We start from the raw sequence: 144179 nt of genomic DNA on the forward strand, positions 1-144179 counted from the left end.
AGGAGGGAGCTCGACCACAGAATTCACAACAGGGCCCCTTTGTTTACCTGGGGTCCCTGCTGCTTTAAAGTGGCACCCAACTGAACTGAGAGTCATGAACTGTGTGTGACCAAACTTTTGCAACGTTCAAGCGTCTTCACCTCCCATAAAGGGAAGTACTGGTATGTTAATTTGTTCATAATTTATATGTTTTATGTTAACATGTATTGTTGTTCTTCTTCTTCCCAGTCCAGGAGTACTGGATTTAACCGGGGGGAGTGCAGCGCCCAGAGATCTGGTTGTTGCAGTATGACACTCTGCCGCTAAGGGGAGTGATGGTACGTCTGATGGCACTAAAGGAGTTCTGACCAGGTATCACAAACACACATGACATTTCACACTCCGGCCACCAGGGGGAGTGGTTCTATCTAGTAGGCCACTCTTCACACTCTGGTAAAACTGGGGGTTGGACAGGAAGTTAGACAGAAAGAGCCCGGGAGAGTTCGGGAGAGGACCTGTCAGGGGTGGGATCCTGACAGCGGTCTAGAAAGAGAACAGATTGTTACGGAGCCGCGCCTGCACTACCTTGCAGCGGTATTCTAAGAAAGGACACGAAGCGAAGTTGATTGTGGAGAAGTGAGAAGCGGGATCACAGTGTAAAGGAGATAGAGCCAGTAGGAGTCATGCCGTGAGACCGAGGCAACATCCTTCTAAGGCGCATAGCGGTGGCCGGAGCACCGAGAAAGTAAGAGACTTTACGCATTACTTCAACACGGCAGGACAGTTAATTATAGGTTGGCTGTCTCACCTAAATCACCTAAGCAGACAAGGGAGGCAACTGTGGGAGAGGGGCGTCTCTTGGGTCCCAGAATAACTCCAGGCCTACCCGTCATACGGGTGCGTCCTAACCATATAATCTGGGGGACGAAGAGAGAGAGAAAGAACAACGAACACAGACACAACAGTTGTGAGGACTATCCCGTGGTGCTCAGCAGGGAAGGACTACAACACACAGGCGCTAGTGGGTAGGCACTGATTTCCACCTGCAAAGGAAACTCTGGATGTGCCTTCGGACTGGCCGGTCTCAGCCAGCCCTGTTAGCAGTGCTCTGGATTGCGGATCCCAAAGCCTTCAGTAAAGAGGTAAAGAGACTGCAACCCTGTGTCCTTGTCATTCATCGCGCCTCGCACCACGCATCACACCATCACCTTTCATTGGGCGCCCCTTAGCAGGGTCACGGACCGGGTCTAGCCACCGTGACGACCCCAATACAGAGACTGAGGGGCCCAGTATAGAGAACTCGTGGCCCTGTGTCTGGGGGCGCTCCACATACTCTGTGTGAACACTGCTGCAGATTATTTATTTGCACTGATGTGCCAAGCAGCCATTCCCTGATTGTAGGCTGGCTGTCTTATTTGGTATTATCAAACCTGTGTAGTCGCCATCTTTTCTTGGGCCCACTGCACCATGAGAGTGCATTTGATTTGAGGCCTAGACAGGTAAGCACCTGCCGAGGCATTTTAAGATCTACCACAATTGTGATGCCACGATGCTGAGAGTGAGAGGTATTGATGCCCTCAGGATCAACATCAGAGGTGGCAATTTATCTAAGAGACTTGGCATGTTGGAAACACGCTGGATCTGGCGTTTGGGGACTGTCCAACCCCATGGACTCAATGAGTGTTTGTCGTTTGCCCCGTTTCTGTAGTCCCCCATCTGTTGTGCATCATCTCCTCTGTGCGTTTCCGCATTCGTTTTTCCTTTTATTTGTTTTTAATTAGCGTTGTCTTCTTTTATTTTTAGTATATTTCGGTTCGGGACCTGGTTAATTGATGACTGCCCTGGCTCCTTCAGGATGAAGAATCTACATCTATTCTGCGTATATATACATGGGCCGAACACCTATTGGCATCAATATATTTCTTTCCATCTATGTATATTATGGTCTATATTATTGTATTTTGTTATATTGTGAAATTATTTCTGATATCCGTGCCCATTATGTATAATTTGACATTGATTTATGTGTTCATCCGTGGATTTTTTGATAAATAGAGTCGTTATGTTGTTGGGTTCTTCTTTTCCCTTTTATGTCTAATCGTGGCTGTACTATTTATGCTATGCTGTGCGTCTGTGTGCAGCATGTTCATTATTACGATGTAATTAGTATTGCTATATGTATTGCTATATGACTTTGTATTATATGGTATATAGTGCTTATGTGCTGGGAGTTATAGGGTCACTTTGGCGGATTAAGTAGATATTTATGGTTTTTTCTGTTCTATATCTGTATCCTAGATTCTATTTCTGCGGTCTTGGGGTGCATTTGCTATAAGCTGAGCCGTCTCTCTTCTTATATATGTTACCATCTTTGCCCCCTGGAGAGTTGTGTGCGCTGTGTTTTTATCTGTGCCGTCTGCTCCTTGTATTTGTTAATAGGGTTGCCCCTTTCCAAGATGGCCGCGGTTGCTTCGTGCGCATGCGCAGTTGCGCCGCACCTCCGTCCTGTTCCTGCGGTGCCTTGTGGGGCGGATCACATGAGGCCTGTGTGTTTCCGGTCCCGCAGGCCGTGCGGACCGGATGTTGATGGTGCGGCGCGTCTGGGCATGTGAGCGCCGCCATTTCCGGACCACACGCTATTTAAACGGTGCCCCCCTTGTGCTGGGTACCCCCCCTGAGGAAGGCCACCCGCCGAAACGCGCGTCGGGGAGGACTGGACTTCGGTGCACAGTCCATTGATCCATCACAGTGGTATGTACTGGGTATCTGATACCTGTCTGTGACCATGAGTGCCATTAATTGAAACCTTTATACCATTGTGGATAGTTTTTATCTGACACTTGTCTCTAAGATTATGAACATTATTGATCGATGGTTTTGTACCATTGATGTTACCTCTATAAATATGGATTTGATATACATGGTCCATGATTACTAGCTGTGCACCTTAGCTCAGTCCCTGTGTTTTATATGCGTGTGTGGGCTCGTATAGGGGATCTGTTTTGCCTGCCATGCTGCATACCTGTGTGTCTATTTTTAATCAATAAAGTTGTTTTACATTTTCATTATTGGACGCTTTCTGGCTGCGTTTTTTGGTGCTTTTGTTGTTTATTATATATATATTTATGCAGTTGTCCCTTTTTTTGAAGTCCTATGTCTGTCTTGGTCGATATGACTGTTATAATCCATTATTACTATACGATCTAAGTAACCTTGACGGAATATGTATGCTTCTGCTTTGTATCTAATTGTTACTGTGTTATGCACAGGTTTGGGAGTCTACACTATGGACTATCGGGCCAAAGAGAAAATTTGGCTCAATCAGGTTGACCAGGTGTTCGGTGATGGCGGGACTGGTGCACAGCAGTCGGGGGACTCCGGATGGGACGATAGACTTCAATCCATCAAAACTATGTTATTAAGACGTTCTCGTCTTTGGTGGAATAGACTGTTTCTAGAAAAATATACTAGGAATAAAATGATCCCTAGGGGCCTCAGAGTTAGGGTAATACCATCCTTTGCAGTGGAAGATATTGATTTTATAGCACAATGGGAGGATGCATGCACTTTGTGCTCCCTCACACTGATGCAACTATTGATTAATCTCAATACCACTGGGATTACTGATTTAGATAAACAAATTGACACTGCACAGAGTGAGGTGAGGGCTGGGTGCCCCCCGGAAATACTTCTTGCCTTTGATAGCGATCTTGATAAGTCTATGGACACTCTGGCCAAGAAAATCCAGGAGAGCCAATTATCTAAATTTGGGAGAGACACTAAGGACTACCAGTCTAAGAGAATCTATTTGTGGAGGAACAGTGTTAACCAACGTATTCACCGTATTGGATCTAATGTGTCATTATCATCTTTAAGTGGACGATCTGATCTATCGTCCACTTCTGTTTCTACCACCGGTGTAGCCGAGACTGGTAGATTACGGGACCACTCATACCATCCATATAGGAGAGGCAATTCTACATCTGTGCCACCTAAAAAAGACAATAAGGTGATTAACTTAAGTAAACATGCTTTGTCTGAGGTGGATCTTCAACTTTTGGAGAAGGGTCTTTCTTTTTCTCCCACATCTGGGTTCAATCTATTTAATACTATCAAAGTTCTCCACTTATTTGCTCGATCGTTGTTGTTCAAGAGATACTATTATAACAATGAATTACATCTACTGTTTCCCACAGAGGAGGAACAGAATGCGTTACTGATTCTGGAAGAGTTGGCAGTGGAACATATACATCCGGGAGGTAAGGTTCCTCCATCTATCCGCCCACGCTCCAGTAGATTTCCCCCTCTAGCGTCATGCTCTAGCATTGACTTATTTGTCAGGGTGGTGACGGAAGATTTATCTAATATTCGTAAATTTGGTGGACGGGATAATCTTTCCGTATTAGAGCGGGATAGATTGGTATATCTTAAAAATCTTCCCGATATAGTGGTGAAACCTGCAGATAAAGGTGGTAACGTCGTCCTGTGGCCCGTTGATATGTATGAAAAAGAAGCATATAGACAGTTGAACAATAATACCTGTTACAAGAAACTTACATACAATCCCTTGTCGGCATATAGTGCCCAACTGGATTCCATTATCCAACGGGCCCTGCAGGACGACGTTATCACCAAAGATCTGGCAACGGCATTGGTGGTTTCTGAACCCACTGTGCCGACTTTTTACTTGCTCCCCAAAATTCATAAAAACATCTCATCACCCCCTGGGAGGCCTATCATTTCTGGACGGGGAAATCTACTGGAGCATGTCAATAGGTGGATAGATTTCCACCTACAACCGTTGGTTATTAATCTGCCTTCCTTCCTCAGGGATACTGGAGATGTGCTGCGTAGGGTTGACGGACTGTGTTTGGAGGGTGATACTCTATTGGTTTCAGCGGATGTCGAGTCTCTTTATACCAATATTCGACATGGAGACGGTATTGGTGCCGTTAGATATTTCTTGGAGTCATCTACTCTGTCTATTGGTATGAGATCGCTTCTGCTGGAGCTTCTAGAGTTCACCCTCACTCATAACTTTTTTGTTTTCAAAGGGTCCTTCTACCTACAGCTCCAGGGGACCGCTATGGGAGCGGCCTTTGCGCCCTCTTATGCCGGTCTCTTTTTGGGGCTGTGGGAGAGGGACCTTCTCCTGTCCGGCGAACAGGGATCGATTGACCGCATCCCTTTATGGACGCGTTATATTGATGATATCTTCTTCGTCTGGCAGGGCACGTCCGCCGACCTGGCGCAGTACATCTCCACCTTGAACAACAACGATATGAATATCCATTTGACATTTGTGTGGAGTGATATATCCATTGATTTTCTAGATGTGACGATCAGGAGGGACCCTAATGGTTTGCTATGTACGGATATTTTCCGAAAGCCTACCTCTACCAATACCCTGCTGCACGCATCCTCAGGTCACCCTCAACATATGATACGTTCAATTCCAGTGGGGCAGTTCCTTAGGTTACGTCGGATCTGCTCCACTGATGGGGATTTCGAGAAGAGAGCGGGTGAGCTGAGGATGAGATTTGCAGCACGTGGATATAGTGGTAGATCTATCAAGAGGGCCTATCTGAGGGCTAAACATTCCACGCGGCATGATTTACTTTATGGTAATCAACATACACAGATTAATAGGAAAACCATTAATAATAACGAGGTTAGATTCATTACCACCTATAATTCTAAAGCCAATCAGATCAGGAGAGCTTTACATAAAGCCTGGCCCATTCTTCAAGTGGATCCCATAATTCAGAAACTGATCCCGAAAAAGCCATCCATTACGTTTAGGCGAGCTACTAATTTGCGTGAACAATTGGTTCGCAGTCATTATGAGGGACGCCCTCCTCTAACTTTCCTGGATAATTTTACACCTAGGGTTGGCTGCTCTCCATGTGGTCGGTGTGTCGCCTGCCCCAACATTGAAAAAAGTGATTCCTTTTGTAACTCTAGTGGTACTAGGTCGTTCTCTATTAGACAACGGATCACCTGTACCACTAGGTATGTTATATATTATGCCACATGCCCCTGCGGGCTTATATACGTTGGCCTTACCACACGCCAGTTGAAAGTCCGCGTAAGGGAGCATGTTTTGGGGATTAAGGCGGCCACCGACCACATGGACGTGACCACATTAAAAACTCTGCCGAGGCATTTTAAGATCTACCACAATTGTGATGCCACGATGCTGAGAGTGAGAGGTATTGATGCCCTCAGGATCAACATCAGAGGTGGCAATTTATCTAAGAGACTTGGCATGTTGGAAACACGCTGGATCTGGCGTTTGGGGACTGTCCAACCCCATGGACTCAATGAGTGTTTGTCGTTTGCCCCGTTTCTGTAGTCCCCCATCTGTTGTGCATCATCTCCTCTGTGCGTTTCCGCATTCGTTTTTCCTTTTATTTGTTTTTAATTAGCGTTGTCTTCTTTTATTTTTAGTATATTTCGGTTCGGGACCTGGTTAATTGATGACTGCCCTGGCTCCTTCAGGATGAAGAATCTACATCTATTCTGCGTATATATACATGGGCCGAACACCTATTGGCATCAATATATTTCTTTCCATCTATGTATATTATGGTCTATATTATTGTATTTTGTTATATTGTGAAATTATTTCTGATATCCGTGCCCATTATGTATAATTTGACATTGATTTATGTGTTCATCCGTGGATTTTTTGATAAATAGAGTCGTTATGTTGTTGGGTTCTTCTTTTCCCTTTTATGTCTAATCGTGGCTGTACTATTTATGCTATGCTGTGCGTCTGTGTGCAGCATGTTCATTATTACGATGTAATTAGTATTGCTATATGTATTGCTATATGACTTTGTATTATATGGTATATAGTGCTTATGTGCTGGGAGTTATAGGGTCACTTTGGCGGATTAAGTAGATATTTATGGTTTTTTCTGTTCTATATCTGTATCCTAGATTCTATTTCTGCGGTCTTGGGGTGCATTTGCTATAAGCTGAGCCGTCTCTCTTCTTATATATGTTACCATCTTTGCCCCCTGGAGAGTTGTGTGCGCTGTGTTTTTATCTGTGCCGTCTGCTCCTTGTATTTGTTAATAGGGTTGCCCCTTTCCAAGATGGCCGCGGTTGCTTCGTGCGCATGCGCAGTTGCGCCGCACCTCCGTCCTGTTCCTGCGGTGCCTTGTGGGGCGGATCACATGAGGCCTGTGTGTTTCCGGTCCCGCAGGCCGTGCGGACCGGATGTTGATGGTGCGGCGCGTCTGGGCATGTGAGCGCCGCCATTTCCGGACCACACGCTATTTAAACGGTGCCCCCCTTGTGCTGGGTACCCCCCCTGAGGAAGGCCACCCGCCGAAACGCGCGTCGGGGAGGACTGGACTTCGGTGCACAGTCCATTGATCCATCACAGTGGTATGTACTGGGTATCTGATACCTGTCTGTGACCATGAGTGCCATTAATTGAAACCTTTATACCATTGTGGATAGTTTTTATCTGACACTTGTCTCTAAGATTATGAACATTATTGATCGATGGTTTTGTACCATTGATGTTACCTCTATATATATGGATTTGATATACATGGTCCATGATTACTAGCTGTGCACCTTAGCTCAGTCCCTGTGTTTTATATGCGTGTGTGGGCTCGTATAGGGGATCTGTTTTGCCTGCCATGCTGCATACCTGTGTGTCTATTTTTAATCAATAAAGTTGTTTTACATTTTCATTATTGGACGCTTTCTGGCTGCGTTTTTTGGTGCTTTTGTTGTTTATTATATATATATTTATGCAGTTGTCCCTTTTTTTGAAGTCCTATGTCTGTCTTGGTCGATATGACTGTTATAATCCATTATTACTATACGATCTAAGTAACCTTGACGGAATATGTATGCTTCTGCTTTGTATCTAATTGTTACTGTGTTATGCACAGGTTTGGGAGTCTACACTATGGACTTTCGGGCCAAAGAGAAAATTTGGCTCAATCAGGTTGACCAGGTGTTCGGTGATGGCGGGACTGGTGCACAGCAGTCGGGGGACTCCGGATGGGACGATAGACTTCAATCCATCAAAACTATGTTATTAAGACGTTCTCGTCTTTGGTGGAATAGACTGTTTCTAGAAAAATATACTAGGAATAAAATGATCCCTAGGGGCCTCAGAGTTAGGGTAATACCATCCTTTGCAGTGGAAGATATTGATTTTATAGCACAATGGGAGGATGCATGCACTTTGTGCTCCCTCACACTGATGCAACTATTGATTAATCTCAATACCACTGGGATTACTGATTTAGATAAACAAATTGACACTGCACAGAGTGAGGTGAGGGCTGGGTGCCCCCCGGAAATACTTCTTGCCTTTGATAGCGATCTTGATAAGTCTATGGACACTCTGGCCAAGAAAATCCAGGAGAGCCAATTATCTAAATTTGGGAGAGACACTAAGGACTACCAGTCTAAGAGAATCTATTTGTGGAGGAACAGTGTTAACCAACGTATTCACCGTATTGGATCTAATGTGTCATTATCATCTTTAAGTGGACGATCTGATCTATCGTCCACTTCTGTTTCTACCACCGGTGTAGCCGAGACTGGTAGATTACGGGACCACTCATACCATCCATATAGGAGAGGCAATTCTACATCTGTGCCACCTAAAAAAGACAATAAGGTGATTAACTTAAGTAAACATGCTTTGTCTGAGGTGGATCTTCAACTTTTGGAGAAGGGTCTTTCTTTTTCTCCCACATCTGGGTTCAATCTATTTAATACTATCAAAGATCTCCACTTATTTGCTCGATCGTTGTTGTTCAAGAGATACTATTATAACAATGAATTACATCTACTGTTTCCCACAGAGGAGGAACAGAATGCGTTACTGATTCTGGAAGAGTTGGCAGTGGAACATATACATCCGGGAGGTAAGGTTCCTCCATCTATCCGCCCACGCTCCAGTAGATTTCCCCCTCTAGCGTCATGCTCTAGCATTGACTTATTTGTCAGGGTGGTGACGGAAGATTTATCTAATATTCGTAAATTTGGTGGACGGGATAATCTTTCCGTATTAGAGCGGGATAGATTGGTATATCTTAAAAATCTTCCCGATATAGTGGTGAAACCTGCAGATAAAGGTGGTAACGTCGTCCTGTGGCCCGTTGATATGTATGAAAAAGAAGCATATAGACAGTTGAACAATAATACCTGTTACAAGAAACTTACATACAATCCCTTGTCGGCATATAGTGCCCAACTGGATTCCATTATCCAACGGGCCCTGCAGGACGACGTTATCACCAAAGATCTGGCAACGGCATTGGTGGTTTCTGAACCCACTGTGCCGACTTTTTACTTGCTCCCCAAAATTCATAAAAACATCTCATCACCCCCTGGGAGGCCTATCATTTCTGGACGGGGAAATCTACTGGAGCATGTCAATAGGTGGATAGATTTCCACCTACAACCGTTGGTTATTAATCTGCCTTCCTTCCTCAGGGATACTGGAGATGTGCTGCGTAGGGTTGACGGACTGTGTTTGGAGGGTGATACTCTATTGGTTTCAGCGGATGTCGAGTCTCTTTATACCAATATTCGACATGGAGACGGTATTGGTGCCGTTAGATATTTCTTGGAGTCATCTACTCTGTCTATTGGTATGAGATCGCTTCTGCTGGAGCTTCTAGAGTTCACCCTCACTCATAACTTTTTTGTTTTCAAAGGGTCCTTCTACCTACAGCTCCAGGGGACCGCTATGGGAGCGGCCTTTGCGCCCTCTTATGCCGGTCTCTTTTTGGGGCTGTGGGAGAGGGACCTTCTCCTGTCCGGCGAACAGGGATCGATTGACCGCATCCCTTTATGGACGCGTTATATTGATGATATCTTCTTCGTCTGGCAGGGCACGTCCGCCGACCTGGCGCAGTACATCTCCACCTTGAACAACAACGATATGAATATCCATTTGACATTTGTGTGGAGTGATATATCCATTGATTTTCTAGATGTGACGATCAGGAGGGACCCTAATGGTTTGCTATGTACGGATATTTTCCGAAAGCCTACCTCTACCAATACCCTGCTGCACGCATCCTCAGGTCACCCTCAACATATGATACGTTCAATTCCAGTGGGGCAGTTCCTTAGGTTACGTCGGATCTGCTCCACTGATGGGGATTTCGAGAAGAGAGCGGGTGAGCTGAGGATGAGATTTGCAGCACGTGGATATAGTGGTAGATCTATCAAGAGGGCCTATCTGAGGGCTAAACATTCCACGCGGCATGATTTACTTTATGGTAATCAACATACACAGATTAATAGGAAAACCATTAATAATAACGAGGTTAGATTCATTACCACCTATAATTCTAAAGCCAATCAGATCAGGAGAGCTTTACATAAAGCCTGGCCCATTCTTCAAGTGGATCCCATAATTCAGAAACTGATCCCGAAAAAGCCATCCATTACGTTTAGGCGAGCTACTAATTTGCGTGAACAATTGGTTCGCAGTCATTATGAGGGACGCCCTCCTCTAACTTTCCTGGATAATTTTACACCTAGGGTTGGCTGCTCTCCATGTGGTCGGTGTGTCGCCTGCCCCAACATTGAAAAAAGTGATTCCTTTTGTAACTCTAGTGGTACTAGGTCGTTCTCTATTAGACAACGGATCACCTGTACCACTAGGTATGTTATATATTATGCCACATGCCCCTGCGGGCTTATATACGTTGGCCTTACCACACGCCAGTTGAAAGTCCGCGTAAGGGAGCATGTTTTGGGGATTAAGGCGGCCACCGACCACATGGACGTGACCACATTAAAAACTCTGCCGAGGCATTTTAAGATCTACCACAATTGTGATGCCACGATGCTGAGAGTGAGAGGTATTGATGCCCTCAGGATCAACATCAGAGGTGGCAATTTATCTAAGAGACTTGGCATGTTGGAAACACGCTGGATCTGGCGTTTGGGGACTGTCCAACCCCATGGACTCAATGAGTGTTTGTCGTTTGCCCCGTTTCTGTAGTCCCCCATCTGTTGTGCATCATCTCCTCTGTGCGTTTCCGCATTCGTTTTTCCTTTTATTTGTTTTTAATTAGCGTTGTCTTCTTTTATTTTTAGTATATTTCGGTTCGGGACCTGGTTAATTGATGACTGCCCTGGCTCCTTCAGGATGAAGAATCTACATCTATTCTGCGTATATATACATGGGCCGAACACCTATTGGCATCAATATATTTCTTTCCATCTATGTATATTATGGTCTATATTATTGTATTTTGTTATATTGTGAAATTATTTCTGATATCCGTGCCCATTATGTATAATTTGACATTGATTTATGTGTTCATCCGTGGATTTTTTGATAAATAGAGTCGTTATGTTGTTGGGTTCTTCTTTTCCCTTTTATGTCTAATCGTGGCTGTACTATTTATGCTATGCTGTGCGTCTGTGTGCAGCATGTTCATTATTACGATGTAATTAGTATTGCTATATGTATTGCTATATGACTTTGTATTATATGGTATATAGTGCTTATGTGCTGGGAGTTATAGGGTCACTTTGGCGGATTAAGTAGATATTTATGGTTTTTTCTGTTCTATATCTGTATCCTAGATTCTATTTCTGCGGTCTTGGGGTGCATTTGCTATAAGCTGAGCCGTCTCTCTTCTTATATATGTTACCATCTTTGCCCCCTGGAGAGTTGTGTGCGCTGTGTTTTTATCTGTGCCGTCTGCTCCTTGTATTTGTTAATAGGGTTGCCCCTTTCCAAGATGGCCGCGGTTGCTTCGTGCGCATGCGCAGTTGCGCCGCACCTCCGTCCTGTTCCTGCGGTGCCTTGTGGGGCGGATCACATGAGGCCTGTGTGTTTCCGGTCCCGCAGGCCGTGCGGACCGGATGTTGATGGTGCGGCGCGTCTGGGCATGTGAGCGCCGCCATTTCCGGACCACACGCTATTTAAACGGTGCCCCCCTTGTGCTGGGTACCCCCCCTGAGGAAGGCCACCCGCCGAAACGCGCGTCGGGGAGGACTGGACTTCGGTGCACAGTCCATTGATCCATCACAGTGGTATGTACTGGGTATCTGATACCTGTCTGTGACCATGAGTGCCATTAATTGAAACCTTTATACCATTGTGGATAGTTTTTATCTGACACTTGTCTCTAAGATTATGAACATTATTGATCGATGGTTTTGTACCATTGATGTTACCTCTATATATATGGATTTGATATACATGGTCCATGATTACTAGCTGTGCACCTTAGCTCAGTCCCTGTGTTTTATATGCGTGTGTGGGCTCGTATAGGGGATCTGTTTTGCCTGCCATGCTGCATACCTGTGTGTCTATTTTTAATCAATAAAGTTGTTTTACATTTTCATTATTGGACGCTTTCTGGCTGCGTTTTTTGGTGCTTTTGTTGTTTATTATATATATATTTATGCAGTTGTCCCCTTTTTTTGAAGTCCTATGTCTGTCTTGGTCGATATGACTGTTATAATCCATTATTACTATACGATCTAAGTAACCTTGACGGAATATGTATGCTTCTGCTTTGTAGGTAAGCACCTTTGCCTGTTTTTCTGTGGTGTTTTTTCTAGAATAGTGGAGGTTTTTTCCTCCTTTTTTTCCTCCTGTTGTACTTCATAAACGTTGTAGCTGTGGGAACAAATGGTATAGATTAACTGGCACCAGATGCATACTTCTAAGCCTTAGGCCATGTGCACACGTTCAGTATTTTTTGCGTTTTTTTGCGTTTTTTCACTATAAAAACGTGATAAAAACGCGAAAAAAACGCTTACATATGCCTCCTATTATTTAAAGTGTATTCCGCATTTCTTGTGCAAATGTTGCTTTTTTTCCGTGAAAAAATCGCATTGCAGAAAAAAAAGCAACATGTTCATTAAATTTGCGGAATTGCGGGGATTCCGCACACCTAGGAATGCATTGATCTGCTTACTTTCCGCATGGGGCTGTGCACACCATGGGGGAAGTAAGCAGATTATGTGCGGTTGGTACCCAGGGTGGAGGAGAGGAGACTCTGCTCCACGGACTGGGCACCATATAATTGGTAAAAAAAAAGAATTAAAATAAAAAATAGTGATATACTCACCCTCTGATGGCCCTGGAGTCTTCCCGCCTCTCATCGGTGCATGCTGCCGCTTCCATTCCTATAGATGCTCTGTGTGAAGGACCTGCGATGACGTCACCGTCTTGTGATTGGTCGCGTGACCGCGACGTCATCGAAGGTCCTGCACACCCACACCATCTATAGGAACGGACGCCGCTGACCGTTCGGCTGTCTGCAGGTAAGTATAACCATATTTTTTATTTTTTTTATTATTTTTAAACATTCTATCTTTTACTATTGATGCTGCATAAGCAGCATCTATAGTAAAAAGTTGGTCACACTTGTCAAACACTATGTTTGACAAGTGTGACCAACCTGTCAGTCAGTTTTCCAAGCGATGCTACAGATCGCTTGGAAAACTTTAGCATTCTGCAAGCTAATTTCGCTTGCAAAATGCTAAAAAAACGGGAAAAAAACGCAAAAAAAAAAAATGCGGATTTCTTGCAGAAAATTTCCGATTTCTTCAGGAAATTTCTGCAAGAAATCCTGACGTGTGCACATACCCTAAATCTGCTTGTAGAAGCCAGTAAATAAAAGTTCTTCATTAATGCCTACCGGGGCCCGACTATTCAAGTTGTAGATCCACTTGGACTCCCTCCTAAGCAGATCCAGCGTGATGTTACCACCCTTTATATCCAATTTCACCCCTTCAAACCCCATCACCCTAATACTTCCGGCAGAGCCACCATGTGCCTGCAGAAAATGTCCTGGCACCGATGAAAGTTTCTTCCCTTTTTCCAAATCTCTCTTGGCTCTGTTGATATTGGAAAGGTGTTGCTGCACCCGGCGTCTCAACTCCTGTGTTGTGTATCCCACATACACCTCAGGGCACCCACACACCAGGGCATATACCAAATTCCTGGTGCGGCAATTGAAATATGCTGGTGGCTCAATCCTCCTTGGAATGTGTGGGAGTGTTAGACCCGTATCAGAGATCATAAAGCTACAGATGTTGCATCCACCACATGGATAAGAGCCAAAGATACGGCCACAGGTGCCACTCCTAACGGATGCCCGTTTGAAGTGGCTGGATACTAACTCGTCCTTAAGATTACGTGACCTCCTAGCCACCATCCTGGGAGTAGGGGCCAGCCAAGGATGAAGCTTGGGTTCAGTGAGTAAGATGTTCCAATTTTTCTTTAAGATCTCATAAACATCCCCCCACTGATTGTGGTACACAGTAATTAAATCGATTGTTTGTGCACTATTCTTCTGTCTCGGTTTAAGTATGTCCTCACGATCACAATGCTGAGAATGTTGGAACGCTCGTGAAATAACTCTACATGGGTACCCCTTGGCTTGAAACCTATCCGTGAGCTTCCTAGATTCTGCCCGAAAGTCCTCCTCAGCCGAACAGTTCCTCCTGATTCTCAAGAACTGTCCCTTGGGTATACTATTACGGAGATGAGTCGGATGTGCACTATTATAGTGGAGTAGGCTATTCATAGCTGTTTCCTTTCTGTGTAGCTTCGTGATGATGTGATTATCTTTCAAGATGATGTTAAGATCCAGAAAGTCCACCATAGTAGGGGATATCTCGGACGTAAGTCTGATGTTCCATGGGTTCCTGTTGAGGAGATCGATAAAGTTATTACACTCATCCAGGGTTCCGACCCAGAAGAAAAGGACATCATCGATAAATCTGTGCCATTCTAGCAAATGCTCACGGAACAATTGAAGCTCATATACATGGGTCTCCTCCCACCACCCCATGTACAGGTTGGCATACGATGGTGCGCACCTGGCACCCATAGTGGTGCCAGATGCCTGTCTGTGGAAAGTGCGATCAAACGTAAAATAATTCTTCTCCAGAACTATCTTAAGCAGATCCAAGACAAAACAATCATGATCTCTGTCCCTGCTCAATTTTTTTATCCAAAAAATACATGACTGCCTCCAGTCCAAGTTTATGGTCAATATTAGTGTAAAGGGACTCTACGTCAAGTGTGACAATCAAGGTGTCCCTCGGTGTCTCAAGCTTGCCAATCCTTTCTATCAGATGCATAGAGTCCCGAATATAGGACCCTAAGGAGAAGACCAGGGGCTGCAGGAAATAATCCAAATATATGCACGGCCTCTCAAATAACCCCCCAATCCCCGATATTATAGGCCTACCTGGGGGGTTATCCAGACTTTTGTGCACCTTGGGGAGCTTATAGTACGTGGGAACTCTGGGTGTCTCAATAATCAAGAAATCCTTCTCCCTCTTGTTGATAATTCCCAAACTGTAGGCGGTCAGGACCAGTCCGTCAAGATGTTTCTTAAAGATGTCCGTGGGATCTGAGGGTAGGACCTGATAATGAGAGATGTTAAGTAGTTGCCTTTTGGCCTCCGCCACGTACATATCCTTGGGCCAGATTACAATATTGCCCCCTTTGTCGGCCTCCTTGATTACGAAAGAGTCCTGCTTTTTAAGATGTTTCAAACAGTGTACCTCCTCCCTGGTAAGATTGCTAGTTCCCATATTATTTATTTTGAGATTGATGTCCTCTGTACTGTTTGTACATATTGAGTGTACTGTTACATTGATCCTTGTTATTGTGTCTTGGGGGATGTGGGTTGGTCCGTCTAGTTTTTAAATGCTTTTAATTGTTTGTCTCCTTTTTTGCCTCTATGTGTAGTGACATGATATAACAAAATTTATTACATATGGTTGATCCCATTGTGTGCATATCTTTTTTATTTGTTTTTTCTGGTATTCTATATATGCACGTGGTTGATCCCTTCTCCCATATTGTGTGCGGTGCACGCCTTTTTTCGTTTTTGCTATTAGGAGTAAGATTATCCTCGCAGGGAGTAAACTGGGGGTTAATAGAGACAAATCAAACAATAAACAGTTAAGCGGAATCAAAAGGGTTAACGAGTGTTCTTGTAACTTATCAGTCCAGGGAGGTCCTGACTGGAGGGTCCTTATTCCAACGTGGGTACAGTCACCAGCAGGGCTTGAGATCCTGAAGTCTCTTCTCTGTCTCCTGGAAACTGGAAACTCCGGGGTTAAGCCTCTGCAGCCTTTTCTTCTCAAAGTGAAACTGGAACCAGGAAGTAGCACAGTCTCGGTCACTGCTGCAGGAGTCTGTATGCAACGATGTCACACACACACTGGGCAGAAATCACACTCGGGATCTTTGCTTGTCACTGCAGTCACCGGTCACTGTCTCTGTGCTGTCAGGGGAAGAGTCTTCTCTGATTCAGGAGGCTTCCGAGTCTACACCCTCACATACAGCCTTCACTATGGTGGGTATCTCAGCCCCCGTGCCCTCACGGGGAGCACTACTTTTAGGGGAGCATGGCGCTGCAGCCTGCCCTCTCTTTGGCGCGCTGCCCTCTCTCTGCTCTCCCGTACATTTTCTGACCACACCCCTCTCTCTTCCCAGCAGTCACCTGGTCCCCTCTGTCCAGGGCAGAAAGTCTTCCCCCCAACAATCCAGCTGTCTGATTAAGTGGTTCCAGGCAAGGAGCAGGGAGAGCAACCTCCTTACATATACAATATGGAGTCTGCCTATGGAGTGCATTATACTATGGAGTCTGCCTATGGGGGATTGCATTATACTGTAGAGTCTGCCTATGGAAATTATAGTACATAGAGTCTACCTAATGGGGTGCATTATACAATATAGAGTCTGCCTATGGGGGGTGCATTATACTTTATAGAGTCTGCCTATGGGTGGGCATTATACTATATAGAGTCTTCCTATGGGGGGTGCATTATACAATGTAAAGTCTGCCTATGGGGGGTGCATTATACTTTATAGAGTCTACCTATGGGAAGTGAAGAATACTATAGAGGCAAGAGGGGGTCATGGAGCTGCACGCAGTAGCAATCCAATCCAAATGAGGCCGGGTCCAATGTGTAACAGGTGAGTGCCTATCCCGCTGAGAAGCACAGCCATGAGAAAAGAAGGGGAAGGATATAGTTGGCACATCAACTTGTAAATAAAATCCAAAACTTTATTAGGATGTCAAGCCATGTTAAAAATATTAAAAAAACACCTGATGCGTTCAGGCACAACAATAGATTATGACTAAGGGTGCTATTGTCGCGCCTGAAACACGTCAGGTGTTTTTTAAAATATTTTTAACATGGCTTGACATCCTAAGGCCGGGATCACACATGCGAGAAATACGTCCGAGTCTCGCATGGTAATACCCGGCATTGCCGCCGTCTATCTGGAGCGGAGCATGCGGCTGCATGTATTGCTATGCGGCCGCACTCTCCGCTCCTGAGTGACAGCGGCAATGCCGGGTATTACCATGTGAGACTCGGACGTATTTCTCACATGTGTGATCCCGGCCTAATAAAGTTTTAGATTTTATTTACAAGGTGATGTGCTAACTATATCCCTCTCCTTCTTTCCAGAATACTATAGAGTCTGCCTGTAGGGGGTGCATTATACCCTATAGAGTCTGCCTGTGGAGAGTGCATTATACTAAATACAGAATGCCCATGGGGAATGCATTATACTATAAAGGCCTATGGGGAGTGCATTATACTATATTGAGAACTACCTGGTGCATTATACTATATGGACACTTTCAAAGTTTTCCCAATTTTTTGGACTGACTGACTTTCATTTCTTAAAGTTATGATGACCACTCGTTTTTCTTTATTTAGCTGCTTTTTTCTTGCCATAATACAAATTCTAACAGTCTATTCAGTAGGACTACCATCTGTGTATCCACCAGACTTCTGCACAACACGACTGATGGTCCCAACCCCATTTACTGTATAAGGCAAGAAATCCCACTTATTAAACCTGACAGGGTACACCTGTGAAGTGAAAACCATTCCCAGTGACTACCTCTTGAAGATCATTAAGAGAATGCCTAGAGTGTGCAAAGCAGTCATCAAAGCAAAAGGTGGCTACTTTGAAGAACCTAGAATATAAGACATAATTTCAGTTGTTTCACACTTTTTTGTTAAGTATATAATTCCACATGTGGTAATTCATAGTTTTGATGCCATGAAAATACAGAAAAATCTTTAAATGAGAAAGTGTGTCCAAACTTTTGGTCTGTACTGTATATATATATATATATATATACTGTATATATGTACTGTATATATATATATACAGTGGGGCAAAAAAGTATTTAGTCAGTCAGCAATAGTGCAAGTTCCACCACTTAAAAAGATGAGAGGCGTCTGTAATTTACATCATAGGTAGACCTCAACTATGGGAGACAAACTGAGAAAAAAAAATCCAGAAAATCACATTGTCTGTTTTTTTAACAATTTATTTGCATATTATGGTGGAAAATAAGTATTTGGTCAGAAACAAACAATCAAGATTTCTGGCTCTCACAGACCTGTAACTTCTTCTTTAAGAGTCTCCTCTTTCCTCCACTCATTACCTGTAGTAATGGCACCTGTTTAAACTTGTTATCAGTATAAAAAGACACCTGTGCACACCCTCAAACAGGCTGACTCCAAACTCCACTATGGTGAAGACCAAAGAGCTGTCAAAGGACACCAGAAACAAAATTGTAGCCCTGCACCAGGCTGGGAAGACTGAATCTGCAATAGCCAACCAGCTTGGAGTGAAGAAATCAACAGTGGGAGAAATAATTAGAAAATGGAAGACATACAAGACCACTGATAATCTCCCTCGATCTGGGGCTCCACGCAAAATCCCACCCCGTGGGGTCAGAATGATCACAAGAACGGTGAGCAAAAATCCCAGAACCACGCGGGGGGACCTAGTGAATGAACTGCAGAGAGCTGGGACCAATGTAACAAGGCCTACCATAAGTAACACACTACGCCACCATGGACTCAGATCCTGCAGTGCCAGACGTGTCCCACTGCTTAAGCCAGTACATGTCCGAGCCCGTCTGAAGTTTGCTAGAGAGCATTTGGATGATCCAGAGGAGTTTTGGGAGAATGTCCTATGGTCTGATGAAACCAAACTGGAACTGTTTGGTAGAAACACAACTTGTCGTGTTTGGAGGAAAAAGAATACTGAGTTGCATCCATCAAACACCATACCTACTGTAAAGCATGGTGGTGGAAACATCATGCTTTGGGGCTGTTTCTCTGCAAAGGGGCCAGGACGACTGATCCGGGTACATGAAAGAATGAATGGGGCCATGTATCGTGAGATTTTGAGTGCAAACCTCCTTCCATCAGCAAGGGCATTGAAGATGAAACGTGGCTGGGTCTTTCAACATGACAATGATCCAAAGCACACCGCCAGGGCAACGAAGGAGTGGCTTCGTAAGAAGCATTTCAAGGTCCTGGAGTGGCCTAGCCAGTCTCCAGATCTCAACCCTATAGAAAACCTTTGGAGGGAGTTGAAAGTCCGTGTTGCCAAGAGAAAAGCCAAAAACATCACTGCTCTAGAGGAGATCTGCATGGAGGAATGGGCCAACATACCAACAACAGTGTGTGGCAACCTTGTGAAGACTTACAGAAAACGTTTGACCTCTGTCATTGCCAACAAAGGATATATTACAAAGTATTGAGATGAAGTTTTGTTTCTGACCAAATACTTATTTTCCACCATAATATGCAAATAAATTGTTAAAAAAACAGACAATGTGATTTTCTGGATTTTTTTTTCTCAGTTTGTCTCCCATAGTTGAGGTCTACCTATGATGTAAATTACAGGCGCCTCTCATCTTTTTAAGTGGTGGAACTTGCACTATTGCTGACTGACTAAATACTTTTTTGCCCCACTGTATATATATATATTTATTTATATATATATACAGTGTGTGCAGAATTATTAGACAATTTATGTTTTAGAGGATTATTTTTATTATTGATCAGCAACTCTGTTCTCAATTAACCCAAAAGACTCTTACATATCAAAGCTTAATATTTTTGGAAGTTGGAGTGTTTTTTTTTTTTTAGATTTGGCTATCTAAGGAGGATATCTTTGTGCAGGTAACTATTACTGTGCAGAATTATTAGGCAGCTTAATAAAAACCAAATATATTCCCATCTCACTTGTTTATTTTCACCAGGTAAACCAATATAACTGCACAAAATTTAGAAATAAACATTTCTGACATGCAAAAATAGACCCCAAAAAATTAGTGACCAATATAGCCACCTTTCTTTATGATGACACTCAACAGCCTTCCATCTATAGATTCTGTCAGTTGCTTGATCTGTTTACGATCAACATTGTGTGCAGCAGCCACCACAGCCTCCCAGACACTGTTCCGAGAGGTGGACTGTTTTCCCTCCCTGTAGATCTCACATTTTATGAGGGACCACAGGTTCTCTATGGGGTTCAGATCAGGTGAACAAGGGGGCCATGTCATTAATTTTTCTTCTTTGAGACCTTTACTGGCCAGCCACGCTGTGGAGTAGTTGGAGGCATGTGATGGAGCATTGTCCTGCATGAAAATCATGTTTTTCTTGAACGATAAGTCTTCCCTTGACCCGAGCGCTATGTCCAGCTATCACCCCATATCTTTGCTCCCATTTGCTTCCAAACTCCTTGAGCAGCATGTCCATGCTGAACTTTGCTCTCACTTTGCATCTAACTCTCTCCGACAACCTACAATCTGGCTTCCGTCCCCACCATTCCACTGAGACTGCCCTGACCAAAATTACTAACGACTTACTTACAGCCAAAGCTAACAGACAATTCTCTATACTCCTCCTCCTAGACCTGTCCTCTGCCTTCGACACAGTTGACCACTGCCTCCTACTACAGCTCTTCTCTTCCTTTGGGGTCAAAGACCTTGCCCTATCCTGGATCTCCTCATACCTTGCCAACCGCACATTTAGCATTTCCTACTCCCATACTACCTCTTCATCTCGCCCCCTCTCTGTTGGAGTCCCCCAAGGCTATGTCCTAGGACCCTTACTCTTCTCAATCTATACACTCGTCCTGGGACAACTCATAAGGTCCTATGCTTGCAGTACCATCTATATGCCGATGACACTCAGATCTACGTCTCTGGCTCAGATGTCACCTCTCTGCTCTCCAGAATCCCAGAGTGTCTATCAGCCATATCCTCCTTCTTCTCCTCTCGCTTCCTCAAGCTCAATGTGGACAAATCTGAACTCATTATCTTTCCTCCATCACGTATCTCTTTCCTACCTGATCTATCTATCAAAATAAATGAAATCACACTTTCCTCTGTCCCCAAAATCCGCTGCCTCGGAGTAACCCTTGACCCTGCCCTGTCCTTCAAACTGCACATCCAAGCTCTTGCCACCTCTTGTTGCCTCCAGCTCAAAAATATTTCCAGAATACGTCCTTTCCTCAACCCACACTCTACCAAAATGCTCGTGCATGCCCTAATCATCTCCCGCCTCGACTACTGCTACATACTCCTATGTGGCCTACCTTCTAACACTCTTGCACCCCTCCAGTCCATCCTTAACTCTGCTGCCCAACTAATTCATCTCTCTCCTCGCTACACTCCTGCTTCCCCTCTTTGCAAATCCCTTCACTGGCTCCCAATTTCCCAGCGTATCCAGTTTAAATTACTAACACTGACCTACAAAGCCATCCATAACCTTTCTCCTCCGTATATTTCCACACTTATCTCTCAATATCTTCCCTCACGTAATCTCCGGTCCTCCCAAGACCTCCTCCTCTCCTCCACACTTATTCGCTCCTCACCCAATCGCCTCCAAGACTTCTCCCGAATATCACCCATCCTCTGGAATTCAGTGCCCCAACACATCCAGTTATCCACTACTTTTGGATCCTTTGAAAGAAACCTAAAGACACACCTCTTCAAAGAAGCTTACAGCCTGTAAAGACCACACGGCCACCTCAACACCATTGGAGCTACTGCAACCCTCGACCTACTGTCTCCTTCCCCATAATCCTGTAGAATGTAAGCCCGCAAGGGCAGGGTCCCCTTCCCTCTGTACCAGTCTGTCATTGTTAGTTTTGTTTACTGTAAGTGATATTTGTATTTTGATGTAACCCCTTCTCATGTACAGCACCGTGGAATTAATGGTGCTATATAAATAAATAATAATAATAACGATACCGACGTCTTCCTGTACCACTGCTTGAAGAAGTTGTCTTCCAAAAGCTGGCAGTAGGTCTGGGAGTTGAGCTTCACTCCATCCTCAACCCGAAAAGGTTGCACAAGCTCATCTTTGATGATAACAGCCCATACCAGTACCCCACCTCCACCTTGCTGGCATCTTAGTCGGAGTGGAGCTCTCTGCCCTTTACTGATCCAGCCTCTGTCCCATCCATCTGGCCCATCAAGAGTCACTCTCATTTCATCAATCCATAAAACCTTTGAAAAGTCAGTCTTAAGATATTTCTTGGCCCAGTCTTGACGTTTTATCTTATGTTTCTTGTTCAAAGGTGGTCGTTTTTCAGCCTTCCTTACCTTGGCCATGTCCCTGAGTATTGCCCACCTTGTGCTGTTTGTTACTCCAGTAGCGTTGCAGCTCTGAAATATGGCAAAACTGGTGGCAAATGGCATCTTGGCAGCTTCACGCTTGATTTTCCTCAATTCATGGGCAGTTATTTTGTGCCTTTTTTCCCCAACACGCTTCTTGCAACCCTGTTGGCTATTTGCCATGAAACGCTTGATTGTTTGGTGATCATGCTTCAAAAGTTTGGCAATTTCAAGACTGCTGCATCCCTCTGCAAGACATCTCACAATTTTGGACTTTACAGAGCCCGCCAAATCTCTCTTCTGACCCATTTTGCCAAAGGAAAGGAAGTTGCCTAATAATTAAGCACACCTTATATAGGGTTTTGATGTCATTAGACAACACCCCTCCTCATTACAGAGATGCACATCACCCGATTTACTTAATTGGTAGTTGGCTCTGAAGCCTGAACAGCTTGGAGTAGGACAACATGTATAAAAAGTATCATGTTTTCAAAATACAACTTGCCTAATAATTCTGCACACAGTGTATATGTCAGTGACACACATAGCTCTCTGTGGTCATCATCTCATTAAATACATTTACATTTTCCTGAAATTGCCTGCGACCCCGACAACCAATGTGCGAAAATTTCGCACGGGCTAACTAGTATGAACTATATTCTTGGAAATCCTTTTAAGAAGATATTCTAAATTCCATGTCTTGTACTTCTGCTTCAGCAAAAACAAGCCCCGCTGCCTCAGTTGGCCTCATAATCACTTCGATGGCTTTAGTTCTTAAAAAGCCTGGTATTATCATAATCTGATTTCCTGGCTGTATTTCAGTTTCTTCACACTCTAGTCTTATATGTGGCTAATAATCACGTGATTGTTTTCATCTCAAGTGAAATGTTCATTTTAACACAAACTACAGCCAAATTATTTTTCTTTTTGAATTTTAAAGCTGCATAGATTGGAATAGGAAGTTACTTTTTATTTTTCCAACCATGACTTTTCTGTTTAAAAAAAAATAAGTAGCATCCATATAGTCTAAAGGAGTCCAGGAGGTAATAGCAAGAGAAAAATTTACAGAATTGCTCAACTGTTGGAAAATTGCCTATATTTATTTATTCTTTTTTATCCAAAACCCTAACCGCACTGCATATAAATCTACGTATTTAGCATACATAAATGTAATAAAACACATTTTATTAGTGAAGCACTGTGTTAATATTTACTCATTATTGCTATTCAGTAATGCATACCACATTTAGAGAATAGAAGAAAGGGTAACAGCTATTAGCGTGACACCACATAGCATCAATGACGCAACAAATTGTCCTTCACTGCAGCACTGACGCTTGTCTCCTCCTCCATCATCTACGGAAAGCAATGCTGTAGAGGAGGCATCAGTGCCATCAAGCTCATCATTCATGTTTGCTGCGGCTTCCACAGTCCACCTTAACACATTGACCTTCAACTCCATATCAGTGATCATCTCGTCCACCTTCAGAATTTCATCTTCTAGTTCACTGTGCTCCAATATCTCTTTGTTTGTTGGTGAATTGCTGTAGTTGATGTTCTGGACGCTCAGTGCCCTAGAGGCAATAGCGGAAGTGTTCCCTGGAACATAAAAGGTACTTTAGAAATCTGAAGCAGTATAACAGGTCAATAAGGATGCCTAGTACACGTCGTTAGATCTGTTATTTATAGTAGATTTCAAAGGAACAGACTGAATGCTCATGGCGAAATAACCACTTTATAGTAAAAGAAAAGGTAAAGAAAATAAAAAATAGGTCATCGAAACTAATAAAAACTATCATGTTGTTAGAACATTTAATACATTTATATGTTATCCTCAGAAGTAGCTATTTTATTACTAGCATGTAAAGAGCAGTATCTGATACAGTCGAATCAGGGGCGGCCATTGGTGCAAGCTGTACAGCCACCAGGACCCAAGAGCTAAGGGGTGCCCACCTCCTCAGCAGTAATCAGCTGTTGTCACAGACACAAAGATGGGCCCAGACACTGTTATTCACAGGGGCCCTCTTCTGTCTGTGTTCTCCCCTTATGCAATTGGTTTCTTACTTCCGATGTGATTTGGCTAGGTACGACTTACATTTGTCTCTTCTGCACATTTTATGATTTTCTTATTTTACATAATAAAAGCATAAGAAAAGAACACAATTTTTTCATGATAAATGGTACCGCACATGGATTCTTTAGTATTCTTCTACTAAAGTCTTAAAAGAGAGAACAACAAATCTGAGCCTCAATATTGGTCGAAGTACATGTCAAAATCAAGATAACTTAAAGGGACACTGTCACCTGAATTTGGAGGGAACAATCTTCAGCCATGGAGGCGGGGTTTTTGGGTGTTTGATTCACCCTTTCCTTACCCGCTGGCTGCATGCTGGCTGCAATATTGGATTAAAGTTCATTCTCTGTCCTCCGTAGTACATGCCTGCACAAGATAATCTTGCATTGCGCAGGCGTGTACTATGGAGGACCGAGAATGAACTTCAATCCAATATTGCAGCCAGCATGCAGCCAGCGGGTAAGGAAAGGGTGAATCAAACACCCAAAAACCCCGCCTCCATGGCTGAAGATTGTTCCCTCCAAATTCAGGTGACAGTGTCCCTTTAAAAGCAAGCGCAACGTGGTTATGAAGCTTGCTAACCTGGAGATTGGTGTAAATATAGAAAGACCTATATTTCATGATGTCTGCCATAACTGCCCCTTTAGATGAACTTTCCCATTTACTGGTGTCCACATTATTGTGTAATTATTTAAAGTGGATATCCGGGACTTTTTGAAAAGCAAAAAATGTGCCTAAGCACTAACAAGCAGGTAGTTGATACTTACCTGCCTGTGGTGCCTGGCACCTTTATTTGCTGCCATCATCCTGCCTGCGATTCACCTGCTTTTGCTGACGTCACATCAACAGAGCAGCGGCTTCTTTATCGCATTGCTCTGTTGACTGGGCGAGACTTCAGCATTATTTTGATTGACAGCCAGATTCCTGCTACCTAACTGGGGGACCCGACTGTCAATCAGAATGACGTCGGAAGCTACGCCCCATCACAGACCAGGGAACAAAAGAAGCTGCTGCTCTGTCAACGCAATGTCTTAATCCCCAACAGGAGCTGTCTGTGACCGCTCTGTGCCGACGATGAATGATGCCGGGCACAATAGGCAGGTAGGTAGCAACTACCTGCTTGATAGTGATTAGGCACATGTTTTGCTTTTCACAAAATCCAGGATGTCCTCTTTAACCTCTTTCCTACCTTGGACATATCCATGAGTTCCTGTGACCTGGGCCTTCTTGGCCTTGGGTGTATGGATAGATCCCGGCGATTTTGCACGTACACGGGCTGTACGCACTCACACCTGGCATCAGTGCCAGGAGTGGTCCCACCCTTCCCGATCGCAGCATTTTCAGAGAAGGCAAAGGGAAGACAGCTCATGTGCCCTTGGATCGGAGACCATGCAATGTCATCGCTGGGTCCTGATCGCTGCCATGGTGAACCAATGTCGTCATGACGACATCCATGTCACTAGAACTAGCAAAGTTGCTTGATCAAGCATGAGCAGCAACTTTGTCTGTAAGTACAGCACTAACAGTTTGCATAGCATAGAGATGCTGCTGCATCCCCATGCTATACAAGCAATCAGCATGCAGAAAATGAAAATCCCATAGTGCGACAAAGTAAAAAAATAAAAAAGTTTTTAAAAAATTGTAAAAATATAAAAAATATATATATTGTACACAAAAATAAATATGCTTATGAAAAGAAAAACACAAACCAATAAAAGTACACATATTTGGTATCACTGTAACTGTGGTATCGCAGTAATAGTACTGACCCGAAGAATAAAACTGCCTTATTAATTTTACCACACATGGAATGACATTAAAAAAATCCTGAATTGCTTTTTTGTTTATTCTGCCTCATAAAAATACGGAATAGAAAACAATCGAAAAAGTCATGTCTGAAAATGATACCAATAAAAACATCAACTTGTCCCACAAAAAAAACAAGCCCTCACATGACTCTGTATGCCAAAATATAGCACTCAAAATATGGTGATGCAAAATTTTGCACTAAAAGGCGTTTAGTGTGTAACAGCTGCTAAACATAAAAAACCTATATAAATCATCTGGTATTGCTGTAATCGCACTGACCGAAAGAATAAAGTCACCTAATCACTTATGCCACACAAGGAACAGCGTAAAAAATAGATAAAACCAATTCTTCACCTGATGTTTTGTTCATTCTGCCTCCCAAAGATCGCAGTAAGGCTCGGCTCACATTTATCCTCCGCTCTGTGCTGAGCGCATACAATGGGGCTTTCCTTGTAAATCTCTGTAATACGTGATTCAGACAGAACCTCCGGCAGAAGATTCCCTATAACGAGGCTGATGAGAGCTCTTCGGACGTCATAGGACCTGTGATCCGGCGGTATCTGTCTTTTAAGGATTGCACAAAAGTGCCGTCGGCCACAGGCTTGTGCACTTCTGAACAGAAGGATAACACTGAACAAAGGCCAGACGGAGTCCAGAGTAAATCTGCTGCCTTATTATAGTGAATGGATCCCTCGGGGGTTTCCTCTGAATCACGTCATTTGGAGATTTAGATGAAAACCTCAAAGTAAGTGCTCGGCGTACAGCGTTGGATACATGTCATCTCAAATGTTATGTAAAATGCTCCCAATAAAAGCTTCAAATTAATAAAAAAAAAAAGAAAAGCCCTGCTCAGGTCTGTCATCTTTTAGCAGAAATATAGGAGTAATACAAATGTGGCACCCCAGGAGTTCAGGTACCACAGTGAAGCTGCCTTCCTCTCGGGGAGGGTAGTGCCATGCCTGGAGACAAGTGGGATACCTTTGGCAGGTAAATCTTACACACAACATATTCTAACACCAGGCCAGAAGGGAGAGCTCAAAACCCTGTTTTAGGGGAACTTCCCTGATATCCATCCTGGTCTGGGGGAGGAGTGAGTTAAGTCTGGAGTGGACAGTGAAGGGAGAGGAGTGATTAGGAGCTCAGGGAGGCTGCGATTGGGCCTCCTGTGAGCCAGAGCGCAGAAACCGGGCACTGGGAGCCCGAGACTGTGGATAACTGCAATGTCCACAGTAGAACCGGAGGGCATAGGACTGTATGTTAATTGCCCATACCATACCTGAGGTACAGCAGCAGATAAAGCCTGGAGTCACCGTGTCAGAGACCCCCAAGAGAACAGCTCAAGCTCCCTGCCATGCATTTAATGTCCCAGGACAGGAGAGAGAAAGGGGTGCCTTGCTAGCGAACTACAGGTTGCAAGGGACCAGAAAACCAGCGCACAGAGGAAGGCTCCCAACCTGACCTGCCAAGGGAGGTTACTACTTATTTTCAGGCTGCCTGGACTCCTTCTGCACCTGTTTCCAGTACCCTGGACTGAGGCCTGTTACCATCAATAAACCAGGTAAAGACTGCAACTCTCTGTCATCCGTTATTTACCGGCAACCCACCATCCTTGCCATACACCTTGGGAGCCCTGGTGACCCCGCTTCACCTGTGGGAAGCATCACCATCTTGCTGCAACGACATCACCCCAGAGGACCCCTTTAAGCAGCGTCAGTCCCTCTGACCGAGAGCCACAGGTGGTGTCACGACTAAACTTTATTACCAAATTCCCTTTAAAGACTTTTACCCTTTTATTGAGTGCCTATGGCCACAAACCGTGTCGCAGCCACCGTGACATCCCCTTTAAAAGCGACTGGACCCGGTACCGAGTATCCCCTTTGCCCTGGTAGGCGACTTACAGAGGCTGTGGAAAAACAAACGGGCTCCTCACCCCTAAACAGAAATTCAGCAAATTCTGCTCTCCCAAATCCAAATGCCCCCTCCCTTCTGAGCCCCACAGTGTGCCTAAACCACACATAGCGTCCACATGTTTGGCATTTCTGAAGTGATGAGAGCATACTGGTCACTACAATGGCAGTTTGCAATTTTCACTTGGCAACATTCATTGCTGCTTGTTTCTGGAAAACACCCATGGAGTCAAAATCACTACAGCTGTAGATAAATTCCCAAAGGGGTATAATTTTCAAAATGGGGTCACTTGAGGTGGGATTCTGCTTTTCTAGCAATTAGGGGCTCTGTATATGGAGTCTGCAAACTGTTCTAGGAAAATCTGCTCTCCCGGAAGCAAATAGTGCTCCGTCCCCCCCAAGTTTCTCTGTATGGCTAAGCAGTACTGTACAGCCACATATGGGGTATTGCCACGTTCAGTAGAAATTATGGTACAAATTATGATGCCATTTTTACCTACTTCTTTTTTTTTTTGTAAATCTGTTTATTAAATTTTTCATGTTGCCAAACAAACAATTGGTAATAACAAAATGATTTGGAAGTCATAAACTCAACCCATTCCATCCCCCACCCAAAAAACCCTTTCTCTGCATGCGCATAGTCGTCAAAGCATGTTATGGAATTGGCGAGTTGCCGCTTATCTGCTGTAATAAGTACCATTGGGTGTTTTCAAATTGCGCTCTCAGCTTTTCCCTAGTCTCCAAAGGAACAGACGGGATAAGAGTAGACCATGTGGACAAAAATCTACCTGACATTTTCTCCTTATTGGTCAAAGCATCCATCCATTCCATTCTAAATATAAATGTATCTTTGTACGAATAAGAGAAAGCGATGGGGTTGCTGGATTTAACCATTGATGCACTATGCTTTTCCTGGTTGCCGAGGCCCATATCATGAGTGTAGCTTTGATATATTTGGATAATTTGTGCTGTGCCACATCAAGAATGTTGAAGATAGCCCATTGTGGGGTGAGCGCAAAACTGATTCCACACAATTTCTGCAGCTCAGCATGAACACCACCCCACAACTCCTGAATTTTCGGACAACTCCATAGATGGTGGTACATATCAGTGTTGCGGGATTTGCACTTAGAGCACAAGTAAACTGAGACAGGAGACATCCTGGACTGCAAATAGGGCGTGATGTAGGCTCTATGTAATATTAGTAGTGCCATGTCGGTGTAATTACTATATGATAGTACTTTCCTTTGCGCTAGTGTAGCGTCAAGAAGATCTTCCACCTTGAGGCCCGGGAGGTCCCTTAACCACCTAGCCACTCCCGTGGTTTTCCCCTCCCATGTCCATTTTTTGCGTATTACCAAATAGATGTTACTTATAGATGCCGGTTGTGTTCTTGTATTTCTAATGTACCCATCTAGGTTTGTCCTCCCCTCCCCCGCCCCTCCAATCGACTGACACTTCTGTGCTAAGCTGCGCGCCTGAAGAAATTGAAATGTGTTATTGCTAAATAGTGGGAAACGCTGCAATGCCGTTTCAAAGGTTAACACCGAGAAATTAAGATCCAGTAGATCAATTGCTTGCCTACAGCCCTGGGAGGCTAGATGTTTATAGAAGGATGGTGCGGTGCCCCTCAAGAACCCCGGATTACCCAGGAAAGGTTGATATGGGGACAAACCTGCCTTTAGTTTACAAATCTTTCTACAGCGTCTCCAAGTCAGTATTGTTTGCCACAGTGTCGGGTGATCCTGTATCTCCACCGGAAGAACCTCCCCTTTTAAATGTAGCAATGCCGACAGTGAGATATGCGGGTAGAATTGTTGTTCTAGGTCAACGTTGGCGAAATGAGAGATACCTCTTATCCAATCAATGGTATATCTAAAATTAGCTGCCAGATTATATCTACCCAGGTCAGGAAAGTTGATTCCGCCCTCTGCCCTTGTCGCCTGCAATTTAACAAGACCTATACGCGTTCTGCCTCCAACCCCCCAAATAAATTTACAAAAGTTTGAGTTTAGTATACCAATATCTGCCCTAGACAGGAGGAGTGGCAACGTCTGAAAGGCATATAACAATTTAGGGAACACTATCATTTTAATTAGATTGCATCTACCTGAGAATGATAAAGTGAAATGTTTCCACGAATGGAGGAGACTAATTATGGAGGAGATTAGAGGTTTATAATTTACTCTATATAAAATGGAAGGGTCCGCAGGCAACCGTGTCCCCAAGTATTTAATAGATTCCTGGCTCCAGTGAAATGGAAACAAGGGATCACTCAACCTCCCAGACCTGAAAACCGCCAGAGCCTCAGATTTACTATAATTGACCCTAAAACCAGAGCATTTACTAAATTTCTCCAAGATATTTTTTACCTACTTCTTGTATGAAAAAGTAAAATCTGTGACTAAAACAAAATTTTGGTGGTAAAAATGTAGCTAATTTTTCTTCACTGCCCAAAGGTATAACATTCTGTGACACACCCATGGTGTCATTATGACCACTGCACCCCTACATGAATTCATTGAGAGGTGTAGTTTGTAAAATTGGGTCACATATTAGAGGTTCTGCTGTTGTGGCAACTCAGGGGCTGTCCCAGTGTGCCATGGCACCTGCAAACCTTAACAGTAAAATCTGGGCTATGAACTCTAATATGGCGCCCCTTCCCTTCTGAGTTTTGCACTGTGCCTCAAAAGTAGTATTTCCCCACATATGGGGTATCCGTGTACTGAGGAGAAATTGCAGAACAAATTGTATGGTGCAATTTATCCTGTTACCCTTATGGAAATGCAAAATTTGGGGCTAAAAAAGCATTTTTTGGGGGGAAAATGTGATTTTGTTATTTTCACTGCTCAACGTTATATACTTCTGTGAAGCACCTAGGGGGTTCAAGGTGCTCACCACACAACTAAATACATTCCTTGAGGGGTCTAGTTTCCAAAATAGTGTCTCTTGTGGGGGGTTTCCACTGTTTAGGCACATTGAGGGCTCTCCAAACAAGACATGACATCCTCTAATGATTCCAACAAATTTTACATTCAAAAAGTCAAATGACGCTCCTTTCCTTCCGAGCCCTGACGTGCATCCAAACAGTAGTTTACTTCCTCATATGGGGTATTGGCATACTCAGGAGAAATTGCACAACAAATTGTATGCTGCAATTTATCCTGTTACCCTTATGAAAATCAAAATTTGGGAACATTTTTGTTGGGAAAATGTGATTTTTTTAAATTTTTTTTTCACGACTCAAGCTTATAAACTTCTGTGAAGCGCCACACATCTAGATCAGTTCCCTGAGGGGTCTAGTTTCCAAAATGGTGTCACTTGTGGGGAATTTTCACTGTTTAGGCACATCAGAGGCTCTCCAAACACGACATGGCTAATTGTTCCAACAAATTTTGCATTCAAACAGTCAAATGGCGCTCCTTCCCTTCCGAGCTGTGCTGTGCACCCAGTGGTTTTCCCCCACATATGGGGTATCGGCATGCTCAGGAGTAATTTCACAGCAAATTTTGGGATCCATATTTTCCTGTTATCAATGTAAAAACAAAAACAATTGGGTCTAAAGTAATTTTTTTGTGAGAAAAGTTAAATGTTCATGTTCATGTCCACATTCCAAAAATTCCTGTGCAGCACATGAAGGGTTAATAAGCGTCTTGAATGTGGTTTTGAGCACTTTGAGGGTTGCAGTTTTTAGAATGGTGTATTGGGTATTCTCTATCATGTAGACCCCTCAAAATCACTTCAAAAGTGAGGTGGTGCATAAAAAAAAATGTTTTTTGTAAATTTTGTTAGCAAAAAGAGAAATCGCTGGTCAACTTTCAACTCTTATAACCTCCTAGCAAAATAAAAAAAATTGTTTCAAAAATTGTACTGATGTAAAGTAAACATGTGGCAAATGTTATTTGTTAACTATTTTGTGTAACACATCTCTCTGATTTAAGGGCATAAGAATTCAAAGTTTGAAAATTGCAACATTTTTCAAATTTTCGCCAAATTTCCATTTTTTCACAAATAAATGAAAGTTATATCTAATAAATTTTATGACTGTCATGAAGTACAATATGTCACGAAAAAATCTGTTGAAGCGTTCCAGAGTTATTACCTCATAAAGTGACACTGGTCAGAATTGTAAAAATTGGCCTGGTGATTAACGAGCAAACCACCTTGGGAGATAAAGTTGTTAAAATGAAATTGTAAGTCATATGTACCTGAAAGGGAATTTGCAAATAAGGCTGAAGATCTGAAGCCTCTGTCACTCCAGCTCTATACCCCACCCAGAACAACCTCCTATTGCTTGACTGCCTCTATGCTGTGTGATTTCAGGCAAAGAAGCTGTCAGTCAGGCAAGAGGAGGCAGCACTGGCTGGGGAATAGAGATGGAGTGACAGAGCCTTCATATCTTCAGCCTTATTAGTATATCAATTCAAACTTTGATTTCTCAGTAGCTGAAGAATGGACTGACCATGTAATGGTATTGCAGGACTTGTCTTTGAGAGAACTACATGTACTGTACATTTAAATAATTTGGGGTGTGAAATCCTGCTGACAGATTCCCTTTAATAGTATCTACTGTATATGTTCCAAATTAGTTATGGGTCATTTCCTGTAATGGAAAGGCTAATAGCAATGCAATCTATTTTCTTTATATTCTAAAGCTAAATATCTGAACCAATTTTACCTTGAGAAGACACATAAGGTGTTAGACTTTTACCTATCTCTACCCACAATTTAATATGTGATCAATTAGTCTTGTAATTATGTCGGTAAAAAAGAAAAAGACATTGACTGTAGAGGTTGGATATTGCTAGCAATGTAATGTCTTCACATAATCGGTCACTACAGAGGTGAAAGGAGATTAAAGACAGAATTACTCTGTCACGTATGCACTGTCCCCGCACATGATGTTGATGCGACTGAGGAGGTAATCTATTTCCACTCACTTAATCTTGCACTCACACTTTTCATGCGGGTTGCAAACTTAGCATAAAGCTTGGTTCCCATGTGCCAGTTTGCCTCTTTTGCCTCTTTTTCTTGGCTTAATTGCAGTTTTTATGTTTTTAATCTGGTGTCACACGTCCACGTTTCATAACCTGAGTATGGACTTTGATGCACAGACCCGGGTGGGTCTTTTGGCTCCGATATAAAAGCCTCATAGGCATATTCCGCGCATCATAGGCCACATGCGGACAAAAAAAAAATGGACGTATAAGACCGACCACAAATAGAGGAGAAAAATCATTACAGAAGCTTAATGTGTTTCAGTGCAAATTGCTGGGTTTTACTAGTGTGTTTTTTGCCAGCACAGATTTTACAGGTGAAATTAAAAAATGTACATGTTTCACCTTAAAACCTGTAAAAATTACAGAACTAAACACTGTATCCCCAAACTACACAAAAAAGTCATAAAGAAATGTGGTTTTTATATTGAATTTTTTACAAGTGCATTAAAACCTTGCTAAAATAATCTAATAAATGTCAAAGAACAAATAACATTACAGCGTTGAAACCCAGTATTGTTTACAGTCCCACACACCCCAGGTACACAATTATCAAATATCATTAATAAGACTCAGCACAGCACACTGATCTCTAGCTATCAAATAGATAAACCTCTTATGAAAGGCTATGGACTCCCTAGAGAATATAAGGATCTTTAATAGAAATCGTACAGTGCTTACAAAAAAAAAAAAAAATAAGATGGAAAATAAAAACAATCCGTTACAAATACAAGGGAGAATAAATAGACAGACCTACGGTAAATACTTACAAAGAAAGATGTTTTTCTCCTTCATGTGCTTTTGGTTTAAAAAATGGTCAGCACATAGACTCATACTAGTTAATAGGACTATTTATTGATCTGTTTTTTTCACGGACCGATGTGGCAGATGTGAGATAATCTCACTCTATGTTTTATTTTAATCTTTTTTGTGGATCTGACTATGCCATTTAAGTTTTTGGAAGTGAGAAAAAAAGAAAAGTAAAAGACATCCTTGTGCTTTTCTGCTTTTCACACATCCATTTTTTGTGCATGCAAAATTGGACATGCTCATGTGAATTAGTCGCCCGCCAGGGCAATGGGGATACTCGGTATCAGGTCCGGTCTTAAAGGGGATGTCACGGTGGCTGCGACCCGGTCCGTGGCTCTGGGACTCAATTAAAAGGGGAAAGATCTTTAAAGGGATTTTGGTAATAAAGTCTATTCGTGACGCCAGCTGTGGTATTCGGTCAGTAGGAACCGACACTGCTTAAAGGGGTCCTCTGGGGTGATGGTATGGCAGCTAGATGGTATAACTTCCCAGAGGTGAAGTATGTCCCCAGGGCTCCCGGTGTATAGGAGAAGATGGTGAGAATTGCAGTGAAGAACGAGGACACGGGTTTGCAGTCTCTTTACCTGGTTTACTGTAGCTTCAGGCAACTGCAGTCCAGGGCACCAGATCACAGGGCAGGCAGGGTCCGGCCAGCTTGGAAGCGAATCCAGAGTCCTCTGACCAGGTGGAGGTAAAAGCCTTCCCCAACATGCGGTGGTGTTGTAGTCCCTTACTGCCTAAGGCTTCTAATAAGGTCCTCACAGTTCCTCTCTGTCATCAATATAGGTTAGGACACAACCCGTATTACAGGTGCACTGGGCCTTTTTACAGGGTCTCTATCACAATCCGGGCTGTTGTGAATTCTGCTTTTGGGCTCCCTCCGGTGGTTGTAGGTGGTAATGCAGTGGTCTCTGGGCTGCAGTCCTGGACAGGTGTATCTGTTGATTGCAGTTTTGACTGGGGTATTTAGGTTTGCAGGACTTATTAGTCCTTGCCAGTTGTCAATGTTTCTCGGGAAGTGTTGGATCCCTGTCTGGCTTCTCCTGCTTAGCTGCCAATTCAGCAAAGATAAGTGTCTGTTTCTTTTTCTATGGCACACAAGCTGTGTGCTTGATTTTTGATTGTATTTCTGCTCTGAGTGTAGTAGTCTCTGGAGTTGCAGATATACGTTCCACGTCTTTAGTTGATGGAGGAATTTTTGTATAATCTGCTGTGGATATTTTTGGAAGGGTTTTAATACTGACCGCACAGAACTCTGTCCTATCCTTTCCTATTTTAGCTAGATTGGCCTCTTGTGCTACATCCTGTTTTCTGACTGTGTGTGTCTTTCCTCTCCTACTCACAGCCAATATTTGTGGGGGGCTGCCTATCCTTTGGGGTTCTGCTCTGAGGCAAGGTAGTATTCCTATTTCCATCTTTAGGGGTATTTAGTCCTCCGGCTGTGACGAGGTGTCTAGGGCTTGTTAGGTACACCCCACGGCTACTTCTAGTTGCGGTGTTAAGATCAGGATTTGCGGTCAGTATAGTTACCACCTACTCCAGTGAAAGTTTTCATGCTGCTCCAAGGTCACCGGATCATAACAGTACAACTGACCAATAATGAGTTAAGTGCATCTCAGAAGAAGGGAAGAAAGGTGTTGAGCCATTTTTTTCTTCAGTCTGCTTTATCTTCTCTTCCCTCTTAATCTATGGGTGGCTGAGGAGCCTTGTGCAAGCATGGATGTTCAGGAATTAGTTTCTCGTGTAGACCAGCTTTCTGCTAGGGTACAGGGTATTTCTGATTATATTGTTCAAACTCCTGTTTTAGAGCCGAAGATTCCTACTCCTGATTTGTTTTTTGGAGACAGGTCCAAATTTTTGAGTTTTAAAAACAACTGTAAACTATTGTTTGCTCTGAGACCTCGATCCTCTGGTGATTCCATTCAGCAGGTTAAAATCGTCATCTCCCTGCTGCGTGGCGACCCACAGGATTGGGCGTTTTCCCAGGAATCTGGGAATCCGGCTTTGCTTAATGTAGACTCCTTTTTTCAGGCTGTAGGATTATTATATGATGAACCTAATTCTGTGGATCAAGCTGAGAAGACCTTGTTGGCCCTGTCTCAGGGTCAAGAGGCGGCAGAATTGTATTGTCAGAAATTCAGAAAATGGTCTGTGTTGACTAAATGGAATAATGATGCTTTGGCGGCAATTTTCAGAAAGGGTCTTTCTGAATCCGTTAAAGATGTTATGGTGGGGTTTCCCACGCCTTCTGGTCTGAGTGATTCTATGTCTCTGGCAATTCAGATTGACCGGCGCTTACGGGAGCGCAGAACTGTGCGCGCTGTGGCGTTGTTCTCAGAGCAGACTCCTGAGCCAATGCAGTGTGATAGGATTCTGTCTAAAACGGAACGTCAAGGATTCAGACGTCAGAATAGGTTGTGTTATTATTGTGGCGACGCTTCTCATGTCATTTCAGTCTGCCCTAAGCGGACAAAGAGGATCGCTAGTTCATTTACCATCAGTACTGTACAACCTAAATTTCTGTTATCTGTGTCCTTGATCTGCTCATTGTCATCATTTTCTGTCATGGCGTTTGTGGATTCAGGTGCCGCCTTGAACTTAATGGACTTTGAGTTTGCCAGGCGTTGTGGTTTTCCCTTGCAGCCTTTGCAGAACCTTATTCCTTTAAGGGGCATTGATGCTACACCCTTGGCTAAAAATAAGCCCCAGTTTTGGACACAGGTGACCATGCGCATGGCGCCAGCCCATCAGGAAGATTGTCGATTTCTGGTGTTGCATAATTTGCATGATGCTATCGTGCTGGGTTTTCCGTGGTTGCAGGTACATAATCCTGTGTTGAATTGGAAGTCCATGTCTGTGACTAGTTGGGCTTGTCAGGGGGTTCATAATGATGTTCCTTTGATGTCAATCTCCTCTTCTTCCTCTTCTGAAATTCCAGAGTTTTTGTCTGATTTTCAGGATGTATTCGATGAGCCCAAGTCCAGTTTCCTTCCACAGCATAGGGACTGCGTTTGTGCTATTGACTTAATTCCAGGCTGTAAGTTTCCTAAGGGTCGACTTTTCAACCTGTCTGTGCCTGAACATACCACCATGCGGAGCTATATTAAGGAGTCTTTGGAGAAAGGGCATATTCGGCCATCTTCTTCACCGTTGGGAGCGGGGTTCTTTTTTGTTGCTAAAAAAGATGGATCCTTGAGACCCTGTATTGATTATCGCCTCTTGAATAAAATCACAGTCAAGTTTCAATACCCTTTACCTTTGCTTACCGATTTGTTTGCTAGGATTAAGGGAGCTAGTTGGATTACGAAGATTGACCTTCGGGGGGCATATAATCTTGTTCGTATTAAGCAGGGTGATGAATGGAAAACTGCGTTTAACACGCCCCAAGGCCATTTTGAATACCTTGTGATGCCACTCGGGCTCACTAATGCTCCATCTGTTTTTCAGTCCTTCATGCATGATATTTTCCGGACTTATATTGATAAGTTCTTGATTGTATATTTGGACGATATTTTGATTTTTTCCGATGATTGGGAGTCTCATGTGGAACAGGTCAGGATGGTATTTCAGATCCTTCGTGACAATGCCCTGTTTGTGAAAGGGTCTAAGTGTCTCTTTGGGGTGCAGAAGGTTTCTTTTTTGGACTTTATTTTTTCTCCCTCGTCTATAGAGATGGATCCGATTAAGGTTCAGGCCATTCATGATTGGATTCAGCCCACATCCGTAAAGAGCCTTCAAAAATTTTGGGGTTTTGCAAATTTTTATCGCCGTTTCATTGCTAATTTTTCCATCGTGGTTAAACCCTTGACCGATTTGACGAAGAAAGGCGCTGATGTGGCGAATTGGTCCTCTGCGGCTGTCTCTGCCTTTCAGGAACTTAAACGTCGATTTACTTCTGCTCCGGTGTTGCGCCAACTGGATGTTTCTCTTCCGTTTCAGGTTGAGGTTGACGCTTCTGAGATTGGGGCAGGGGCCCTGTTGTCTCAGAGGGATCCTGTTGGTTCCTTAATTAAACTATGTGCCTTCTTTTCCCGTAAGTTTTCGCCTGCTGAACGCAATTATGATGTCGGCAATCGGGAGTTGTTGGCTATTGAGTGGGCGTTTGAGGAGTGGCGACATTGACTTGAGGGAGCTAAGCACCGTATTGTGGTCTTGACCGATCATAAGAATTTGATTTACCTCGAGTCTGCCAAACGGCTGAATCCTAGACAGGCTCGATGGTCCTTGTTTTTTTCCCGTTTTGATTTCGTGGTCTCGTACCTTCCGGGTTCTAAGAACATTAAGGCTGATGCCCTCTCTATGAGTTTTTCGCCTGATTCTCCTGAGGTCTTAGAACCAGTTGTTATTCTGAAAGAAGGGGTGGTCCTTTCTGCCATTTCCCCTGATTTATGACGGGTTCTTCAGGAATTTCAGGCTGACAAACCTGACCGCTGTCCTGTGGCGAAATTGTTTGTTCCTGACAGATGGACTAGTAGAGTGATTTCTGAGGTTCACTGTTCCGTGTTGGCTGGTCATCCTGGCATTTTTGGTACCAGAGACTTGGTTGGTAGGTCCTTTTGGTGGCCTTCTTTGTCGCGTGATGTGCGTTTTTTTGTGCAGTCCTGTGGGACTTGTGCGCGGGCCAAGCCTTGTTGTTCCCGTGCTAGTGGGTTGCTTTTGCCATTGCCGGTCCCTGAGAGGCCCTGGACGCATATTTCTATCGATTTTATTTCCGATCTTCCGGTTTCCCAGAGGATGTCGGTTATCTGGGTTGTTTGTGACCGGTTCTCTAAGATGGTTCATTTGGTGCCTTTGCCTAAATTGCCTTCCTCTTCGGATTTGGTTCCGTTGTTTTTTCAGCATGTGGTCCGTTTGCATGGTATTCCGGAGAATATTGTGTCCGACAGAGGTTCCCAGTTTGTTTCTAGATTTTGGCAGACCTTTTGTGCTACGCTGGGCATTGATTTGTCTTTTTCTTCTGCGTTTCATCCTCAGACAAATGGTCTGAGTGAACTAATCAGACTTTGGAGACTTATTTGAGATGCTTTGTGTCTGCTGATCAGGATGATTGGGTGGCTTTCTTGCCATTGGCCGAGTTTGCCCTTTATAATCGGGCTAGTTCAGCTACTTTGGTTTCGCCTTTCTTTTGTAATTTTGGTTTTCATCCTCGTTTTTCTTCTGGGCAGGTTGAGCCTTCTGACTGTCCTGGTGTGGATTCTGCGGTTGACAGGTTGCAGCAGATTTGGGCTCATGTGGTGGACAATTTGGTGTTGTCTCAGGAGGAGGCTCAACGTTTTGCTAACCGTCATCGGTGTGTTGGTTCCCGGCTTCGGGTTGGGGATCTGGTCTGGTTGTCTTCCCGTCATGTTCCTATGAAGGTTTCTTCTCCTAAGTTTAAGCCTCGGTTTATTGGTCCTTATAGGATTTCTGAGATTATTAATCCGGTATCTTTTCGACTGGCGCTTCTGGCCTCTTTTGCTATCCATAATGTCTTCCATAGATCTTTATTGCGGAAATAGGTGGAGCCCATTGTTCCCTCTGTTGATCCTCCGGCCCCTGTGTTGGTTGATGGGGAGTTGGAATATGTTGTTGAGAAGATTTTGGATTTCCGTTTTTCGAGGCGGAAGCTTCAGTACCTTGTCAAATGGAAGGGTTATGGCCAGGAGGATAATTCTTGGGTTTTTGCCTCTGATGTCCATGCCGCTGATTTGGTTCGTGCCTTTCATCTGGCCCATCCTGAGCCTGGGGGCTCTGGTGAGGGTTCGGTGACCCCTCCTCAAGGGGGGGGTACTGTTGTGAATTCTGCTTTTGGGCTCCCTCCGGTGGTTGTAGGTGGTAATGCAGTGGTCTCTGGGCTGCAGCCCTGGACAGGTGTATCTGCTGATTGCAGTTCTGACTGGGGTATTTAGGTTTGCAGGACTCATTAGTCCTTTCCAGTTGTCAATGTTTCTTGGGAAGTGTTGGATCCCTGTCTGGCTTCTCCTGCTTAGCTGCCAATTCAGCAAAGATAAGTGTCTGTTTCTTTTTCTATGGCACACAAGCTGTGTGCTTGTTTTTTGATTGTATTCCTGCTCTGAGTTTAGTAGTCTCTGGAGTTGCAGATATACGTTCCACGTCTTTAGTTAGATGGAGGAATTTTTGTATAATCTGCTGTGGATATTTTTGGAAGGGTTTTAATACTGACCGCACAGAACTCTGTCCTATCCTTTCCTATTTTAGCTAGATTGGCCTCTTGTGCTAAATCCTGTTTTCTGACTGTGTGTGTCTTTCCTCTCCTACTCACAGCCTATATTTGTGGGGGGCTGCCTATCCTTTGGGGTTCTGCTCTGAGGCAAGGTAGTATTCCTATTTCCATCTTTAGGGGTATTTAGTCCTCCGGCTGTGACAAGGTGTCTAGGGCTTGTTAGGTACACCCCACGGCTACTTCTAGTTGCGGTGTTAAGATCAGGATTTGCGGTCAGTATAGTTACCACCTACTCCAGTGAAAGTTTTCATGCTGCTCCAAGGTCACCGGATCATTACACCGGGCCCTATATTTATCACTGTGTCTCCTGGGTATAAAGGCGGACATGTGATTTACAATCCAGCTGTCGTGCTGGTTTCAGCTATGCCACATTAAAGTTCAGCACGGCCTCGGTCTTCCGGCTACCGGAATCTGCGCTAGCCAGGGAGGTAGCCACTTCATTGCTCTGCTCCACTGATGTCACTTCTCCTGTGCTTTCTCTCTCCTGCACTCTTTCTACAAGTTGTTCGTTCCTTCTGTTCTCTTCCTCCAGGAGCTGTAGTACCTCGGACTACCTGGCTCCTTCAGACTTTCTGACACTCTATGTCTGTCTGCTCTCTTCTCTGGCCTCTGACAGAATGCTCAAGACTCCCTTTCCCTCCAGACGAGAATGTATTTATAAGGGAGTTAACCCTAAACAAGGTTTAGAGCTCCCCCTTCTGGCCTGGAGTATGAACATGTTGTTTGTAAGTGATTACCTGGTGAAAGTTATTCTTCATCACTTCCAAGCATGACATCACTCTCCCCAAGGGAAAAGCAATGCCACTGTGACGATCAGGACCCTGGGGCATCACATGAATGTAGCCTAGCACAATGAGTTGAATCTCTTCTGTTTTCCTTGCGATTTGGGAGACACTTACACACGTAGTCCCACTGAAGATAATGTGTCTGTGCACGTCAGTGTGTTTCCACGGACCATGTGTCCGTGGACAAAACGCTGACATGTCCATTTTTCAATGGCAGCACAGGCCGCAAAATGTCCCACACATGTGCACACTGATGAGGACGCATGGATAACATCTGTGTTTCATCAGTGTGAAACATACCGGCGCCTGGGAATCAGCGGTGCAGTTCACTCTGTTGCCCGGCGCTGGGTGCTGGAGACAGCTCTCATCATTCTCTCCTGCTAGCGTAGTTATCACTGCTAGCAATGGAGAATATTGAGAGTTATATTCAACTGATAACAGCGTGAGCAGGTGGCGGCTAATGAAAGTATTCATCAGCCGCCACCATCGCTATAAAAAAAATATATATTTTTTAAAAGACATGGGGTTCCCCTGTATTTTTGATAACCATGTTTGAAAACACAGTCAAAAACTGCTTCATTGTACACTCCGCCTCAAAATATCAGAATATCCAAATCCATCCCTAAAATAGTTTATTTTTCAAGGAAAAGAGGATCCATTTAAAAAAAGCTTTCCATACCCGGAGGCAAGACTTATATGGCAAAGGGAAAAATGACTCAAGAGAAAATGATTGTAAACAGGTACGCTATATAATGGATTTCAATAAACAATGGCAGGATCTTACGGGCATTATTAAGAAAAATTGGACTATACTAGTCCTAACTGACCCGACATTAAACAAAATTCTGCCTGTTTCACCATCATTTTTTGCTAGGCGTGCAAATAACCTGAAAGATCTTCTAGTTCATAGTCATTATGACCCTGTTCCCTTCAAACAAAAACAGTAACATAGTCAAGGAAGATTTTTTTCCACGCGGCATGTGCAAAGCATGCCGTAACCTAATTGAGAGCAAGACTTTAAGAAATTTTGACGGAACTGGAATTTTTGATATACGACGCACCTTAATTTGTTTTTCATAAGGGGTCATATATCATGGTGTATGTCCATGCGGGAAGATCTTCATAGGTCTTACTACAAGAGAACTGTAAGTGCGAATGAGAGAACATACAGTGGGGCAAAAAAGTATTTAGTCAGTCAGCAATAGTGCAAGTTCCAGCACTTAAAAAGATGAGAGGCGTCTGTAATTTACATCATAGGTAGACCTCAACTATGGGAGACAAACTGAGAAAAAAAAATCCAGAAAATCACATTGTCTGTTTTTTTAACATTTTATTTGCATATTATGATGGAAAATAAGTATTTGGTCAGAAACAAAATTTCATCTCAATACTTTGTAATATATCCTTTGTTGGCAATGACAGAGGTCAAACGTTTTCTGTAAGTCTTCACAAGGTTGCCACACACTGTTGTTGGTATGTTGGCCCATTCCTCCATGCAGATCTCCTCTAGAGCAGTGATGTTTTTGGCTTTTCGCTTGGCAACACGGACTTTCAACTCCCTCCAAAGGTTTTCTATAGGGTTGAGATCTGGAGACTGGCTAGGCCACTCCAGGACCTTGAAATGCTTCTTACGAAGCCACTCCTTCGTTGCCCTGGCGGTGTGCTTTGGATCATTGTCATGTTGAAAGACCCAGCCACGTTTCATCTTCAATGCCCTTGCTGATGGAAGGAGGTTTGCACTCAAAATCTCATGATACATGGCCCCATTCATTCTTTCATGTACCCGGATCAGTCGTCCTGGCCCCTTTGCAGAGAAACAGCCCCAAAGCATGATGTTTCCACCACCATGCTTTACAGTAGGTATGGTGATGGATGCAACTCAGTATTCTTTTTCCTCCAAACACGACAAGTTGTGTTTCTACCAAACAATTCCAGTTTGGTTTCATCAGACCATAGGACATTCTCCCAAAACTCCTCTGGATCATCCAAATGCTCTCTAGCAAACTTCAGACGGGCCCGGACATGTACTGGCTTAAGCAGTGGGACACGTCTGGCACTGCAGGATCTGAGTCCATGGTGGCGTAGTGTGTTACTTATGGTAGGCCTTGTTACATTGGTCCCAGCTCTCTGCAGTTCATTCACTAGGTCCCCCCGCGTGGTTCTGGGATTTTTGCTCACCGTTCTTGTGATCATTCTGACCCCACGGGGTGGGATTTTGCGTGGAGCCCCAGATCGAGGGAGATTATCAGTGGTCTTGTATGTCTTCCATTTTCTAATTATTGCTCCCACTGTTGATTTTTTCACTCCAAGCTGGTTGGCTATTGCAGATTCAGTCTTCCCAGCCTGGTGCAGGGCTACAATTTTGTTTCTGGTGTCCTTTGACAGCTCTTTGGTCTTCACCATAGTGGAGTTTGGAGTCAGACTGTTTGAGGGTGTGCACAGGTGTCTTTTTATACTGATAACAAGTTTAAACAGGTGCCATTACTACAGGTAATGAGTGGAGGAAAGAGGAGACTCTTAAAGAAGAAGTTACAGGTCTGTGAGAGCCTGAAATCTTGATTGTTTGTTTCTGACCAAATACTTATTTTCCACCATAATATGCAAATAAAATGTTAAAAAAACAGACAATGTGATTTTCTGGATTTTTTTTTCTCAGTTTGTCTCCCATAGTTGAGGTCTACCTATGATGTAAATTACAGACCCCTCTCATCTTTTTAAGTGGTGGAACTTGCACTATTGCTGACTGACTAAATACTTTTTTGCCCCACTGTATAAGGGACATAGAAAAGTCAATTTCAGCCATAGACGTGAGTACCCTAAAGACTTTACCCAAACACTTTAAATTATATATTATAATAGCAATCCATCAGGTCTTAAAATAAAGGATATTGACCAGGTGGATTTAGGGATTCGGGGAGGTGACTTGGGAAAAGCACTTGCAAAATGTTATTTATTTACAATATGAGTGTAGGATTAGTAATGGGGTGTCTTATAGAATCCTCTGCATTACTAACCCCTGGGCTTGATGTCAGCAGGCAATACAAAGTTGACATTAACCTCAATACTATTACCCCACTTGCCACTGCAACAGGGCAAGTGGGAATAGCAGAGGCTAAGTACCAGAATTGACGGATCTGGATGCTCTATTTCTAGGGTGGCTGAAAGCTGATGTTTTTAGTCTGGGAGGGGGCTAATATCCATGGCCCTTTCTAGGCTATTAATATCAGCCCGCAGCTGTGTACCTAGACTTTGCTGGTTATTAACTGTAGGGGTGCCCCCACGTCATTTTTGGGGGGATCTCCTATTTTAACCCCTTAAACCCCGAAGCTTTTTTCATTTTTTCGTTTTCGGTTTTTGCTCCCTTCCTTCCCATAGCCATAACTTTTTTATTTTTCTGTTAGTATGGCCATGTGAGGGCTTATTTTCTGCAGGACAAGTTTTACTTTTGAACGACACTATTAGTTTTACCATGTCATCCACTAGAAAACGGGAAAAAATTCCAAGTGAGGCGAAATTGCAAAAAAAGTGCAATCCCACACTTGTTTTTTTTTTTTTTTTTTGCTAGGTTCATTAAATGCTAAAACTGACCTGCCATTATGATTCTCCAGGTCATTATTAGTTCATAGACATCAAACATGTGTAGGTTCTTTTTTATCTAAGTGGTGAAAAGAAATTCCAAACTTTCCTAAAAAAAATTAAAAAAATTGAGCAATTTTCTGATACCTGTAGCGTCTCAATTTTTCGTGATTTGGGGTTGGATGAGGGCTTCTTTTTTGCGTGCCGAGCTAATGTTTTTAATTATACCATTTTGTTGCAGATATGTTCTTTTGATTGCCCATTATTACATTTTAATGCATTGTTGCGGCGACCAAAAAAAAACGTAATTCTGGCATTTTGACTTTTTTTTATCACTACTCCATTTAGTGATCAGGTTATTCCTTTTTTTTTATTGATAGATCAGGCGATTCTGAATGCGGCGATACCAAATATGTGTAGGTTTGATTTTTTTTGTTTTATTTTGAATAGGGCGAAAGAGGGGTGACTTGAACTTTTATATTTTTTTATTTTTTTCATATTTTTAAAAACATTTTTTTTACTTCTGCCATGCTTCAATAGCCTCCATGGGAGGCTACAAGCTGGCACAACTCGATTGGCTCTGCTACATTGAGGAGATGCTCACATCTCCTCTATGTAGTAGAATTACAGCATTGCTATGAGCGCCGACCCCAGGGTAGCACTCATAGCAATTTGGCATCAACAACCATAGAGGCCTCTGTCATGCCGACGCGCCGATGACCCCCAATTACGTGACAGGGGTCACCAGTGCGCCCATTTCCAGCCAGATGGCTGGAAGCGCTTGTTAAATGCCGCTGTCAGTGTTTAACAGCGGCATTTAACTAGTTAATAGGCACGGGCGGATCACGATTCTGCCCGCGCCTATTGCATTCACATGTCAGCTGTTCAAAACAGCTGACATGTCCCGGCTTTGATTCAATCTCACCGCCGGAGCCCACATCAAAGCGGGAGTTCTGCCATCGGAGGTACTATCCCGTCCGATGGCAGAAAGGGATTAATAACCAGTAAAGGCTAAGTATACTGCTGTAAGCTCAGGGCCGCCGTCAGGGCATGACAGCCGTGACTGGCGTATGGGGCCCGGTGAGCAGAGGGGGCCCGCATCGGGCCCCGTCTCATCTGGTCACCGGGCCCCCCCTGCAGGCGCTGCGGCAGCGGCACACTATTGACGTGCGGGCCCGCGCCCGCACGTCAATAGTTAACAGCCGCCAGCCAGTCTGAGGCTGGCGGCTGAATAGGGCCGCAGTGCGCACTCGCCGGCGTCGCCGGCGTCTGACGTCATTGTCAGCCGCCGGGCCCGGCGGCGAGTGCGTCTGTGTGAAGCCTGGAGAGGGAGCTTCACCCGGCGCTAAAGCTTGGCCAGGTAAGAAGTTGTGTTTTTTTTTTTTCTTTGAGAGCTGCTGCGATCCAGGGGGGCCCGGGGGGCAGGATGATGGACACACAGGGGCAGAAATGCTGGACACACAGGGGCAGAAATGCCGGACACAGTGGGGCAGAAATGCTGGACACAGTGGGGCAGAATGGTGGACACAGTGGGGCAGAATGGTGGACACACAGGGGCAGAAATGCTGGACACAGTGGGGCAGAAATGCTGGACACAGTGGGGCAGAATGGTGGACACACAGGGGCAGAATGGTGGACACACAGGGGCAGAATGGTGGACACAGTGGGGCAGAATGCTGGACACACAGGGGCAGAAATGCCGGACACAGTGGGGCAAAATGGTGGACACAGTGGGGCAGAATGCTGGACACAGTGGGGCAGAAATGCTGGACACAGTGGGGCAGAAATGCTGGACACAGTGGGACAGAATGGTGGACACACAGGGGCAGAATGGTGGACACACAGGGGCAGAATGGTGGACACAGTGGGGCAGAATGCTGGACACAGTGACACAGGGGCAGAAATGCCGGACACAGTGGGGCAGAATGGTGGACACAGTGGGGCAGAATGCTGGACACAGTGGGGCAGAAATGTGGACACACAGGGGCAGAAATGCTGGACACAGTGGGGCAGAAATGCTGGACACAGTGGGGCAGAAATGCTGGACACAGTGGGGCAGAAATGCTGGACACAGTGGGGCAGAAATGCTGGACACAGTGGGGCAGAAATGCTGGACACAGTGGGACAGAATGGTGGACACAGGGGCAGAAATGCTGGACACAGTGGGGCAGAATGCTGGACACTGGGGCAGAATGCTGGACACAGTGGGGCAGAAATGCTGGACACAGTGGGGCAGAAATGCTGGACACAGTGGGGCAGAAATGCTGGACACAGTGGGGCAGAAATGTTGGACACAGTGGGGCAGAAATGCTGGACACAGTGGGGCAGAAATGCTGGACACAGTGAGGCAGGATGCTGGACACAATGGGGGCAGGATGCTGGACACAGTGGGGCAGAAATGCTGGACACAGTGGGGCAGAAATGCTGGACACAGGGGCAGAAATGCTGGACACAGTGGGACAGAATGGTGGACACACACAGGGGCAGAAATGCTGGACACACAGTGGGGCAGAATGCTGGACACAGTGGGGCAGAATGCTGGACACACAGGGGCAGAAATGCTGGACACAGTGGGGCAGAAATGCTGGACACAGTGGGGCAAAAATGCTGGACACAGGGGCAGAAATGCTGGACACAGTGGGACAGAATGGTGGACACACACAGGGGCAGAAATGCTGGACACACAGTGGGGCAGAATGCTGGACACAGTGGGGCAGAATGCTGGACACACAGGGGCAGAAATGCTGGACACAGGGGCAGAAATGCTGGACACAGGGGCAGAAATGCTGGACACAGTGGGGCAGAATGCTGGACACACAGTGGGGCAGAATGCTGGACACACAGTGGGGCAGAATGCTGGACACACAGTGGGGCAGAATGCTGGACACACAGTGGGGCAGAATGCTGGACACATAGTGGGGCAGAATGCTGGACACACAGTGGGGCAGAATGCTGGAGACAGGGGCAGAAATGCTGGACACACAGTGGGGCAGAATGCTGGACACAGTGGGGCAGAATGCTGGACACACAGGGGCAGAAATGCTGGACACAGTGGGGCAGAAATGCTGGACACAGTGGGGCAAAAATGCTGGACACAGTGGGGCAGAAATGCTGGACACAGTGGGGCAAAAATGCTGGACACAGGGGCAGAAATGCTGGACACAGTGGGACAGAATGGTGGACACACACAGGGGCAGAAATGCTGGACACACAGTGGGGCAGAATGCTGTACACAGTGGGGCAGAATGCTGGACACACAGGGGCAGAAATGCTGGACACAGGGGCAGAAATGCTGGACACAGGGGCAGAAATGCTGGACACAGTGGGGCAGAATGCTGGACACACAGTGGGGCAGAATGCTGGACACACAGTGGGGCAGAATGCTGGACACACAGTGGGGCAGAATGCTGGACACACAGTGGGGCAGAATGCTGGACACACAGTGGGGCAGAATGCTGGACACACAGTGGGGCAGAATGCTGGACACACAGTGGGGCAGAATGCTGGACACACAGTGAGGCAGAATGCTGGAGACAGGGGCAGAAATGCTGGACACAGTGACAGGGGCAGAATGCTGGACATTGGGGCAGAATGCTGGACACAGTGGGGCAGAAATGCTGGACACAGTGACAGGGGCAGAATGCTGGACACAGTGACAGGTGCAGAATGCTGGACACAGGGGCAGACTGTGAGACCCAGAGGCAGAATGCGAGACACGGGGCAGAATGGAGATACGGGGCATGATTGGAGACACGGGGCAGGATGAAAGACATGGGGGCATGACTGGAGACAGATGGGGCAGGATTGGAGACAGATGGGGCAGAATGGAGACACAGGGGGCATGATTGGAGACAAGTGTCAGGATTGCAGACATGGGGGCATGGTTGGAGACATAGGGGGCAGAATGGAGACATGGGGCATGATTGGAGACACTGGGGGCAGAATTGGAGACAGATCGTGCAGGATCATGGGGCAGGATGGATATGATGGAGACAGATGGGGCAGGATGGAGAGATCACATGGGGCGATCATATGGGGCAGGATAAGGAGATCATATGGGGCAGAATGGATACTCATGAGGGCAGGATGGGAGAATATCTGGCTGACGCCAGGAATGAGACACACGGGGCCAGGCTGGGTGATATTATTAATACCATAGGGGCTAATTTAGGGATATTATTACTGCAGTGATGTATTTATTTTATTTTTTGAGTATACTGTTTTAAATGGGGGGCGGTCCTGTTACTGTATAGAGTGATACTATGTCGCCTTCTTCATGTGGTGTAATGTAGAAGTTGTGAAAAATTAAGTAATGTGTTCTGCAAGCGGAGCTCGAGATAACTGTGTTATTTCCTGCAGAGAGAAGTCCTGGCTGGATGAAATGATGGCGGTCTGTGCTGGATGAAAGATGAAGGACTTCACCTAGAGACGTCACTGGTGAGTCAGTGTGTTACCTATACACTGACACTATACACTGTATACAGAGCTCCTGTGTATAATTTCACTAGTGATCACTATATTATCTGTACACAGACACTGCATACTAAGTACAGATCTCCTGTGTATAATGGCACTTATGGTGATAGTATGGTGCTTTTTTAAAAATTACTGATCAGAATTGTAGTATTCAGTCACTATGTGGTGGTAATATGTGGTCTGGACATGGTGTTGTGGTATTTGTTCCTTGTATGTGATATTATTCGATCACTGTGGTGGTAATATGTGGTCTGGTCATGGTGTTGTGGTATTTGTTCCTTGTATGTGATATTATTCGATCACTGTGGTGGTAATATGTCCTCTGGTCATGGTGTTGTGGTATTTGTTCCTTCTATGTGATATTATTGGCCATTTTAAAAATTGAAAAATAAATAAAAATATACCTAAATTGCATTGCATATTTTAACAAATATTTAATAGGTTACAGCAGAGTAGGGCCCGACCAAAAGTGTCTACCGTGTTATGGTGGCGGCTTAAAAAATCTTTTGGCCAAAACAAAAGCTGCCTGCTATATGTGTGATCTGGTGATGGGAACTGTTAATGTGTGATTGGTGAGAAGTGGAGTTTTTCCAAGAGAGAGCGGTGGGACTGTGGACAGTTCGAGGGGTGGAGCCTGGAGGCGGGGCTGGGGTGGAGCCTGGGCGGAGTCTCAAGGGGGCCCCGAAAATTTTGCCAGTATGGGGCCCCGAAATTTCTAGTGGCAGCCCTGTGTAAGCTAATATTAATAGCCTGGGAAGAGCCATGTGTATTATACCCTTCCCAGACTATAAACATCTGCCCTCAGTTGTCCGCTTTCCCTTTGTTGGTTATTAAAATTTTGAGGGATCCAATGCCATTTTTTCCTGTAATTTATTGATTTATTAATTAAATACATTTACAGTAAGCTACACACGCACTGTACTAATTATATAGCTCACTCACATATTTATATCTATCTATTGAAAAATATTTACTTTGAAAACTAGCTTTAAATGACATAAAAAATTACTGTATGTAAATGCTAATGTTAAAATTGAATTGCATATGGATTTCATACACATGGATGTCAGATGGATGGTAGGTGACAAAAATTGTATTGTACTCGCATGAAAATCGCACACGTGTACGACTTTTCAGAAACAACAGCAGACCGATTTTATTAACACTGATGGGTATGAACCCTTAAACACAATAAAAACTTTAATTCAGTTCAGGTCACACCCTTAAAACAGATTCCCATTTCAACAATTAATAGAAGAAAAATCTTAAATTCCAAAGAATCCTACTGGATATATAAACTAAAGATACCACCAAGAAAAACAAAAAGGTGCATGGCGCCTCACTTGGATGAAACATGCGTTGGGACATCAGGACCACGTTATAGTAGCTCTTTGTAATGTAAGTCCTTATCTGCATTTTTGCTCTGCCAATATGGCTTAATCAGTCTGATATTAATTAGTATTGGTCATTTACAACCTAGACCTTAGAACATATACATACCTAGTATATGTAATAACTGACACTATATTACTTCACATTTCGTGTGGTCTTCTATAGGGTTACTCTGTCTTCGTATGTATGGCATTTTTCTTTTTTAATTATTAAATTCAATAAAAATAATATTTTATGAGATGTCATTGTACTTGTTTTTATTATGTATACCCCTCCTCACATGTAAAGCACCATGGAATAAATGGCGCTATAATAATAAATAATAATAATGTCATGCACCTTTTAGTGACTACAAAGCTTATATCCAAATGAATCAAATGACGTGATAGAACACGTTTAATGTATAATATATACTAATATTCTTTAAGCTGTCATTCTTTTCAGCATAACAATATACTTACCACCTTTTTTCCTTTCTTTATATCGGTCAAATGTAGAAGCATCCAGGTAGAAAGGTACTCCAGAGGAATGGTTCCTGCGGGAAAATGTCCAAGTAGTCCAGGGCTGTGAGATCTACATTGTGGTATTGTAAGGGGTTACAAGGACTGATGCGCGCCCCTACCCTTTTAATTACATTTCGGTTAAATGTGATGTTTTAATACTGTATTCGTCTAGTACTGTGTATATTATGTTATATGTGACAAGTGTATATAATTCTAGCTGCTTCTGCACATTGTAAGATTGTTTTATTATAGAGAAAGCACAGTGTTCATTTCTGGCCACTAGATGGGGCATTATAGTGTACATACTATGGGATGGGTGTTCTATATAGTAGATAATTAATATAGGAGGGGCCACTGTGGGACAAGATAGAGAGCTTCCTGTTTTGAGTTTAGTGAATCCTGGGAGCTGAACAGCTCAAGATGGCCTGAGTGCCCAGAAAGTCCCTACGGTGCCCGGAACCGCACAGTGACCACAAAATGTTCCCAAGGGAGAAGCCCAGACATCCAGGGCCAGCAGGCCAGATCAGCCACAGAACAGCAGCAGTGATAGTGTTAGTAAGTTCCTCCAACAGTAAACAGAATGACTGGCACCAGGTAATAGGCAAACCCAAGGAGCATGGGATTAGTTCCGTATTGACCTCCAACTCTGGCTGTATTCAGCTACTGGAATCAGGTGCTCAGCATCATATAGCAAATGGAGTGTCAACGTAGAGTAACAAAAAAGAGATGCGGCACTCACCCAGTTGCAGTGAAATCAAAGTCCTTTATTCACCATCCAATGGTTACAAACATTTGCTGGAAGTCGGCAGGTGAATGCGAGGGTGCAACTTTTACAGGTCCAGGAGGGCCTGAGTGCCCAGACAGTCCCACAGGCTTAATGCCCGGGACCGCACAGTGACCACAAAATGTTCCCAAGGGAGAAGCCCAGACATCCAGGGTCAGCAGGCCAGATCAGCCACAGAACAGCAGTGATAGTGTTTGTAAGAATTAGAGCTGTAGGAGAAGTCACAGCAGTAACGAAAGGCAGGTCGCTCACCATGTGGCAGATCATCGCAGGGGCTGATGCCCTCAGATCCAGGGCAAAATGGCTGAGGGAACACCCAAGCGCAGAGAGTCTGAACAGGGAGGATGCTGAGGAACCGTATGATACGGTTCGTCCCAGGCACGTGCTGTGTGACATGGAAAGGAGTACAGGGAAAGAGGAAGAAATGTGTAATGCAGAGTCTGTTGTTGATGCTGTAATGAAAATGTATGTGCTGTGAAAACGTGAGAGTGAAGTTTTGCCTTTGTAGTTTGAAACGGACTCTGTGTCTTTAAATGGAACAATGGCAGCAGTGGAACTCCAGCCAGCCCGATGCGACCCTGATGGTGCAGAAAATGAAGCTGAAGGTGTGTTGCAGTGGGGACACTATATTCATGTGATGGGAGACCAGCGCACGCTAATGCACAGGGGCGGATTATAAAAGGGTCAATCTGGGCGGTAGCCCAGGGCCCAGTGGTGTGGGGGGGCCCTGGGCTACCGCACAGATTGCCCGCCGGCCACCGCCATCATACTACACAGTGCAGAGTCCAGAGAGTCAGGGACACAATGGCACAGGCACCCACCAGCCGCCCCTGTCAGACTGGTGGTGCCGCGGCGTTATTACCTCCTGATTCATGTGCCGTGTGCGGCCGTGCCCCTGCCGTGCCGTCACTGCCGTGCCGGAGGCCCCCCCGGACCCGGTGGGCAGAGAGAGGGGGCCCGCATCGGGCCCCGTCTCATCTGCTCACCGGGCCCCTACCGGCGCTGCCTGCGGCGGTTTCCTATTGCCGTGCGGGCGCACCGAAGTCGGTCGCAGGCGCCGCGCAGCGCACACGTCGCCGGCGTCTGATGTCATAATCAGTCGCTGGCGAGTGCGCGCTGCTGGAGAGAGCTCACCGCCTGGATCGCTGGTAAGGTGAGGAGAATTTTTTTTTTTTTTATAACCTAACGGTGGAGCGGAGGAGTGTCGGACACTGGGGCTGGTGGGGAAGATTGCTGTACACACTGGGGGCAATGCTGGGCCTGGGAGCAGGACACAGTCTCTGGGGCAGTCTGATTTCTGGACACACTGGGGCAATGATGCTGGAGGAGGACACAGTCTGGGGACTGGGGCAAATGATTGCATTTGCTGGACACACTGGGGCAATGCAGGAGACACTGGGGGGGGCAATGCTGGAGGACACAGTCTGGGGACTAGGGCAAATGATTGCATTTGCTGGACACACTGGGGCAATGCAGGAGACACTGGGGGGGCAATGCTGGAGGACACAGTCTGTGTACACACTGGGGGCAATGCTGGGCCTGGGAGCAGGACACAGTCTGGGGCAGTCTGATTTCTGAACACACTGGGGCAATGATGCTGGAGGAGGACACAGTCTGGGGACTGGGGCAAATGATTGCATTTGCTGGACACACTGGGGCAATGCAGGAGACACGGGGGGTAATGCTGGAGGACACAGTCTGTGTACACACTGGGGGCAATGCTGGGCCTGGGAGCAGGACACAGTCTGGGGCAGTCTGATTTCTGAACACACTGGGGCAATGATGCTGGAGGAGGACACAGTCTGGGGACTGGGGCAAATGATTGCATTTGCTGGACACACTGGGGCAATGCAGGAGACACGGGGGGTAATGCTGGAGGACACAGTCTGTGTACACACTGGGGGCAATGCTGGGCCTGGGAGCAGGACACAGTCTGGGGCAGTCTGATTTCTGGACACACTGGGGCAATGATGCTGGAGGAGGACACAGTCTGGGGACTGGGGCAAATGATTGCATTTGCTGGACACACTGGGGCAATGCAGGAGACACGAGGGGGGGCAATGCTGGAGGACACAGTCTGGGGACTGGGGCAGATGATTGCTGGACACACTGGGGCAATGATGCTGGAGGACACAGTCTGGGGACTGGCCCGGGGCAGATGATTGCTGGACAGACACACTGGGGCAATGCAGGAGACACTGGGGCAATGCTGGAGGACACAGTCTGGGGACTGGGGCAGATGATTGCTGGACACACTGGGGCAATGATGCTGGAGGACACAGTCTGGGGACTGGGGCAGATGATTGCTGGACATACTGGGGCAATGATGCTGGAGGACACAGTCTGGGGACTGGGGCAGTTGATTGCTGGACACACTGGGGCAATGATGCTGGAGGGAGGACACAGTCTGCGGACTGGGGCAGATGATTGCTGGACACACTGGGGCAATGCAGGAGACACTGGGGCAATGCTGGAGGACACAGTCTGGGGACTGGGGCAGATGATTGCTGGACACACTGGGGCAATGCAGGAGACACTGGGGCAAAGCTGGAGGACACAGTCTGGGGACTGGGGCAGATGATTGCTGGACACACTGCAATGCAGGAGACACTGGGGCAATACTGGAGGACACAGTCTGGGGACTGGGGCAGATGATTGCTGGACACACTGGGGCAATGATGCTGGAGGGAGGACACAGTCTGGGGACTGGGGCAGATGATTGCTGGACACACTGGGGCAATGCAGGAGACACTGGGGCAATGCTGGAGGACACGGTCTGGGGACTGGGGCAGATGATTGCTGGACACACTGGGGCAGATTGCTGGACAAACTGTGGGCAATGCTGGACAATTGGACATACTGGGGCATATTGCTGGACAGGACACACTGGGGGCAATGCTGGACATACTGGGGCAGATTGCTGGATACACTGTGTGGAGGTAATATGCTAGACACACTGGGGGTAATATGCTGGACACACTGGGGCAGATTGTTGAACACACTGTCATGGGACAGGATGGAGATGGATGGGGCAGGATGGGGAAATCATATGGGGTAGAATGGATACTCAAGAGGGCAGGATGCGAGAACATATTGCAGGAGCCAGGAATGAGATACACGGGGGCCAGGATGGGGAATATTATTTCCATAGGGGCTAATTAAGGGATATTATTACTGCAGTGATGTATTTATTTTATTTTTTGAGTATACTGTTTTAAATGGGGGGTGGTCCTGTTACTGTGCAGAGTGACACTATATCGCCTTTTTTTCTTCATGTGGTGTAATGTTGAAATTGGGAAAAATTAAGTAATGTGTTCTGCAAGCGGAGCTCGAGATAACTGTGTTATTTCCTGCAGAAACAACAAACAAGCCCTGGCTGGAATAAATGATGGCGGTCTGTGCTTCATGACAGATGAAGGACTTCACCTAGAGACGTCGCTGGTGAGTCAGTGTTATCTATACACTGACACTATACACTGTAAACCAGGGGTGTCAAACTGCATTCCTCGAGGGCCTCAGCTCAGACAGACAATGAGTGTTTTCAAGATTTCCTTTGTATTGCACAAGGTGCTGGAATCATTCTGTGCAGGTGATTAAATTATCACCTGTGCAATACAAGGAAATCCTGAAAACATGACCTGTTTGCGGCCCTCGAGGAATGCAGTTTGACACCCCTGCTGTAAACCATATACAGAGCTCCTGTGTATAATGTCGCCAGTGATCGCTGTATAACCTCTACACAGACACTGCATACTAGGTACAGATCTCCTGTGAATACTGCCAGTTATGGTGATAGTATTTTGTTGTTTTATTTTTTTTATTACTGTCAGTATTGTAGTATTCAGTCACTATGTGGCGGTAATATGTGGTCTGGAAATGGTGTTGTGGTATTTGTCCCTTGTATATGCTATTTGGTCACCAAGTGGTGGTAATATGTGCTCTTGACATGGTGTAGCGGTATTTGTTCCTTGTATGTGATATTATTCCCCGTCACATGACCCCCCCGGGTCACATGACCCCTCCCGTCACATGACCCTCCCCCGTCACATGACCGGGGGGCCCACAATGTCTGAACAGCCCGGGGCCCTGGCTACCCTTAATCCACCCCTGCTATTGCATATGCTCTCAGCCATGACTACGGCCCTGGCCTTGCCTCACACTATAACTGTGCTCACAATCAAAAGAACAATGCTTTCTTTACATTCTTGAGTCTTGCAGGCTTCTGTAGTCTATTCACCAACATGAACCCATTTGAGCAGTTGGCATCTATTGAAGCAGAGGGTCAATTGCTGGATGATAACATTTAAATGAATAATTAATTCCATACCTTCTTGAGTCCTCCAGGCTTCTGTAGCCCATTTACTGATTATATGAACAAACCAGAGTGGTTTATATCTATCTATTATTCATTAGAAGTTATTGTTTTCTATTCATAAGTAACCTTCCAGGCATATGTTATAATTTTAAATGAAAATAAGCTACCACTGGGAATACTTCCTTTTATACATTGTGGAAGGTTGGCTCACTTAGCTGCTCCCCAAGGTAGACACAGGAACACGTTTGGTTAAAGTCTCTGGGTGGTTTATTGCTTCATAAACCATACAGCCCAAACTAGTAACAGAAAGCAGCCTCTATGGCTGAAATGAAAATAAAAAGTCCATATAAAGTCATTCCCAGTATGGCTCCTGCCTTCTGGGGCCACACATATGGCAGCTCTTGCAGGACCTTCAGTCTGGAGGCTCCTTTCCTCCAAACAATACAGACAGAGAAAAAAACTGGCCGGACATTTAACTCCCTCCAGTCAAACAATGAAGGTGGAGCTATGGTGAGTAGGCGTCTCGGTGAGTAGGATTGCTCTCAGTACATATCATGCTCGAGGAAAACTTGTGGCTTTCACATCACGCAGGATAGCAACCTTTGCGACACATGTCTCCCCTCATGTACGGTGGCAGTGACCCTGTCACAACATATAAAAAAATATAAATCTAATATATAAAGCTGAATGTATGTATGTGTGTGTGTGTGTGTGTGTGTGTATGTCCGGGATTGGCATCTGCACCGTCGCAGCTACAGCCACAAAATTTTGCACAGTCACACGTCTGGACCCCGAGAGCGTCATAGGCTATGTTGTGAGGTGAAACTTTAACCCCGCGCGTTCCAATTCACCAAACAATTTTGCCCCTATCTACATAATGGGGAAAAAAGTGAAAGGAAAAGTGTTGGAGGCGTCGCAGCTACAGCCACAAAATTTTGCACAGTCACACATCTGGACCCTGAGAGAGTCATAGGCTATGTTGTGAGGTGAAATTTTAACCCCGCGCTTTCCAATTCACCAAACAATTTTGCCCCTATCAACATAATGGGGAAAAAAGTGAAAGGAAAAGTGTTGGAGGCGTCGCAGCTACAGCAACAAAATTTTGCACAGTCACACGTCTGGACACCGAGAGCATCATATGCTATGTTGTGAGGTGAAATTTTAACCCCGCGCTTTCCAATTCACCAAACAATTTTGCCCCTATCAACATAATGGGGAAAAAGTGAAAGGAAAAGTGTTGGAGGCGTCTCAGCTACAGCCACAAAATTTTGCACAGTCACACGTCTGGACCCTGAGAGCATAAATATATCTAATTTGGCCTGCACTCTAAATTTAGATCGGGGTGCTGGTGAGACAGACCGTAAGGTCTAATAACAATATTATTGAAATCCACCGCACTCCCTGTCTGGAATATCTTAGAAACAAAAGGATTTTTTGAAACTTGCTAGTTTATTCAAGTGAAAAACAGAAATCAATCAAATGTGACAGATCAAATAGTAGGCACTTATTGAACAATTGTACAAGCGACTCAATGTGATTGACGTTTCGACCCTCCCGGGTCTTATTCTAAAGTCGCACTTAATCCAGGATTTATGAGTGGCTCTTATGGTAAAGAGGGTGTTGTCCCTGTAGTGTCAAGGGGCAGGTGCAGTCTCTTTAATACCAAGTATGGCCAAATAGTTGATTTTTCTCTGAGTGTGACCTTGTTGAGGAATAGCAGCGGTGCATCAGCGTCTTGCTGCTGTTTGCGATTTAAATAGATAGTTGGTATGTCACTGGAGACAACCTTTTTTGCAGGTGCCAGCGTATCAGCCTTAAATTGTTGGTAAGTTGTATGTGGTTTAATGGATTTGCCAGTTCTGGATAAAGCCTTGTAGAGGGGTAACAGCGGCGCATCTGCGTCTTGCTGGTGGACATGTAGACTTAATACCCTTAGTGGATGCGGGATAGCACTCCTGCGTCAGCAATTTAAGGCTGATACAGGGGAGATGACATACAGGTATATACTAAATACAGGAGATGACATACAGGTGTATACTATATATAAGGGAGATGACAAACATGTGTATACTGAGGTGAAAATGAGAGGTGTGAGGTGAAAATGAAAAGGTGTGAGTGCAAAATGAGAGGAGTGAGGGAAAATAGTGGAGTGATCGGAAAATGACAGATGTGAGGTCGAAATGACAAGTGTTAGGGGGGAATGAGAGGAGTGAGGGGGAAAATAAGAGGAGTGAGGAGGAAAATGAAAGATGTGATGGGGAAAATGAGAGGCGTGATGGGAAAATAAGAGAAGTGAGGTGCTATAACTAACCACAGATATTTACTATGCCCAGGCAACGCCGGGCTCTTCAGCTAGTATTGCATAAAGTAGGAGCAAAAGAAAGAGAAATAAGGGCTTGTTCACTTGTGGTGGATTTGCTGAAGATTGCCCATCCATATTTAAGAACAGGAAAATCCACAATGGATTACAGCAGCAAAAAAACTCTCAACCGCCCGCCTCAGATAATTTCCCTGTAAAAACTGACCTGCTTTGTGGATTTTTAAAATCTATAGCGTGTCAGTTCATTCTGCAGATTCTCACAGTGGATTTCACCTATTGCAATTCCCTTCTGGAATATTTTTTTCTGCATTTAGTGTTCCTCTAAATCTTTTGGTGTTTAAGCTATGACATGATCCTGAGACATTGGGGCTGATTTACTAATCCTGTCTAATACGTAGAGAGTATAAACTTGGATTAGACAGTCTGAAAATGTGCCAAATTTATTTCAGTACCTAATGCTGGATAATACATTTGGTGCATCTTTAAACACTCTTGTCTACCTTTATACCACCTCTTGTTTCACTTACTTTGCCCCCAAATCTTAGTGCTGCTGTGGTGCAACTTTAGCGTTGCCCCATTCCAGAAGTCACACCCACTTTTCAGTAAGCTAAATGCCCTTGTCGAGGACTGCAAAAAATGTCCAAAATACCTTAATGTGGAACATGCCACATGTGCCAGAATTTTGGCTTCTTTTATGCATATGATCATGTGCAACATATCATTTCTGTCAAAATCGCCTCACAAGTTGTGCCTTGTTTGGTGAATTGGAAAGCGTGGGGTTAAAATTTCCCCTCACAACATAGCCCATGTCGCTCTTGGGGTCCAGACGTGTGACTATACAAAATTTTGTGGCTGTAGCTGCGACGGTTCAGATGCCAATCCCGGACATACACACACACACACACACACACACACACACATACATACACACACACATTCAGCTTTATATATTAGATAAAAAAATTAAAATTGTCAATAATATAAAGGAATCTTCTCCAGGTGTCTCGGGCATATAGCCATGTCCAGTCTTTTCTGCTCACTGTCAATGGCACTATAACAACTAGCTATTAAATTGTTGTCCAGGATTTTGATATTGATGATTATTCGGATTCCTTAGTATAAGTAATCAGTATCGCATTCCCATCAATAAGCCGTTTGAAGGTCCAGAGGTGATTCCCATTGGAGCAAATGGGAGCTGTCCTGCAGTATCCAAGAATGGCCACTATACAGCGTACAGAGCTGTGGTGTCCCAACTCCGTATTTCTTAGTCTATTTACTTCTGGCCATCTGCAGTCAGCTGATTAATGGGGTGGCCGGGTGTCAGAACTCCACCAATATACTTTCATTTACCTCTTTAACTGTTGTCTTGCATGAATTCTACAAGACTGCTTATTTCAGGAACGTGCAGAAAATCATGCTGAATATCATCAACTGTGGACAATTATCAAAAAAATTACCATTGCTTAAATCTGTTTTTTATGTTACATGTATTTTTTTACTTTTATATATTTTTTTCGTATTATAATTGTAACATCTCTGCTGGCATCACGGCATGGCCTCTCATCTCTCACACTATCTTACCCACCGCTCCAGGTCATGATGTGGTTTCTGTTTCTTGCCAGCTCCATATTCTGTGCCTCTGCTCTCTGCATGCTTCCTGGCTGTGTGAATAGGGGAGCGGCGCCTGAACTCTCTGGTTATGCTGCGGTGTAACACAGTCCGTCTAACGGACTGCTATAACGAAATGTGAACCTGGCCTTACTCCCTCTCTAGTGGCTTTTCTCAGTGTTCTTGCCTTGATCTTGTTGTCCGCCCTCCAGGAGGCAAAATATCCTGGTCCCTGTGTCTTTGTTCTTGTTCCTTGTCTTGTTCCATTACCTTGTCTGAACTTAGTCCTATCTCTGTCTCCTTGTCTGTGGCTTCCTTAGCTTTTGCTGCTGCAGAAATCTCTTGCTGCACCTCCTCTCCGCATTCCTTGCAGTTCCGCTCTGCTTAGCTTCTGTTGCTGCTCCATCTCCTGCTGCTCTACAATTGCTATCCGCAGCCTTGCGGTACTCTTCCTGTGTGAACAGGTCCCAACCTGTTCCTTCACACTCCATTCCTTCCTGTTTGTTTCCGTGTAACATGTAGTCCCCTTAAAAAATTATATTTTAATCAAATAATCTTAAAAATACCACTTCCCAGTGAAAACAGAAAAAAATATAGATATATAAACGAATCTGCTAGTGCACATGTCCTCATACAGTAACCCTGCGCTTGCCTGCTGTCCCTTCCTATCAGTGGAGGTTGGCACCCTGATAGATTATTTGTGCATAGATGGCGAGATAACAGTGAGAGGAGAGATATAAAATAACAAATGACCTGGTTCAGTCCAAGTTAAACAATGTGCATGACAGCACCCCCCTGGTAAAGTTTGGCAGGAGTTATAGACAGTGCATTCAAAAATATTAAGCAATATTGCATACCTCAGTATAGCTACTGGTATCTATAGGCACACAGTAGTTTCCTAATGCCATATTGGAAAAGAAAAAATAGTAGAAGAATACACTCAGCTGCACACTAGATGAAATAGTATGCAGACAATAGCCAATGAGCAGTGATAACCAATGGTAGGTGCCTATATACATGCACAATAAGGTAGACCAAAATAGGTGGTTCCAGAAGCAGCCAGTGAAGAGGGTATTAACCCCAAAACAAACACTTAGCTGTCAGCAGAAAGGTTTTAAAGTATGTTTTTGTAAAAAAATAAAATCCTATAACCAGTGTCTGATACATGCTGCACTACACTAAAGCAAAAGTATTGTCATTTTATAAAATACCTTGTTTTTCAGGAAAAAAAACCTGAAACAAATGCTGTGAAAAAAAAAATTGTGAACATACCCATAGACCATTAGTCAGATGCTTTTGACTAATAGGTTTCACTACAGAGATTTTTATAGCAGCACTGCATAATAATATTGACAAATGGCAGTGTGAACACATAGTTCATGTCACAGCATACTTTTTGAATTTGCTTGATAATGTGCAGTGAGAAAGCTGCAAGTGAATTTTGCTACAGTAAAAGTATAATATATATTTAAAATATTAAAGACATAATAAATTATATTTTACGTGCTTTTTCTCGCTCTACACTTTTTTTTAGTTTTGTATTTATTTCCGCATATGAACACTTGGAAAATCATAGAATCATAGAATTTTAGAGTTGGAAGGGACCTCCTGGGTCATCTGGTCCAACCCCCTTCTCAAAGCAGGATTCACTAAATTATCCCAGACAGATGTCAGTCCAGCCTCTGTTTGAAGACTTGCATGGAAGGAGAACTCTCCACATCTCCTGGCAGCCTGTTCCACTCATTGATCACCCTAACTGTCAAAAAGTTTTTTCTAATATCTAATCTGCGTCTCTTCCCTTTCAGTTTCATCCCATTGCTTCTAGTCTTTCCTTGTGCAAGTGAGAATAAAGATGATCCTTCTACAATGTGACAGCCCTTGAGATATTTGTAGACAGCTATTAAGTCTCCCCTCAGTCTTCTTTTTTGCAAGCTAAACATTCCCAAATCCTGTAAACGTTCCTCATAGGACATTGTTTGCACAACAGTCACCATTCTGGTTGCTCTTCTCTGAACTTGCTTCAGTTTGTTGATGTCTTTTTTAAAATGTGCCCAAAAGTGGACACAGTATTCCAGATGAGGTCTGACACAAGAGGAGTAGAGGGCAATAATGACTTCACCTGATCTAGACTGTATGCTTGTTAGTACATCCCAGAATTGCATTTGCCTTTTTTGCTGCTGCATCACACTGTTGACTCATGTTCAGTTTATGATCTATTAGTATAACCAAGTATTTTTCACACGTGCTGTTGCTTAGCCCTATTCCCCCCATTCTGTATATGCTTTTTTTATTTTTATTGGCCAGATGTAGGACTTTGCATTTTTTCTTGTTAAAAACCATTCTGTTAGTTGCTGCCCACTGCTCCAGTTTATTTATATCTTTTTGAATCCTCTCTCTCTCTTTTCTAGTATTAGCTATCCCTCCTAGCTTTGTGTCATCAACAAATGTATTCAACTTACCCTAAATTCCTTCATCAAAATCATTGATAAAGATGTTGAACAATACAGGGCCCAGGACAGAACCCTGTAGTACCCCACTTAAGACATTCTTCCTACTGGATGTGCAGCAATTTACGACCACCCTTTGGGTCCAATCACTAAGCCAGTTATGAATCCACCTAACAGTTGCCTTATCCATTCCATACCTAGTCATTTTTTCAGACACAGATATACAGATTGCAGGTACCTATGCATATTCTGCATAAAACAGAAAAAAGCTTATAAAAAGCCCAATGCTAAATATTAATTACAAATATAATTTTCTCTTAATTTCTGTGCATTAAAAAGTAAGTAGACTTCCAATCCTAGCTGATGTACAGCCCACTGCTTACCTGTGGCACCAGTCTGCATTGCTGGTTGATTGGTAGATGAGAGGGGAACTGCCATGCCCAAGTCATACACTTTGCACATATCATTGTGTAGAAGCTCCAGGCAACTGGAAAATTGAACCCATAGTCGCTCCAATTGCTGTCGATCTTCCTTGCTCAACTGCTTGTCCCGAAGAGCATCAGTTATTATATTCCTGTTGCTTACTGCAAGCTCTTGTGCCCTTTCCCTTGTGCGTCTCAATTCATCACGCAAGTGTTTGCTGTCTGATGATCCACCAACATTGATTGCCAAGTGTCTGTAGCAGGCCACCACCTTCCCATAAAAAAGAGGGTTAAATAGTATGGTAAATAAAAAGAAAATATATTCTCTTGCATTATAACGAATGTGTACCATTGAGCATTACTAAATCAAACATAATACTGTACATACATTGCTGTTAGCTAGTAAACACAAAGGCCGCAGTTAATTAAGACTGAGGTTGTAAAAGCTAGTCTTGATGATCCGGACCTCTCTCTGCTCTACTGGTAGAAATGTTACTCTAATCAGGGACTTTAGTGGCTTGATTTTGAGGAATTAAACATACAGCCTAAGCCATGCCCCCATTCCACCCATGCTTTTCCTGTTTTGGTGCAGGTGTCCAGGACTGGTGTAAAAGTTGTAAAGCCACTTTTGACAATGTCTTAGACAAGGATTCTGATAAACAGCTTTTGGAATTGGGGCCAAAGTTGACCCCTTGACTGTTAACAATTGACTGTAGAAACAGACAAAATACAGCGTTGGTTTGTAATTGCCAAGAAGATACTTTATAACAGTAGACAAAAATGAGTAAGATTTTTGGGTACAACTAGAGCAACAACAAACGGAAAGAAGGGGGAGGGCGCAACTGCTGTAGGACTGCTGGAAAAGCAAAAGCTCTGCACTTGGATTAATACAGGTATCGCAGACTATCTCAAAGAGAAGGGACTGCATGGTAGCAGGCGTGCACAGCCTTTGTTCTATTCTTATAGGACATTTCAGAGCTCTGATTTAAGGATGGTGATCAGAAATGTATTGCCTTTCTTCATTTGCATATGGATTAAAACACTAATTACTCGGGAATGCAGCAACTTCATTAGTGTAATTTATCATAAGTTGTGTTTATGGTGCTTGCACATAATTTTGCTCTTCCAGAGAACTACTGTATTTTATGTGTTTGAAGTCATACTAGTATGCTCTGGGACATTTATCACACTTCCTTTGGATGTGCTGGTTAACTTATTTTTTTGTATAGTTTGTTGTGGTGTGACTACTTATATTTAGTTTACTGCCCCATCCATCTTTCCAAGGGTGTTTTCTAATTATAGCAGATTATACCTACCATTTATCTACCTACTAATTATCTACTACAGAACCACCCCTTCTTAATAGTTAAATTGTCATCCATAAAATAATATAATAATGCAGCCTTCAATACTTTGTCAGAGCAGACAACTATTCTGCCGGAAGAGTAAAGGATGCAGCTGATATGTAGCCACTGATTGCCTGCAGCGGTCACCATACATAATATTGTCACTTGACCACAGCAGTGTCGTCTATCTGGCTATATATGTATATCGTTTTTATCTGTTATGATGGACTGTTTAGCTATGAGGGAGTTATAGTGGACAATCAGTCAATTAATTTTTATATTGCAATGAAAGAATGTCAACTGGATTTTGATTTGTTGATAATTCTTCACCTCATGTACATTTAGGAGCCAATTCACCAAGTATTTTCTATTGTGCAATTGAGAAAAAATGTGTATTTGGTATTTTATGCTAAGTCTGCTAACTTTTTAAAAACTGGATGGAATGGAAGGAGGAATGCCATAGCATGGCCCAACAATTTCACTGAAATATACACCACAAATGGCATTAATTATAGTAGAAATTTACTTTACATTTTCTAATGCTGGAGCATGGGTAGCTAAGATACACCAAATTTAGAGATGAGCAAACGTATATTAGACCCTAGAGCATAATAAACGTGACATGTTAAAAAAAAATCTTTATACTCTCCATGCTGCTCTCCTCTTCTGCCCTCTGCTCTTCAGCATCATCTGTATGGTCCTCCTTGCATGTTCTTATCACAGCCATGGTCACTAAGGCTTGTCAGATAGGCTGAGATTTCAGGCTCTGATTAGGCCTGAGATGGTTCGGTGCATGCGTTCACAGGTTCATAGTGCACATCATGACCTTTTGCCCATTTGTACAAAACTGTCCTAGGCCCCATCAGAGCCAGAACTCATGGCCTAGTGTGAGGAGGCCTGGAGTTTCTGCATTCATGACTGTGAGGTGTGGAGAGGTGAGCAGTAAGGCGAGTATAAGGAGTTTTTTTTCCACGTTACATTTATTATGCTATGGGGTCTGGAGAGACCTCAGAGCATAAATAAGGGCATTTAATCCACATGAACAAGTGTATTGGAATTTTGCCTGATATGCTCATCTCCAACCAAATTCATTAAGAGTCGAACGGCTCCTAATTAATTTACTTACTCCGACTGACACTGGATCAAGACTGGCAAACAGAATGCTAGGTTTGATGTATTTCTCCCTTTGAAAGTAACATATAGTAACTTTTTATAGAATAGTTTTAATTAATTCTTTCTTTTATCTGAAGAAATGTACAGTAACTGTCACTTCTTCCTCTTGTATCTAATCTAGAGAAGCTTTGCTTTCACCAGCAGCATGCCATATGAGACATAATCCTACCGTGTATCTATTCTTGTCCAGCTACACTGCATGGTCATCTGTCTCCTCTCACTCAGTAGGCAGCACATATCCTTGCACTGACATTGAGCAAATGTCTGCTACACAACAAATACACTATGACATAAAGGTACAGTGCAATTTAAAAAAGAATTTGATGTAAATAGATTGATTTCTGAAAGACAGCTAAGTGCCAGCCTTGAGAAGAACAATTAAATGCCACAACATACAAAAACACTTATGTTAGCATTATAATAAACACCATGCAGTATAATAATGTGACAATGATATACCTTGTGCAGTGCATCCAGTACAACATTACATTCTTCCTTCACTTTCTGGAAGTTCGCCTGCCCCTCACTGGCCACCTTGTTATTTTGTATAGGCATCGCTGCTCAATGATCTTGAGAAGTCTCCGATAGGTTTTAGGATTTATCAAGCCGCTTGTTGTTCTTCAACTGGTAAGACTGCCATTTCCAGCCTTGAATTATTAGGTGCTTTGTTGTCCTTTAGTGTCTCTTATATAATTTTTTCAGGATAAAATTAGTGGGAGCAGCCTTTCTGAAAAACGGTCAGTCGAACAGCAGCATTTACAAGAAGAGTGCTGATAAGTAATCCAAGAGATTATGGAAGGAGATCCTGACCCTTGGTGAATCAACAAGGCTTCTGTAATCTCTTTATCATCTTTGGAGACTAAGTGTTCTCTATTATGCAGTTCTATTGAATTCTATTTTATACATTTTGTACTTTTTTTAGTTTTCGTTCTATTTGTGTTCCTTAGGAACCAACCTATACACTTTATATTACTCTTTATCCACATACACATTAGAATGTACATATTATACACATACACATTAGAATGCACTGATCTGCAACCTGGGGACATCAACTAAGCAGAAAAAACAAAAGTTGCCCAGGCACATACCAAAGGAAGTGGAGACCTTAAATACACCCAGATCTTCCAGCGATTTGCTAAAAGGACATTCAGGAAAAAGGTGCGCTGGCCCTTTAAATGATTTGACAGGGGCGCACGCACCCTATGCTCGCTCCCCTGTAACCAGGAAGTGAGGAAGCGGAGGAGACACATCAGACAGGTGCTGCAGCCAAAGGGAGCATCACAGGAGCGTGGACTGGGTGAGAAGGATTACGGGGACCAGGGGTATGCCTATGGGCAGGTGGGACCAGATCTCCCTGTACCTTGGACAAAGGACCCGCCGGCCAGAGCACTACACACCCTCAGTTGGTTCTAAGTACATACCTGTGCTTGTATCTGTATGGACCTGTAGAAGCGCAAGTGTGAAAATGGTCATTGTCCGTCATGTCTACCACTTTCATTGTTTGAAACTCCTGCACCTGCACTATTTGCACTACATGTTGTTGTTCAGGAAAAAAAGGATAATAAAAATGGACTGATTTACCATTGAATCAGGTGAGTGCTGGCATTTTATTTTCTGCTTTAAAGTATTACATGTATCTTTGACATTGCACCACCCAGAAAAGATCCGTGTGAGAGGTGGTGAAAGTAGCATGGAGTCATTGACACTGAATAGAGGCTAATGAATTGGTGCCTTCATTTCACCCTGTTACTAAAACCAATTTTTCACCTGCTGATGATTTGTTCTTTCTGTCTCCCAAAGATCACAGTAAGTCTCGGCTCACAGTTATCTTGCGCTCTGTGCTGAGCGCATACATGGGGGTTTCTGTGTAAATCTCTGAAATACGTGATTCAGACAGAACCCCTGGAGGAAGATTCCCTATACTGAAGCAGATGGAGGCACTGTGCACGCTGTCTGGCAGTATCTATCTTTTTATGTGTGCATAAAAGTGTGGTCTGTCACAGTTTTGTACACCTTTGAAAAGAAGGACAGCGCTGAACAGTGGCCAGACGGAGTCCACAGTAACTTTGCTGCCTCATTGTAGAGAATGGATCCCTTGGGAATTTCATCTGAATCACCTCACTTGAAGACTTTGATGGAAACATCAAAGTAAGTGCTCAGTGTGGAGCGCTGGATAAATGTGATCCCAAATGTTATGTAAAGTGTTCCCAACAAAAGCTTCAAATCAATCCACCAAAAAGCAAGTCCCCAGTCAGGTCCATTATCTGACAATGGAAATATAGGGGGTTTCCACCTTACTGGTAATACAAAGGATCTGTAAAAGCTCCCAAATCCAAATGCCCCCTCCCTCTTGAGCCCCTTAGTGTGCCTAAACCATATTTAGCGTTCACATGTTTGGCATTTCTGTAGCATTAACAGCCTTCCTAATTTACGGGTGCATGTGCAACACCCCAGGTAACCGGTTGTTACAGTGATATTGCCTTCTCTTCGGTGAGGGTGATATCATGCTTGGGGGCAAGGAAGATTCTCTTTACCAGGTAAGCACCTGCATGCAACACATTCCGAATCCAGTACAGAAGGGGGAGCTCTGAACCCGGATTCAGGGGAGCGTCTCCCAGCTATATGTGTTCTGGTCTGGAGGAGGAGCTAGGCAGATGTTCAGAGGCACTGAAGAGAGAAGGAAGTCTGAGAGACCAGACAGGGGAGCTGGCAGCCAGGATTGAACTGCAGCTCCAGGGAAAGAAGTAAACCTGAAGGGTTGGATGCAGTAGAGCTTGAGAGGAAAGGAGCACAGTGGAAGAGAAGGGGCTCAGAGGGGAATGGTGACTGGACACCCTCAGAGCCAGAGTGCATAAACCGGGCACCGGGAGCCCAAGGCTTTAGAGGGATTCTAGGACACTTAGCAGAACCGGAGGGCATAGGACTGTATGTTAATTTCCCACCCCAAGTCTGAGGTGAAGCAGTAACCTGAGAGCCCGGGTCATGATAGAGACCCTATAAAACGGCTCGCACTGCCTATCGTATAGACATCTGTCTCAGGACAGGAGAGAGGGGATCTTGCCAGCAAGCCACAAGCAGCAGGGATCTCACCGACTAGTGCAAATAGGAAAGGCTTACGAACCTCACCTGGGAGAGGGATCCTCTATTGTCTCCAAGCCGACTGGACCACAGCTACCCTTCACTTGGTACCCTGGACTGAGGCTGACTGCTACCATCAGTAAACCAGGTAAAGATTGCAAACCTGTGTCCTGGTTCTTTGCTATACCATCCACCACACCATCTGTGCCATACACCTTGGGAGCCCTGGGGACCCCGCTTCACCTGTGGGAAGCGTGACCATCTTGCTGCATAACATAACCCCAGAGAACCCATTTAAGCAGCGTTGGTCCCTACTGACCGAAAACCACAGGTGGCATCACGAACATAAGCATTACAAATCCCCTTAAAGACCTTTCCCTTTAATTGGGCACCCAGGGCCACGGACAAGTCGCCGCCTCCGTGACATCCCCCTTTGAGCCGACCGGACCTGGTACCGAGTACCCCACAGCCCTGGTGGACCACTCACATGTCTAGAGAAGCATGAGCTGGACACCGCAATGTACTGGGCACTGCAACGGCAGTTTGCAAGTTTCACTCAGCAACATCCACTGCTGCTTGTTTCTGGAAAACACTCATGGAGTCAAAATCGTCTCTACACCTGTAGATAATCTCTCAAAGGGGTATAATTTCCAAAATGGGGTCACTGGAAGGGAAATCCTGCTGTTCTAGCACTTAGGGTCTCTGTATATGAAGTCCGCAAACTATTCTAGAAATGTGTGCGCTCCAGAAGGCAAATAGCGCTCTGTCCCTCCCCAGTCTCGCCATATGGCTAAGCAGTTCTCTACAGCTACATATGGCCTATTTCTGCATTCAGCAGAAATTGTGGGCCAAATTTTTGTGCCATTTTTACCCATTTCCAAGTGTGAAACTGTAAAATCTGGGGCTAAAACAAAATTTTGGTGTAAAAAATGTACCGTAATTGTTTTTATTCACTGCCCAATGGAATAAAATTCTGTGACACACCTGTGGTGTCAATGTGATCCCTTCACTCCTAAATTAATTCATTGAGAGGTGTAGTTTGTGAACTAGAATCACATATGTTTTTTTTTTGCTGTCTCGGCACCTCAAAGGCTCTACCAATGTGATATGGCACCCTCAAACCAATCCAGCAAAATCTGAACTTCAGTATGGCACTTCTTCCATTCTGAGCTTTGCACTGTGCCTCAAAAGTAATTTTCGACCAGATAAAGGATAGTGGTGTACTCAGGAGAAAATGTGCAACAATTTTTGGGGTCCATTTTCTCCTGTTACCCTTGTGAAAATGGCCCAACGTTATCAACTTCTGTGAAGCACCTGGGGGATCAAGTTGCTCACCACACATCTAGATAAATTTCTTGAGTTTACAAAATGGGGTCTCTTGTGGGATTTTTTCACTGTTTAGGCACATCAGGGGCTCTCCCAACTCGACATGACACCCATAGTACATTCCATCAAAATCTGTGTTCACATCATCCTTTCTGAGCCCAGCCATGTGCCTAAACAGCAGTTTTCCCTCACATATGGGGAATCAACATACTCAGGAGAATATGAACCCAAAATCTTGTTGCACAATTTCTTCTGTTACCTTTGTGAAAACAGAAAATTTTGGTGCCAAAAGAACATTTTAATGGGGAAAATGGGATTTTTTTTTTTATGGCTTATGGCTCAATGTTATAAAATTCTATAAAGCAACCCAGGGTTGAAGGTGCTCACCACACATCTAGATAAGTTCCTTCACGGGTCTAGTTTCTAAAATGGGGTCACTTGTGGGGGTTTACACTCTTTAGGCACATCAGGGGTTGACATGATGTCCGCTAATGATTCTAGCAAATTTTTCATTCAAAAACTCAAATTATACTCCTTCCCTTCCTAGCCCTGTTGTGTGCCCAAACAGTAGTTTTCCTCCACATGTTGGTTATCAGTGTACCGAAGAGTAATTGCACAACATATTGTATGGTGCACTTTCTCATGTTACCCTTGTGAAAATAAAAAAAATTGGGGCTAAAAGAACATTTTTGTGGTAATGTTATTTTTTTTATTTTTACGGCTCAACATAATAAACGTCTGTAAATCACCTGGGGGTTCAAGATGCTCACTGTTATGATGCGGTGGTCTAGGAGCAACATGGAACGAGCTCTGAGGGAAGTGGTAACTGTACTGACCGCAGACCCTAAGCTCAACACAACACTAGAAGCAGCCGTGGAATGCTCCTAACTCTCCCTAGGCATCTCGTCACAGCCTAAGAGCTAACTACCCCTGAAGACAGAAGCAGGAAAACTATCTTGCCTCAGAGAAAATCCCCAAAGGATAGATTAGCCCCCCACAAATAATGACTATAAGTGGAGAGGAAAAAGACATACACAGAATGAAACCAGGATGAGCACAGGAGGCCAGTCTAGCTTGATAGATAGGACAGGATGGAACACTCTGCGGTCAGTATAAAACACTACAAAAATCCACGCAGAGTAAACAAAAAATCTCCACACCTGACTAAAGGTGTGGAGGGTCACTCTGCTTCCCAGAGCTTCCAGCAAGACAGAAAATAATTCAAACTGATAATGCTGGACAAACAAAGAAAGCACAGAATGGATAAGTCCACAAACTATGGACAGAAAAAGTAAGCAAAAACTTAGCTTTGCTGAACTGGTCAGGATAACAGGGAACTCCAAAGAGATGTGAATCCAACCAGGAACCATTTACAAGTGGCACTAGCTGAAGGAACAGCCAGGCTTAAATAGGCGAGAGAGGAAATGATAAGTGGAGGCAGCTGACAACAGCTAACTCCAAGGAGCAGCCATACCACTTGAAACCACAAGAGGGAGCCCAAGAGCAGAACTCACAAAAGTGCCACTTACAACCACCGGAGGGAGCCCAAGAGCAGAATTCACAACAGTACCCCCCCCTTGAGAAGGGGGTCACCGAACCCTCACCAGAGCCCCCAGGCCAATCAGGACGAGCGAAATGAAAAGCACGAACCAAATCGGCGGCATGGACATCGGAGGCAACAACCCAAGAATTATCCTCCTGGCCATACCCCTTCCACTTGACAAGATACTGAAGCGTCCGCCTAAAAAAACGAGAATCCAAAATCTTCTCAACCTCATATTCCAACTCTACCTCAACCAACACCGGGGCAGGAGGGTCAACCGAGGGAACAATGGGCACCACATATCTCCGTAACAAAGATCTATGGAAAACATTATGAATGGCAAAAGAGGCTGGAAGAGCCAAACGAAAAGACACTGGATTAATAATTTCAGAAATTTTATAAGGACCAATAAACCGAGGCTTAAACTTAGGGGAGGAAACCTTCATAGGAATATGACGAGAAGACAACCAAACCAAATCCCCCACACGAAGCCGGGGACCAACACACCGACGGCGGTTAGCAAAACGTTGAGCCCTTTCCTGAGACAACGTCAAATTGTCCACCACATGAGTCCAAATCTGCTGCAGCCTGTCCACCACAGAATCAACACCAGGACAATCAGAAGGCTCAACCTGCCCAGAAGAAAAACGAGGACGAAAACCAAAATTACAAAAGAAAGGTGAAACCAAAGTGGCCGAACTAGCCCGATTATTAAGGGCAAACTGAGCCAACGGCAAGAAAGCCACCCAATCATCCTGATCAGCAGACACAAAGCATCTCAAATAGGTCTCCAAGGTCTGATTAGTTCGCTCAGTTTGGCCATTAGTCTGAGGATGAAACGCCGAAGAAAAAGACAAATCAATGCCCATCCTAGCACAAAAGGCCCGCCAAAATCTAGAGACAAACTGAGAACCTCTGTCAGAGACAATATTCTCCGGAATGCCATGCAAATGAACCACATGCTGAAAAAATAATGGAACCAGATCCGAGGAGGAAGGCAACTTAGACAAAGGTACCAGATGGACCATTTTAGAGAACCGGTCACAAACAACCCAGATAAAAGACATCTTCTGGGAAACAGGAAGATCCGAAATAAAATCCATGGAAATATGCGTCCAGGGCCTCTCAGGGACCGGCAAAGGCAAAAGCAACCCACTAGCGTGGGAACAGCAAGGCTTGGCCCGGGCGCAAGTCCCACAGGACTGCACAAATGCACGCACATCGCACGGCAAGGAAGGCCACCAAAAGGACCTAGCAACCAAATCTATGGTACCAAAAATCCCAGGATGACCAGCCAACACTGAACAATGAACCTCAGAAATAACCTTACTTGTCCATCTATCAAGAACGAACAGCTTCCCCACTGGACAGCGGTCAGGCCTATCAGCTTGAAATTCCTGAAGCACCCGCCACAAATCAGGGGAGATAGCAGAAAGAATCACCCCCTCCTTAAGAATGCCAACTGGCTCAAGGACTCCAGTAGAATCAGGCGAAAAACTCCTAGAGAGGGCATCAGCCTTAACATTCTTAGATCCGGGAAGATACGAGACCACAAAATCAAAACGGGAGAAAAACAGGGACCATCGAGCCTGTCTAGGATTCAGCCGCTTGGCCGACTCGAGGTAAATCAGATTCTTATGATCGGTCAGGACCACAACGCGGTGTTTAGCACCCTCAAGCCAATGTCGCCACTCCTCAAACGCCCACTTCATAGCCAACAACTCCCGATTGCCGACATCATAATTGCGTTCCGCAGGCGAAAACTTTCTGGAAAAAAAAGCACACGGTTTCATCAAAGAACCATCAGATTCCCTCTGAGACAAAACAGCCCCTGCCCCAATCTCAGAAGCGTCGACCTCAACCTGAAAAGGAAGAGAAACATCCGGCTGACGCAACACAGGGGCAGAAGTAAATCGGCGTTTAAGCTCCTGAAAGGCCTCAACAGCCTCTGAGGACCAATTCGTTACATCAGCGCCTTTCTTCGTCAAATCAGTAAGGGGCTTAACCACACTGGAAAAGTTGTCAATGAAACGGCGATAGAAATTAGCAAAGCCCAAAAATTTTTGAAGGCCCTTCACAGATGTGGGTTTGATCCAGTCATGAATAGCTTGGACCTTAACAGGATCCATTTCTATAGACGAGGGAGAAAAAATAAAACCCAAAAAAGAGACCTTCTGAACTCCGAATAGGCACTTAGACCCCTTCACAAATAAAACATTATCACGAAGGATCTGGAACACCATCCTGACCTGCTTTACATGAGACTCCCAATCATCGGAAAAAATCAAAATATCATCCAAATATACGACCATGAATTTATCAAGATAATTGCGGAAAATATCATGCATGAAAGACTGGAATACAGATGGAGCATTAGAAAGCCCGAGTGGCATCACAAGATATTCAAAATGGCCTTCGGGCGTATTAAATGCAGTTTTCCATTCGTCACCCTGTTTAATACGAACAAGATTATATGCCCCTCGGAGGTCAATCTTAGTAAACCAACTAGCCCCCTTAATCTGAGCAAACAAATCCGTAAGCAAGGGCAAGGGGTATTGGAATTTGACTGTGATTTTATTAAGAAGACGATAATCAATACAGGGTCTCAAGGAGCCATCCTTCTTAGCAACAAAAAAGAAACCCGCTCCCAATGGTGACGAAGAGGGCCGAATATGCCCCTTCTCCAAAGACTCCTTAACATAACTCCGCATGGCGGCATGCTCCGGCACAGACAGATTGAAAAGTCGGCCCTTAGGGAACTTGCAACCAGGAATCAAGTTAATAGCACAATCACAGTCCCTGTGCGGAGGAAGGGAACTGGACTTGGGCTCATCAAATACATCCAGGAAATCTGACAAAAACCCAGGAACCTCAGGAGAGGGGGAAGAGGAAATTGACATCAAAGGAACGTCACTATGTACCTCTTGACAACCCCAACTAGTCACCGACATAGTTTTCCAATCCAGCACCGGATTATGTTCCTGTAACCATGGGAAACCTAGTACAACAACATCATGCAGGTTATGCAACACCAGAAAACGGCAATCTTCCTGATGTGCTGGAGCCATGTACATAGTCATCTGTGTCCAGTACTGAGGTTTATTCTTGGCCAGGGGTGTAGCATCAATACCCCTCAAAGGAATAGGGCTTTGCAAAGGCTGTAAGGAAAAACCACAGCGCCTGGCGAATTCTAAGTCCATTAAGTTCAGGGCAGCGCCTGAATCCACAAATGCCATGACAGAAAAGGACGACAATGAGCAAATCAGGGTTACAGATAAGAGAAATTTAGGCTGTATAGTACTAATGGTAACAGACCTAGCGACTCTCTTAGTACGCTTAGGGCAATCAGAGATAACATGAGCAGAATCACCACAGTAGAAACACAGCCTATTCTGACGTCTGAATTCCTGCCGTTCTATTCTAGTCAAAATCCTATCACATTGCATAGGTTAAGGACTTTGCTCATAGGATACTGCCATATGGTGCACCGCTGAAGGAACAGCCAGGCTTAAATAGGCGAGAGAGAAAATGATAAGTGGAGGCAGCTGACAACAGCTAACTCCAAGGAGCAGCCATACCACTTGAAACCACAAGAGGGAGCCCAAGAGCAGAACTCACAAAAGTGCCACTTACAACCACCGGAGGGAGCCCAAGAGCAGAATTCACAACAGCTCACTACACATCTAGATAAGTTCCCTGAGGGGTCTAGTTTCTAAAATGGGGTCACTTGTGAGGGTTTACACTCTTTAGGCACATCAGAGGCTCTCCAAATGTGACATGGTGTCCGTTAATTATTTCAGCAAATTTTACATTCAAAAAGTCCAATGATGCTGCTACCTTATCAAGCCCTGCCATGCACCAAAACAGTAGTTTTGTCCCACATATGGGGTATCAGCGTCCTCAGGAGAATTTGACCAACACATTTTGGGGTCCATTTTTTCCTGTTAGCCTTGCAAAAATAAAAAAATTGGAGCCTAAATAAAATTTTTGTGAAAAATAGTAAAATTCATTTTTCCTTTCACTTTTCATTCCTGTGAAGCATCTGAAGGGTGAATAAACTTCTTGAATGTGGTCTTGAGCACCTTGAGGGGTGTAGTTTTCAGATTGGTTTCATTTTTGGGTATTTTATGTCACATAGACTCCTGAAGCTCACTTGAAATGTGACTTGGTCCTTAACAAAAAAAAAATAAATAATAATATATATATATATATATATATATATATATATATACATATATATAAAACTTCCTTCTCACCCCCAGTGGGTGTGGTCTTTGTTGTCCTTTCTCATTCTTGGGTCCTCTACCAGAGGATTGGGAGTTTGAGAGTTCTATACAGGATCTTAGTTGTTCCCAGCATTGCGCTTTTCTGGACAGAGGGCTCAGATGTTGCTTCTGGGATCTGTTGTAGCCATTCTTCCAACTTAGGGGTCACTGCTCGAAGAGCTCCTATCACCATTGGAATCACTGTTGCCTTCACCTTCCACATCTTCTCCAGATCTCCTTTGAGGCCCTGGTATTTCTCCACCTTCTCATATTCCTTCTTTCTGATGTTGCTGTCACTTGGCACTACCACATCTATTATCATTGCTGTCTTCTGATCTTTGACTACTATCAGAATATCTGGTTGGTTAGCCCACACCTGCTTATCCGTCTGGATCTTGAAGGTCCACAGGATTTTAGCCATTTCATTCTCCACCACTTTTTCTGGGGTCTCCCACTTGGACTTAGGGGGACTTAGCCCACATGCTCTGCAGATGTTCCTGTATACAATCCCCGCTACTTGGTTGTGGCGTTTAGTATACGCTGTTCCTGTTTGCATTTTGCATCCTGCCACTATGTGTTGGACGGTTTCAGGACAGGCCGGAGCGAGCCACCCCCTCCCCCCCACGGCTAAGCGAAGGCCAGCATGACAATGGGTTGGAGAGGAGGGGGTGGGGCTGAAAGGGTTAACAGTATAGGGGGCGGGGGAGATAGTTGAAGAGAGGGTTAGGGAAGTGTCAGGGGGCGGGGGCCGGTCAGTTCCCGCTCACCAGCACTGAAAGCAGCAGCATGTCAGGTGTGGACGCTGTGCTGCAGAGCCTGAGGGTGGCTGCAGCCTCTCGGCCTCCCGGATGGCTGGAGGCGCAGGTGGCCCACCTGCTGGACGGCGGCGCCGGCGGCAGCGGATCCCCGCCGGCGGTCCCCATCTTGATCGGCGGGCTCGGCGGACACGGCCCCCCGAGCGCCTATCGCCGGATCCTGGGCCTAGCGCCCCCCGCAGGCGTAGGAGCCCCTCCCGGGACCCTCCAGGCCGGGCGCCGGTAAGAGCAGCGGCGAGTAGGCCCCGGCCTGGGAGGAATCCGACTGCCAGGGGGGGCGCAGCGGCGGTTGCTAGGCCCTCACCTCGTGGTGCGGTGGGGGCGGAGCCAAGACGCGCCGGGCAGCGCTTGGGGCCTAGAGCAGCGGGAGGCCGCGGCGGTGCCGGTTCCGCCGTGCGGTCTGCCTCGGCGGTGAGAGCGGGGCCCAGAGGAGCGGTGGATGGAAGCGGGGCGGGCGGCCCGAGGCAGGACGGCGCTGGGTCGGCCCCTACTACAGTGGCGGGGGGTCCCCCTGCTCCAGGGCCTTGGAGCGGACAGCCTCTTACGGCGGCCTGGACTGCGGCTGGCGCCGGTCAGCAAGATGTGCCCTCGCCGGTCCAGGCGGCGTCTCCCCCCATCGCGGGGAGTCCGAATCCAGTGTCCCACGGGCCAGCTGCGTCCGGGAGCAGCGGGTCTGACGGACACCTCCAAGGCACATCGTTGGACGGGTCGGTGGTGGATTGGGCCGTTCGTGGACGTCCGGATACCAGCACTCCGGCTGGAGGGACCACAGATCCCTTGCAGCCCGGTGAGTATGCGTCTGTGTCTTGTGCTTGTTCTTATGATGCTAGTGCGCCTGCGTTTAGTGGTGGTCAGGGAGCGCTTAGCGGCGTAGCTGCGGCAGGGGTTGCAGGCGGCGGTGAAGCGGCAGGGGTGCGGGAGCTTTTGGTTAATGTGCAGAACCTGCTAGCTAGATTGGATCGTGATGTGGCTCCGCAGGGTTTTTTGGGTGCTTGGTCTGGTGTAACACGGAGTCCGGTTAGTGCGGCAGCAGCGCAGGCCGAGGTTGCGGAGCCAGTTTCGGTTTCTGTGCAGACTGAGAAGGAGAAGGAGTGTAGGGTCCACTTAGATGATAGGGCGCACGGCGAGGTATACGTGTGTTTTGAGGGCCCGTTGGGGGCGCATCTTAAGAAAGAGGTCAGGGAAAAGATTAGTAAGGATGAGTAGGTGGAAATTTTTTCACTGCTCCCCTTGGAGAAATTTAACATTGACAAGGGGAAGAAGGAGGATTTAAAAAAGGAGGAGGAAGAAAAGCGGCGTTGGCGTTTGATTCCCCAGACTTTTGCTAATTGGCTTCAAGCTTTTGCCATTTTGGCCAGTGTTATTGGTGAGAAGGCTCCGGAGAATTGCTCGGGGCTATTTTGCTACATGGATTCCATCAGTGAGGCTCATAGGGTGTATGGCGGTCAGGCGTGGCTGAGATACGATGAGCAGTTTAGGCAGAGAAAAGCTGTGCGGCCGGCTATTAGGTGGGACCAGAAAGATATTGGTCTCTGGTTGCGCGTGATGGCGCAGTACAAGTTCGGCCATCCCTTTCAAGGGGGGGCCGGTGGGTCCGGCCATGGATCTCAGTCCGGTGCAGGGAGCTCCTCAGGCAACGCCGGTCAGGCAGGAGGACAGAAGTTGGGTGTCTGCTGGCAATTTAATGAGGGACAGTGCAAATTTGGAAGCAGTTGTAGATTTAAACATTTGTGCTCCCACTGCAGTGGTTCCTCCCACGGAGCCGCAAAATGCTTTAAGAAGGGCAAGGCAAAAGCAGGTCCAGGTAATTCCCATGGGGGAGACTCCGGTGATGGTGGAAAGGATGGTCCCTTATCTAAGTAGGTACCCGGATAAGGAAAAGGCGGCACTGTTACTGTCCAGTTTTACGGAAAGTTTTGTTATTCCAGCACCTCCTTTTGTGGTTCCCGTTGTTAGGAAAAATCTGCATTCAGCCTTGTTACACTCTGAGGTGGTTTCAGAGAAGTTACGTAAGGAGGTGGCTTTGGGCCGCATGGCTGGCCCTTTTGACCATGCTCCGTTTGAGGACTTAGTTGTTTCCCCTCTGGGGGTGGTCCCTAAGAAGGAAGCGGGAAAATTTCGCCTTATCCAGCACCTGTCGTATCCTAAGGGTAGGTCGGTGAACGACGGCATTGATCCTGATTTGTGCTCGGTGGTTTACGCATCGTTTGATGAAGCGGTAGCTTGGGTGCAGAGATGCGGAAAAGGTGCCCTGTTGGCAAAGACGGACATAGAAGCCGCTTTTCGATTGTTGCCGGTTCATCCGTCTAGCGTTAGACTTCTTGGATGTTTTTGGGAGAAAAAAATTTTTGTTGACAGATGTTTGGCCATGGGTTGTTCGCTGTCTTGTGCTCTGTTCGAGGAGTTTAGTTCCTTTTTGGAATGGGTGGTACGGGACGTGTCTGGTTGCGATGCGGTCCTACACTACCTAGACGATTTTTTGTGCATCGGCCCGGCGGGGTCCGATTGCTGTGCAAGGATTTTGAATGCGATTGAATGGGTGGCTTCGCGGTTCGGGGTCCCGCTGGCACCGGGTAAGACGGAAGGCCCGAGTACGTGCTTGTGTTTCTTAGGCATAGTCATCGATACCGTGCGGTGGGAGTTTCGTTTGCCTGAGGACAAATTGACGGGCCTACGGGAAGACGTTGTGCGAACTGGTCGCCTGCGTAAGGTGCCTTTGCGAGACCTGCAATCTCTGCTCGGTAAGCTTAATTTCGCTTGTCGAGTCATGCCAATGGGGCGAGTTTTTTCTAGGAGGTTGGCTAGCGCTACGGCGGGAGTTAAGGCTCCTCACCATTTTGTGCGGTTATTAGCTGAGCACAAGGAGGATTTGGCAGTGTGGAGTGAGTTCCTGAAGTCATATAATGGTAGGTCGTTGTTTATGGTGGGCGTGATTGACAACGAGTCGTTGGAATTATTCACTGACGCAGCCAGAGGTTCGGGTTTTGGAGCATATTTCCAAGGGCAATGGTGCGCGGCAAAGTGGCCTGCGAGTTGGATTTCTACTGGTTTAGTTCGTAACATTGCTCTCCTGGAGATTTTCCCTATTTTGGTAGCGGTGCACTTGTGGCAAGATAATTTTCGGAACAGGCGTGTTCGTTTTCGTTGCGATAACATGGGGGTGGTTTGCGCGATTAATAGTTTGTCTGCATCTTTGCCGCCGGTGGTTTGCGTGTTACGGCGTTTGGTGCTGTTGTGTTTGAATTTGAACGCGCATGTCACAGCGTCGCATGTGCCGGGAGTTCATAACTCCATCGCTGACTCTCTTTCTCGTTTGCAGTTCGATCGTTTTCGGTCATTGGCCCCGGAGGCGGAGATGGTCGGTTTGGAGTGCCCTCCAGAACTTTGGCTAGCGGTGTCCGGGACGCTCAGGCATTGATTAAGGCGTCGTTGGCTCCCAGAACCTGGGAGGCTTATCAGGCAACTTGGCGGGAGTGGGAGTTTTTGCTAGCAGCGGAATCTGGTGGGTGGAGCTACCAGGATCAGATCGGGATCCTGTTGTCATGGTTGAGCCGGGGGGCATCAGCGGGTTGGTCTCCCGCAAAAGTGTCAAGAGTCATGGCGGCCCTGGCCTTTGGTTGCAAATTGCGGGGTCAGGACGATATCACCAAGTCCTTTTTGGTGCAGAGGGCCGTAAGAGGTTTTAGACGGCGGCCCAGAGGAACAGATTCTAGGAGGCCGGTGTCTTTTAACGTTTTGGAAAAATTGGGCGAAGCATTGTCATCACTGTGTTCTTCGTTTTTTGAGCTTTGTTTATTTCGGCTGGCCTTTTCATTGGCCTTTTTTGGGGCCTTTAGAGTAGGAGAGTTGGTGGCACCAAACAAAAAAGGGCCGGGGGGTTTATTGGCCAGGGACGTATTGTTGGCTGGGGGCCAGGTGGAGTTATGGTTGCGAAGGTCAAAGTCGGATCAGGAGGGGCGGGGCAGCAGAATTGTGGTGGGCTCAGTTGCGGGGTCCGTTATGTGTCCAGTCTCTTGCCTTAGCAACTTTTGGGGCCTGCAGCCTAAGCGGGATGGGGCATTGTTATGTCACCAGGATGGTTCCTGCTTGTCTCGATACCAGTTCACGGCGGTTTTCAAAAAGGCGATTTCCTCGGTGGGGTTGGATGGGGCTTGTTTCGCCCCTCACTCCTTCCGGATAGGTGCCGCAACTGAAGCGGCAATTGGGGGATTGGAGGATTCCGCCATTCGTAGGATCGGTAGGTGGTGCTCCAACCGCTTTAGAAGTTATGTGCGGCCACAGGGGGTGGTCGATGGGGTTTTATAGGCTTTATGGAGCGTTTTGCTGCAGTAGGGGACAGTTGTTAAGTTTGTGTTTGTTTTCCAGGTCACCAAGGTTTATTGGTGTGGATTCTTGGACACTCGTACGTGCACTGGGGAGCTCTGCGAGCCGACGTTCGGACGGAGGGCAGGCAACTCGGATTTGATCGAAGCGTCGCAGTCATCCGGTGGCTCGGTTTTCGGGGTATGGCCTGGAATCTCGTGTTGCGGGAAATCCAGAACAGTGTGAGACTGGACAGAGCTCCCGACGTTTTGGTTTTGCACGTGGGGGGTAACGATCTTGGGGTCCGACCTTTTCGGGAGTTGGTTAGAGACATCAAACAGGACTGTTTACGTTTGTGGGTTTTGTACCCGGGATTGACTGTCGTCTGGTCCGAAATCGTGCCGCGGAAACGGTGGAAGCACATGCGGTCTTTGCAAAAAATTGATAAGGCCCGCATAAAGGTGAACAGGGCGGTGTCTGCCTTTGTGGTTAGGAATGGGGGTGCGGCGGTCAGACATTTTGAATTGGAATCTGGAAATGGGGAGTATTGGTTGGCGGACGGCGTGCATTTGAATGCTGTAGGAATGGATTTTTGGGCTCTCGGGTTACAGGAGGGCATTGAGAAGGCCATAGCTTTTCGGTCGGGTGGGGTCTCGGGCCTTTAAGGTTTTCAAAGGCCTCTCGTTGTGGCGGTTGGGGGGAGTCCTTGGAGTTGGTGGAAATTGGTTTGGGGGGTCCATAGGTATATGGCTCCTCTGTTCTGAAGTTTATTATGTTTTGGATCTAGTGATTGGTGGTGGGGAGTTCCGGCAGGGGTGGTCGGATCTCATGTTTTTACCGCGAACAGTGAACCCTCTTGCTGGGTTTTTGGTGCTCCCGAGCCAGGCTTACAACGGCTGGGAGTAAAATATGGTTTGAGTTATGTTCGCGGTATGGTTAAAATCACCAGATTCTTTTGGGCTCCAAGGACTTCCCCTAGTTTTGAAATGTATGCTTTTACATTAATTGTTAACCATTGTTTTTGTTTAATAAACAGGCTGCTGTGGCCTACATAATTCCAAAGAAACTCTTGTCTCTGTCTTAATTGGGAGAAGGGGTTCGGGTGGTCGCGCTGGGGGAAAAAAGGTAAGGGATGGTAAGAGTGTCAGTAGGGGGTATCTCCCTCTTTCCCAAGAAGCTTCGACAATACCAGGGTCATGAGGTTTCTTTGCATAATCTGCACCTTGGGTCTTGTCTTGTGTGGTAGATCCCTGGGCTACTGAAACAAACCATACATGGACAAGGCAAGATATATATATATATATATATATATATATATATATATATATATATATATATATATACTGTATATATATATATATATGTTAGGACTGGCGGAATGCACCAAGTACCAAGTATAAGATGTAATGGTATTAGGTGCGTTCGCCGTCCGAGGTCCACCGTGCAGGTGAAAACCCTGCTGCTAGTAGAGACGGACGATATGGCGGTACAATAAGAATACACACTTGGGTTAACTTCCAGTGTTAAGGAAGCGAACCCTGTAGAGTCACAGGGCCGCGGTACCGCACCAAGAGAATATATTTTAGAGGCACGAGAGTGCGTGCGGTGCCGCACTGGCGGACACCACTAACCACCCAGGCTTGGGTCAGGAAAGCGCAGAGAAAGCGCACGGCGCCGCACTGGCGGTCACAGCAACTAGACGCTGTTATGTGTGTTATGTGCTGATGGCTAGTCGGGCGCTAGATAGCTACCATCGTCCGCAAACAGTCAACAACACTAGGGAGGGATATTTAGGAGCTTTCATCCTTCGACATACATCCATCTACACACACACACACATAATATCAAAGACAATACTAGCGCATGGCCGTGCGGCCATGCGAGGCTTAAATAGCTGCAGCATGTTTAGGACCTTTCAAAGAAGGACCAATGGAGTGCTGCAGCACCTGAGCATGTGACCCTGGATCTCCACTGAGAGATCTCGCCCTGGGCATGCTCAGAGTGCAAAGCAGGATTTAGTCCTAGCAGCTACAAGGACCTTAGCTGCAGTATCTGATCATGTGACCCTCGATCTCCACTGAGAGATCTTACTCTGGGCATGCTCAGAATGTGAAAAGCAGGACTTAGCCCCAGAAGCGTCCGCTCGCCGCTGCCCAGCACTGACTTCAATGGGAGAAGCAGGAAACGCAGCAGTAACTCTAAGCACAGAGTCAGACTGAGCGAGACGCTGGGATCGACGTCTCCGCTGAGCAAGCTCCACTGCGGCAGGAGAAGAATGAGAGACCGCAGCGGAGATGGCCCAAGACTCCCCCTGTGCAGAGGCAGGAACTCAAACCCTAACATATATATATTGTAGTATAGTGACCTATGTTGTAGGTAGGGGGCGCTGTATGAACTTCCCAGAGTGCGCATGGAGGCGTATGGAGGCCATAGGAACGCATGGCAATCGCAGATATAAGTGTGGTGATGAGTTGAAGTCCGGCATTATGGTGAATGGCCGGTGTGTGTGTCACAGAGGGAGACACTCTGCACTGTCGGCCTGAAGCAAGGATGTTCTGGGACCTGTAGTCCTACATGTGAATGGTGTTGTTTAGCTAGGGAGATTGGCAGGGCTAGTTCTGAGAGATGGGAGGATCAAACTAGCCATGCACACACACTCCCATCTAGGGGAGTGGTTACAACCATACAGTATAATGTGACTGAGGTCTGGTCACATGGGCTCTGAGTGTGGATCTGAATGGTCTGTGCTGGAAGGTCCTGGAGAGAGCCCCATGTGTTGGGAGTGTCGGCTCCCTGAAGAGCACATGGTGGGGGCTCTGGACCTCGCACAGACCAGGCTGTGGAACGAATGGAGATTCGTGTTGTACTGACCGGGGTCAGAGAAAAGGAAAGACAGAGTGAGAATGTCTGAAGGATGCCTCTGAGGAAGAGAGGTATCCGAGAACCTGTGCAGCAATGGCAGGTAACGAATGGAGATTCGTGTTGTACTGACCAGGGATAGAGAAAAGAAAAGACAGAGTGAAAGAAAGAGAGAGACATTGTGTCTGGGGCACCTCTGAGGCCAAGAAGTGTCCAGGAACCCGTGAATATGTGCCAACGGGTAACGGTCTGAAAACCATGTGTTATGCTGATCATGATCAGTGAGGTACTGTGATAAAGCTGAATATGTGCAGACGGTGTTCATGCTGTTATCAAGTTCCTGAAGATGTTGTTCATGTGGATGTGAAATAAAGCTAAGAGACTGTGTTTTGATAGAAAAATGTGCCTGTATGCGTTATTCCCGTGCCAAGCGAGTGTCACCCAGGACCCGAAGTAAGGGAAATGCTACAATATATATATATATATATATATATATATATGTATATATATATATATATATATATATATATACATATATATATATATATATATATATATATATATATGTGTGTGTGTATATAATATAATTTGTGTGGGGGTTAGCGCACTCGGCTGCTTCCAAACTTCCAAATTTAGACATAAGAATGTTTCTTGTAGTAAATCACCTGCTGGTTTATTATGGACATTATAAACCATTGCAGGGTTCAGCAAAATAAACAGAGCCTTTTTGGCATAATGGTAAATAAAAAAAATAACATACGGCAAAGTCCATTTGTCTGAGGGATTCGCCTGCTCAGACCACCAGGTGTATTCAGCTCCGCCTGGAGCCACCGTTTATAGACTTGCTCTCTTCAGAACCACAACCACGCTGACTCTCAAGTCAAGCTATTTAAGCCAGACCATGTGATAATCACATGATTGACATCATCCCAGGTCCTGTCAGTACATCTGTCGACACTGGCTCTGCAGCTGGAAATAAGGTGGGCACCCTCCCATCCACTCTATGGATGCCCATATAAAACCAGCCCATGTGGTTATCTGACAGGTGGGGCAGGTCCTACAATAATTCAGGATCTCTTGGTAACATCCTGACCAATAGAACTGCCGCATTACTCTCTCCTGAGTTTTTTTCCACCCCCTAGATGTCCCCCCAAAACATGTGAATGGGCCATGTCTAAAACCCTCCTATGGTAGGGACCTGGAACTAATAGCTGCTCCACTGTCTCACCTCCCCTCAGTTTGGTCACCCAATACAACACATCGCCATTGATTGCAAAGTAAGGGAACCTAGTGTCAGTCCCCGGTTCTTGAGCAACCCCATTACATACAGTAACATTATCAAATGCCCCCTTCAATGTCAGATCTCTAAGTTGAGCCGTCCCAAAGTTCTCTTCAGGTACTTCTAACTCAGGAAAGATGGACTCCTCCTTCACCGCCTCATCCTTCTCTACAGCGAAGACACAAAGGGGAAACTCTTCCGTTTCTACTTTTGACAAAGCCTCTACCAGAGGAACCTGACTTTTGTCCGGGACACTTTGTACAGCCCACTTTTGCCACGAGTTTCAAAATAATGAAAAATTCAGCCGCAGTATGACAGGATGAATTAAGTTTTTTACTGCCCCAACTTCATGGGACTCATTGCAATAGTCTGTTCCCATGGTTACTCTAGCTACAGGGTAGTCTTTGGTGTCTCCATGTATGCAGCCGATGCGCACAAACTTGTTAGGGATTAACTGGTGGGGCAGTGTAGCACTGATTAGGGTCTCTAGACTTCCAGAGTACAAAAGTCTAAGAACCATTACCCCATTGACGTATAGAGTAGACGACTGCGGCATTTTGCCGGGTTGACAGTCCACACTGCAGGCCGGATATGCATAATAGGAGCAGCACCTGCCTAGGCTGCAGTCCATTGGTTGAAGGGATATATGACACCAGGAGGCTACGTGTCCAGGATTGTGACATTGCCAACAGACCACGTCCTTCATAACAGCCTTAGGGGACCCCTCAACAGGATTGGGATGCCCCCCAATTGGGGTTCCAACCACCCTCCATGGTGAGCCTGCCCCCCTTTGAGTATCCCAGTACGAGGAAGTAGCGGTCTGGTTTCCCGAGGGATTTCTCAACAATCTTGTATCTCTCAACCAGGCCAACCAGGTCTTCCGCATTCTGAGGGGCGACCTGGGCATCCCAGGTCTGTATTGGCCTGAGAAGGAAGTGGATGAACCTGTCCATCACCACATGCATGGGCTGGAGTAGAAGTCTCTGGCTGCAGCCACTTTTGGACTAGGTGCAACAAATCAAACATTTGTGAGTGAGGTGGTTTGTCGCCAGCATATGCTCAGCGGTGGACTTGCTGAGCTCTCACGGACATTGTTACCACCAGGAGTGCCACGATTTTAGTTTTTAATTTGGCGTATTCTTTGGCATCCTGGAGGGCTAAGTCATAATACTCCTTTTGAGGTGCCAACACCTCCGCCCACTGCTCTGGTGGTAGTTTCTCCTATTCAGCCACCCTCTTGAAAACAGTCAGAAAGGCTTCCACATCATCCCTTGGGGTTATTTTCTGCATGGATCGTGTTACTGTTTTCCAGATGTACGAATCGTCACCTGGAGATGGGAAGGAGACCCACGAACCGCCTCTGCAAGGAGTTCCATTGTCCGTGTTAGCACCTCCTGCTGTTGTCACTGCTGCTGCTCTTGAAGAGGCTGTGCTAACAGCTTATGCATCTCCTCTTGCACCAATTGCTGCTGTTGACTGGAGAGTTGGTGCTGCTGTTGTACCTGGATGAGATGCATCACAAGCTCCTCCATGATGCCGGATGTCTCGTGCTGGATGGCGTATTTTATCCAGGACATGCAGTTGTCCACAGCTTTTATGTGTGTGCCTTTATTCAAAACACCACTTGTAAGGGATTGACATACTCAGCTGCTTCCAAAGTTAGACACAGGATGATTTCTTGTATTAAATCACCTGCTGGTTTATTATAGACAGCATAGACCATAGCAGGGTTCAGCAAAATAAACAGAGCCTTTCTGGAATAACGGTAAAATAAAAAAGATAACATACTACAAAGTCCACTTGTCTGAGGGATTCGCCTGCTCAGAGCACCAGGTGTATTCAGCTCCATCTGACCCTGATATTTGGAGACTTGCTTTCTCCAAAACCACAACCACACTAAGGCTGGAGTCACATGCAACGTATAAAAAAATCGGTCCGTTTTAAACGGACGAGAATCGCACAAATGTTTCTTGAACAGTGATCCGTCTGTCATCCGATTGGAATGCGAGGATGCTATTTCCTCGCATCTGAGGGTCTGTTTGACATCCGTTTGACATCCGTCTGGTGAGATTTTGTCGGCAACTAGCAAAATGGACAAATAACGTTTTTTACTCCTGAAAATTATTTAAATCATCAGCCAGACCCCTATTTATTGCCTCTACAACAGGTGTGAGGCTCCCAACTTTGCAGAAGAGTCCTTGCTTGGTTTGTGTTAGTTCTGCTTTGTGACAAACGTGACAGACAGACTGACATTTAAAACCACTGAGCGGGTGCTTTTTAATTGGGTTTTATCCTGACGTTTTGGGGAGCCATACCCTGTGATTGTGGATCTGAGGCGGAGAAGAATGTGGGTCCATCCGCTTTTGAGGCAAAGGATAACTAAAGGCCATTTCCACCATCTCTATTCATCTCTGTGTAGCCATCTGGACAAGTTTTTTCAATATTGTCGGATGAGCCTTGGTACCATTGATATTTTGCTGGAGATTGTGCTTCCTGGGATCACGTTTCTGGACACCAGGATGCGCAAAGCTATTTCTGCAGAGGAGCGGCTTATCCTTACGTTACGGTATGTCTTACAACTACAGTATATGTTGATGATGTTTGAAATAGCGTAGTTATTTTCCTGCCCTTGGACCTTACTTATTGTTTTGAATATATTGTTTAAATCACAATTAGCCATGTACATTATATGCTTGTGTATTAAACAAACAAGCCATGGCATGTATTTATTATATGCCCAAAATGGCAGACTAGTTGCGTATATCCCGTGGTTTTCAGGAGACGTGCCAGCTTCCATAATGTATTGGAGTCCTGGATGGGAAGCACATCCGTGTGCGTAAGCCACTGAATTCAGGGTCCCAATTCTATAATTATAAACATTATTTTTCTGTAGTGTTGTTGGCCCTGGTCGACGGCCACTACAGGTTTATAATTGTAGATATTGGGGCCTATGGAAGAACTGGAGACTCCAGAGTCTTCAATTCTTCCATTATGGGTCGGCGGCTGCGCAATAACCAGTTGGACCTACCACCACCGCGTCAGCTTCCAGACACCAAACTTGAACCAGTGCCATATGTCCTTGTAGCAGATGAGGTTTTTCAGTTGACCCATCATGTCATGAGGCCATATCCCCGTTGAAACCTTGACCACTGGCGCCGAATATTTAGCTTGCGCCTATTATGCGCAGGACGTCTGGTGGAGTGCGCCTTTGGGATTCATTGTGCCAAATGGCGGGTACTCCAGTCAGCCATTCAGCTGAGTGAAGCTAATGTAAATGTCGTCATCAAAGCATGTGTGGTCCTACTTAACGTCACCCGAATTCATGATTGCTTCTCACCTGATGGTGCTGAAGTTGTGTCTGCCAATGTTTGTAGGCCTAGGACACATGTGATCCCTACCCGTCATCCCCTCTCTGGACTAAAAGTATGTGATGTGTTCTCTACTTATTTTGTAACACATCAGGGTGCTACTCCCTGGAAAGAGGATGCCTTATCTATGTAGTGTTGTTTGATTTTGCTATCATAAACTATTTACACTTGACCTTTTTGGTGTTGTTGTTTTGTTACTGCTCCCCTGTTAGATTTAGCTAACGAATTACATAACATGTCATAACATCAACAAGCACTCATTGCGAATTAAATCTTTTAATTCTTCTGTAGGTTTTATTTGTCAAAAAATTATAAAACTATATTTTACACATATGGCATAATGTTACAATCACATTTGAAGGAAAAAATATAAAACATAAAATCAAAATATTATTTCACAAAAATATAAGGCACTCACTGTGTCACAAATGAAAACCTACAAGGGATGGTAGGTTAGGGGTGGAGAAGGCGGAGGTCCTGATTGGGTGGTTTGGCTAGGTTGCTGGACAACCTCAGTGTCACCATGTGTGCTGGCAGAAAGACCTGGATTCTGTTAAATCCTATCAGGATCCAGTTGTGGGTTTAGGTAGGGGTAATTGGGAAATTGCTGGGGGTTGTCCTGAGTGTAAGGCTGCCCAATGTGACTATATCCCCCAATATGGCCATGTCGCCCATACCCATGTTGTGGTCAGCCTACAACACTGGGTATGTTCAAGTGGCCATATTGGCGGCAGCGCCCCAGAGTCCTGGTCGTTGCAGTAATATTATTCTTCCACCAGGGGGAGTGATATTACGTCTGGAGGCAATAAAGGAGACCTTCTGTCCAGGTATCACAACCCCACAACACACTTTACACTCCAGGCCGCCAGAGGGAGCTAAGCTTCTATCTATTAGGGCACTCCTCACACTTGGGTAAAATGTTGTGAATTCTGTGGCAGAGCTCCCTCCTGTGGTCACAAGTGGTACTTCGGCTGATTCTCTCTGTGAGCTTCCGTTGGTGGAGGAAAGTGGTACTGCGGCTTCTGAGTTTCCTTCCTCAGGTGATGTGGTGAAGTCGTTAGGTGCTGCTCTATTTAACTCCACCTAGTGCTTTGATCCTGGCCTCCAGTCAATGTTCTAGTATTGGACCTGTTTCCTCCTGGATCGTTCCTGTGGCCTGCTGCTCTGCAAAGCTAAGTTCCGCTTTGCTATTTTGTTTGCTGTTTTTTTTCTGTCCAGCTTGTCTATTGTTTTTTTTCTGCTTGCTGGAAGCTCTGGGACGCAGAGGGTGTACCTCCGTGCCGTTAGTTCGGTACGGAGGGTCTTTTTGCCCCCTTTGCGTGGTTTTTGTAGGGTTTTGTGTTGACCGCAAAGTTACCTTTCCTATCCTCGCTCTGTTCAGAAAGTCGGGCCTCACTTTGCTAAATCTATTTCATCTCTACGTTTGTCTTTTCATCTTAACTCACAGTCATTATATGTGGGGGCTGCCTTTTCCTTTGGGGTATTTCTCTGAGGCAAGGTAGGCTTATTTTCTATCTTCAGGCTAGCTAGTTTCTCAGGCTGTGCCGAGTTGCATAGGGAGCGTTAGGCGCAATCCACGGCTGCCTCTAGTGTGGTTGGAGAGGATTAGGGATTGCGGTCAGCAGAGTTCCCACGTCTCAGAGCTCGTTCTATGTTTTTGGGTTATTGTCAGGTCACTGTATGTGCTCTGACCTCTATGTCCATTGTGGTACTGAATTACCTTATCATTACCGTACTGGAGGCCCAAAGTACTAATGATTCTCAATAGAGGGAAAAAAGAAGTTCTGAGACCATTTTTTTTTCTCTGCACTGTGTTTTGCCTTTTTTTTCCCCTAGACATTTGGGTGGTTCAGAACACAGGTGTAGCGATGGATATTAAAGGTCTGTCTTCATGTGTGGATCAGCTCACGGCAAGAGTACAAAATATTCAAGACTTTGTGGTTCAGAATTCTATGTTAGAACCGAGAATTCCTATTCCTGATTTGTTTTTTGGAGATAGAACTAAATTTCTGAGTTTCAAAAATAATTGTAAACTATTTCTAGCTTTGAAACCTCGCTCCTCTGGTGACCCAGTTCAACAAGTTAGGATCATTATTTCTTTTTTACGTGGCGACCCTCAGGACTGGGCATTTTCTCTTGCGTCATGAGATCCTGCATTAAGTAATATCGATGCGTTTTTCCTGGCTCTCGGATTGCTGTACGATGAACCTAATTCAGTGGATCAGGCACAGAAAAATGTGCTGGCTCTGTGTCAGGGTCAGGATGAGATAGAGATTTATTGTCAGAAATTTAGAAAGTGGTCCGTACTCACTCAATAGAATGAAGGTGCGCTCGCAGCTATTTTCAGAAAGGGTCTCTCTGAAGCCCTTAAGGATGTCATGGTGGGATTTCCTATGCCTGCTGGTCTGAATGAGTCTATGTCTTTGGCCATTCAGATCGGTCGACGCTTGCGTGAGCGTAAATCTGTGCACCATTTAGCGGTATTACCTGAGCTTAAACCTGAGCCTATGCAGTGCGATAGGACTTTGACCAGAGTTGAACGGCAAGAACACAGACGTCAGAATGGGCTGTGTTTCTACTGTGGTGATTCCACTCATGCTATCTCCGATTGTCCTAAGCGCACTAAGCGGTTCGCTAGGTCTGCCACCATTGGTACGGTACAGTCAAAATTTCTTCTGTCCGTTACCTTGATCTGCTCTTTGTCATCGTATTCTGTCATGGCATTTGTGGATTCAGGCGCTGCCCTGAATTTAATGGACTTGGAGTATGCTAGGCGTTGTGGGTTTTTCTTGGAGCCCTTGCAGTGTCCTATTCCATTGAGAGGAATTGATGCTACGCCTTTGGCCAAGAATAAGCCTCAGTACTGGACCCAGCTGACCATGTGCATGGCTCCTGCACATCAGGAGGTTATTCGCTTTCTGGTGTTGCATAATCTGCATGATGTGGTCGTGTTGGGGTTGCCATGGCTACAAGTCCATAATCCAGTATTAGATTGGAAATCCATGTCTGTGTCCAGCTGGGGCTGTCAGGGGGTACATGGTGATGTCCCATTTCTGACTATTTCGTCATCCACCCCTTCTGAGGTTCCAGAGTTCTTGTCTGATTACCGGGATGTGTTTGATGAGCCCAAGTCCGATACCCTACCTCCGCATAGGGATTGTGATTGTGCTATCGATTTGATTCCTGGTAGTAAATTCCCAAAAGGTCGACTGTTTAATTTTTCTGTACCTGGGCACGCCGCTATGCGGAGTTATGTGAATGAGTCCTTGGAGAAGGGGCATATTCGCCCGTCATCGTCGCCATTGGGAGCAGGGTTCCTTTTTGTAGCCAAGAAGGATGGTTCGCTGAGACCTTGTATAGATTACCGCCTTCTAAATAAGATCACGGTTAAATTTCAGTACCCCTTGCCGTTGTTATCTGATTTGTTTGCTCGGATTAAGGGGGCTAGTTGGTTCACCAAGATAGATCTTCGTGGTGCGTATAATCTTGTGCGTATTAAGCGATGAATGGAAAACTGCATTTAATATGCCCGAGGGCCATTTTGAGTATCTAGTAATGCCATTCGGACTTGCCAATGCTCCATCAGTGTTTCAGTCCTTTATGCATGATATCTTCCGAGAGTACCTGGATAAATTCCTGATTGTGTACTTGGATGACATTTTGATCTTCTCGGATGATTGGGAGTCTCATGTGAAGCAGGTCAGAACGGTGTTTCAGGTCCTGCGTGCTAATTCTTTGTTTGTGAAGGGATCAAAGTGTCTCTTTGGTGTTCAGAAGGTTTCATTTCTGGGGTTCATCTTTTCCCCTTCTACTATCGAGATGGACCCTGTTAAGGTCCAAGCCATCCATGATTGGACTCAGCCGACATCTCTGAAAAGTCTGCAAAAGTTCCTGGGCTTTGCTAATTTTTATCGTCGCTTCATCTGCAATTTTTCTAGTATTGCTAAACCATTGACCGATTTGACCAAGAAGGGTGCTGATGTGGTCAATTGGTCTTCTGCTGCTGTGGAAGCTTTTCAAGAGTTGAAGCGTCGTTTTTCTTCTGCCCCTGTGTTGTGTCAACCAGATGTTTCGCTTCCATTCCAGGTCGAGGTTGATGCTTCTGAGATTGGAGCAGGGGCTGTTTTGTCGCAGAGAAGTTCTGATTGCTCGGTGATGAAACCATGCGCCTTGTTTTCCAGGAAGTTTTCGCCTGCTGAGCGAAATTATGATGTGGGCAATCGAGAGTTGCTGCCCATGAAGTGGGCATTCGAGGAGTGGCGTCATTGGCTTGAAGGAGCTAAGCATCGCGTGGTGGTCTTGACCTATCTCGAGACTGCCAAGCGGTTGAATCCTAGACAGGCTCGTTGGTCGCTGTTTTTTGCCCGTTTTGACTTTGTGATTTCGTACCTTCCAGGCTCTAAAAATGTGAAGGCGGATGCTCTGTCTAGGAGTTTTGTGCCCGACTCTCCGGGTTTATCTGAGCCGGCGGGTATCCTCAAAGAGGGAGTAATTGTGTCTGCCATCTCCCCTGATTTGCGGCGGGTGCTGCAAAAATTTCAGGCTAATAAACCTGATCGTTGCCCAGCGGAGAAACTGTTTGTCCCTGATAGGTGGACGAATAAAATTATCTCTGAGGTTCATTGTTCGGTGTTGGCTGGTCATCCTGGAATCTTTGGTACCAGAGAGTTAGTGGCTAGATCCTTTTGGTGGCCATCTCTGTCGCGGGATGTGCGTTCTTTTGTGCAGTCCTGTGGGATTTGTGCTCGGGCTAAGCCCTGCTGTTCTCGTGCCAGTGGGTTGCTTTTGCCCTTGCCGGTCCCGAAGAGGCCTTGGACACATATCTCTATGGATTTTATTTCAGATCTTCCCGTCTCTCAAAAGATGTCAGTCATTTGGGTGGTCTGTGATCGCTTCTCTAAGATGGTCCATTTGGTACCCTTGTCTAAATTGCCTTCCTCCTCTGATTTGGTGCCAGTGTTCTTCCAGCATGTGGTTCGTTTACATGGCATTCCAGAGAATATCGTTTCTGACAGAGGTTCCCAGTTTGTTTCGAGGTTTTGGCGAGCCTTTTGTGGTAGGATGGGCATTGACTTGTCTTTTTCCTCGGCTTTCCATCCTCAGACTAATGGCCAGACCGAACGAACCAATCAGACCTTGGAAACATATCTGAGATGCTTTATTTCTGCTGATCAGGATGACTGGGTGTCCTTTTTGCCTTTGGCTGAGTTCGCCCTTAATAATCGGGCCAGCTCGGCTACCTTGGTTTTGCCGTTTTTCTGCAACTCTGGGTTCCATCCTCGTTTCTCTTCAGGGCAGGTTGAGTCTTCGGACTGTCCTGGTGTGGATACTGTGGTGGACAGGTTGCAGCAGATTTGGACTCATGTAGTGGACAATTTGACCTTGTCCCAGGAGAAGGCTCAACGTTTCGCTAATCGCAGACGCTGTGTGGGTCCCCGACTTCGTGTTGGGGATTTGGTTTGGTTATCTTCTCGTCATATTCCTATGAAGGTTTCCTCTCCTAAGTTTAAACCTCGTTTCATTGGTCCGTATAGGATTTCTGAGGTTCTTAATCCTGTGTCTTTTCGTCTGACCCTTCCAGATTCTTTTTCCATACATAACGTATTCCATAGGTCATTGTTGCGGAGATACGTGGCACCTGTGGTTCCATCTGTTGATCCTCCTGCCCCGGTTTTGGTGGAGGGGGAGTTGGAGTATATTGTGGAGTAGATTTTGGATTCTCGTGTTTCAAGACGGAAACTCCAGTATCTGGTTAAGTGGAAGGGTTATGCTCAGGAAGATAATTCCTGGGTCTTTGCCTCTGATGTCCATGCTCCTGATCTTGTTCGTGCCTTTCATATGGCTCATCCTGGTCATCCTGGGGGCTCTGGTGAGGGTTCGGTGACCCCTCCTCAAGGGGGGGGGTACTGTTGTGAATTCTGTGGCAGAGCTCCCTCCTGTGGTCACAAGTGGTACTTCGGCTGATTCTCTCTGTGAGCTTCCGTTGATGGAGGAAAGTGGTACTGCGGCTTCTGAGTTTCCTTCCTCAGGTGATGTGGTGAAGTCGTTAGGTGCTGCTCTATTTAACTCCACCTAGTGCTTTGATCCTGGCCTCCAGTCAATGTTCTAGTATTGGACCTGTTTCCTCCTGGATCGTTCCTGTGGCCTGCTGCTCTGCAAAGCTAAGTTCCGCTTTGCTATTTTTTTTTTTTTTTTTTTCTGTCCAGCTTGTCTATTGGTTTTTTCTGCTTGCTGGAAGCTCTGGGACGCAGAGGGTGTACCTCCGTGCCGTTAGTTCGGTACAGAGGGTCTTTTTGCCCCCTTTGCGTGGTTTTTGTAGGGTTTTGTGTTGACCGCAAAGTTACCTTTCCTATCCTCGCTCTGTTCAGAAAGTCGGGCCTCACTTTGCTAAATCTATTTCATCTCTACGTTTGTCTTTTCATCTTAACTCACAGTCATTATATGTGGGGGCTGCCTTTTCCTTTGGGGTATTTCTCTGAGGCAAGGTAGGCTTATTTTCTATCTTCAGGATAGCTAGTTTCTCAGGCCGTGCCGAGTTGCATAGGGAGCGTTAGGCGCAATCCACGGCTGCCTCTAGTGTGGTTGGAGAGGATTAGGGATTGCGGTCAGCAGAGTTCCCAAGTCTCAGAGCTCGTTCTATGTTTTTGGGTTATTGTCAGGTCACTGTATGTGCTCTGACCTCTATGTCCATTGTGGTACTGAATTACCTTATCATAACAGTAAAACTGGTGTTTTGATAGGAAGTTATTCAGTCAGAACCCAACGGAGTTTGGAGAAGCTGGCTGGAGTGGGTTCCAGTCAGAGCCAGACTGTGGTCTGTGGAGGACGAGGGTCCACGGAGCTGCGCCTGCCCCACGTGCGGCAGCATCCAAAGAAAGACATTGAAAGGAATTGCGTTCCAGTGAGTGAGAAATTAAGTCATAGCAAAAGGAGAGTAAAACCAGAAGGAGTTCTGTCCTGTAAAAGGCTGCCTCCTTCTGAGGCGCAAAGATCCCTGTAGCCAGAACACCGAGGGAGTAAGGAACTCTATGCTTTACTTCAAAGACTGGCAGGACAGTTAATTCTACGTTGGCTGCCCGACCTTTATACACAGGAGGCACGGTGGCAACTTGTGGAGGCCGGGGCGTCTCTAGGGTCCCTACAAAAAGCCTCAGGCCACCAGTCATACGTGTTTTGTCCTATCCTATCCATCAGGGGGACAGAGAGAAAGAGACTTAACATCTCCAATAGTTGTGAGGACCTTACCGAGTTGCTCAGCAGAGAGGTATTACAGCACACAGGCGCTAGAGGAAGGCTATTGAATTCCACCTGGATAAGGGTTCTCTGGATTTGTCTTTAGACCGGCCGGACTCTGCCTACCCTGTGGTCTGTACCCTGGACTGTGGATGCTGAAGTCTTCAGTAAAGGTAAAGAGACTGCAACCTTGTGTCCTCGTTATTCACTGCGCCTCTCACCATCCACCATCACCATCTACACTCTGGGAAGCCCTGGGGACACACTTCACCTGCGGGAAGGTATACCACCTTGCTGCCATAACATCACCCCAGTGGACCCCTAAGCATCGTTGGTCACCCTGACCGAATACCACAGGTGGCGTCACGAATATTATTCCTATAACTTTCCCTTTTATTGGACGCCCTCATAGGGCCATGGACCGGGTCGGGCCACCGTGACATCCCCCGAACCAAAGGACCCGCTGGTACCGAGTACCCCATTGCCCTGACGTGGGGGCGATCCATTGGCCATGTGCACTATGACCCATATATTGGACCTGTTGAGGCACATTTGTCAGTGCTGCTGGCTGTGGCGGAGGTATTGGCATCCGTGGCAGAGGAGGAGGAGGATGAGAGTCTGATTCACCCAGCACTTGATGGCTTCCCAGCATATGTGTTTGATTTTCATTTGAAAGCTGACACCTTTCTAAAAAATTAAATACAGTGCTGGGATTATTGGGTGGGGTGCCGGCGTCCAGAACTATTTGGATAGCCCCTCTGGTACGCAGCCTGTACTCATGGGGAATAGCCTTGAGATACCGTGCCAGCCTGCGTCCATATGCCTCCTCCCTATCATCATGAGCAGCTGTGGACAAATAATCCAAAACACCTCTGTCCACCTTCCTCCTTATGCCAGAAGCTGCTCCTTCTCTCCTGCGCCTGCCTCGCTGTGGGATGGCAGAAGCCTGGGGAGAGGCATCCAGAGGCATGGTGGGGCTGCTACTGATGCCCTGGTCCTCTGGATGTGCTGCCTGGCTTGCCTGATGCAATTTCCTGTCACCTGGAGAAGTCTTGTGATTTTATCGCAAGTCACACTTGTGGCCCATTGTGAATCCGATTTTTCATCGCACCCATAGACTTGCAGTGGTGAGTCCGATCCAATAATCTGTAACAAACGCAGCATGCTGCGATTTTCTCGGACCGAGCAAAACGGCTGAGAAAAAATCGGCTGCTGGGAGCTGCCCCATAGATTAACATTGATCCGAGTGCAATGTGATTTTTTATCCTGAAAAGGATCCTGAAAGGAAAAGCGTGCAGAACCTTCTATGCTATCAGAAGACAACTGTATCGCCTCAAACCACTGGTGAGAGTTTGGCTTAAGATATTCGATAGCATCAGCATTCCTATACTGCTGTATAGTAGTAAGGTTTGGGGCCCAGCGACTTACCCAGACCACACAAAGTGGGATTCCAGCCCAACTGAAGTCTTCCACCCGAAGATTTCAGAGAGCTGCAAGATGCAATATGTAAAGGGTTGGCAGAGTGAATTAGAGGACTCCCAGAAACTCACTATCTACCGGACACTGCGGAGGGACTACATGTAAGAGGGTGGTGCTGTTATGGACAGTAAGGAACACCCTGTCACTTTAAGATGCTGCACCTCCTTGTCTGGCGTGATGGAATGTTCTGCTTCTCCCCTACAATAATCGTCGTAATGAGCTCTAAAGGGCTGTAAAAGTGAACCTGGAAATTATAGGCCAGTAAGTCTAACCTCTATTGTTGGTAAAATATTTGAAGGGTTTCTGAAGGATGTTTGTTATGAACAGGTGATTCAGAACCACAATAGACCTAGTGGTTAAGAGCACACAAGTGACCTGTTTAGTTACTAAATAGGACGAGCTCTGAGACGTGGGAACTCTGCTGACCGCAATCCCTGATCCTATCATACCACACTAAAGGTAGCCGTGGAGCGCTCCTGACCAGAACCTAGGCGCCTCATCACAGCCTGAGAAACTAGCTAGCCCTGAAGATAGAAAAATAAGCCTACCTTGCCTCAGAGAAATTCCCCAAAGGAAAAGGCAGCCCCCCACATATAATGACTGTGAGTAAGATGAAAATACAAACACAGAGATGAAATAGATTTTAGTAAAGTGAGGCCCGACTTACTGAATAGACCGAGGATAGGAAAGATAGCTTTGCGGTCAGCACAAAAACCTACAAACAACCACACAGAGGGGAACAAAAAGACCCTCCGCACCGACTAACGGTACGGAGGTGCTCCCTCTGTGTCTCAGAGCTTCCAGCAAGCAAGAAAAACCAATATAGCAAGCTGGACAGAAAATATAGGAAACAAAAGTAACATAAGCAAAACTTAGCTCATGCAAGGCAGACAGGCCACAGGAACGATCCAGGAGATAGCAAGGCCAATACTGGAACATTGACTGGAGGCCAGGAACAAAGAACTAGGTGGAGTTAAGTAGAGCAGCACCTAACGACTTAACCTCGTCACCTGAGGAAGGAAACTCAGAAGCCGCAACCCCACTCACATCCACCAGAGGAAGCTCATAGACAGAACCAGCCGAAGTACCACTCATGACAACAGGAGGGAGCTTGACCACAGAATTCACAACAGTACCCCCCCTTTGAGGAGGGGTCACCGAACCCTAACCAGAGCCCCCAGGCCGACCAGGATGAGCCAAATGAAAGGCACGAACCAGATCGGCAGCATGAACATCCGAGGCAAAGACCCAGGAATTATCTTCCTGACCATAACCCTTCCACTTAACCAGGTACTGGAGTTTCCGTCTCGAAATACGAGAATCCAAAATCTTCTCCACTATATACTCCAACTCCCCCTCAACCAAAACCGGGGCAGGAGGATCAACGGATGGAACCACAGGTGCCACGTATCTCCGCAACAATGACCTATCGAACACGTTATGGATGGAAGAAGAAGCTGGAAGGGTCAAACGAAAAGACACAGGATTAAGAACCTCAGAAATCCTATACGGACCAATGAAACGAGGCTTAAACTTAGGAGAAGAAACTTTCATAGGGATATAACGAGATGACAACCAAACCAAATCCCCAACACAAAGTCGGGGACCCACACAGCGCCTGCGGTTAGCGAAACGCTGAGCCTTCTCCTGAGACAATGTCAAATTGTCCACCACATGAGTCCAAATCTGCTGCAACCTATCCACCACAGTATCCACGCCAGGACAGTCAGAAGACTCAACCTGCCCTGAAGAGAAACGAGGATGGAAGCCGGAATTGCAGAAAAACGGCGAAACCAAAGTAGCCGAGCTGGCCCGATTATTAAGAGCGAACTCAGCCAAAGGCAAAAAGGACACCCAATCATCCTGATCGGCAGAAACAAAACATCTCAGATATGTTTCCAAGGTCTGATTGGTTCGTTCAGTCTGGCCATTTGTCTGAGGATGGAAAGCCGAGGAAAAAGACAAATCAATGCCCATCCTAGCACAAAAGGCTCGCCAAAACCTCGACACAAACTGGGAACCTCTGTCAGAAACGATGTTCTCCGGAATACCATGTAAACGAACCACATGCTGGAAGAACAATGGCACCAAATCAGAGGAGGAGGGCAATTTAGACAAGGGTACCAAATGGACCATCTTAGAAAAGCGATCACAAACAACCCAAATGACCGACATTTTTTGAGAGACGGGGAGATCCGAAATAAAATCCATAGAGATATGTGTCCAGGGCCTCTTCGGGACTGGCAAGGGCAAAAGCAACCCACTGGCACGAGAACAGCAGGGCTTAGCCCGAGCACAAATCCCACAGGACTGCACAAATGAACGCACATCCCGCGACAGAGACGGCCACCAAAAGGATCTAGCCACCAAATCTCTGGTACCAAAGATTCCAGGATGACCAGCCAACACCGAACAATGAACCTCAGATATAACTCTACTCGTCCATTTATCAGGGACAAACAGTTTCTCCGCTGGGCAATGGTCAGGTCTATTAGCCTGAAATTTTTGTAGCACCCGCCGCAAATCAGGGGAGATGGCAGACAAAATTTCCCCCTCCTTGAGAACACTCGCCGGCTCAGACAAACCTGGAGAGTCGGGCACAAAACTCCTAGACAGGGCATCCACCTTCACATTTTTAGAGCCCGGAAGGTACGAAACCACAAAGTCAAAACGGGAGAAAAACAGCGACCAACGAGCCTGTCTAGGATTTAACCGCTTGGCTGACTCGAGATAAGTCAAGTTCTTGTGATCAGTCAAGACCACCACGCGATGCTTAGCTCCTTCAAGCCAATGACGCCACTCCTCGAATGCCTACTTCATGGCCAGCATCTCACGATTGCCAACATCATAATTACGCTCAGCAGGCGAAAACTTCCTGGAAAAGAAGGCGCATGGCTTCATTACCGAGCCATCAGAACTTCTTTGCGACAAAACAGCCCCTGCTCCAATCTCAGAAGCATCAACCTCGACCTGGAACGGGAGCGAAACATCTGGTTGGCACAACACAGGGGCAGAGGAAAAACGACGCTTCAACTCTTGAAAAGCTTCCACAGCAGCAGAAGACCAATTGACCACATCAGCACCCTTCTTGGTTAAATCAGTCAACGGTTTAGCAATACAAGAAAAATTATTGATGAAGCGACGATAAAAATTAGCAAAGCCCAGGAACTCTTGCAGACTCTTCAGAGATGTCGGCTGAGTCCAATCATGAATGGCTCGAACTTTAACAGGGTCCATCTCAATAGTAGAAGGGGAAAAAATGAAACCCAAAAATGAAACCTTCTGAACACCAAAGAGACACTTAGACCCCTTCACAAACAAAGAATTCGCACGCAGGATCTGGAACACCATTCTGACCTGCTTCACGTGAGACTCCCAATCATCCGAGAAGACCAAAATATCATCCAAGTATACAATCAGGAATTTATCCAGGTACTCTCAGAAGATGTCATGCATAAAGGATTGAAACACTGATGGAGCATTAGAAAGCCCGAATGGCATCACCAGGTACTCAAAATGGCCCTCGGGCGTATTAAATGCTGTTTTCCATTCATCGCCCCTTTTAATACGCACAAGATTATACGCACCACGAAGATCTATCTTGGTGAACCAACTAGCCCCCTTAATCCGAGCGAACAAATCAGACAGCAAGGGCAAGGGGTACTGAAATTTGACTGTGATTTTATTTAGAAGGCGGTAATCAATACAAGGTCTCAGCGAACCATCCTTCTTGGCCACAAAAAAGAACCCTGCTCCCAATGGTGATGACGACGAGCGAATATGTCCCTTCTCCAAGGATTCCTTTATGTAACTCCGCATAGCGGCGTTCTCAGGTACAGACAAATTAAACAGTCGACCTTTAGGAAACTTACTACCAGGAATCAAATCGATAGCACAATCACAATCCCTATGCGGAGGTAGGGCACTGGACTTGGGCTCATCAAATACATCCTGGTAATCTGACAAGAACTCTGGGACCTCAGAAGGGGTGGATGATGAAATAGACAGAAATGGAACATCACCATGTACCCCCTGACAACCCCAGCTGGACACAGACATTGATTTCCAATCCAATACTGGATTATGGACTTGTAGCCATGGCAACCCCAACACGACCACATCATGCAGATTATGCAACACCAAAAAGCAAATATCCTCCTGATGCGCAGGAGCCATGCACATGGTCAGCTGGGTCCAATACTGAGGCTTATTCTTGGCCAAAGGCGTAGCATCAATTCCTCTCAATGGAATAGGATGCTGCAAGGGCTCCAAGGAAAACCCACAGCGCCTAGCATACTCCAAGTCCATCAAATTCAGGGCAGCGCCTGAATCCACAAATGCCATGACGGAATAGGATGACAAAGAGCAGATCAAAGTAACTGACAAAAGAAATTTCGACTGTACAGTACCAATGGTGGCAGACCTAGCGGACCGCTTAGTGCGCTTAGGACAATCGGAGATAGCATGAGTGGAATCACCACAATAAAAACACAGCCCATTCTGACGTCTGTGTTCTTGCCGTTCAGCTCTGGTCAAAGTCCTATCGCACTGCATAGACTCAGGTACATGCTCAGATAATACCGCCAAATGGTGCACAGTTTTACGCTCACGCAAGCGTCGACCGATCTGAATAGCCAAAGACATAGACTCATTCAGACCAGCAGGCATAGGAAATCCCACCATGACATCCTTAAGGGCTTCAGAGAGACCCTTTCTGAAAATTGCTGCCAGCGCGCATTCATTCCATTGAGTGAGCACAGACCACTTCCTAAACTTCTGACAATATATCTCTACCTCATCCTGACCCTGACACAGAGCCAGCAAATTTTTCTCTGCCTGATCCACTGAATTAGGTTCATCATACAGCAATCCGAGCGCCAGAAAAAATGCATCAATATTACATAATGCAGGATCTCCTGGCGCAAGAGAAAATGCTCAATCTTGAGGGTCGCCGCGTAATAAAGAAATAATGATCTTTACTTGTTGAACTGGATCACCAGAGGAGCGGGGTTTCAAAGCCAGAAATAGTTTACAATTATTTTTGAAATTCAGAAATTTAGCTCTATCTCCAGAAAATAACTCAGGAATAGGAATTTTAGGTTCTAACATAGGATTCTGAACCACTAAATCTTGAATGTTCTGTAAACTTATAGCGAGATTATCCATCAAAGAGGACAGAGCTTGAATGTCCATCACAACACCTGTGTTCTGAACCACCCAAATGTCTAGGGGAAAAGAGAGACAAAACACAGTGCAAAGAAAAAAAAATGGTCTCAGAACTTCTCTTTTCCCTCTATTGAGAAGCATTAGTACTTTGGGCCTCCAGTACTGTTATGAACAGGTGATTCAGAACCACAATAGACCTAGTGGTTAAGAGCACACAAGTGACCTGTTTAGTTACTAAATAGGACGAGCTCTGAGACGTGGGAACTCTGCTGACCGCAATCCCTGATCCTATCATACCACACTAAAGGTAGCCGTGGAGCGCTCCTGACCAGAACCTAGGCGCCTCGTCACAGCCTGAGAAACTAGCTAGCCCTGAAGATAGAAAAATAAGCCTACCTTGCCTCAGAGAAATTCCCCAAAGGAAAAGGCAGCCCCCCACTTATAATGACTGTGAGTAAGATGAAAATACAAACACAGAGATGAAATAGATTTTAGTAAAGTGAGGCCCGACTTACTGAATAGACCGAGGATAGGAAAGATAGCTTTGCGGTCAGCACAAAAACCTACAAACAACCACACAGAGGGGAACAAAAAGACCCTCCGCACCGACTAACGGTACGGAGGTGCTCCCTCTGTGTCTCAGAGCTTCCAGCAAGCAAGAAAAACCAATATAGCAAGCTGGACAGAAAATATAGGAAACAAAAGTAACATAAGCAAAACTTAGCTCATGCAAGGCAGACAGGCCACAGGAACGATCCAGGAGATAGCAAGGCCAATACTGGAACATTGACTGGAGGCCAGGAACAAAGAACTAGGTGGAGTTAAGTAGAGCAGCACCTAACGACTTAACCCCGTCACCTGAGGAAGGAAACTCAGAAGCCGCAGCCCCACTCACATCCACCAGAGGAAGCTCATAGACAGAACCAGCCGAAGTACCACTCATGACCACAGGAGGGAGCTTGACCACAGAATTCACAACAGATGTTATTCTGGATTATCTCAATGAGAATAACTGTTTAACTCCATATCAGCATGGGTTTATGAGAAATCGCTCCTGTCAAACCAATCTAATCAGTTTTTTTGAAGAGGTAAGCTATAGGCTGGACCACGGTGAGTCATTGGACGTGGTATATCTCGATTTTTCCAAAGCGTTTGATACCGTGCCGCACGAGAGGTTGGTACACAAAATGAGAATGCTTGGTCTGGGGAAAAATGTGTGTAAATGGGTTAGTAACTGGCTTAGTGATAGAAAGCAGAGGGTGGTTATAAATGGTATAGTCTCTAACTGGGTCGCTGTGACCAGTGGGGTACCGCAGGGGTCGGTATTGGGACCTGTTCTCTTCAACATATTCATTAATGATCTGGTAGAAGGTTTACACAGTAAAATATCAATATTTGCAGATGATACAAAGCTATGTAAAGCAGTTAATACAAGAGAAGATAGTATTCTGCTACAGATGGATCTGGATAAGTTGGAAACTTGGGCTGAAAGGTGGCAGATGAGGTTTAACAATGATAAATGTAAGGTTATACACATGGGAAGAAGGAATCAATATCACCATTACACACTGAATGGGAAACCACTGGGTAAATCTGACAGGGAGAAGGACTTGGGGATCCTAGTTAATGATAAACAACTGCAATGGAGTGATAAAAAACCGGGCATTTTGTTAGAAGCCACACAGCCCCCCGAGGAAGCAGTCAGTACGCGAAACGCGCGTCGGGGCTTTTCGTGGGACGGTACACATCGGAACTTTCGCACATGGGTAAGCAGCAGGCTGGGGTAGGGATGTTTCCTCATGATGCAGCACCTTTGGGCTGGTTGCAATATGGGTGGAGTGTTCATGAAGGCAGGGTTTACCCCTATTAAGGGTTAACTGATTTATTGTGTATCCCCTGATCTTTTGTGTCACTACTGGACTCTATGCGCATACTATGTGTTGCACCTTATTTTATATTGTTACGGGGCATACTCTCGTCCCATGCTATGTTTCTTGCTACACCCTGTATTTGTAGTTTGTGCGCATTTCTTGGTGTGTTTGTCCTTGTGTCAGACACCTTATCCTCATTTTTCTACTGTTGTTATACATATTTATATAGTTTTTGTATGTCATTGTGTCAATAAAATTTGCTCATTTTATATTTGGTATTTGTGGGACATTTTGCTCCATTTTTTGCTTATAGGTGTATTTATAGGGGAGTTTTGTCCCTGTCCCCTTGTTGGAGTGCAATGGGCACATCCTGTAAAAGGGTTTCTTCTACTAGGTATGATATCCTCGAGTTCGGTTCTTGTTGCATAATTGTATTTTTACTGTGTATTTTCACAGCGTCCCCAACCGACCATATGGATCATAGAGCCCGTGAGAAAAAGTGGCTCAATAAACTTGATGAGGTATTTGGTGATGACACAAGTGTGGGTTTTAATACGAGAGAAACGGAGGACTCGGTCACGAAGCTTAAATCGCTGTTAAATAAAAAAACACGTCTATGGTGGAACAGGGCCTTCTTAGAACGGTATATAGCCAAGGGGTTAATCCCCAGGGGATTAAGGATACAGGTGTTCCCCTCATTTACAATGGAGGATGAATCCCTGAAGAAAGAATGGGAAGAGCTGTCCTCTGGTTGCTCTAAAGGCTATATGGAATTATTGGTGAGATCTAACACCACATCTCTACAAGAGATTGAGGAGGAAATCGGCTCTTTACAGGAATCATTACGTGGTACCCTTTCGGCAATTGCCGAGAAAAAATTAAATGATGAATTAGAGGGCGACTTCCAGAGATGGGAGAAGGATATTGTGGCAGTTAAGACCAAAAAATATCAAAGAGATGTGCTTGATTACAAGAATAATCACGTATATAGGTGGAGGAAAAAACAATCTACACAATTCAAAGCCCCATCTAAACGCGGCTCCTTCTCATCAGCGTCATCTATGGATGAGGATCAGGCCGGGAGCAGTCACCTTAGTAGTGCTTTTAGTGACAGATTGGGACTAGGAAAAGCAGGAAACCGGAGAGGGAAGAACAAACGTCGCTTCACTCCTCCCCAGTCCCTCGAGAAAAAGTCTAAGCCTACTAATCGATTGGAGGTAATCAATCTATCTGACCATGTGTTGTCAGAGGATCAGTTGGGTGTCTTGGGTCTAGGACTCACTTTCGTCCCTACTAATAACTTTAATTATTTTACAGCCGTGAAAGACACACAACTGTACCTCAGAAAAGTTATTCTACGTAAATTACACTTTAAGCCTCCTGATGATTATATTCCTGAGACTACCATGGAACAAGAGGCGTTGGCTACACTCGAGGAACTGGTGGAGGAGTCTGAACCGTCTATCACGGGTAAGTTTCCTGCCTCTGTCGTGCCAAGATGTACCACGTTCCCCCCCTTTTCACTTTGCCCGCAGATTGAAATTTTCAATAAATTGGTAGTAGAGGACTTGAAAAAAGTCCAAAGTGACAAAAGAGGCAATAATTTGACGCCTACTCAATGCAGGGCTTTGAAGGAACTGAAGTCCATGCAGGATGTGGTAATCAAACCGGCGGATAAGGGGGGGAACGTGGTCATCTGGCCGACGGTGAAATACGAAAAAGAGGCCTTTCGTCAGCTGCGTGATCGTGAAGCATATGCCCCTTTGTCATGCAATCCATTATCCGGTTTCTCAAATGAGTTATTTGAGATTCTGGATCGGGCCCTGACACGGGGTATTATAACAAAAAAAGTGTTCGAGGGCCTGATTATTGAGTTTCCGGTGGTCCCTACCTTCTACCTTCTGCCGAAGGTACATAAGGACCCAGTGTCACCCCCGGGGCGTCCGATTGTCTCGGGCATAGGGGGGTTATGCGACCCTGTTTGCAAATTCATTGAATATTATCTACATCCTTTAGTGGAGTCGCTCCCCTCCTATGTCCGGGACACTACGGACGTCCTGGGTAAATTGGATGGTATTACTCTAGAGCCTGATATGATCTTTGCAACCATTGATGTAGAATCTCTCTACACTAGTATTCAACATACGGATGGGCTGGAGGCGGCTGAGTTTTTTCTGGGGATGAGTAACCTGGACTCCCTTATGCAGGCCCTGATCCTGGAACTATTACAATTTGTTTTAACGTATAATTTTTTTCTGTTTAAAGATCGATATTTTTTACAAAAGCGGGGCACTGCCATGGGCGCGGCGTGTGTGCCCTCGTACGCTAACCTCTTCCTCGGACTTTGGGAGAGGGAGGTTTTTGGGGGGGCGCACACGCCGCTTCCCATGTGCAGTGCTGGTACCGCTACATCGACGATGTGTTGATGATTTGGCAGGGTCCGGAGCGGGCCCTCTTGGACTTCATCCACGAGTTGAATCAAAATGATCGTAATATTAGGCTGACCCACAGGATAGCAAGCGGAGATATCGACTTCCTGGACATAAAAATAATAAGGTGTAATAGTGGCGTATTGCAGACCGACGTTTTCCGTAAGGAGACGTCTGTCAACGCCCTCTTGCACTCCACCTCAGCGCATACGCGGTCCACGATACGGGCTATACCTGTGGGCCAGTTCCTCAGAATGAGGAGGATTTGCTCGGCGGATGAGGTCTTCGAGAAGCAGGCTCGGGACCTTGCCGAACGGTTCCAGGATCGGGGCTACAGCAATAGGGCTATTAAGAAAGGGTATTTGCGAGCCAGGAGAGCACCCAGGAATCAGCTGCTTTGTAGATACCCTAAATCCATCACTACAGGTAAATCTCAGCCACTACGATTTATTTCCACCTTTAACAACAGGTGGGAAGAGGTGCGGGATATTCTACAAAAACATTGGTCCTTTCTAAAAACAGAACCCACTCTTAATAAAATTCTGCCTGACCGCCCCCTCCTTACGGCTAGAAGGGGGAAGAGCTTAAAAGATCAGCTGGTAAGGAGCCACTACACCCCTGCTCCATCGAGGATTTTCGGATCAGGACCACAGAGATGGGGATGTTTTCCGTGTGGTTCATGCAAAGCGTGTAGCAACATGGTCAGAGCCACTAATTTTTCGGCAGCAGGGGGAGGTAGGGACTATCGTATTACAAGTTATATATCCTGTAGCACTACGCATGTGGTGTATTACGCCACGTGCGCATGTAACTTGATTTATGTTGGCCTTACGTCACGAGAGCTCCGTGTCAGGGTCCGTGAGCACGTCAGAGGTATTCTAGCGGCAAAAGATGTGCCTGATATCTCGGAGCTTAATACCATCCCGAGGCATTTCAGGGTACATCATGCATGCAATCCGACATCTTTTAAAGTGCGTGGTATCGATAGGGTACATGCGGGTAGTAGAGGTGGTGATCTCAAACGGATCCTGGCACAAATGGAGTGACGATGGATCATTTCATTGGGTACTATGGTACCCAATGGCCTGAATGAGCAGGTCTCTTTTGTTCCCTTTCTGTAGACACTTTGCATTAGTGTTTGAGCCGCGTCCCCCTTCTCTCATTTTTATTGTTCTGTGTTTTTAATTCTTGTTCTGTTCTTCTTTTTTTCTTTTTTAGATTGTTTATTTCATATTTACTTTTAGTGTTTGGTGATTAGACCTATAGGGTCTGGAACAGATAGCCTTGCAGCTGGGTTACTTTTGGAGAACGCGTGCGGAAATCATGGCATCCTGTTGTCGATATGGCACACCCCTACAGCATCTGAATATGGACGCTTGAATGAATCTTTGAGCAATGGGAGCCGTGCTACTTTATCATCTCGGACCTGCGGTTATGACACACTGCCGCGGTATCCGAACATGGACGTTTGAATGGACATTGTGATTAATGGGAGCTAGGTCATTTTATCATCCTAGACCTGTGTACAGGCCTCCTAGGATGTATCAATCGGGTGGGAGTCTGGTGTTACCCGTCACTATGCTGATTACCTGTTTAGCGTACTGCCAGGATCTCTTCCCCTTACTAAAATGGCCGCCACGGTGTCGCGCATGCGCTGTGGATCCCGGGCCGTGCCGCGCCTCCGTAAGGTTTCCCTAACAGCAACGCCCAGACTAGTGACGTCACGGGGGATTTCCCTCTCTCTGGGCGTTGCTGGGAAGGCTGGAAGTTGGCGTGTTGCCGGCCGGTGGACCCACTTATGTGCGCTGTAGCGCGCCTGCGCCTCATTACCTCCAGCTGCAATGGAGTGATAAAAAACCGGGCGTTTTGTTAGAAGCCACACAGCCCCCCGAGGAAGCAGTCAGTACGCGAAACGTGCGTCGGGGCTTTTCGTGGGACGGTACACACCGGAACTTTCGCACATGGGTAAGCAGCAGGCTGGGGTAGGGATGTTTCCTCAGGATGCAGCACCTTTGGGCTGGTTGCAATATGGGTGGAGTGTTCATGAAGGCAGGGTTTACCCCTATTAAGGGTTAACTGATTTATTGTGTATCCCCTGATCTTTTGTGTCACTACTGGACTCTATGCGCATACTATGTGTTGCACCTTATTTTATATTGTTACGGGGCATACTCTCGTCCCATGCTATGTTTCTTGCTACACCCTGTATTTGTAGTTTGTGCGCATTTCTTGGTGTGTTTGTCCTTGTGTCAGACACCTTATCCTCATTTTTCTACTGTTGTTATACATATTTATATAGTTTTTGTATGTCATTGTGTCAATAAAATTTGCTCATTTTATATTTGGTATTTGTGGGACATTTTGCTCCATTTTTTGCTTATAGGTGTATTTATAGGGGAGTTTTGTCCCTGTCCCCTTGTTGGAGTGCAATGGGCACATCCTGTAAAAGGGTTTCTTCTACTAGGTATGATATCCTCGAGTTCGGTTCTTGTTGCATTAATGATAAACTTACCTGGAGCAGCCAGTGCCAGGCAGCAGCTGCCAAGGCAAACAGGATCATGGGGTGCATTAAAAGAGGTCTCATACACATGATGAGAGCATTATACTGCCTCTGTACAAATCCCTAGTTAGACCGCACATGGAGTACTGTGTCCAGTTTTGGGCACCGGTGCTCACGAAGGATATAATGGAACTAGAGAGAGTACAAAGGAGGGCAACAAAATTAATAAAGGGGATGGGAGAACTACAATACCCAGATAGATTAGCGAAATTAGGATTATTTAGTCTAGAAAAAAGACGACTGAGGGGCGATCTAATAACCATGTATAAGTATATAAGGGGACAATACAAATATCTCGCTGAGGATCTGTTTATACCAAGGAAGGTGACGGGCACAAGGGGGCATTCTTTGCGTCTCGAGGAGAGAAGGTTTTTCTACCAACATAGAAGAGGATTCTTTACTGTTAGGGCAGTGAGAATCTGGAATTGCTTGCCTGAGGAGGTGGTGATGGCGAACTCAGTCGAGGGGTTCAAGAGAGGCCTGGATGTCTTCCTGGAGCAGAACAATATTGTATCATACAATTATTAGGTTCTGTAGAAGGACGTAGATCTGGGGATTTATTATGATGGAATATAGGCTGAACTGGATGGACAAATGTCTTTTTTCGGCCTTACTAACTATGTTACTATTTTACTATGTTACTATGTAGTCTGTGCAGAGTGCAGGTGTGGAGCTGGAGCAGCGTGTGTGAGCTGAGGCTGCTGCAGAGAGGACTTTTTGTACTGATAGCTGAAAGAAAGAAGAACTGTGTCCTGATATAGCTGCAAGAGAGCCACGAAGATACAGAGAAAGGGATTTACAGTTTCCAGGAGCATCCTTAGGATCCAGAAGCAAGGAGAAGACCATGTTTCACAGAGCTGACAGAAAGCCATGCGCATAACCATATTAGACTGCTGGGGGCCCCCCTGGGACTGGACCTGATTCCCCAACATCACCGTGAGTCTGTTCCTGTTTGGTGCACCTGTTAGGGCCTAGTGTAGGCTTCAATAGTCAGTACACCGGAGCCGTGTGGCCTGCTTTGTAAAGGCCAGGGAGGTTATACGTAGAGTGGCATCATCAATTGTTTATTGTTTACATTTGCTTGTTAGACATATTTTGAGTCTGTAATAGCTGGAGCACTGTGCTATTTTACGGAAAAGATATAGTTTATTACTCTTGTAAATTGTCTGTAGCCATTGTATACCCCTGTTTGCATCTTCCTCATTCCCTTCCTTCCTTGCCTTCCAATAAATCTACCCTTTGTTGTTTGCACCTCATCTTGTGTTCAGTAGTCTTCCTGCACCGTGGTGGTCCCCCGGCCATCGCTTCAAGTGGCGCTGCGAGCAGGGTACTGTCACCAAGATAGAGGCAGCAGACCGCAATGGTGGGAATGCTAATGTTAATGGAGATGCTGTGGACATTGGTGGAACCCCAGCAAGGACACTCCCTATGGGCACCATATTTAGTTTGCTACCAAAGTTTGACTGCAAGAATATGCCACTGTCCGACTGGGTGTCCCGGCTGCAAAGCACCCTGAAGATTTATAACATCAGCCCAGACCTTGAAGTGGACATTGCGTTAACTGCCCTAAAGGGAGAAGCCCGTAGAAATGTCTGCCTACAACCAGAACTCACCCGCAGTACCCTGAAGGAGCTAGTGAAGTTCCTGGAAGAGATCTACAGCGAGACTGCTAGCGCCGGACACCTTCATGCCAAATTTTTCTCTAGGCTGCAGCGGGAAGAAGGAATTTCTCAGTATGCAACAGCACTGCAAGAAGTGTTAGCAGAGGTGCAGAGAAAGGAGGCGGATGGATTCGGTGGGATGGGCTCTAAAGACCGGATACTCCGGGAGCAATTTATTCTGAGACTGCGACTGCACAGCACATCCTTGAGGCGAGCACTGTCAGAACGAGTCCGGGCAGATCCGGCTCTTACGTTTCGTCAAATCCTGGCAGAAACAGTGGCCCGAAGTAAAGAAGAGAGCTATGCGTCTGGGGTGATGCGTGTCCAGGGCGCCAATACCAGAGGGGACCCAAACCATCAGGAGGTGCTGGTCCAGGTGGTGCAAGACTTGCAGTGGTCCCTTGTCAACGTGCAAGAGAAACTGACCCAGATGGAGCGAAGAGTGGGGGAACTACAACAGTCTGACCCACCGTACTCATGCAACCATACTTCAGCCCAACCTATAAGGGATCAGTGGGAGCAAGCCCCCTCCCGTCAGGCATCGGAGGCACGAGGACAGGTTCGAGGTACCCCCCGGCGAGGAGGAGGCATCCAATGCTGGGAATGTGGAGAACGGGGGCACCTTGCCAGAGACTGTCGGAACTATACTCAAGGCCAGCGGAAGCCGCCGTTAAACTACCAACCCCCGCAGTAGTGCGGCACTCTGCGGGGGAGGCGAGGAGAGAGGCCGCTCCATAACATAATGATTGCTGGGAGCCCCATCCTACGTGTTGAATTTGAAGGAGTTCTAGTGGATTGCCTGATAGATACCAGGTCACAAGTGACAACGATGCCAGAAGCGTATTTCAAGCAGCATTTCCAGGACCTGGCCAAGCCAGAAAAAGAGACATTGATCCGGTTGTTTGCTGCCAACCAACAACCGATCCCGGTCACAGGGGTCGTGTGGATGAATATTCGAATCTGTGGGCAAGAAGTTGGGAGAAAAGGGATCCTGCTAGTCCCTGAGCCTATCAAGGAAGATGTGCCTGTAGTACAGGGAATGAACATCCTACGTGAACTCGATCAGATTATGTTTACCAAATGGGGACCTGGATATTGGAAGAAGACTACTACACATAAGCCTACTCAAGAAGCCCTTCAACGACTGATCCGTGTCTGTGGGACGTAGAAGAGTGTGTCATCTTATCAGACGGTAGGGGTCATCAGGGCTCCTGGTAAAAAACCTGTAATCCTACCTCCTGAGCGAGAAACTATAGTATACCTTCCATTGGGGACTCACCGCAACCTTGACGGGTTGGAAGTGGTGGTTCAGCCTGTGGTAGGCGGAGGAGTGGACCAAGAAGTCATGATAGCTCGTACGATAGCTGTGGTCCAGTGAGGATATGTCCCCATAAGAGCTTTGAACGTGGGCCCCGGGGAGGTCACCTTGCCACGAGGGACAGATCTGGCCCTGGTGTACTTACATAAGGGTGAAATGGTGAGTCAGAAGATGTCTTTATCACCGAAAGAAGGTGTGGGGTGGACCCTAGCAGTTGCTGCGGCTGACGAAGAGACGCCATCCCCGGAGTGGACGGGTCATCCTTGATCAAATGGAAGTGGATGTGAAGGCTCTGGGCCCTGAGCGTGTGCAAGCAATAGAAAGTATGCTGTGGGAAAATCAGTCCACATTCGCCCGTCACGCCGAAGATTTCGGCTGTACTGAAGCCATCACACATGAGATACCGACTGGGGAAGCTCATCCAATTCGAGAACGACACCGGCAGATCCCACCCAAGATGTTTCAAGAGGTGAAAACATTACTGAGGCAGATGCTGGATTCGGGAGTGGTGCAGAGTAGTCAGAGCCCTTGGGCAGCCCCGGTGGTGCTCGTCAAGAAAAAGGATGGGACCATCCGGTTCTGTGTAGATTACAGGAAACTCAATGCCTGCACTGTTCGAGACTCGTATCCGTTACCCCGCATCGAGGAATCTTTGACAGCATTGGGGAAAGCCATGTACTTCTCCACCCTGGACTTAGCAAGCGGATACTGGCAAGTAGCCATGGCAGAGAAAGACAAAAAGAAAACCGTCTTCATCCTCCCTATGGGGCTGTTTCAGTTTAACCGGATGCCCTTCGGGCTCTCCATTGCTCCAGGCACATTTCAAAGGCTGATGGAAAAGTGTTTGGGAGACTTAAATTTTGAGGCTACCCTGATCTATCTGGATGACATCATTGTGTTTTCGGCCTCATTCGAAGAACACCTTGCCCAGCTTGGACAGGTACTCGGAAGACTGCGGGCTCATAACCTGAAGGTGAAGCCAAAGAAGTGCCACCTCTTCAAGAGAGAGATCGAGTACCTGGGCCACATAGTGTCACAAGATGGAGTTCTACCCTTGCCAGAAAAAGTGGCTGCTATCCAGAAGTGGCCAGTCCCTCGAACAGTGAGAGAATTCCAGGCCTTCCTGGGACTCACTGGGTACTACCGCCAGTTTGTTAAAGACTTCGCGAAGGTGGCGGGTCCTCTCAATGAGTTGCTGAGGGGGACCACTGGAGTGCCAAAGACCCAGCGCATCCCCTGGGCACAGGGACAAGACGAGGCCTTCCAGGCTATAAAGAATGCCCTTACTTCAGCCCCGATTTTGGCCTACCCAGACTTCGATTAACCTTTCCTGTTGGACACAGATGGTAGCCTTCATGGACTCGGTGCAGTACTTTCTCAGATACAGGATGGACATGAGAGAGTCATCCGGTATGCCAGCAGGTCCCTGCGAGACAGCGAAAGAAACCCTCACAATTACAGCTCCTTCCGTTTAGAGCTCCTGGCCCTGGTGTGGGCCATGACAGAAAAGTTTGCAGGCTTCCTGACAGGTACCAAGAATCAAGTTCGAACAGACAATAATCCCCTGGCCCACCTTGAGAATGCCAAATTGGGGGCCTTAGAACAATGGTGGGTGGCTCGCCTAGCCAAGTTCGAGTTTACCATCCGTTATCGCTCTGCTACCGAAAACGCAAATGCTGATGGGCTGTCAAGAGTGACTGTGGAGACTCCAGTCTTGATGAGTAACTCGAAGAGGAGGAAACCCCAGACTTTCGCAAGTTTAAGCCCCCAATTGTTGCAGCCCAGTCAAGAAGGGAGGCCTGTGCATTACTCCGATCCCTGGGGAGAACCAATGAGGAATGGGGACACATTCAGGATGAAGATGAAGGGCTGAGACAGATGAAATGGTGGGTAACTCAAAAGCTGAAGCCTGGCAAACAAGAAAGAGATGATCTGGACTCTGAAATGAGGAGTGTGTTACATCAGTGGGATAGACTGGAGGTGCGAGAGTCAGTGCTATATCGTAAGAGGCAACAGCCAAAAGATATGGAAGTAAGGTGGCAAGTTGTCATCCCAGGAAGAATGGCTCAAGAAGTAGCTAAAGAAGCCCACGAATTTGGAGCGCACTTCGGCCCCACAAAGACCTACCAATGGTTACAGCGGTATGTGTATTGCCCCCGGTTGGAGTTGGTGGTGGAAGAGGTTTGCTGGCAATGTCGAGTATGTGACCTCATTAAGAGTACCGAACAGAGGGCACCCATCCAGACCATACAAACTAAGGAACCGCTAGAAGTCATGATGATTGAATATCTCCTCGTGGGACACTCGGCCCGAGGGCTGCAATACTGTTTGGTGATGACCGATCATTTCTCTAAGTTCGCAGTAGTCACTCCGACTAGAGATCAGACTGCGGAATCGACGGCGCAAGCCATCTGTCAAGACTTCACCCGGGTGTATGGGTGCCCAAAGCGCATCCACTCCGACCAAGGTGCATGTTTCCAAGGCAAGGTGATGGAAGAATTGTATCGTATGTATGGCATCGAGCGGTCCCGGACCACCCCTTATCACCCTCAAGGCAACGGAGCTTGTGAACGCTTCAACCGAACCTTACTTCAAATGCTGAGAACGTTGGAGTAGGATAAGAAGGCGTGTTGGCCAGACTATCTGCCGGAATTGGTCTGGACCTACAACAATCGGGTCCACTCCACCACGGGTTATACCCCCTATCTACTGTTGTTTGAAAGAGCTGGACGAGAGATCATTGAGCTGAATTTGGAACAGCCAGAGGAGCTGATGGAGCGAACTGCCACCTCATGGGTGAAAGAGCATAGGCAACGATTGCAAACGATATGGCGGTTGGTGGGTCAGCAGCTGCAAGAAAAAGAACATACGGGCCGCAAACCGACTCAAGAGTTACCGCTCCAACCTGGAGACCGAGTATTAGTCAGAGAGAAACGCCCCAAGGGAAAACTAAGTGAGAGATGGGAAGTACAGCCGTACAAAGTTATAAAGCGAGTGTATGCTAATGGCCCTTTCTAAAAGGTACATATTGAGACTGGGGCGTCCCAGTACATCCCTAGAGTACTTCACAGAAATATGCTGCGGCCTTGCCAGTCTGAGGTCTGTTCTACACCATTGTCGCCTGAAGGCGCTACTCTACTTCCTGAATCTGTCATGCCTGATGGTGAAATTGATGATGAGTGGTGGACCGGCCCTGACACAGTAGGGGGTCCTCAGCCGCACAGAGACGGTAATCCCATGGATGTACCAGTACCGCCACGTGAGGACGAGACCAGACAAGAGCCCACGATGACTCCTGCAGCAAGTGTTCCTCTGGAAGATAGTCAAGCCTTGCCTGACAGCCAAGAGCTTCGGAGATCCCAGAGGTCTAATGCAGGGGTTCCACCAGTCCGATATGTAGAACAGTGTGCTCTGTCTGTTTTTACACCTTTGTTGCCTCCTCTATAGGTGTTGTTTCCGCATTGCACGTTCCTCCATTACACTTTGACCCTGTTACTGTGATGGCCTAGGACGACCTTCATTAAGAAGGGAGGCATGTAAGAGGGTGGTGCTGTTATGGACAGTAAGGAACATGCGGTCACTTTAAGAGGCTGCACCCCCTTGTCTGGTGTGATGGAATGTTCTGCTTCTCCCCTGCAATAATCGTTGTAATGAGCTAGTCTGTGCAGAGTGCAGGTGTGGAGCTGGAGCAGCGTGTGTGAGCTGAGGCTGCTGCAGAGAGGACTTTTTGTGCTGATAGCTGAAAGAGAGAAGAACTGTGTCCTGATATAGCTGCAAGAGAGCCACGAAGATACAGAGAAAGGGATTTACAGTTTCCAGGAGCATCCCTAGGATCCAGAAGTGTTATGATCAGGCGGCCTTGGAACAACATAAAAAAAACCTCGCTGGAGTAGTGGTAACTATACAGGCCGCTAACCCTGAACTTATCACAGACACTAGAAGTAGCCGTGGGGTGTGCCTATCCAGACCTAGACACCTTGACACAGCCGGAGGACTAATTATCCCTAAAGATAGAAAATAGAAAAACTGACTTGCCTCAGAGTAGACCCCCAAAAGGATAGGCAGCCCCCCACAAATAATGACGGTGAGTAGGAGAGGAAAAGACACACGCAGGCGGAAAACAGATTAGCAAAGGAGGCCACTTCTACCTGCATAGGAAAGTATAGTACAGGATACTGAGCGGTCAGCACAAAAACTACAAAATATCCACAGCAGAAAAATACAAAAACTCCACCACCTAACTAAAGGTGTGGAGAGTATATCTGCAACTCCAGCGAATCCAACCAGACTGAGAAAACAACAGGACAGTCAAAGCTGGAACCAAAATAGAAACTATGAACAGGACTGAAAAATAGACACAAAGCCTGTGAGTCTAAGAAACAGAATGAGACACTTATCTTTAGCTGAAATGGCAGCAGGCAGGAGAGGCCAGGCAGAGAACCATTACTGGCAATAGAACATTGACAACTGGCAGGGACTAATGAGTCCTGCACAGCTAAATACCCCAATCAGCTTTGCAATTAGCAGATACACCTGTCCAATCCTGCAGTTCAGGCACAACTGCATTACCATCTACAGCCACCGGAGGGAGCCCAAAAGCAGAATTCACAACAGTACCCCCCCTTGAGGAGGGGTCACCGAACCCTCATCAGAGCCCCCAGGCCGATCAGGATGAGCCCGATGAAAGGTACGAACCAAATCAGCGGCATGAACATCAGAGGCAGAAACCCAAGAATTATCCTCCTGGCCATAACCCTTCCATTTGACAAGGTACTGAAGCTTCCGTCTCGAAAAACGAGAATCCAAAATCTTCTCAACAACATATTCCAACTCCCCATCGACCAACACAGGGGGATCCTCCGGATCAACAGAGGGAACAACGGGCTCCACATATTTCCGCAACAAAGATCTATGGAAGACATTATGAATAGCAAAAGAGGCTGGAAGCGCCAGGCGAAAGGACACTGGATTAATAATCTCAGAAATCCTATAAGGACCAATAAACCGAGGCTTAAACTTAGGGGAAGAAACCTTCATAGGAACATGACGGGAAGATAACCAAACCAGATCCCCAACCCGAAGTCGGGAACCAACACACCGACGACGGTTAGCAAAACGTTGAGCCTCCTCCTGAGACAGCACCAAATTGTCCATTACATGAGCCCAAATCTGCTGCAACCTGTCGACCACAGAATCCACACCAGGAAGGTCAGAAGGCTCAACCTGCCCAGAAGAAAAACAAGGATGAAAACCAAAATTACAAAAAAAAGGCGAAACCAAAGTAGCCGAACTAGCCCGATTATTAAGGGCAAACTCGGCCAATGGCAAAAAAGCCACCCAATCATCCTGATCAGCAGACACAAAGCATCTCAAATAGGTCTCCAAGGTCTGATTAGTTCGCTCAGTCTGGCCATTTGTCTGAGGATGAAATGCAGAAGAAAAAGACAAATCAATGCCCAGCTTGGCACAAAAGGCCCGCCAAAACCTAGAAACAAACTGGGAACCTCTGTCGGACACAATATTCTCCTGGAATACCATGCAAACGGACCACATGCTGAAAAAACAATGGAACCAAATCAGAAGAAGAAGGCAATTTAGGCAAAGGCACCAAATGAACCATCTTAGAGAATCGGTCACAAACAACCCAGATAACCGACATCCTTTGGGAAACAGGAAGATCGGAAATAAAATCCATAGAAATATGCGTCCAGGGCCTCTGAGGGATCGGCAATGGCAAAAGCAACCCACTAGCACAGGAGCAACAAGGCTTGGCCCGCGCACAAGTCCCACAGGACTGCACAAAAGACCGCACATCACGCGACAAAGAAGGCCACCAAAAGGACCTACCAACCAAGTCTCTGGTACCAAAAATACCAGGATGACCAGCCAACACAGAACAATGAACCTCAGAAATCACTCTTCTAGTCCATCTGTCAGGAACAAACAGTTTCCCCACAGGACAACGGTCAGGTTTGTCAGCCTGAAATTTCTGAAGAACCCGTCGTCAATCAGGAGAAATGGCAGAAAGGACCACCCCTTCCTTCAAAATACTGACTGGTTCCAAGACCTCAGGAGAATCAGGCAAAAAACTCCTAGAGAGGGCATCAGCCTTAACATTCTTAGTACCAGGAAGGTACGAGACCACAAAATCAAAACGAGAAAAAAAACAAGGACCATCGAGCCTGTCTAGGATTCAACCGTTTGGCAGACTCGAGGTAAATCAAATTCTTATGGTCGGTCAAGACCACAATACGGTGCTTAGCTCCCTCAAGCCAATGTCGCCACTCCTCAAACGCCCACTTCATAGCCAACAACTCCCGATTGCCGACATCATAATTGCGTTCCGCAGGCGAAAATTTACGGGAAACGAAGGCACATGGTTTCATCAAGGAACCAACAGGATCCCTCTGAGACAAAACGGCCCCTGCCCCAATCTCAGAAGCGTCAACCTCAACCTGAAACGGAAAGAAACATCCGGCTGGCGCAACACTGGAGCAGAAGAAAAATGACGTTTAAGTTCTTGAAAGGCAGAGACAGCCGCAGAGGGCCAATTCGCCACATCAGCGCCCTTCTTAGTCAAATCAGTCAAGGGTTTAACCACGCTGGAAAAATTAGCAATGAAACGGCGATAAAAATTAGCGAAACCCAAAAATTTCTGAAGGCTCTTCACGGATGTGGGCTGAATCCAATCATGAATGGCCTGAACCTTAATCGGATCCCTCTCTATAGATGAGGGAGAAAAAATAAAGCCCAAAAAGGAAACCTTCTGCACCCCAAAAAGACACTTAGACCCTTTCACAAACAAGGCATTGTCACGAAGGATCTGAAACACCATCCTGACCTGCTGCACATGAGACTCCCAATCATCGGAAAAAAATCAAAATATCGTCCAAATATATGATCAAGAATTTATCAAGATAACTCCGGAAGATATCATGCATGAAGGACTGAAAAACAGATGGAGCATTAGAGAGTCCGAATGGCATCAGAAGGTATTCAAAATGGCCTTCGGGTGTGTTAAACGCAGTCTTCCATTCATCACCCTGCTTTATACAAACAAGATTATAAGCCCCCCGAAGGTCAATCTTAGTAAACCAACTAGCTCCCTTAATCCTAGCAAACAAATCAGAAAGCAAAGGCAAGGGGTATTGAAACTTGACCGTGATCTTATTTAAGAGGCGATAATCAATACAGGGTCTCAAAGAACCATCTTTTTTAGCAACGAAAAAGAACCCCGCTCCCAACGGTGAAGAAGATGGACGAATATGCCCCTTCTCCAAAGACTCCTTAATATAACTCCGCATGGCGGTATGTTCAGGTACAGAAAGGTTGAATAGTCGACCCTTACGAAACTTACAGCCTGGAATCAAATCAATAGCACAATCACAGTCCCTATGCGGTGGAAGGAAACTGGACTTAGGCTCATTGAATACATCCTGAAAATCAGACAAAAACTCCGGAATTTCAGAAGAGAGAGAAGGGGCGATTGACATCAGAGGAACATCATTATGAACCCCCTGACAACCCCAACTAGTTACAGACATGGACTTCCAATCCAAAACCGGATTATGGACCTGCAACCACGGGAAACCCAGCACGACAGCATCATGCAAATTATGCAACACCAGAAATCGACAATCTTCCTGGCGGGCTGGCCACCTATACCCAAAACTGGGGCTTATTTTTAGCCAAGGGTGTAGCATCAATGCCCCTTAAAGGAATAGGATTCTGCAAAGGCTGCAAGGGAAGACAACAACGCCTAGCAAAGTCAAAGTCCATCAAATTCAAGGCGGCGCCTGAATCCACAAACGCCATGACAGAAAATGTCGACAATGAGCAGATCAAGGACACAGATAACAGAAATTTAGGTTGTACAGTACTGATGGTCAATGAACTGGCGATCTTTTTTGTCCGCTTAGGGCAGACAGAAATGACATGAGAAGCGTCGTCACAATAAAAACAACCTGTTTTAGACAGAATCCTATCACACTGCATAGGCTCAGGAATTTGCTCTGAGGATAACGCCATAGCGCGCACAGTTCTGCGTTACTGCAAGCGCCGGTCAATCTGAATGGCCAAAGACATAGAATCACTCAGATTGGAGGGTGTGGGAAACCCCACCATAACATCCTTAACGGATTCAGAAAGACCCTTTCTGAAAATTGCCTTCAAAGCATCATCATTCCATTTAGTCAGCACAGACCATTTTCTGAATTTCTGACAATACAATTCAGCCGCCTCTTGCCCCTGAGATAGGGCCAACAAGGTCTTCTCAGCTTGATCCACAGAATTAGGCTCATCATACAATAACCCCAATGCTTGAAAGAAAGAACCAACATTAAGCAAAGCAGGATCCCCAGATTCCAGGGAAAATGCGCAATCCTGTGGGTCACCACGCAGCAGGGATATGATGATTTTAACCTGCTGAATGGGATCACCAGAGGACCGGGGTCTCAATGCAAAAAACAGTTTACAGTTATTTTTGAAACTCAAAAATTTGGATCTGTCACCAAAAAATAAATCAGGAGTGGGAATCTTAGGTTCTAAAGCAGGAGTCTGAACAATATAATCTGAAATACCCTGTACCCTAGCAGCAAGCTGATCCACACGAGAAGCTAACTCCTGAACATTCATGTTAGTTCTAGGTTCCTCAGCCACCCAGAGATTAAGAGGGAGGAGAAGACAAAACAGGCTGAAGAAAAAAATATGGCTCAAAACCTTTCCTCCCTTCTTCTGAGATGCAATTAACTCATTGATGGCCAGTTGTACTGTTATGATCAGGCGGCCTTGGAACAACATGAAAAAACCCTAGCTGGAGTAGTGGTAACTATACAGACCGCAAACCCTGAACTTATCATTAATTTTCTTACTTCTACATCTAGAGGTTTAAAACTATGTTGGAAAGCATCCCAAAAGAGTTCCCAAAGAGGGAGTATAGAGTGTGTTTGATTTGTGGAAAAAAATTTTTGGCTGAAAATCAGCCATTTTTGGCTTGGCCGGGTGTTAGATTTTTTTGACGTTTTCAGGTTTTGTGAAAAATCACTTAATTTTCTTACTTCTACATCTAGAGGTTTAAAACTATGTTGGAAAGCATTGCAAAAGAGTTCCCAAAGAGGGGGTATAGTGTGTGTTTGATTTGAGGGAAAAAAAATTTAGCTGAAAATCAGCCATTTTTTGCTTGGCCGGGTGTTAGATTTTTTGACGTTTTCAGGTTTTGTGAAAAATCACTTAATTCTCCTACTTCTACATCTCGGGGATTACAACTATGTTGGAAAGCATCCCAAAAGAGTTCCCAAATAGGGGGTATAGTGTGTGCTTGATTTGTGTAAAAAAATTTTTGGCTGAAAATCAGCCATTTTTGGCTTGGCCGGGTATTAGATTTTTGACATTTTCAGGAGTTGTGAAAAATCACTTAATTTTCTTACTTCTACATCTAGAGGTTTAAAACTATGTTGTAAGCATCCCAAAAGAGTTCCCAAAAAGGGGGTATAGTGTGTGTTTGATTTGTGGAAAAAAATTTTTGGCTGAAAATCAGCCATTTTTGACTTGGCCGGGTGTTAGATTTTTTGACGTTTTCAGGTTTTGTGAAAAATCACTTAATTCTCCTACTTCTACATCTTAGGGGTTAAAACTATATTGGAAAGCATCCAAAAAGAGTTCCCAAAGAGGGGGTATAGTGTGTGTTAGGAGTCGAGTTTCCTCTGCTGCACAGGGGGAATCTCGATCCGTGTCTGCTGCGGTCTCCCATTCTGTATCGGCCGCAGTGGGGTCTACTCAGCGGAGGCGTCGCTCCCAGCGTCTCGCTGGGACTGATTCTGTGCAGAGGGTTACTGCTGCCTTTTCTGGCTCTCCTGTTGTACCCTGCACTGATCTGCGGCGAGCGGGCTTCTCTGGGACTAAGTCCTTATTTGCACACACTGAGCATGCCCAGGGCAAGATCTCCCGTTGGAGATCGAGGGTCACATGCTCAGGTACTGCAGCACATCCCATTGGTCCTCTTGGCAGGTCCTGAAAGGGCAAAACTTCTGTAGCAGCTTCCTGTGCTGCAACTATATAAACTGCGCATGACCGCACGGCCATGCGCTAGTATTGTCTTAATATAATGTGTGTGTGTAGATGGATGTATGTCGATGGATGAAAGCTCCTAAGTATCCCTCCCTAGTGTTGTTGACTGCTCGCGGATGATGGTAGCTATCTAGCGCCCGACTAGCCATCTGCACGTAACACACATCACAGCGTCCAGTTGCTGTGTCCGCCAGTACAGCGCCGTGCGCTTCCTCTGCGCTTTCCTTACCCAAGCCTGGGTGGATAGTGGCGTCTGTCAGTGCGACACCGCACGCACTCTCGTGCCTTATATTCTATGTTAATAGTTTCCTTACACACCCAGTTGCGGTGTTGTGCCAGCAAGTGGTCTAATCGGACTTCAATCCTTAGTACGGGGTTGTGTTCGCTGACTTCTTGCTCGCGCTCTATGTGCGGTACCGCGGTCCCGTGACGCAACAGGATCGCTTCCTTCACGCAGGGTGAAGTTAACCCATGTGCGTATACTTATAGTACCGCCATATAGTCCGTCTTACTAGCAGCAGGGGTTTTACCTGCACGGTGGACCTCGGACTGCGAACGCACCTAGTTTCATATCATCTATACTTGGTGCGTTCCGCCAGTCCTTAACATAATACTAGCGCCAAGGTCTGGCTAGTAATGACGGACGATCAGCGTTTACAGCGGTACATCCAGCAGCTGGAGGGAAGGTTGGCGGCTCTAGAGCATTCAACCTCAGCTGTGGATGTTACTGCTGTCGCTGTTCAGGCTGCAAGTGTGGCTGCAGCTACCTTGTCCACTGCCGCCCCTGTACCGACGCTATCTCGCCTCCCGCTACCAGAGAAATTTTCTGGTGACAGTAAGTCCTGTAGGGGTTTCGTGAGTCAGTGCTCAATACATCTCGAGCTTCTGGCCTCTCGTTTCCCTACAGAGCGGGCTAAGGTGGGCTTTATCATATCCTTATTGTCGGACAGGGCGTTGCAGTGGGCTACGCCGCTGTGGGAGCGTGGCGATCATGTGGTGCAGAGTGCTCCGTTATTCCTGAGCACTCTGAAACAGGTCTTTTTAGGACCTCGTGTCACCCATGATACGGCGCTCCAACTGTTGGCATTGACTCAGGGCTCGTCCTTGGTCAGCCTTTTTTCCGTCCACTTCCGCACTCTAGCATCTGAGCTGGAGTGGTCGGAAAAAGCCCTTATCCCTATATTTTAGAGGGGGCTGGCTGACCACGTTAAGGACGCTGTGGCCACTAGGGAGATTCCTGCCACACTGGAAGATTTATTAACAGTATCTACTCATATTGACCTCCGTTTTCACGAGCGGAGGTTAGAGCGAGCCCAGTGTAGGCAGAGGTTTCGGCTGGCTCCCACCTTCGCCAAACCTTTGGAATCTCCAGTCCAGGCTCCTGAGTTCCATGAACCTAAGGAGGTGTCATGAGCAGGATCTAAGTCCCGGACCGCTCGTGCACTCCAGGTTTGCCATGTATGCCAACAGTCAGGACATCTTGCCACCAGATGTCATCAGCGGTCGAGGAAACGTCAGCATCTAGTGGTAGTAGGTAGAGGTGCACTAGACACTGCGACATTTGCCTCCAAATTTTCCATTAAGGGGACAAATACTTTTGGCTCATCCTCCCACTCGGTTGACCTCTGCGTGGATTCTGGGGCGGAGGGCAATTTTATGTCTTCTGCCTTCGCCCAATGTCACGCAATACCCCTGGTTATGCTACCTCAACCAGTAACGGTACGAGTGGTGAATGGGTCGACACTCCCCGCACAGATAACACATCAGACCATCCCTTTTACTCTGTCCATGTCGCCATCCCTTCAGGAGATTATATCTCTGCTCATCATTCCTGAGGGGATTGATGAGGTCCTGTTGGGGATACCTTGGTTACGGTACCACTCTCCTCACATCGAGTGGTCCTCAGGCAGAATTCTGGGATGGGGTGAATCATGTGGGGGTAGGTGTCACAGAGAGTGCGTTCAGGTTGCTATTACTGAGGTACCCGCAGATCTACCCTCGCTCCCCAAGCAATATTGGTCTTTCGCAGACGTGTTCTCCAAAAAGGTGGCGGAGACCCTTCCGCCCCATCGCCCCTATGACTGTCCTATCGATCTCTTGCCTGGTGCGGAGCCTCCCCGGGGTCGAGTTTATCCATTATCTCTCCCGGAGACGGAGGCCATGTCTCAGTACATTCAAGAGAATCTGGAGAGAGGGTTTATCAGGAAGTCAGTGTCACCTGCTGGGGCAGGGTTCTTCTTCGTGCAGAAGAAGAATGGGGAACTACGTCCATGCATAGACTACAGGGGTCTTAACGCTATCACCGTTAAGAACAAATATCCTTTGCCCTTGATATCCGAGCTCTTCGATAGGCTTCGGGGAGCTAGAGTGTTTAAAAAATTAGATCTGCGGGGTGCTTATAACCTGATTCGCATCCGTGAGGGGGACGAATGGAAAACGGCGTTTAACACCAGAGATGGGCACTATGAGTATCTGGTGATGCCCTTCGGGCTCTGTAATGCCCCAGCCGTTTTCCAAGACTTTGTCAACAACATCTTCCGGGATATGCTTTCCACCTCAGTTGTAGTCTATCTGGATGATATTCTCATCTTTTCTCCAGATATTGACTCCCACCGGAGAGATGTTGGCAGAGTCTTCAACCTCTTACGGGCAAACTCTCTTTATGCTAAGTTGGAGAAGTGTATGTTTGAGCAGGAGTCTTTACCGTTCCTGGGCTATATCATCTCCGCCCAGGGATTGGCTATGGATCCTGCCAAACTACAGGCTGTGATGGACTGGCAAGAGCCCCATTCTCTTAAAGCGTGCAGCGCTTTATGGGGTTCATTAACTATTACCAACAGTTCATTCCCCACTTCTCAACTCTGGTTGCTCCCTTGGTAGCCCTCACCAAGAAGGGAGCGAATCCCAAATTGTGGTCGGAAGAGGTCTCCAAGGCCTTCACTTCTATTAAGTCCCACTTTGCTAGCGCTCCCATCTTACATCGTCCCGATGTGGATAAGCCATTCCTAATGGAGGTGGATGCCTCATCCGTTGGTGCTGGAGCAGTCCTCTATCAAAAGGATGCTCAAGGTCGGAAGCATCCATGCTTCTTCTTCTCTAAGACCTTCACGCCAGCGGAGAGAAACTACTCCATCGGGGATAGGGAGTTGCTAGCAATGAAATTGGCCTTTTCAGAGTGGAGACACCTTCTGGAAGGTGCGCGGTTTCCCTTCCAAGTTTACACGGACCATAAAAATTTGGTCTACTTGCAAACAGCCCAGTGGCTAAGTTCTTGCCAAGCCAGATGGTCCTTGTTCTTTTCCCGGTTCCACTTTTCCCTTCATTTTCTCGCAGAGGAGAAGAATATTCGTGCTGACGCTCTCTCTCGCTCCCTTATGTCAACTGAAGAGGAGGAAGAGGAGCCTCGGCTTATTGTCCCTTCTGAGAGCCTGAGAACCATAGCGCCGGTTTCGCTGGAGTCTGTGCTTCCGGGCAAGACTTTTGTGCCCATTAATTTGCGACCGGAGGTTCTCTCTTGGGCTCATTCGTCCAGGGTGGGTGGACACTTTGGGACAAAGAGGACATCTGAGCTACTGGCGAGGACGTACTGGTGGCCGCATATGGTCCGGGATGTCAGGGATTATATTCTGGCGTGTGTCTCCTGCGCCAAAAATAAATCTCCGCGTCAAAGGCCAGCTGGGTTGCTCTATCCCTTGCCGGTGGCAGATAGGCCCTGGGAGGTGGTCGGGATGGACTTTGTCGTGGGTTTACCCAAATCTCGCGGCTGTACCATCATCTGGGTCATCAGTCACCGATCATTATTCAAAAAATGGTGCATTTGGTGCCGCTACCACGGTTACCTTCTGCACGGGCCTTGGCAGCGTTGTTCATTAAACACATCTTCCGCCTACATGGTATGCCTGACAAAATTGTCAGTGACCGGGGTCCCCAGTTTGCGTCTCGGTTCTGGAGAGAGCTTTGTCGTCTTCTCAGTATTGAGTTGAATCTCTCTTCCGCTTATCATCCCGAGATGAATGGGTTGGTAGAGAGGGCCAACCAGCCCTTGGTCACATACCTGCGACATTTTGTTTCAGCCAGGCAGGATGACTGGGCATCCTTGCTATCATGGGCGGAGTTTGCGCTGAACAACGCCGTAGCCGACTCCACTGGACAAACCCCATTCCTCCTCAACTATGGTCAGCATCCACGGGTACCTGTGCCTATGCCTGTGTCTTCCGCAGATTCCAGGGTGGCAGACTGGGCTGTGGAGGCACGGGATATTTGGGACCGCACTCAGGATGCCATTCGGGCCTCTAAGGAGAGAATGAGGTCCTCCGCCGATGCTCATCGGCGCCCCGCTCCGACCTTTGCTCCTGGCAACTTGGTGTGGCTCTCCGCCCGTAACATAAGGCTGCGAGTTGAGTCCACTAAGTTTGCTCCTCGCTACTTGGGTCCCTTCAAGGTCCTCGAACAGGTTAATCCTGTGGTCTACCGTCTGGCACTTCCTCCACGCCTTGGTATCACCGACACCTTTCATGTGTCCCTCCTTAAGCCCGTATACATGTCCCGGTTTTCTGAGTCATATGCCGAGACATCGGGTTCGTCTACGGACGATTTCGAGGTGAACGCTATCTTGGGGTGCAAGGTGATACGTGGCAAAAAAATTTTTTGGGTGGACTGGAAGGGTTACGGTCCTGAGGATAGGTCCTGGGAGCCTGCTGAGCACATTCGGGCTCCGCAGCTTATTGCTGCCTTCGAATGTAGCGAGGCCCAAGGAGAGGGGGCCCTAGGGGGGGGGTAATGTTAGGAGTCGAGTTTCCTCTGCTGCACAGGGGGAATCTCGATCCGTGTCTGCTGCGGTCTCCCATTCTGCTTCGGCCGCAGTGGGCTCTGCTCAGCGGAGGCGTCGCTCCCAGCGTCTCGCTGGGACTGATTCTGTGCAGAGGGTTACTGCTGCCTTTTCTGGCTCTCCTGTTGTACCCTGCACTGATCTGCGGCGAGCGGGCTTCTCTGGGACTAAGTCCTTATTTGCACACACTGAGCATGCCCAGGGCAAGATCTCCCGTTGGAGATCGAGGGTCACATGCTCAGGTACTGCAGCACATCCCATTGGTCCTCTTGGCAGGTCCTGAAAGGGCAAAACTTCTGTAGCAGCTTCCTGTGCTGCAACTATATAAACTGCGCATGACCGCACGGCCATGCGCTAGTATTGTCTTGATATAATGTGTGTGTGTAGATGGATGTATGTCGATGGATGAAAGCTCCTAAGTATCCCTCCCTAGTGTTGTTGACTGCTCGTGGATGATGGTAGCTATCTAGCGCCCGACTAGCCATCTGCACGTAACACACATCACAGCGTCCAGTTGCTGTGTCCGCCAGTACAGCGCCGTGCGCTTCCTCTGCGCTTTCCTTACCCAAGCCTGGGTGGATAGTGGCGTCCGTCAGTGCGGCACTGCACGCACTCTCGTGCCTTATATTCTATGTTAATAGTTTCCTTACACACCCAGTTGAGGTGTTGTGCCAGCAAGTGGTCTAATCGGACTTCAATCCTTAGTTGGGGTTGTGTTCGCTGACTTCTTGCTCGCGCTCTATGTGCGGTACCGCGGTCCTGTGACGCAACAGGATCGCTTCCTTCACGCAGGGTGAAGTTAACCCATGTGCGTATACTTATAGTACCGCCATATAGTCCGTCTTACTAGCAGCAGGGGTTTTACCTGCAAAGTGGACCTCGGACTGCGAACGCACCTAGTTTCATATCATCTATACTTGGTGCGTTCCGCCAGTCCTTAACAGTGTGTGTTTGATTTGTGGGGAAAAATTTTTTGGCTGAAAATCAACCATTTTTGGCTTGGCCGGGTGTTAGATTTTTTTGACATTTTCAGGAATTATGAAAAATCACTTAATTATCTTACTTCTACATCTAGAGGTTTAAAACTATGTTGGAAAGCATCCCAAAAGAGTTCCCAAAGAGGGAGTATAGAGTGTGTTTGATTTGTGGAAAAAACAATTTTGGCTGAAAATCAGCCATTTTTGGCTTGGCCAGGTGTTAGATTTTTTTGACATTATCAGGAATTGTGACAAATCACTTAATTTTCTTACTTCTGCATCTAGAGGTTTAAAACTATGTAGAAAGCATCCCAAAAGAGTTCCCAGAGAGGGAGTATAGAGTTTGTTTGATTTGTGGAAAAAAAAATTTTGGCTGAAAATTAGCCATTTTTGGCTTAGCCGGGTATTAGATTTTTTGACGTTTTCAGGTTTTGTGAAAAATCACCTAATTCTCCTACTTCTACATCTAGGTGGTTAAAACCATGTTGGAAAGCATCCCAAAAGAGTTCCCAAAAAGGGGGTATAGTGTGTGCTTGATTTGTGGAAAAAAATTTTTTGCCCGGAAATCAGCCATTTTTGGCTTGGCCGGGTGTTAGATTTTTTTGACATTTTCAGGAATTGTGAAAAATCACTTAATTTTCTTACTTCTACATCAAGAGGTTAAAGATATGTTGGAAAGCATCCCAAAAGAGTTCCCAAAGAAGGGGTATAGTGTGTGTTTGATTTGTGTAAAAAAAAATTTTGGCGGAAAATCAGCCATTTTTGGCGTGACCGGGTGTTAGATTTTTTGACGTTTTCAGGTTTTGTGAAAAATCACTTAATTCTCCTACTTCTACATCTAGGGGGTTAAAACTATGTTGGAAATCATTGCAAAAGAGTTCCCAAAGAGGGGGTATAGTGTGTGTTTGATTTGTGGAAAAAAAAAATTGGCTGAAAATCAGCCATTTTTGGCTTGGCCGGGTGTTAGATTTTTTGACATGTTCAGGAATTGTGAAAAATCACTTAATTTTCTTACTTTTACATCTAGAGGTTTAAAACTATGTTGGAAATCATTGCAAAAGAGTTCCCAAAGAGGGGGTATAGTGTGTGTTTGCTTTGTGGGAAAAAAAATTGGCTGAAAATCAGCCATTTTTGGCTTGGCCGGGTATTAGATTTTTTGACATTTTCAGGAATTGTGAAAAATCACTTAATTTTCTTACTTCTACATCTAGAGGTTTAAAACTATGTTAGAAAGCATCCCAAAAGAGTTCCCAAAGAAGGAGTATAGAGTGTGTTTGATTTGTGGAAAAAAATTTTTTGGCTGAAAATCAGCCATTTTTGGATTGGCCGGGTGTTAGATTTTTTGACGTTTTCAGGTTTTGTGAAAAATCACTTAATTCTCCTACTTCTACATCTAGGGGGTTAAAACTATGTTGGAAAGCATCCAAAAAGAGTACCCAAAGAGGGGGTATAGTGTGTGTTTGATTTGTGGAAAAAAATTTTGGCTGAAAATCAGCCATTTTTGGCTTGGCCGGGTGTTAGATTTTTTGACGTTTTCAGGTTTTGTGAAAAATCATTAATTCTCCTACTTCTACATCTCGGGGATTACAACTATGTTGGAAAGCATCCCAAAAGAGTTCCCAAAAAGGGGGTATAGTGTGTTAGGAGTCGAGTTTCCTCTGCTGCACAGGGGGAATCTCGATCCGTGTCTGCTGCGGTCTCCCATTCTGTATCGGCCGCAGTGGGGTCTGCTCAGCGGAGGCGTCGCTCCCAGCGTCTCGCTGGGACTGATTCTGTGCAAAGGGTTACTGCTGCCTTTTCTGGCTCTCCTGTTGTACCCTGCACTGATCTGCGGCGAGCGGGCTTCTCTGGGACTAAGTCCTTATTTGCACACACTGAGCATGCCCAGGGCAAGATCTCCCGTTGGAGATCGAGGGTCACATGCTCAGGTACTGCAGCACATTCCATTGGTCCTCTTGGCAGGTCCTGAAAGGGCAAAACTTCAGTAGCAGCTTCCTGTGCTGCAACTATATAAACTGCGCATGACCGCACGGCCATGCGCTAGTATTGTCTTGATATAATGTGTGTGTGTAGATGGATGTATGTCGATGGATGAAAGCTCCTAAGTATCCCTCCCTAGTGTTGTTGACTGCTCGCGGATGATGGTAGCTATCTAGCGCCCGACTAGCCATCTGCACGTAACACACATCACAGCGTCCAGTTGCTGTGTCCGCCAGTACGGCACCGTGCGCTTTCTCTGCGCTTTCCTTACCTAAGCCTGGGTGGTTAGTGGCGTCCGTCAGTGCGGCACCGCACGCACTCTCGTGCCTTTATTTATTATTATAATAGTTACCTTACACACCCAGTTGCGGTGTTGTGCCAGCAAGTGGTCTAATCGGAATTCAATCCTGAGTTTTGGGGTTGTGTTCGCTGACTTCTTGCTTGCGCTCTATGTGCGGTACTGCGGTCCTGTGACGCAACAGGGTCGCTTCCTTCACGCAGGGTGAAGTTTACCCATGTGTGTATTCTTATAGTACCGCCATATAGTCCGTCTTTACTAGCAGCAGGGTTTTTACCTGCACGGTGGACCTCGGACTGCGAACGCACCTAGTTTCATATCTTCTTATACTTGGTGCGTTCCGCCAGTCCCTAACATAATACTAGCGCCAAGGTCTGGCTAGTAAATGGCGGACGATCAGCGTTTACAGCGGTACATCCAGCAGCTGGAGGGAAGATTGGCGGCTCTAGAGCGTTCAACCTCAGCTGTGGATGTCACTGCTGTCGCTGTTCAGGCTGCTAGCATGGCTGCAGCTACCTTGTCCACTGCAACCCCTGTACCGACTCTATCTCGCCTCCCGCTACCAGAAAAATTTTCTGGTGACAGTAAGTCTTGTAGGGGTTTCGTGAGTCAGTGCTCTATACATCTCGAGCTTCTGGCTTCTCCTTTCCCTACAGAGCGGGCAAAGGTGGGGTTTATCGTGTCTCTCCTGTCGGACAGGGCATTGCAGTGGGCTACGCCGCTGTGGGAGCGTGGCGATCATGTGGTGCAGAGTGCTCCGTTATTCCTGAGCACTCTGAAACAGGTCTTTTTAGGACCTCGAGTCACCCATGATACGGCGCTCCAACTGTTGGCATTGACTCAGGGCTCGTCCTTGGTCAGCCATTTTGCCATCCACTTCTGCACCCTAGCATCTGAGCAGGAGATGTCGGATAAAGCCCTTATTCCTATATTTTGGAGGGGGCTGGCTGACCACGTTAAGGACGCCCTGGCCACTAGGGAGATCCCCGCCACACTGGAAGAATTAATAACAGTGTCTACTCGTATTGACTTCCGTTTTCACGAGCGGAGGTTAGAGCGAGCCCAGTGTAGGCAGAGGTTTCGGCTGGCTCCCACCTTCACCAAACCTTTGGAATCTCCAGTCCAGGCTCCTGAGTCCCATGAACCTAAGGTAGTGTCACGAGCGGGATCTAAATCCCGGACCACTCGTGCACTCCAGGTTTGCCATGTTTGCCAACAGTCAGGACATCTTGAAAACCAGATGTCACCAGCGGTCGAGGAAACGTCAGTGTCTAGTGGTAGTAGGTGGAGGTGCACTAGACACGGCGACGTTTGCCTCTAAATTGTCCTTTAAGGGGACAATAACTTTTGGCTCATCCTCCCACTCGGTAGAGCTCTGCGTGGATTCTGGGGCGGAGGGCAATTTTATGTCTTCTGCCTTCGCCCAATGTCACGCAATACCCCTGGTTATGCTACCTCAACCAGTAACGGTACGAGTGGTGAATGGGTCGACACTCCCCGCACAGATAACACATCAGACCATCCCTTTTACCCTGTCCATGTCACCATCCCATCAGGAGATTATATCTCTGCTCATCATTCCTGAGGGGATTGATGAGGTCCTGTTGGGGATACCTTGGTTACGGTACCACTCTCCTCACATCGAGTGGTCCTCAGGCAGAATTCTGGGATGGGGTGAATCATGTGGGGGTAGGTGTCACAGAGAGTGCGTTCAGGTTGCTTCTACAGAGGTACCCGCAGATCTTTCCTCTCTCCCCAAGCAATATTGGTCTTATGCAGACGTGTTCTCCAAAAAGGCAGCGGAGACCGTTCCGCCCCATCGCCCCTATGACTGTCCTATCGATCTCTTGCCTGGTGCGGAGCCTCCCCGGGGTTGAGTTTATCCATTATCTCTCCCGGAGACGGAGGCCATGTCTCAGTACATTCAAGAGAATCTGGCAAGAGGGTTCATCAGGAAGTCAGAGTCACCTGCTGGAGCAGGGTTCTTCTTCGTGCAGAAGAAGAATGGGGAACTACGTCCATGCATAGACTACAGGGGTCTTAATGCTATCACCGTTAAGAACAAGTATCCTTTGCCCCTGATATCCGAGCTCTTCGATAGGCTTCGGGGAGCTAGAGTGTTTACTAAATTAGATCTGCGGGGTGCTTATAACCTGATTCGCATCCATGAGGGGGACGAATGGAAAACGGCGTTTAACACCAGAGATGGGCACTATGAGTATCTGGTGATGCCCTTCGGGCTCTGTAATGCCCCAGCCGTTTTCCAAGACTTTGTCAACGACATCTTCCGGGATATGCTTTCCAACTCAGTTGTAGTTTATCTGGATGATATTCTCATCTTTTCTCCAGATATTGACTCCCGCTGGAGAGATGTTGGCAGAGTCTTCGACCTCCTACGGGCAAACTCTCTCTATGCAAAGTTGGAGAAGTGTATGTTTGAGCAGGAGTCTTTACAGTTCCTGGGCTATATCATCTCCGCCCAGGGATTGGCTATGGATCCTGCCAAACTACAGGTTGTCATGGACTGGCAAGAGCCCCATTCTCTTAAGGCGGTGCAGCACTTTATGGGCTTCATTAATTATTATCGCCAGTTCATTCCCCACTTCTCAACTCTGGTAGCTCCCTTGGTAGCCCTCACCAAGAAGGGAGCGAATCCCAAATTATGGTCGGAAGAGGTCTCCAAGGCATTCACTTCAGTAAAGTCTCATTTTGCTAGCGCTCCCATCTTACATCGCCCCGATGTGGATAAGCCATTCTTAATGGAGGTGGATGCCTCATCCGTTGGTGCTGGAGCAGTCCTCTATCAAAAGGACGCTCAAGGTCGGAAGCATCCATGCTTCTTCTTCTCAAAGACCTTCACACCAGCGGAGAGAAATTACTCCATCGGGGATAGGGAGTTGCTAGCAATGAAGTTGGCCTTTTCGGAGTGGAGACATCTTCTGGAAGGTGCACGGTTTCCCTTCCAAGTCTTCACGGACCACAAAAATTTGGTGTATTTACACACAGCCCAGTGGCTGAATTCCCATCAGGCCAGATGGTCCTTATTTTTCTCCCGGTTCCATTTTACTCTCCATTATCTTGCCGGGGAGAAGAATGTTCAGGCTGACGCTCTCTCTCGCTCCCTTGTGTCAACTGAGGAAGAGGAAGAGGAGCCTCGGCTTATTGTCCCTTCAGAGAGCCTGAGAACCGTAGCGCCGGTTTCGCTGGAGTCTGTGCCTCCGGGCAAGACTTTTGTGCCCATTAATTTGCGACCGGAGGTTCTCTCTTGGGCTCATTCGTCCAGGGTGGGTGGACACTTTGGGACAAAGAGGACATCTGAGCTATTGGCGAGGACGTACTGGTGGCCACACATGGTCCAGGATGTCAGAGATTATATTCAGGCGTGTGTCTCCTGCGCTAAAAATAGATCTCCTCGTCAAAGGCCAGCTGGGTTGCTCTATCCCTTGCCGGTGGCAGATAGGCCCTGGGAGATGGTCGGGATGGACTTTGTTGTGGGTTTACCCAAGTCTCGCGGCTGTACCATCATTTGGGTCATCACCGATCATTTCTCAAAAATGGTGCATTTGGTGCCGCTATCACAGTTACCTTCTGCACGGGCTTTGGCAGCGTTGTTCATAAAACACATCTTCCGCCTACATGGTATGCCAGACAAAATTGTCAGTGACCGGGGTCCCCAGTTTGCGTCTCGATTCTGGAGAGAGCTTTGTCGTCTTCTCAGCATTGAGTTGAATCTCTCTTCCGCATATCATCCCGAGACGAATGGGTTGGTAGAGAGGGCCAACCAGACCTTGGTCACATACCTGCGACATTTTGTTTCAGCCAGGCAGGATGACTGGGCATCCTTGCTATCATGGGCAGAGTTTGCACTGAACAACGCCGTAGCCGACTCCACTGGACAAACCCCATTCCTCCTCAACTATGGTCAGCATCCACGGGTACCTGTGCCTATGCCCGTGTCTTCCGCAGACTCCAGGGTGGCAGACTGGGCTGTGGAGGCACGGGATATTTGGGACCGCACTCAGGATGCCATTCGGGCCTCTAAGGAGAGAATGAGGTCCTCCGCCGATGCTCATCGGCGCCCCGCTCTGACCTTTGCTCCTGGCGACTTGGTGTGGCTCTCCGCCCGTAACATCAGGCTGCGAGTTGAGTCCACTAAGTTTGCTCCTCGCTACTTGGGCCCCTTCAAGGTGCTCGAACAGGTTAATCCTGTGGTTTATCGCTTGGCTCTTCCGCCACGCCTGGGTATCACCGACACCTTTCATGTGTCCCTCCTGAAACCCGTGTACATGTCCCGGTTTTCCGAGTCATCTGCTGGGACATCGGGTTCGTCTACGGACGATTACGAAGTGAATGCTATTTTGGGGTGCAAGGTGGTACGTGGCAAAAATTTTTTTTGGGTGGACTGGAAGGGTTATGGTCCTGAGGACAGGTCCTGGGAGCCTGGTGAGCACATTCGGGCTCCGCAGCTCATTGCTGCCTTTGAGCGTAGCGAGGCCCAAGGAGGGGGGGACCCTAGGAGGGGGGGGTAATGTTAGGAGTTGAGTTTCCTCTGCTGCACAGGGGAAATCTCGATCCGTGTCTGCTGCGGTCTCCCATTCTGTATCGGCCGCAGTGGGGTCTACTCAGCGGAGGCGTCGCTCCCAGCGTCTCGCTGGGACTGATTCTGTGCAAAGGGTTACTGCTGCCTTTTCTGGCTCTCCTGTTGTACCCTGCACTGATCTGCGGCGAGCGGGCTTCTCTGGGACTAAGTCCTTATTTGCACACACTGAGCATGCCCAGGGCAAGATCTCCCGTTGGAGATCGAGGGTCACATGCTCAGGTACTGCAGCACATTCCATTGGTCCTCCAGGAAGGTCCTGAAAGGGCAAAACTTCAATAGCAGCTTTCTGTGCTGCAACTATATAAACTGCGCATGACCGCACGGCCATGCGCTAGTATTGTCTTGATATAATGTGTGTGTGTAGATGGATGTATGTCGATGGATGAAAGCTCCTAAGTATCCCTCCCTAGTGTTGTTGACTGCTCGCGAATGATGGTAGCTATCTAGCGCTCGACTAGCCATCTGCACGTAACACACATCACAGCGTCCAGTTGCTGTGTCCGCCAGTACGGCGCCGTGCGCTTTCTCTGCGCTTTCCTTACCTAAGCCTGGGTGGTTAGTGGCGTCCGTCAGTGCGGCACCGCACGCACTCTCGTGCCTTTATTTATTATTATAATAGTTACCTTACACACCCAGTTGCGGTGTTGTGCCAGCAAGTGGTCTAATCGGACTTCAATCCTGAGTTTTGGGGTTGTGTTCGCTGACTTCTTGCTTGTGCTCTATGTGCGGTACTGCGACGCAACAGGGTCGCTTCCTTCACGCAGGGTGAAGTTTACCCATGTGTGTATTCTTATAGTACCGCCATATAGTCCGTCTTTACTAGCAGCAGGGTTTTTACCTGCACGGTGGACCTCGGACTGCGAACGCACCTAGTTTCATATCTTCTTATACTTGGTGCGTTCCGCCAGTCCCTAACATAGTGTGTTAGGAGTCGAGTTTCCTCTGCTGCACAGGGGGAATCTCGATCCGTCTCCGCTGCGGTCTCCCATTCTCCTCCAGCCGCAGTGGAGCCTGCTCAGCAGGGACGTCGATCCCAGCGTCTCGCTCAGTCTGACTCTGTGAGAAGAGTTACTGCTGCTTCTCCAGCTTCTGCCTTTAAAGCCAATACTGGTCAGCAGCGAGTGGACTTCTCTGGGACTAAGTCCTTGTCTGCGCACACTGAGCATGCCCAGGGCAAGATCTCCCGTTGGAGATCAAGGGTCATGTGCTCAGACTCTGCAGCGCATTCTATTGGTCCTCTTGGCAGGTCTTGGAAGGGCAAAGTTTCTGTGGCCGCTTCCTGTCCTGCAGCTATATAAACTGCGCATGACCGCACGGCCATGCGCTAGTGTACAACTTTATACGTGTGTTTGTTGTGAGTGCAAGTCGTCCTTTAAATACCCCTACCCTACTGTATGATTGTTCGCGTATGGTGTATGGCTGCTATCTAGCGCCCGACTTAACACTCAACGTGTCACACATGTGTCAGCGTCCTCTGCTGTGACCGCCAGTGCGGCGCCACGCGCCTGTGTGCGCTTCCTGACCCATGTCTGGGTACTTAGTGGTGCCTGCCAGCACGGCACAGTTTGCACTTCGGTGCCTCTATTGTATATACTTTTCACACCCAGTTGTGGTGTAGTGCCAGCAAGGGTCTAATCGGACTACTATCCCTGTTGGGGTCTAGTTCGCTGACCACTTGCTCGCGCTCTATGTGCGGTACCGCGATCCTGTGACGCAACAGGATCGCTTTCTTCACGCTGGGTGAGGTTTAACCCACGCGTGTATACTTATGAGTACCGCCATATCGTCTGTCATGTCCTAGCAGCAGGTTTCACCTGCACGGTGGACCCCGGACTGCGAACGCATCCATTACATCTCTCTTGGTGCGTTCCGCCAGTCCTAACATTACACTAGCGCCAGGGTCTGGCTAGTGATGACAGACATACAGCAATCTCTGCGGCATATCCAGCAGCTGGAGGGTAGGTTGGCGGCTCTCGAGAGCGCGACCTCAGCTGTGGATGTTACTGCAGTAGCTGTACAGGCTGCCAGCGTGGCTGCAGCTACTATGTCCATTGCCACCCCTGTTCCGACATTATCTCACCTCCCGCTGCCAGAAAAATTTTCTGGTGATAGCAAGTTTTGTAGGGGATTTGTGAGTCAGTGCTCTATTCATCTCGAGCTCCTGGCTACACGTTTTCCCACAGAGCGGGCTAAGGTGGGATTTATTTTGTCTCTATTGTCGGACAGGGCGTTGGAATGGGCTACGCCGCTGTGGGAGCGTGGCGATCATGTGGTGCAGAGTGCTCCGCTGTTTCTGAGCGCTCTGAAACAGGTCTTTTTAGGACTTCAAGTCACCCATGATACTGCGCTCCAATTGCTGGCATTAACTCAGGGTGAGTCCTTGGTCAGTCATTTTGCCGTCCAATTCCGCACCTTAGCATCTGAGCTGGATTGGTCGGATAAAGCTCTTATCCCCATATTTTGGAGGGGCTTGGCTGACCATGTAAAGGACGCTCTGGCCACTAGGGAGATTCCTGCCACACTGGAGGAGTTAATAACTGTCTCCACTCGAATTGACCTCCGTTTTAACGAGCGGAGGTTAGAGCGAGCCCAGTGTAGGCAGAGGTTTCGGCTGGCTCCTACTTTTGCCAAACCTCTTGAATTTCCAGTCCTGGTTCCTGAGTCACATGAGGCCAGGGAGGTGTCACAAGCAGGATCTAAGTCCCGGACCGCTTGTGCACTCAGGGTCTGTCATGTTTGCCAGCAGTCAGGACATCTAGCCACCAGATGTCCTCAGCGGTCGAGGAAATGTCAGCGTCTAGTGGTAGTTGGTGGAGGTACACTAGACACGGCGACGTTTGCCTCTAAGTTGTCCTTTAAGGGGACAATTACTATTGGCTCATTTTCCCACTCGGTAGAGCTCTGCGTGGATTCTGGGGCGGAGGGCAACTTTATGTCTTCTGCCTTCGCCCAACGTCACGCAATACCCTTGGTTATGCTTGCTCAACCAGTAACGGTGCGAGTGGTGAATGGGTCGACATTGCCCTCACAGATAACACACCAGACCATCCCTTTTACTCTGTCCATGTCGCCATCTCATCAGGAGATAATTTCTCTGCTCGTCATTCCGGAAGGAATTGATGAGATCCTGTTGGGAATACCTTGGCTACGGTACCACTCTCCTCATATCGAGTGGTCCTCAGGCAGAATTCAGGGTTGGGGTGAATCTTGTGGGGGTAGGTGTCAGAGGGAGTGCGTTCAGGTTGCTACTACTGAGGTATCCGCAGATCTATCCTCTCTCCCCAAGCAGTATTGGTCATATGCAGACGTATTCTCCAAAAAGGCGGCGGAGACCCTTCCGCCCCATCGCCCCTATGACTGTCCTATTGACCTCTTGCCTGGTGCTGAGCCTCCCCGGGGTCGAGTCTATCCGCTATCTCTCCCGGAGACGGAGGCAATGTCACAGTACATACAGGAAAATCTGGCAAGAGGGTTCATCAGGAAGTCAGTGTCACCTGCTGGGGCAGGATTCTTCTTCGTGCAGAAGAAGAGTGGGGAATTGCGTCCATGCATAGACTACAGGGGTCTTAACGCCATCACCGTTAAGAATAAATACCCTTTGCCTTTGATATCTGAACTGTTCGATAGGCTTCGGGGAGCAAGGGTATTTACTAAATTAGATCTGCGGGGTGCTTACAACCTGATTCGCATCCGTGAGGGGGACGAATGGAAGACGGCTTTTAACACCAGGGATGGGCACTATGAATATCTGGTGATGCCCTTTGGGCTCTGTAATGCCCCAGCCGTTTTCCAAGACTTTGTGAACGATATCTTCCAGGATATGCTTTCCACCTCGGTCGTAGTCTATCTGGATGATATTCTCATCTACTCTCCAGATATTGACTCCCACCGGAGAGATGTTTGCAAAGTCTTCGACCTCCTACGGGCAAACTCCCTCTATGCCAAGTTGGAGAAGTGCATGTTTGAGCAGGAGTCCTTACCTTTCCTAGGCTACATCATCTCAGCCCAGGGATTGGCTATGGATCCTGCCAAACTACAGGCTGTGATGGACTGGCAGGAACCTCATTCTCTTAAAGCGGTGCAGCGCTTTATGGGGTTCATCAATTATTATCGCCAGTTCATCCCGCATTTCTCAACTTTGGTAGCTCCCTTGGTTGCCCTCACCAAGAAGGGGGCAAATCCTAAATTGTGGTCTGAGGAGGTCTCCAAGGCCTTTATCTCTATAAAGTCACACTTCGCTAGCGCTCCCATACTTCATCGCCCCGATGTTGATAAGCCATTTATCATGGAGGTGGATGCCTCTTCTGTTGGTGCTGGAGCAGTCCTCTTCCAAAAGGATGCTCAAGGTCGGAAGCATCCTTGCTTCTTTTTCTCCAAGACCTTCGCACCAGCAGAGAGGAATTATTCCATCGGGGACAGGGAGTTGCTAGCCATGAAGTTGGCTTTCTCGGAGTGGAGACATCTCTTGGAGGGAGCACGTTTTCCCTTCCAAGTCTTCACAGATCACAAAAATTTGGTGTATCTGCAGACAGCTCAGCGGTTGAATTCTCGCCAGGCCAGATGGTCCTTGTTCTTCTCCCAGTTTCATTTCACCCTCCATTTCCTTTCTGGGGAGAAGAACATTCGGGCCGATGCTCTCTCTCGCTCCGTTGTGTCATCTGCGGAGGAGGAGGAGGAGCCTCGGCTTATTGTCCCCACCGAGAGTTTGAGAACCGTGGCCCCGGTTTCACTGGAGTCTGTGCCCCCGGGCAAGACTTTTGTTCCATCTAGTTTGCGGCCGGAGGTTCTCTCTTGGGCGCACTCGTCCAGGGTGGGTGGACATTTTGGTACTAAAAGGACATCTGAGTTACTGGCGAGGACATACTGGTGGCCGCATATGGCTCGTGATGTCGCGGAGTACGTTCGGGCGTGTGTCTCTTGCGCCAGGAACAAGACTCCTCGGCAACGGCCAGCTGGTTTGCTTTACCCTCTGCCCGTGGCTGACAGGCCCTGGGAGATGGTCGGGATGGACTTTGTGGTGGGCTTACCCAAGTCTCGTAATTGCACCATTATCTGGGTGATCACCGACCATTTCTCCAAAATGGTGCATTTGGTGCCTCTTCCACGGCTACCATCTGCACGGGCGTTGGCTGTCTTGTTTATCAAGCATATCTTTCGCTTACACGGTATGCCAGACAAAATTGTTAGTGACCGGGGTCCCCAGTTTGCGTCTCGATTCTGGAGGGAGCTATGTCGTTTACTCAGTATTGAGTTAAATCTCTCTTCGGCATATCATCCCGAGACGAATGGGTTGGTAGAAAGGGCCAACCAGACCTTGGTCACATATCTGCGACATTTTGTTTCTGCCAGACAGGATGACTGGGCATCCTTGCTACCGTGGGCAGAGTTTGCACTTAACAATGCCGTAGCCGACTCCACCGGTCAGACTCCATTCCTCTTAAATTACGGCCAGCATCCGCGTGTTCCAGTGCCCATGCCTGTGTCTTCCGCTGATCCCAGGGTGGCAGACTGGGCTGTGGAGGCACGGGACATTTGGGATCGCACGCAGGATGCCATTCGGGCCTCCAAGGAGAGAATGAGGTCCTCCGCCGATGTTCATCGGCGCCCTGCTCCGACTTTTGTCCCTGGCGACTTGGTGTGGCTCTCCGCCCGTAACATCAGGCTGCGAGTTGAGTCCACTAAGTTTGCTCCTCGCTACTTGGGTCCCTTCAAGGTTCTCGAACAGGTTAATCCTGTGGTCTACCGCCTGGCTCTTCCTCCACGCTTGGGTATCACCGACACCTTTCATGTGTCCCTCTTGAAACCCGTATACATGTCCCGGTTTTCCGAGTCATCTGCCGGGACATCGGGTTCGTCTACGGACGATTACGAGGTGAACGCTATTTTGGGGTGTAAGGTGGTACGCGGCAAAAAGTTCTATCTGGTGGATTGGAAGGGTTATGGTCCAGAGAACAGGTCATGGGAGCCTGCTGAAAACATTCGGGCCCCACAGCTCATTGCTGCCTTCGAACGTAGCGAGGCCCAAGGAGGGGGGGGCCCTAGGAGGGGGGGTAATGTTAGGAGTCGAGTTTCCTCTGCTGCACAGGGGGAATCTCGATCCGTCTCCGCTGCGGTCTCCCATTCTCCTCCAGCCGCAGTGGAGCCTGCTCAGCAGGGACGTCGATCCCAGCGTCTCGCTCAGTCTGACTCTGTGAGAAGAGTTACTGCTGCTTCTCCAGCTTCTGCCTTTAAAGCCAATACTGGTCAGCAGCGAGTGGACTTCTCTGGGACTAAGTCCTTGTCTGCGCACACTGAGCATGCCCAGGGCAAGATCTCCCGTTGGAGATCAAGGGTCATGTGCTCAGACTCTGCAGCGCATTCTATTGGTCCTCTTGGCAGGTCTTGGAAGGGCAAAGTTTCTGTGGCCGCTTCCTGTCCTGCAGCTATATAAACTGCGCATGACCGCACGGCCATGCGCTAGTGTACAACTTTATACGTGTGTTTGTTGTGAGTGCAAGTCGTCCTTTAAATACCCCTACCCTACTGTATGATTGTTCGCGTATGGTGTATGGCTGCTATCTAGCGCCCGACTTAACACTCAACGTGTCACACACGTGTCAGCGTCCTCTGCTGTGACCGCCAGTGCGGCGCCACGCGCCTGTGTGCGCTTCCTGACCCATGTCTGGGTACTTAGTGGTGCCTGCCAGCACGGCACAGTTTGCACTTCGGTGCCTCTATTGTATATACTTTTCACACCCAGTTGTGGTGTAGTGCCAGCAAGGGTCTAATCGGACTACTATCCCTGCTGGGGTCTAGTTCGCTGACCACTTGCTCGCGCTCTATGTGCGGTACCGCGATCCTGTGACGCAACAGGATCGCTTTCTTCACGCTGGGTGAGGTTTAACCCACGCGTGTATACTTATGAGTACTGCCATATCGTCTGTCATGTCCTAGCAGCAGGTTTCACCTGCACGGTGGACCCCGGACTGCGAACGCATCCATTACATCTCTCTTGGTGCGTTCCGCCAGTCCTAACATAGTGTGTGCTTGATTTGTGGAAAAAAAAATTTTGGCTGAAAATCAGCCATTTTTGGCTTGGCCGGGTATTAGATTTTTTGACATTTTCAGGAATTGTGAAAAATCACTTAATTTTCTTACTTCTACGTCTAGAGGTTTAAAACTATGTTGGAAAGCATCCCAAAAGAGTTCCCAAAGAGGGAAAAAATTTTGGCTGAAAATCAGCCATTTTTGGCTTGGCCGAGTGTTAGATTTTTTGACGTTTTCAGGAATTGTGAAAAATCACTTAATTTCTTTCTACATCTAGAGGTTTAAAACTATGTTGAAAAGCATCCCAAAAGAGTTCCCAAAGAGGGGGTATAGTGTGTGTTTGATTTGTGGAAAAAAATTTTTTGGCTGAAAATCAGCCATTTTTGGCTTGGCCGAGTATTAGATTTTTTGACATTTTCAGGAATTGTGAAAAATCACTTAATTTCCTTCTACATCCAGAGGTTTAAAACTATGTTGGAAAGCATCCCAAAAGAGTTCCCAAAGAGGGGGTATAGTGTGTGTTTGATTTGTGGAAAAATAATTTTGGCTGAAAATCAGCCATTTTTGGCTTGGCCGAGTGTTAGATTTTTTGACGTTTTCAGGTTTTGTGAAAAATCACTTAATTCTCCTACTTCTACATCTAGGGGGTTAAAACCATGTTGGAAAGCATCCCAAAAAAGTACCCAAAAAGGGGTTATAGTGTGTGTTTTATTTGTGGAAAAAAAAATTTGGCTGAAAATCCGCCATTTTTGACTTGACCGGGTATTAGATTTTATGACATTTTCAGGAATTGTGAAAAATCACTTAATTTCTTTCTACATCCAGAGGTTTAAAACTATGTTGGAAAGAATCCAAAAAGAGTTCCCAAAAAGGGGGTATAGAGTGTGTTTGATTTGTGGAAAAAAAATTTTTTGGCTGACAATCAGCCATTTTTGGCTTGGCCGGGTATTAGATTTGTTGACATTTTCAGGAATTGTGAAAAATTACTTAATTTCCTTCTACATCCAGAGGTTTAAAACTATGTTGGAAAGCATCCCAAAAGAGTTCCCAAAAAGGGGGTATAGAGTGTGTTTGATTTGTGGGAAAAAATTTTTTGGCTGAAAATCAGCCATTTTTTTATTAGATTTTTTGACATTTTCAGGAATTGTGAAAAATCACTTAATTTACTTAGTGCTACATCTAGAGGTTTAAAACTATGTTGGAAAGCATCCCAAAAGAGTTCCCAAAAAGGGATTATAGAGTGTGTTTGATTTGTGGAAAAAAAATTTTGGCTGAAAATCAGCCATTTTTGGCTTGGCCGGGTGTTAGATTTTTTGACGTTTTCAGGTTTTGTAAAAAATCACTTAATTCTCCTACTTCTACATCTAGAGGTTTAAAAACTATGTTGGAAAGCATCCCAAAAGAGTTCCCAAAGAGGGGGTATAGAGTGTGTTTGATTTGTGGAAAAAAAATTTTGGCTGAAAATCAGCCATTTTTGGCTTGGCCGAGTGTTAGATTTATTGACGTTTTCAGGTTTTGTGAAAAATCACTTAATTCTACTACTTCTACATCTAGGGGGTTAAAACTATGTTGGAAAGCATCCCAAAAGAGTTCCCAAAAAGGGGGTATAGTGTGTGCTTGATTTGTGGAAAAAAAATAATTTGCCTGAAAATCAGCCATTTTTGGCTTGGCCGGGTGTTAGATTTTTTTGACATTTTCAGGAATTGTGAAAAAATCACTTAATTTTCTTACTTCTACATCTAGAGGTTTAAAACGATGTTGGAAAGCATCCCAAAAGAGTTCCCAAAGAGGGATTATAGAGTGTGTTTGATTTGTGGAAAACAATTTTTTGGCTGACAATCAGCCATTTTTGGCTTGGCCGGGTATTATATTTTTTGACATTTTCAGGAATTGTGAAAAATCACTTAATTTCCTTCTACATCCAGAGGTTTAAAACTATGTTGGAAAGCATCCCAAAAGAGTTCCCAAAGAGGGGGTATAGAATGTGTTTGATTTGTGGAAACAAAATTTTGGCTGAAAATCAGCCATTTTTGGCTTGGCCGGGTGTTAGATTTTTTGACATTTTCAGGTTTTGTGAAAACTCACTTAATTCTCCTACTTCTACATCTCGGGGATTAAAACGATGATGGAAAGCATCCAAAAAGAGTTCCCAAAGAGGGGGTATAGTGTGTGTTTGATTTGTGGGAAAAAAAAATTTGGCTGAAAATCAGCCATTTTTTTATTAGATTTTTTGACATTTTCAGGAATTGTGAAAAATCACTTAATTTTCTTACTTCTACGTCTCGAGGTTTAAAACTATGTTGGAAAGCATCCCAAAAGAGTTCCCAAAGAGGGAGTATAGAGTGTGTTTGATTTGTGGAAAAAATCTTTGGCTGAAAATCAGCCATTTTTGGCTTGGCCGAGTGTTAGATTTTTTGACGTTTTCAGGAATTGTGAAAAATCACTTAATTTCTTTCTACATCTAG

The 144179-nt window shown here is 46.3% G+C and overlaps 1 protein-coding gene across 1 annotated transcript; it reads right to left on the minus strand.

The window, feature by feature from the left end:
* Positions 1-23497: 23497 nt before the first annotated feature.
* On the minus strand, positions 23498-66154 carry LOC138641392 (regulator of G-protein signaling 9-binding protein B-like). Its single transcript, XM_069728932.1, has 3 exons — positions 65845-66154; positions 62828-63137; positions 23498-24017 (listed from the first exon to the last, which is right to left on the minus strand). The coding sequence occupies exons 1-3, from the start codon at positions 65938-65940 to the stop codon at positions 23665-23667; spliced, it is 759 nt and encodes a 252-aa protein (XP_069585033.1). The 5' UTR covers positions 65941-66154; the 3' UTR covers positions 23498-23664.
* Positions 66155-144179: the final 78025 nt, after the last annotated feature.

Source organism: Ranitomeya imitator, chromosome 6 (genome assembly GCF_032444005.1).
Source record: "Ranitomeya imitator isolate aRanImi1 chromosome 6, aRanImi1.pri, whole genome shotgun sequence".
NCBI classification, from domain to species: domain Eukaryota; kingdom Metazoa; phylum Chordata; class Amphibia; order Anura; family Dendrobatidae; genus Ranitomeya; species Ranitomeya imitator.

Coding starts and splice junctions, on each gene's coding strand:
- LOC138641392 (XM_069728932.1), bottom strand. CDS start 65,940: ATGCCTATACAAAATAACAAGGTGGCCAGTGAGGGGCAGGCGAACTTC. Junction 63,138..65,844: donor TACTGGATGCACTGCACAAG/GTATATCATTGT, acceptor TTTTATGGGAAG/GTGGTGGCCTGCTACAGACA. Junction 24,018..62,827: donor AATGCAGACTGGTGCCACAG/GTAAGCAGTGGG, acceptor TTTATGTTCCAG/GGAACACTTCCGCTATTGCC.